The sequence below is a fragment of the Coffea arabica genome, chromosome 9e, assembly GCF_036785885.1.
Source record: "Coffea arabica cultivar ET-39 chromosome 9e, Coffea Arabica ET-39 HiFi, whole genome shotgun sequence".
NCBI lineage: Eukaryota > Viridiplantae > Streptophyta > Magnoliopsida > Gentianales > Rubiaceae > Coffea > Coffea arabica.
Genome location: NC_092327.1, coordinates 32,899,404 through 33,043,582, shown reverse-complemented (window position 1 = coordinate 33,043,582; position 144,179 = coordinate 32,899,404). Strand labels below are relative to the sequence as shown.

The window sequence follows — 144,179 nt, the reverse complement described above, 5'->3', positions numbered from 1 at the left end:
TCGACAGGTTAGGGGAGTGTAGTTAAAGGAGGGGTACTGATTTCCCATTAACAACCCAAAAAAGGGGCAATTAAGGCATTGTATGAGGATTTAGGACCTTAAACGGAAAAATCATCTTCAAGCGTAAGAAATGCTGCAGTAAAAAGAAGGAATAATTGTTAAAAAAGAATAAAATTTATGACTACTGGGCTGACGAGGAAATGTGACAGACAGAAGAAGCTTATCAACTAGAAATAGGTGTAGCCACGGTTCAGGTCTAGTAAACTGAAATCGAAATCGGATTTTGAAAATCCGAACCAAAGCCATAACTACAACTAAAGGTTCACGTACAGGTCCGCAAAAATTTTAATCAAAATCAGAACAGACGGTTTAGGATCCATTCCAACTGTCTAAAAAATACTTACTATCTAAATCTATTTGGCTAGTTCAAAGTTCAATATTCATAGTCAACATTCAACACCAACAACCCTATTTCTAATCCAACAATTCATTATCTCATCTCAACTGTAAGTCGAGACCCCATAACTAATATAAGTTCAAGACGAATCCAATCTAATCAATAATGGGGTATTTTTTTTTTTATAAATTTTGCATCATTTTTCTTTTTCCTTTCACATTACAATACATTAAAATTCTTATTTTTTTTATATATTCATTATCATTTTTCTTTAGAATCAACTTTATAACAACAAATATTTAAGCATAATTAAAAGAATAGGAACCATAACCGAAATAAAACTAGAATTGAAACTTAACCAAAATCGAAGTTTCAAGAATCATAATCGTAACTGTCCATATAAGGGTCGGTTTCGGTTTCATCTTTCAGAAGAATCAAAACCGTTAGTTTTGAAATTGGAATCAATAGTTCTGAAGTTGTGACCATGGCTATCTGGATGGGAATGACGTAAATGAGCAAAATTTTGCAACAATGAAGATAGCAGGAGCAAAGAAAAGGCTAGTGTGTGTTTCCATACCTATGTAAAATAAACTTGATTCTGGGATATTTATAGCTTTAGGGAAAAGACGTTACAAAAAGCATGTGAGGTTAATCATTGTGGTGGTCGGTTATGCATTTTGCACATATATGACTGCATGTATTTGATGTTGGAAAAAATTGATGTAATTATTTACATTTATAGATGACTAAATTTAATTGAAATTGGATTTAATTGATAGATGACTACATGCCAATGTCAATATTTTCTAGAATTGATATTGGAAAAAGTGTTGTGCATTTTAATAACATATCAAATTTTTATTTAATTTTTTTTACCTACCCCTCCTCCCCACACCCTTCCTACACTCAACTTCCAAATCCAAGATTTAAATCCTGAATTAGCACTGTCAATGAGATCGGGTCAACCCGAACTTAACCTGTTCAGCTTGAAAAAACTCAATGAATCTGAACTTTAATTGGACTGAATAGAGCTTGAACTTAAGTATTAGACCCGAACTAAATGTGAACCGAGTTTGGACCATGTTAGGTTTAGCACGATTAAAATCTGACCCATATATGAGTATAACTATATATGTAAAAAATATATAATAATAGCTATAATTTATAATTATACATATTACGACATAAGATATTAATAATTTGTATATAAATTTGTATTAATTCATAATTATAAAATATATGTTATATATAATTATTTATTTAATTATGATTTTGGTTCAAATCCACTTTGAGCCCGAAACTCATACAGCAGTATGAGGTGAATTTGAGCCTTCTAATATTAGCCCAAAACCCGAAAGTAGACGAATATTGAATATGTGTGTTTGTGGGTGTATAGGCATAATTGTTCGGGAAAGCAAAGAAAGGCCACATTGATCTGCTGCATTTGCATGTCTTGAATCGGTTAAAAACCTAGGACCAAAAGAAAATGGTAAATCCACGGATGCGATTTTGAGAGGATGGTAAACGAAAATGTGGTTTATGGTCAAATAAGTGGTGTTAATTGGTAGGCAAACAAAGGAAATGGTATGTACAACACAAAGGGTAAATGATAAGGATAGATGCTTCAGAGTTCGCGGGCAATGAAAGAACAAGAAAACGACCAAAAGTGAAGCAGGCATGGTTGGCATTGAGAACCAAAAGTACAGTGCCATTCGGTATTGTTTGTCTAAGCCTATTACGCCGACTGACACGAATGTTGTGAAAAACTATCACGCTTTAAAGACCTGATTATCATATATTTACAAGACTTTGTTGCTCAAATCACTTTCAAGCAATATTCATGTCAGATAAGGGTGAGCGTAAAATTGATTAACCGAATTTTCGGTTGAATTAAATAAAATTTGTTGAATTGATTTCGGTGAATTTGATTTCAATTCAATTTCAGTCGAAATCAATTATAGTGAATTCAATTTAGGTTTCGATTTTTTTTTTCTACAAACAATATTTGTGTTGTGTATTCTTAATTTTTTATGCCTTAAGATTTCTACACCCTATATTACAGCTTAAAACTTATTACGAACATAAACATTGACCTTAGATTATTGACTATTATATTAACACCTTTTCAATAACCAAAAAACAAAAAATTACATAAGTCAAAGAATCATGTGTAAAACGTGGCTACAGCATGTTTTGTCCATGTGAAGCGTGACACGTAACGTCCAAGCTGAAATGAAAACGTGTTAGTAGAACACTAGAAACTATCTGGCTGTGCCCAATTTGTTGCGTAAAAAATATTGAAAAAAATTCCCTGTAACTCTCATTTTTGAAATTAATAAAACACGGAAGATCTTAATCGTCGTCATGTTTATAAAAACAAACACATAGTTAGGATCCAGCCATTGAACGATCCCCTTTCAATGAACCATGGCATGGAACTCAGAAGTACTTTATCTGTGCCAGAAATTAATCAGTGCATAATCAGTTCCTAAAATCAAAATTTAAATAGAAACCAAATTATATCAAACAAATTATGATTCAGTGCAGATTCTACTTGTTGGACTTTAAATTATCAAATATTGGCAATAAAGATACGTAAACAACACCAAAACAAAACTAACTAAATCGTAGAACAATAGTTCATAACTTCATAAACACAAGAACATGTATTACATAAAGATTTAAGGGAAGTTACCCCGGGATCTAGCAAAAGGTTGAGCTGGGGAAGGAGGCCTGTGGAAATTCCCAGATGGGGTTTGGTTTCTTGGTGCAGTAGGACCTGAGTCAATCCCGAATCCCCACCAAAATATATATTGTCGTTTTTTCAGTTGTTGATAAGAGTCATTAATTAAAAGCATAAAGATGGGAATGCCCTCAATAGTGATTTGAAGGATAACAAATATGGTCAATGTGTAATACAAATCTTTCATTAATAATGATGTATCAATACCTCAGCGTTAGAAAACAAAAAGCCGCGATGAAAAAAAACAACTAGAGATGAAAAAAATACAATTCTGCTTCTAGAGCTATAGTCACATAGAAAGGCATTTTTTTTTAAATCACCATATCAAAGTCAATTAGACCAAAATTACCCAAAAGAACTCCTTATATATTGAAGAAACAGAATGAACTGACCTGTAAGTGAGAGGACTTCTTTACAATCTTTGCGACGTCTAACTAAAGCCCTAATCAAAATCAAAAGTGAAGAACAATAACACATGTATATTACTTTCTTTATTTGTCTCCTATTCTCATGTAAAAGAAGTAATCAAAAGAAAGGGAAAACGACTCTTACCAGAAGACACTGTGCAGAAGAAGCCGTCAACAAAAAGATGGTTGTTCTATTGGCAAATTTTGCTTCGAACCACAGAGCTCAGATGTGGCAAATAAAAATTGAAAAACTTTATTAAGTAAAAAAAAAATTCTATGTTCCCCTTATCGTTTCGTATTTCTCCTGGCAAGTAAACCTAGGTGACAATCTCGAGGTTGGGAATTTGGGTGAAGTATAAATAAATTAAATCCAGGGGCCACGCATAATTTGGGGGACAAAAATTGATTTTGCAGGCAAAGGGTACAACCTAGTCTACCTAAAAGTTGGCCATGGTTTGATTTGCCTCAGAGGAAGAAGAAAGGAACGGGATGGAAAATGGAAAGACAAAGAGAGGAGAAGAACGGTGTGCGAAAGATAAAAAACGACTCTTAACAGTTGTTGACTGTTCTAAGGTCATGTTGCTTCTAGGGGGTCAAAATAGTCATTTAAAATATAAAGATGGGATTGCTCTTAACTAGGGCTGCAAACGAACCGAGCCGCTCGAGTCAAGCTCGAGCTGGCTCGAGTCGAAATCGAGCTCAAGATATTAATCTCGAGTATATATATATATATATATATATATATATATATATATTATATTTTTTTATTTTAAGTATATATATATTTTTTATTTTTTTTTATTTTAAGTATATATATGTTTTTATTTTTTATTTTAATAGTAAAATTACATATATATCCTTAATATTTTATTATTTATTAAGAAAAAATATTATTTTATTTATTTTTAAAAAATAAAAATAATTATTTTTTATTTTTTCGAGCTCGAGCTTGAAATTGTTGGCTCGTCAAGCTCGAGCTCAAGTTCGAGTTCACTAAAATTATGTCAAGACTCGGTTCGATTAGGTCAAAACTCGACTCGGCTCGGCTCGTTTGCAGCCCTACTCTCAATAGTGCTAGACTATTCTTGTCAAAAGTCAAATAAGTGAGGACATTGTTGGGAGAAAACATGTTTCACAGTTCCTTCTAGCCCCAAACCGCGCCACATGGCCAATTATGACAGTAGAATTCTTGTGTTTTTCTATACGTGTAAGATAAGACAAGAAGGAACTAGCCGGTGCAAGCACGGTCTAGGCCTATCTATAAAACTATGGCTAAATTTATTACACTATAATTTGCTTTCAAATAAAAAGAAATTATAATTTTTAAAAAATGAGCCTAAAAAAGTTTATCTTTAGTGGGATGTTCCAAAAGTTTGCTCCAACTTGCTTATTGTGATGCAATAGAGATATATACTATATTGTATGGATAAACAACAATAAAGAATTCAAAAACCAAGCACATGAGAAATGCAAAACCAGTTCAATAATAACATAAATGATTTTTGCTTCATAAAACTCAAGTATCATGCTATTGTAATTACAAATGCATAAGATTTCACCACTATTTCTTTTTCAAACAAGACACCATCATGTAAAAACTTCTATCTTACAAATTCACAATAAAACTTGCAAGAAAGTTGAATGGAAGGCTTTTCAATGCATAAAAAGGGTACAAAAATTTAGTACCAAAGAATTAGTAAAGGAAATGCAAGATTTAATTATGCATTAAAAAGGAACTAAAACATCAGAATTGCAAAAAATAAATTTTGCATTTAGATTTAAGACAAACCGAACAAAAGGAAAATCAATTTGCAAAACCAAAACAATGAAAGGCTTAATGAATATCAAGGAGATCAAGCCAAAATAAATACACCAAGGCAACAGAATAAAGAGGCAAAAAAAAAAAGAAAAATGATAAATGCTAAATAAAATACAGTTAATAAAAAAAAGTTAATAAATACAGTTAATAAAAAGAAAGTTAAGTCCATATTTGACAGTGTGAAATAAGGGACGAATAGGAATAAAAAGAAAATGGAATATATCAAACAGTAGGAATAGTGGAGGTAAAAGGTGTATTGTCAATATTTCTCCTTAAAAAAAAAGATGATCATGATTTTTGAATAGTGGAATAAAAGAAATATCCATTCCCGTGCAAGAAAAGCATACATTCAATTAATTATAGAGGAAAAAGGAAAAAATGCATTGATTGAGCGGAATGAGGAAAGGCAGAGAAAAATTAGGATGAAGGAAAAAAATAAAAGAAAAAGCAAAATACTGGATTAAAGAGTTAAAATTGATGGAATAGGAAGTGACAGTATAAATCAGTTGATTGTTGCGACATCTCTCCATGGTCAACAATAATCATCTAAAAAATAGTAAAAAAATAATCTTACTATAATTAATTATAAAGAAAAAAATTTGTAGGGGGAAAAAGAAAGATGGAAAAAAAAGAGGGAGATGAAGGTTAAAAGCAGAGGCAGAAAGAGGAAGAAAAGAAGAATTGGGAGGAGAGATATTTATGACTTTTGACTAACCGAAAAAAAAATAGTGGAACAAAAATTCAACTACAAATAGAAATTGACACTCGTCAAAATAAAAGGCTATACCCTTGGCAAGAAAAAAGGTTGCTACTGTAACCTCTCTTTCTTTTTATATACAAGGTAGATAATGCAGAGGAGGCCAGCCCATAGACCCACATGTTCTCGGTCAAGTGAAAGGCAAATCTCAGTAACAATGAAATTTATGGTAAGAAGAAAATTCGTTGACTTTAAAAATCTTGAGGGATCAAGTCCCTGTATCCTCAAAAAACATATTTGATCCCTCTTAGGTAGATACAATCTATGCAGACGATATGGTCCAAATTTTGTTACATCATCTCATCAACTCAAAATAATTGAAGGTGCAATAAAATTTGATCCACATAATTTACAAGACCAAGTCTACCTAAGTTTTTGCCCAAAAGAAAATGAGCAATGGGGCCGAGCTAATAAAATAATCGAAGCTTGAAAAGAAAGTGCGAAGATGGCATAAAACATCAAAGGAAGTGGGGGCATGAAGACAAATTCAGTTTTGACAAAGCAGGGTCCGAGGCATGTTTTCAAACTCGGACCAGATCGATAGGTTTGACCGGTCGAATTGTGAACTAGTCAGGCATTTAGTCCGAGTCTTCGTCAAAAGCTAGTCAAAACTCGAGTTTGACAAAAAACCAATAAAATCGGTGAGAACCCGATTTTTTCCTTTTCTATTCTGATGGCTTTTCTTTTTCATTTTTTCCTTTGACTCCTTGACCGTATGGATAGTTTCATATCTATGTAACTTTCCAATAAAAAAAATTGGGTTTATTTTGATAAAACTGGTGAGAACCCAATTTTTTCCTTTTCTATTCTGATGGCTTTTCTTTTTCATTTTTTCCTTTGACTCTTTGATCGTATGGATAGTTTCATATCTATGTAACTTTCTAATTCACTTGGACAGTTGACTTGGCTTTAAATCTTTAATGTGGCCGAACATTTTTCTCTTGATTGTGGCATGATTTACGCCATGGCCAGACATCATTTTCTTCTTAACTCTGCAATCATTTATAGAATATGGAGGAAAATAAGGAGAGCTCTTGCGCTTTGCTTGAATCTGAGATCAATTCATAGCTTACACAAATTGTTCTTTTTATTAAATCTGAAATGTTTTATTAAGAACCCAAATTAAGAGAAAAATTCCATTCTCTAAATTCTTTAAGTTCTTGAAAGATTTCATATTAAATTGGAAAAATAGAGAAAAGAAAAGAGAAGAGAGAGGAGGGGAAAAGAAAATAATGAAGAAAAGAGAAAGTTTTCGTGTTTGCTTATTGTTTGTGATGAAAGAAAAAAGAGCCCCGGTGTACAGAAAGAAGAAGAAAAAAGAAGATTAAGAGAGATAAAGAAATTAGGAGGTGGAGGAACTGACGGTCAAAAAGAAAAAGGAACAAGATGGATTAGGTTTGACATTTTTTAGCATTGATGAATACCCTAAAAGCTTATGTTAATCGCATTTTGGCCATTCATTATTTCAACAAAGTGTAAAATAACCTAATATATTTTTCAAGTTACATTTTTACCTAAAATTTTTTAAATTGAATCCTTTTGGACTGAATCTAAACTTATCAAATATGTAATGAAGTTGTAAACCACTAAATTAAGGATAAATTTTATATATTATTTTGATTATAATATTAATATATATTTATGACATATTTATAACGCATTAGAATTAACCCCAGATCTAATCGGTTGAACCCGTCAACCCTTGATCCCTAGATTCGACCGAGTTGCTATCCGATCTAAGTTTCAAAACATAGATTCAGGGACGTAAATTAAAGAACTGAAGTGCAATTTTTTTGGGGCCGTTATTTGGTTGGTAATATATAGTGTGTTTAGATAGGAAAATTATTTTAAATAATATTTTACTTGCATCACGAATATAATTTTAATCAATTTTTTTATCTTTTCAATCGTCTTTTATTTTATATACAATATATTTTTTAAAAAAATTACAGTAGTTATTTCAAACAATCTCTTATCTTAATACACTCATATTAATAATGCCTAGGGGGTGTACGAATGCAATACTTGTTTTAAATATAAAATAGATTTTAGTTGGTTTTGCTAAGAACAAACATGCCTTATATAGTTAGGAAAAGAAATGGCATTAACTTGTAAACTAATTTCTCATGTTAAAAGATCGCAGATGGAAAAATCAAAGAAGTATTTGCTAAAGGCTGATGTTTTTTTTTTTTGAAGCTTAAATGACTGATGCATTTGTCTAACCATTATGGGAAAAATTACGAAAATGACAATTTAGCACAAAACTCATGCATACCAATGGCTTCATGGAAGAAGATAAACTTTTTTCAAAACATCAAGGCTCAAATTTGTACAACACACTAAACAGGATAACTAATTGAAAGTTCAAATATTAGGTTCTAAATCTCCAAATTTGTTTTTATTTATGTGGCCTAAAAATAATACACATTAGTTGATTGTAAATATACAACCCAGCATCATATTTGTGAAAGCAAGAATGCAATGCTTGTTAAAACACATAGAGGCTCAAGTATTAGAATGTTAGTAGATGGAGTTAAGGAAGTTTCCAAGTAGGATATTGCCATGCAGAGACATGCATAATACATGAAAAAGGGAGGATCAGAAGATTTATAATATCTTAATTTTATTAAAACCGAATTGTACCTTCACTTGGTTTAATAAATATTACAACTATCCTAACTAATATTAAGCATAAACTTGAAATGTTTCACATATTCCTAACTAAAAATGGTACTATATGTTTCAATTTACTAAATCATTAATATAGATGTCATTAATTGATTGGGAATAAATTACTGTCATGTTATGAAACGACTAAATGAGATGGATGTCCATTTGTATTCCCAAAAGGACTAATTCATGATTCATTACTACATTATGTAAAGAAGTTACATGGGATGAATCGTTTCAATTCATAGACCTATTCATGTATTGGATGAACCGTTTGATTCGACTATTCATGTTCTTGTAGTAATGAGTGTTTAATAGGATTGATGCACCTTTAATTTTGTAGTACCTGTATATAGAGGTACCTTGACACGTCTTTGAATGACTTTTGGGTTAGTTGGAATAATAAGAAAATCATTCTCTATTTCACTACTTCTTTCTCTAATATTTCAATTCATATTATAGCAGTTTATTTTATTAGTTTTACAACATGTTATCAGCACGAGTCTCTACTTTTGAACAAAAGGTGAAAACATAGTCTCTACCCTAAGTAAAAGTGAAACACGAGATTCTACCGAAATTCTGGCTGTATTTCTTCGAGCAACTTATGTCTATCTATTGAGGTAAATTTCTAACCCACAAACTTATTTTAATTTCTTATGGCCAACCTTACAAAATAAGAGTTCGTACCTCTTGATATTTCTGAAAAATGTTATTTATCATGGGTATTGGATGTTGAAATTCATCTTGAGGCAATGGGTCTTGATAATACTATTACTGAAAAGAATGAATTCTCAAACTAAGACTGTGCCACGGTTATGATTTTTCTTCGTTATCATTTAGTTGAAAGATTAAAAATAGAGTATCTTACTATCAAAGATCCTCTTATCCTTTGGAAAGATTTGAAAGAAAGATTCGACCACCTGAAGTTGGTCGTTCTTCCAAAAGTCCGATATGATTGGCCTCACTTACGACTACAAGGTTTCAAATCTATCAACGAATATAATTCGACCATATTCAGAATCAATTCTTAATTATCATTATGTGATAAAAAAATCACTGATGAAGATAAGTTAGAAAAAATATTTTTCACTTTTCATGTATCTAACATGCTCCTGCAGTAGCAATATCGAGAGAAGAGATTTAAAAAATATTCTGAACTTATTACATGTCTTCTCTTAGCTGAACAAAATAATGAATTATTGCTGAAAAATCATGAGTCCCGACCAACTGGTGCCAGTCCATTCCCTGAAGCGAATGCGACTCAATTTCAAAATTTTGGTTGAGGTCGTGAATGTGGTCGTAAAGGAGGCCGTGGACGCGATTGTAGTAAATTTGTGCCTCGTAAAAATTATAACCATGACAAACAATAAAATATTTCCCAAAAATGGGATAATAACTATGATCAGAAAAATGGAGGAAAGAAAGTTTATGAATAAAAATGCTACCGGTGTGGTATGGAAGGTCATTGATCCCGTAACTGTCATACGGCTGATCATCTTGTTGACATCTATCAAGCATTATTGAAAAAGAAAGACAAAGGTGTTGAGACAAATTTTATTGATAAAAAAAATGATTATAATGATGGTGATGATGCTGATATGACACACTTCGACATAACATATTTCTTTGAGCATCCTAAAGATGTCAAATAATTATGTAACAAATATCCTATGATTGTTTAGATATTTTATGATACTTTATGTAATTTTCTTTCTATTCAATATCTATTTTCGCGTCTTCTATTACTATTTATTTTTGTTTGAAACTCTCTTCTTGAAGAAGAAATGGATGTCAAATATTTGGAATTAAATAATGATGATGATGATGTTTGCCTCATTGATAATGCTATTACGTACACTATATTAAAAAATAAAAGTATTTTTCTTATTTGAAAATGAAAGAGATAAATGTTAAAACAATCAGTGATAGTGCAAAATTAATTGAAAGTTCCGAAAGTGCCACTCTATTTCTCCTTGAAGGGACTAAAATTGTCATAAATAATGCACTACTCTCTCTCAAGTTTCAGAGAAATTTATTGAATTTTAAAGATATCCGCGAAAATGGATATCATATCGAGACAATGATTGAGACAAATATTGAATTTTTATTAATCACAAGTATCATTTCTCGGCAAAAAAGTGTAATAGAAAAATTATCTTCTTTTTCTTCTGGCTTTTATTATGTACAAATTAGTGCAGTTGAAATTCATCACCTAGTAGACCAGAAGTCTACTTATCCCAATGATTTTATGGTTTGGCATGATTGTTTTAGACATCTTGGATCTATAATGATGAGACGAATAATCGAGAATTCACATGGTCACTCATTGAAAAATCAAAAGATATTAAAAGTCAATGAATTCTCTTGTGTTGCTTGTTCTCAAAGAAAATTAATTATTAAACCATCAACAGTTAAAGTTGGGACCAAATCCCTTATATTTCTACAATGAATTCATGGTGATATATGTAGTCCTGTAGATCCACTATATGGACCATTTCGATAGTTTATGATGCTAATTGATGCATTAACTAAATAGTCACATGTATGTTTATTATCTACTCGCAACCGGACGTTTGCGAGATTACTTGCTCAAATAATTAAGTTGTGAGTACAATTTCCAGATTATCCAATAAAGAGAATTCATTTAGATAATATTGGTGAATATTCGTCACATGTTTTGACAATTATTGCATGTCCATTGGAATAACTGTCGAATAACCTATAACTTATGTTCACACACAAAATGGTCTCGTCGAATCATTTATTAAACAGTTACAATTAATTACTAGACCATTGTTGATGAGATCTAAATTTTCTTCATCTGCTTGGGGACATGCTATATTACATGTAGCAATACTTGTGAGAATTAGGCCGACAAGTTATCATACTTATTCTTCCCTACAATTAACTTTTGGTTATGAGTCCAATATTTCTCATTTATAAATATTTGGTTGTGTGGTTTATGTTCCAATTGCACCGCTCCAACGTAATAAATTGGACCCCCAAAGAAGATTGGGGATATATATAGGGTATGAATCACCTTCAATTATTAAGTATATTGAGCCATTGACCAGTGATTTATTTACTACGAGATTTGCGGATTATTATTTTTATGAATCATATTTCCCGACATTAGGGGGAGGTAAAGACCAATCGAAAAAGGAAATCACTTGAAAAATATCTTTGAATTTCTTTGATTACTAAAGAATGTGAACTAGAAGTTCTAAAGATTATACATTTGCAAAAAATTACAAATCAATTACCGGATGCATTTAATGACTCTAGAAGAGTTACTAAATCACATATTCCTGCTGAAAATACTCCGATTAAAATTAATATCCCTGAAGGATAAATTACAAGTGCTAATGAGTCTAAAGCGCCCCTGAAACATGGGAGATTTCTTGGTTCTAAAGATAAAAATTCTCGAAAGAAAGGAGGAGTAGATGAATCAGCAATTAGTGACAAAATTCAATCTCTTGAAAAGTCGCTCCTAAAGAGCCAACTCTTGAAGAGAATGAAATTATAGAAAATTCAATAAATTTTGTCACTACAAGAAAAGGTTGGAACCGAAGAGAAATAATTATTGATAGTATTTTTGCATATAATGTAGCACTTGATATTATGATGGAGGACGAGAATCATGTCTTGATTGGTTGATGAATGCCGACGTAGAAATGATTGGCCAAAATGGAAAGATGTGATCCAATTTGAATTGGATTCACTACTAAAAGAAAAGTTTTTGTACTTGTAGTCCAAACATCTGAAGGTGTAAGCCAGTCAAGAATGTGTTTGGTTAAGATCAATGACCCACTACATCCAGAAGAGTTGTGGGTTATCCTCTGAAAAAGAAGGGTTTGTTTGGATTGTAAGTTATTTGGGATTATTTGAGATATTTTTACTGTAGTACTTTTTGTGATGTGATGTATGTGAGATAAAAAGGTAATTGGGAAGATAAAAAGGTGTATTAGAAATTGTAATGATGATGTAAGCAAATAAAATTGGGTAAATAATGCTTCAATCCAAACAAACCCTTCCAACTATATTATATGAAAATAATGCAGCTTGTATAGTTCAATTGAAATAAGGATATATTAAAGGAAATAGGACGAAATATATTTCACCAAAATTTTTTGTACTCACGATTTGCAAAGAAATGGTGAAATTGATGTGCAACAAATCCGATCATATAATAATTTGGCAGATTTATTTACCAAAGCATTGTCGACTGTAAATATTTGAAAAATTGGTGAAAAATATTGAAATGCATCAGGTAAAAGACCTAAAATGATGTTTGCATTAGGGGGAGAAATTAATACACAAGAATAGTGTAACCTTTTTGCTTCACTAGAGTTTTTGTCCCGTTGGATTTTTCCCTAATAAGGTTTTAACAAGGCATATTCTTTGTATAATGGACATCTAAAGGGAAGTGTTATGAAGCAACTATATGAGATGGATATCCATTTGTATTCCCAAGAGGATTAATTCATGATTCATTTCTACATTATGTAAAGAAGTTACATGGGATGAACCGTTTCAATCCATAGGCCCATTCATGTATTGGATGAACCGTTTCATAGGGCTATTCATGTTCTTATAGTAATGAGTGTTTAATAGGATTGATGCACATTTAATTTTGTAGTACCTATATATAGAGGTACTTTAACACCTCTTTGAATGACTTTTGGATTAGTTGGAATAATAAAAAAAGGGAAAATGACATGTTTCATCCCTCACATTTCACAAAAATATTCTTTTCGTCCCTCACTTTTAAAATGAAGCAATTTCATCCCTGACATTTAAAAATTAAAGTTATTACATCCCTGAACCTAATTTTCAATCTGAATCAAATCATCCAATAATCCAATAATAAATTTCGGAGATAGAATTGATAGGTCACTCGGTCAATTTCATCATATTCACATGACATTTATCAAACCAAAAAAATAAATATTATAACATAAAGGCCATTATTTGTTTTGGAATAGTCGGGTTTTTCTTTTGGGTAAATCTTTTTATGCACCGTTAGTATATTCGCTTGCGAGTCTAAATGTGTATCATAAATACAAAATTTGGTGTTTAAATTTAAATTGAAACGATATGGTAGGTACATAAAACTATCAGTGTATACAATGACAATGTAGGAATTCAAGTTGAGTTATATTCAAGTTGAATTAACCAAGTGATTTACCAATTATACCTCCAAAATTTGTAATCAGGTTGATAGGTGGTTTGATTCATATTGAAAATTGGGTTCAAGGATGTAATAGCTTTAATTTTTTAATGTCAGGGATGAAATTACTTCATTTTAAAAGTGAGGGACGAAAAGAATATTTTTGTGAAATGTAAGGGATGAAACATGTCATTTTCCCATAAAAAAATCATTTTCTATTTCTCTACCTCTTTCTCTAATATTTCAATTCCTATTATAGTAATTTATCTTATTAATTTTACAACACGTTGTGCATCTTATTTTGTTCTATTGTTTGGTCTCAAACAATTTAGATTGCATTACAACCATGAAATTTGGTGGTGTGCCTTTTTACTTTGATATTTTCATTGACAGATATAGTGTCAAATAAAAATTCTTTGACAAAGAAATTCAGAAAAATATAATGCATGCGTCATGATTAATTAATTTGGTCCCAATTTACGAAATGATCCTGCATATATTCACTGTGTTTATGGTGAGAAATCCCTACCATGTCGAAAAAAATTATCCATATTGATAAATTGTCCTGATAGAAAAAAGAATTATCCACATTGATAAATTGTATTGACATGTAATCTTTACTTGATAAACACGAATATCTTATGGATACTTCATGAATAACTTTAACTTGATTGTATCACGTTTTTTATCAAGCAAGTAAATTGCAAAATAATAGTAACAATTACTCTTTATTGGCCTTTTTTTTTTTTTTTTCATTGATCGACAGGCTATAAAGGAAAATAATACAAAGGAATGGGGATTTAGAAGCAAATAATGTTGGTTATGATAGAGTTGGCATAAATGTGGGAACGTAATATTCTGGATTTTTTTTGTTGACTGGATTACAAAGAGCTTGTCATAGTGGAAGTAATACAAGCAAATTATAACTCTAATCAACCCACAAGTGGTATGTAAGGCTTTGATATACTGTTCACCTCAGGAGACTTGGTGTATGACAACATAAAGAAATAAACGTTCATTATATACTTTGTCTTTTGTTGCCCCTAACCGATTCCAAAACTTATATTTTCGGAATAGCAAATATTTGTAGGTGCCCTAGACCTAGAGTGTTCGTGTACATCAACTAGTTTTAATGTTAAAAACTTATTAATAAAAGTATGAAAGGCGCATCCAATGAATGTGCTGTTTAGGAATACTTGTCGTGTTTTCAGTGAGATTTGTTTTTACACAAATAATTATACTACTAGAATTTTGTCCGTGCCTTAACACGGTTTTTTTTGTGTTTATTACAAATTTATAAAAATAAAAAAAATTTAAAATAAAAAAAATTAACAACAATCCTACATGTTCATCTATATTAACTTTAAAAAATTAATGTATTCTAAATATTCAATTATTTACTAATTTTTAAAAATTTGTTTACATACTTTCACTATAATATAATAGTATAATTAAATCATGTACCCCATATCAAGAACTTGATATTTATTCTTTTTTTATAAATATTCTTTTAGATAATTTAAATTTTTATAATGACCATAAATCTAGAAATATATATTCATATTTAATTAAGTAGAAAAAATCTAGCAAATTATTTTTCTTCATCAATAAATATTCAGTTTCCAATAATATTGATAAATCTGTCGGTGTAATAGTTAATTCTCTTTTTTACACTAAGTTAATTCAAAACTAAATGGAAGAAATGGTAAAGAATTTGAATACTAATCAACGCTATGGTGGTGAAAAGAAGTAATTTGAGATATGTAAGATTTTAATAATTGTGATTAACGAAGTAAATTGGAATATGTAAGATTTCAATAATTGTGATTAAGGAAGTAATTTGGAATATGTAAGATTTCAATAATTGTGATTTGAAAAAGAATTGACTATAGTTCTATATATAATAATTTGATAGAAAGCAGAATCATTAAGATAAAATTAGTTATTTTTTAAAACAATATCTTTAAGACAAGATTAGTTTTTTTTAATGTTATTTTAAAATTAGAGATAATTTTTAAACATATAATATAATCCAATTAGGATTTAATATGGGTAAAACCCAAATGACTCATAACCCGTTAATTCTCTTCAGTTAAGCATGCCGCATATGAATGAGAAACAACCTTGATTAAAATAGCTATTTTCATTTATATATATATATAGATTCCTTTGTTTTTTGCTCCTTACTCCCTCCTGCTATTGGCATACGAATCCCTCAACATTTGTAGACTTTGTTTTTGAATTTGTGTCCATGTCTCTGGTTTTTTTTCTTCCGCATTTATTTCCAACCTCCTTTCCTGCCAAGTCAACTATCTAATTACCTTTATATTTAGTGCTTCCTTCGTCCCATTTTGATAGGTTTGGTATATGTTCACACAATTTTAAAAGAGTTAGTTAATTTTGTTGGAAGAATAACTCAAATTTACTATCTTTCTAAAATATTCATTATATTAAATGGAGTACGACTAATTAGCTTTACATTAAATAAGTTATATTCAATAACAAGCTTATAACAACTTATATTAAATAAAGGCATTTTAAAAAAGTTATAAATTAATTATATTATTTAATTGAAAAATGAACTATATATATAACTAAAGCATCAAAGCTATTGAGGAAAGCTCTGCCTTCTCTCTAAAAAACCTTCTCTCTAAAAAGCCTAGTTTCTTCGTGAAATCACTTAGTTGGCATGGCTGCCCTTCAGCCATCGGCTGAGGGGCAAAGGTCTCCTACAGAAAAAAAATCCTTTTCTCAACTTTTCTCACAGCCTGCTACATCACCTATCAAAATTCAGCACGTGTCTGTTTACAAGGGTGAAGCTGCGGTTATTTTCTCCAGAGAAGATGTGGACAAACTTGCGGCACCGTTTAGATGGACTTTGGTTGGAAAATTTTCTCATGGAAGACCTTCATTGGAGGATACTCGCAAATTCTTTTCTTCACTAAATCTGAAAGACCAAGTTTCCATTGGTTTGATGGATTATAGACATGTTTTGATTAAGTGCACCGCTGAAGTAGATTTCAACAGGATTTGGATGAGAGGGATTTGGCAATTGGGTAAATATCCGATGCGTGTATTCCGATGGACCAGGGAGTTTCATGTTCATAAAGAGTCATCTCTGGCTCCAGTTTGGGTAGATCTTCCTAACTTACCTATTCATTATTTTGATAAACATTCTTTGTTCTCCATACTTTCTCCAGTAGGAAGACCTTTGTTCTTGGATTCGGCAACGGCTGCTGGGACACGACCTAGTGTGGCCAGGGTCTGTGTGGAAATTGATGTATCGAAGCAAGTTGTACCAAGGGTCTGGATAGCTGTTGAAGGAGAATCAGGTTTTTGGCAAAAGATAGTACCAGAGAATCTGCCGTCATACTGTTCTTATTGCTGGAGATTGGGTCATTTGTCTGTCGACTGCAAGAAGAATTTGACTGAGCCTCAATCCAAGCGGCTGCAACATGGTTTAAATTCACAAATCCACAAGGATTCAATGCTAGTTACTAAACAAATGCATTTTACTAATGGGAAAGTTACTGATGAAGTGCCAGTTCCTGGTATGATTGAGGATGAAGGGACATCAGCCGATGCAAGGGTGAAGAATGGAAGATCTGTCCAGCTCGAAAACGAAAGAAAATTAATGGATACTGATGTGGGTTTAAAAACACAAAATGGGAACAATGATTTTTTGCCAGAATGTTCAGATCGTTCACATGAGCACAATACAATTTCTAATGAGAAAAATTCTGAGAATTTGACATTAACAGGTGTGGATGACAATGAAGGAAACACAACAGCGGTTGCAATGATGCCTCCTCTATCTGTTCAACGAGCCATTGATCCAGAAACACTAGTGACCGAACATGGAGATACTAATGTGGGATTACAAAAACAAACATTGGATGCTGTTGGACAAGCACAACCCATTTCGGATGATGGTTTGAAGAACATTACCCAAGACCATGATTGTGAAGGGTCCCAGATGGTAATGGATGCTACTTTGACAGATTTACAGCAGCAAAGTGCCGAAACAAATGCAATGGCCGACATTCAAATAACTTCTAATTTCAACAGCCATGATTGTGAGGGGTCCAAATCAATTGCAAAGCAATATTACGAAGCTGCTCAACATCACAAGGCCGACACTAATGAACTTAACAATCTTTATATTGATTTGTGTGGGGCCGGGGCGGACAACTTCACTTCAAATATGACGAATGTAGTCATATTGCCAACTGGTGTTGGCGACTTATCTCCACGCCTGGTTGAAGCTCGTGACAAGTCCTTGGATCCATCCATAAATCCGTTAAACATTGACCAATCTGTTGTTGACGAGAAGAATGGCCGACAAACGAGAGGCAAAGGTGTGCGGATTATTGTGCCATCTGATAGACAATTACGGTCCACAACATCTTTCCAAAACTCATTCCAGGTTCTTTCTAATGATTAGTGGTATCTTTTGGAATATTAGAGGGGTAGCTAAAGCCCCTAATTTAAGAAGACTGATTAAATTGGTACGATTTCATCGTGTTCAATTTGCTGTGATTTGTGAACCAAAATTAGATGTGTCTAAATTAGAGTCCATCCGTCTAAGGTTATCTTTTGATCATGCCTTTGTTAATCTTTCTAGTGATATTTGGGTATTTTATAGAAACCCTTTTGCATGTTCCATTGTGGGTAATTCGGATCAACACATTTCCATTCATGTTCAGAATTCATTCATATCTAGTCCAATTATCATGTCGTTTGTCCATGCCAAGTGTTCAGTCGAGGAGCGTCGAGAATTATGGTGCAATTTATTAAATGACAAACCAATCTCTCTTCCTTGGTGTATTGGGGGTGACTTTAATGTCATCTTAGCTGCTCATGAAAAAAGCGGTGGTCGTCCATTCACAATAGCGGAGGGGGTGGATTTCATGTCTTTCATGGAGGAGGCGGGGGTTTTTGATATAGGCTTCTCTGGAGCTAGTTTCACCTGGTCTAATAATCGGAGAGGTAGAGCCAGGGTTTCAAAGAGGTTGGACAGCTTCCTAATTAATGGGTCATGCTTGGAAATTTCAGATGTAATTTCTGTGATTCACTTGGCAAGACATCCTTCAGATCATGCACCGTTGAAGATTTCTTTTGTGGATCAATCAGACAATAAGCCGCGGCCTTTCCGTTTCTTGAATATATGGACTACCAAACCCGAACTCTTGGAGGTTATTCGGCAAGCTTGGAATCAAGATGTGGTTGGTTCTCCGTTACGAGTACTATGCTCCAAATTATTGGCAACGAGGAGGGCTATTCAAGTATGGAATAAACAACACTTTGGAAATATATTTGATGCTGTGCGATCTGCGGAAATGGCAGTCCAACGGGCAGAACAAGTTGTGGATCAAAATGTCTCCGAGGAATTTCATGTTCAGCTTAGCAAGGCTCAGGCGGAATTACGGCATGCACTATCAATTGAAGAACAATTCTGGAGTCAAAAGGCCAGAATAAAATGGCTTGCAAAGGGAGATCGTAATTCAAGGTATTTTCATGCGGTTGTAAAGCAGAGACGAGCTCAAGGAAGGATACATCGTATCAAAAATTCCAATGGTATTTGGGTGGAGTCGAAGGCTGAAATAGTATCTGAAGCAATAACATACTTCTCAGATATTTTCACAACGGCCTCTTTACAGTCTTCTACTGATTTGCTGCATTTAATCCCACCTATGATCTCGGAAAATAACAATGACAAATTGGAAAAATTACCCTCGATTGAGGAGGTCTATCGAGTTGTGAGATCAAAGGATGGAGATAGTGCTGCGGGCCCAGATGGATTCACTGGCAAATTCTTTACATTTGCATGGGAAGTTGTCGCCCAAGATGTTCATAATGCAATTCTCAGCTTTTTCTGTGGGGCAGAGTTACCTCGATTCATCACTTCTACCTCTATTGTATTAATTCCCAAGACGACAAATCCTCAAGATTTCTCTCAATATAGGCCAATCAGTCTGTGTAATTTCTTCAACAAGCTAATATCCCGGATTTTAGCAGATAGAGTGGCTTCTATATTGCCAAAAATTATTTCTCCCCAGCAAACAGGATTTGTGAAGGGACGTAATATAACAGACAATTTTCTTTTAGCTCAAGAGATAGTATCGGGCATTGGAAAGAAGAAAAAAGCTGGAAATGTGGCAATGAAGCTGGACATGTCTAAGGCATATGATCGGGTGGCATGGGATCATATTACTGGTGTTCTAAGAAGATTTGGTTTTGGGGAAAGATTCATTGATCTTGTATGGCGATTGATTTCTAATGTTTGGTTTTCGGTCATTATAAATGGGTCTACCCATGGTTTCTTTAAATCTTCAAAAGGATTACGTCAGGGTGACCCTTTATCGCCTGCTTTATTCATTATAGGAGCTGAGGTTTTGTCTAGAGGTTTGAATAATCTTGCCTTGCAATCGGGATTTGTGGGTTTCAAAACTCCATACGCATGCCCTTCTATAACACATTTGGCATTTGCGGACGATGTCCTCATATTTGCAAATAGATCTTCACATTCTTTAAAGGCCATCATGCAGGTACTACAGATGTATCAAAGGTGTTCGGGGCAGTTGATAAATGTGCAAAAAAGTTGTTACTTGGTTCATCCATCCTTGTCACTGGCTAGAAGAAGGGTGATTGAACGTATCACCAGTTTTACCTGGCATTCATTTCCGATACGTTATTTAGGCTTTCCTCTCTATTTCGGAAGGTGTAAATCATCTTATTTTGGGGAAGTATGTCAGTCTATCCTAGGGAGGATTATGACATGGAAATCAAGGTTGCTTTCATTTGGAGGTAAGATAGTTCTAATCAAACATGTTTTAGCATCGATGCCATTGCATCTGCTCTCAGCATCGATTATCCCAGCTAAAGTATTTAGAACTATAGAAAATGCTTTGTCGACCTTCCTTTGGAGGTCATCACCCGAGATGTCCAAGTATCACTGGATACGGTGGTCTCTGATGTGTTATCCAGTAGACGAGGGAGGAGTTGGCTTTAGAAGACTTCAGGACGTCTACAGAGCATTTTCATTCAAGCTTTGGTGGAATTTCAGAAAGGGGATATCGTTATGGGCTCAATTTATGAAAGCAAAGTACTGTAGACAACAACATCCCTGCCAGGTAGAAATCAAAACAACGGACTCGGCACTCTGGAAAAGGATGGTGAATGTGAGTCGACAAGTGGAACTTTCTATGCTATGGGTGGTCAAAGATGGAGCTTGTCATTTTTGGTACGACAATTGGTTGGGTAATGGTGCATTATTCCTCCAAGCCACGGTTATCCCAAACTTATCTTTTAGTAACTTTATCAGTAATGGACATTGGGATACGAGTCGGTTATGTCAGTCACTGCCAAGTCAAATGGTGACCTCCATTTTAAACCACCCGGTCCCCGAAGAAGGGGGTGAAGCGGAAGTCATATGGATGCCTACTTCTTCTGGAAATTTCTCTCTTGCTTCAGCTTTTCGGGATATTAGGCAAGCCCGTAACACGTCAATGGTGTTTGATAGAATTTGGCATCCTTGTCTTCCTTTGAAAGTTTCTTTCTTCATGTTAAGACTGTTGCTGGGGAGACTGCCAATACCCGACAGGTTACGTAACATTGGTTTTCATCTTCCATCAAAGTGTTTTTGCTGTCCATTGGCATCTGAGGAATCAATCGAACATTTATTTTCAAATGGCAATATAGCATCAACAATTTGGAATTATTTTGGAGCTGCATGTGGATTTGATTTATCAGGGTCATCTTTGAGACTCCGCATAGTGGGTTGGTGGTTGAATTCATACGATTCTGAGATACGTCGGTTCATTGGACGAGTTCTTCCCAGTGTTGTGTGTTGGCATATTTGGAAGGCAAGAAATAAAGCAATGTTTGACGATGTCCAGATGAGGTCGATTGCCATTTGTCATGCCATTTTTTCCGAAATCCAATCCATGGTGGGAATTTTTTTCAAAAAACCTCTCCGAGTACCATCATTTTATCATTTGTATGACTGGCCTAATTCATCGGAGGTTAGGTTTACATATAAACTTGTACGATGGGAAACGAAGGAATCTGGTCGCCTCACACTTAATACGGATGGATGTTCTAAAGGTAATCCAGGAGTGGGTGGAGGCGGTGGAGTTCTTCGGGATTCAAATGGCCTACCTTTGATTGGTTTCTCGGCATATTTTGGGGAAACAACATGTCTCCATGCAGAAGCTCGTGCCCTCCTTATTGGTCTCCAAATCAGTGCACATAGGGATTATTTGAATCTCTATGTGCAATCTGATTCGTTGATATTAATTGGAATTCTCCAGCATCGCATTCATTGCCCTTGGCACATTAGACGGGTTATTAGGCAGATTTGGCAGATCATGGAAGATCCAGATCGATTTTCCCATTGCTACAGGGAAGCAAACACAGTGGCTGATGTGTTGTCCAACGAGGGCGTATCTCATCCACAGCAGCAACTCAGGATATATGAGACATTTAATACATTTCCACCTATGGCTCGTGGAGCAATTCGTCTGGATAAGCTAGGAATGCCTTCAATTCGGAAAATTAGGCTTGTGTAATAGTTTGTTTTCTTTTACCTAAATAAAAAAGAAGTATCACATTCTCACAAAAAAAAAAAAAAAAAAGAACTATAATTTAGAATAGATGAAAAAGGAAACAAGCTTATTAAAGTGCGATGAAGCGAGTATTTTTCCTTTCGGTAGGGATTTTCTTGGTTGTTTATACCGGTGTCTATTTGTTTCCTGTGGCCGGTGAATTCGACCATCAGACGCACTTCGCTCTCCACCACAATAGCTCAGCTTGATAATTATTGAGTATACTCCTCATTAATTCTATTTGCCTGTACCCACAGCAGGTCGTTGGTACACTACCCATAATGTAATGATCCCCATCTGCACATTTTATTTATATAAATGTCAATTTTATATATGTATTATAAAAATATAAAATCAAATCTCATAAATAATAATTTCAACAAATATCATTAAATAAATTTTAAATAATTATTTATTATTGCACACGCATCAAATGTGCTTTAACTACTAGTATAAAAGAAGAGGAGGGGGTTTACAAACATTATTTGTCATTTTATGAACTTTCATTTTTATCCTTATAACAACTATTTTTATTTAACTACCTAAACATATATTTATAGCTAGTTGTATCGAAACATGTTTTGCTTCAACTATTCACTATTCAACATAATTAATTCTAAACATTATAGCTATCAATATAACAATTATTATGTGAATGAAATTTAAGAGATTAGATTTTACTTTAACAATGAAAAATGCATTTACCATAAACATTATGTATTTTTCTATTGCACACCTGTGTGCAAAGCACCAGTATATACTGTATAATGCTTATTGATGTTACCACTTGTTAAGTTTTAATACATTATTCTTTTTAGTTTATGTCAAAATAATGGTTATTATTTTTAGTTAAATTTATTAACCGAGCAAAATGTACCGCATTTCAGACATTTTACACATGTAAAAGAAAAAAAAGACATACTCTCCAACATCATGTTAAATTTCAATTCTTTAATATGGTAAAATAGTTTTGGTACTTAAATTTTGAAGTCTATATCATCTCAATTCTACCTACATTTGAATCCTCAACTTAAAGCTTTAAAAGCTGAATGCTCTTCTTTCAGTTTCTATGTCTCATGGTTTTCTGTGGACTGTGTCTTCCAATGAAAAATAAATAAATAACATGGGCACTGGGCATTCTTCCTCAAATTAATCTCCAAGGTCAAATCCATATTGTCAGACAAGAATTAATACAAGGAAATTAGACCATGACCCATGTGTTGTTGACACTTCCTTATTTGTTAATAATACTTGTTGGCCCGTAAATTTTGCGATTATAGGCCTTTCGAGCTTCTCAGTTGTCTTTACAATAGGGAAAAGCTCAGAAAATTTGTCACTCCACAGCTTAAAGTCCATCACTAAGTAAATTGTATGCTTAATTAAAATCTACTCACTACTGCAAAATCATGAAAACCAGATTTTTTATCAAATGAAAAAAAAAAAAAACAATGCAACCTGATATATTGAATTAATGCAACTAATCATTCATGAGAATACAAAGTGATGATCAAATATTGAACTAGTACTAATGCATAGCCGATTAGCCTCAAAATTCAAAAGGATATCATGCAAACTTTAGTAAAAGCAAGAGAACAAAAAAGGGCTTTTATTGCCATGGATAAAAATTTGTCTCACAGTTGGCAAGAAAATACAAGAGTTGATATTGCAAACTATTTGATCACAATTCTACGAGGGATAACGGAAAAAGACACAATAAATGAGACAAATTTTGGTAAAGTACACAAAAAAAAAAGAAATGCAGCAGCATCGGGAAATTTAATGAAGTATAGAAAATTTCAGAATCATGGGAATACAGAAATAGAACCTCTAGGAAGAATGTGAAATACCTGGTGCACTGTATGGGGGTTTTTTTTTACCATAAATCAAAAGACGTAGCCCTATTTTATAAAAAGTACATTAAATTAACAGATTGCTAGAAATTGTCCAGCACGATTGGATTTACATCACTATTCTAATGAAAGGTTAAATATGCATTAGAAATTAAGATCTATAATTCAATAGATACAATAGATCTAAAAAAATACAAGAATTTTTAAATTTGATAAATAGTTGTATCTCCCGTTTGTGCATGTTGTAATCACCAGATTTGCTAATAAACTGTTTTAATCTTCAATAATGATGATAATATCTGTCGAAATAGATCCAAGAACCAAAAAATTTTAGATCTAATAACAAAATTAAAAAAAATTAAAAAAACACAAAAATCTCCATAGGAACCCCTGTGAGAATAGAAATTCTCGCTAGGAATCTCTAGAGAAAAAGAAAATTCTTACCAAGAAAACTTAGGAGAGATTTTATTAATAAAATAAAATAAAATAAAATTCACGAGAGAGAGACCACGAAGCCTCTGAGAAGAGAAGAAGAAGTAAAGAATAATCAGAGAAGAAAAAAGGTAGAGAAGAAAATAAAATGTTTACAACATGTAGCATAACCAAGACAATTTTCAAATTCGGCACAGTTCGGGAAATACACACTAACATACAAAAATCATCTTTAAAGTGGACGTGTTTTAAGAAACTGGACTCAAAATCTTGTAGCTCTCATGACAAATCATTTTCAAAATCACTCAACCAGGATTCGAAAGTCACTTGAGTGACCACAAAATTTACAAGAGAGGTAAATATATCAAGCCTACTCAAGATTTTTCCGTATAGATATGTTCATTAATTTATTAAGTGGCAAAAAAATGTGATCATTCTCAAATCTTGCAATATGCTACTTTGAATTAAATTAGCAAACATTAGTCTAATTTACAGTACAATAATTTGTGTGATATGTCCACCATTTTGTTTTCTCTTAAAAAGGATCAATAGTGATTTTTGATAACTCAAACGCATGATCTCTAGGGAAATGGGGCAGGGACGGTCATCAGTATGACCGTCCCTGAGCAGTTAATGGCCATGATTTGGTCAAAAAATTTTGTGCGGTCCAGATAATAAGTTGTGCATCGATTTTCACACCGTGTGGGACTCGCAAAATTTTGTACTAAAATTACACGTTGTGCAAACAAAGTTACGTCGTGTGTAACCAAAGTTACGCCCCTTGTCCGATCTCTAGACGGTTATAGGTAAAGTATCTTATCAATTAAGCTGCACTTTCACTATCAATGTAACGTGTTCACTTGAAAACATTACAGGCATAGTATTTAAAAAACTTTTGCTTTAAAAATCTTTACGGGCATAGTAGTTAACAAGCATTTAATTTGTCCATAGTTTTTAGGTGTGTAACGCATTCAGAAATGCATTCCACACTTGAATGGAGGGAAAACCATCGTAAATATGTAATCAAATCCCCAGTCGCTTATGCAAAAAAAAAAAAAAAAAAAAAAAGGTCTTCCCATACATATGATATCAGCTTAGTACTACATATCTAAAAACAAACATTTACATGTCTGATTTCTCTGGTTTTTTGGCAAAAGAAATGATAAGATTATTAAAGAAGCCTTTGCCCATGCGGAGAAGCTTTGCTGCATTCTTCGCAAACCTGTGGCATATGTCAGGTACAATAGCTTCTCCAAAATGACTTGCGAGGGTGGGTTCGTAAACTACTCTAATGAATGATGCCACATACGCTGCTCTAACATGTTCATCGCAGTATACTTGGGAATGGGATTGTAACTGGTAATCATCATCAATGGAGAAGCCAGCATCATGACGGAGCTTAAAAGTCTCCAGGTACAAAATTTCAAAAGAACCTTCCTCCTCAATTATGTACCTTATTTCTTCTACTGAAGAAGTATAGTTTGGAAGATTGAAACTATCCATTCTTTCTTCCTCCTGATGTCCCTGCAGATATGCCAATCATCAATTCAATTCAAATTATTTGAAGCGCGAGACTTGGAAATTAGCCAATTTGTTAAAACGTCAAGTCTAGCGTAAAATGCACAGTTTTTTTTCCCTTAATTTCAATATGAATATATTATTACTTGTGTTTTTAGTTCATACTTCATATAGAAAAGTTGCCAAAAAATTAAATAATGAACGATTTCTTCCTTTCCAATACTTTTTTTTTTACCAAAAAGGGAAAAAAATACCTGACAAATTAAATCCCACTATATTTCTAACTTTCAACAAATTAATTTGGTGGAGGCTAGACGAAACTCAAGGAAAGAATTATCTTAAATGTATTGAAGTTGTGTGATAACAAGCATCTAGAGATGACAATGAAAACAGATGTAATAGGGTGGGGAAGTGGCTAATAGGGTGGGACGAGGTGGAGGACATTTTTCTCCTCCTGTTTTAAATGAGGTGGGGGACGGGAAGGATACCCCCTACCTATCTGCCACCCCATCCCCTACTACTAAAATAAAGTTTTAAAAAATAAATATTTGTATATAGTTTTACACATATATACATATACACATTATAATTACATATCAATTATTTATATATGCGCGCGCGCGCGCGTGCATGTGTATTATAAATTAAGAATAAAAAAAATCATAATTTATATGATAAAATAATGATATGGCTATCTTCAATTTCCTTAAAATTTTTTACATATTGTAAGTAATTTACCTAAAAATAGGAAACAAATATGATGGTTATAAGTTTAGATTTGCCATTAAAAGTAAAGAGATGAATTAAAAAGATCAAAATAATTTTTAATCTCGATTTCACATTGAATATTTTACTAAGAATCTATAAAAGAGTGATTTATAAGGTTTTGATATTATATATGTAGACAAATAATGTCAAAATAAAAAATATAATTAGCCAACTGGGAGGACACCCATGGGGATGTGGGACCGGGCAGGGGGCGAGGTGGGAGGAGATTTTAGAACACCGGGCAGGGGCGCCCCTTGCCCCCCCCCCCCCCCTCCCCCCCTCCAAAAAAAAATTGCCATCCCTTAGTGAAGCATCTGATAATCATCAAAGAGACAGAGAGATTAAGATCTCGACAACCAAGTCCATTAATGCCATGTCAAGTAAGTCAAAGATATTCGGGCCGTCGAATTCATCTCCTTCACACATGAAAGTAAGGAGTATTCGGCCATGTGAAACCAACTCTTCCGAATGCATCCTTAGAAATGTGGTAAAATCTTTCATAAATTGGTCCAAATATGCCTTTTGGGCGGGCGGACAGCTTGCTTTGGAAGAGTGAATGCTCCCTTTATTCACACTGATCCCCGATTCAGTCACCAAACCACTGGGAACCTGCACGTCTAAAGCTGGTAACTTATATTGTTGGAGCATTTTGTTAGCGTTGCATGTGGGAATATAAATCATGAGCCGCGAATTTTTATTTTTTTTTAATAAAAATGTTGTTGGTTTCTTCAGAAATCTCTTTCTTGGATTCTTGTGGATACCTTGAGATTGAATGAAAATCATGAACGATTTTTGCTACAAGAGAAAGGAAAAGGATAAAAGGGATTAATTCAAAGACCTGAGATAACCAGTGAAGACTGTAAGAAGGGTGTAAAAAATGCATGGACTCCTCGGGGAAGAGTCTGCCGTAGAAAGAGCCAGGCATTGTGGCTATCAGGCACGATCCTATTTTGCGTCCGTTTTCTTTCTCAAGTTTGCGGTAGAAGCTTGGCAGCGACTTGAAAACCGAATTGAAATCATTTTGGAAAAGATCATTCAGAAAAATCTGAATGGTGGGAGGTTCGAATGCATTCTTCTTTTCCTGGCCAACTTTGTCGACACTTTGTATAATGTTCCAAACTGTTAAAACTGTGTTTGGGCCAGAAGCGCATCCCAAATCCGCAACTTTAAGGCACTTGTTGATGTTGGGTAAGTTGGCCCGCAACAATTCTCGTAAGCATTGTTCAAGGGCAGGTTTCACCTTGGTGAGAACCGAATTCTAGATACACCACTCCAAAAAACAAATGTTAAGGAGGAAAAAAAGATATACTATTTTAGAGATCAACGTGTCATAGCATGAGTTAGTACTACTCTGTGTGTGTGTGTGTGTGTGTTAAAGAGATAGAGACAGAGAGACAGACAGATTTGGTAGGGTGAATTCTTTGCGTAGCTTGTGTCGCCTTCACCTCCATTCATATGCAGTACTTAACCGAATCGCAATGACGGAGCAGGATTTTTTCTTTTTGGGGGGGGGGGGGGGGGAATTTTTTTCGAACAAAATTACCTTAATATTCAAAATAATTTTCATTTATTTAAATATATGACATCTTATAATATCAAATATTAACTTTAATTATAAAGATATGTCTATTTCATAAATATGTAACAGAGTCATAACTAAAATTAAGACAAGAAATAATCTTTGATTAAATGTCTTATAACATCACAAACCACTCATTATGAGAAGATGCTCCAATATGTCACTTGTACAAAAAAAGAAAATATAACTATTTTCAATTAAAAAAAGATAAAAGTTATGTTAGCATACCTTAAAATTTCATCCTCTTTTATTAAAAGTAAATTGAGATTTACGTTCTTTTATAGAACTAAATTCATGTATAATTGAATCAATGCTAAATTTTCGAACAACTTTCTTTTTTATGTACATTGTTAGGCAATCATTCAAGAAATTATCTTTTATCTTGTATTGGAGATTTGTTTTGATTATCTTCATAATTGAAAATGTCTATTCTATAGACTATAGAACGGAGCCAGGATTTTTTCCTTGGGAGGGGGGCCAAAATTTTTCTAAACAAAATTATCTTAATATGTTATATTCAAAATAATTTTCATCTATTTAAATATATGACATCTTAAAATATCAAATTTTAATTTTAATTATAAAGGTATGTCTATTTCATAAATATGCAGCATAGTCATAACAAAAATCAGGATAAGAAATAACTTTTTATTAAATATCTTATAACATCACAAATTACCCAAATTGTACATTATGAGAAAATGCTCCAATTTGTCACTTGTGCAAAAATAAAAATATAACTATGCAATATAAATATAACTATTTTCAATTAATAAAAGATAAAAGTTATGTTAGCATACCTTGAATTTCAACCTCTTTTCTTAAAAGTAAACTGAGTTTTGCGTTCTTTCATAGAACTAAATTCATCTATAATTGAGTACTAAATTTTTGAACAACTTCCTTTTTTTTATGTACATTGTTAGACAATCATTCAAGAAATTATCTTTTATCTTGTTTTGGATCTTTATTTTGATTATATTCATAATTGAAAATACCCGTTCTATAGTTGCAATTGACATAGGAAGAGTGAGAATAAATATAATCAATCTATCAACAACAAGATAGATCACTCAATTTCTTGTCTTCACCAAGCCTTCAAGTAATTATTTGTATATTTGTATATGGGTCAACAAGAGTATAGTTCACTAATTTTAAATTTTTTTATCAATTAGGCTAAGTTGTATATTTGTATATGGACCAATAAAGTAATTATTTTTGTTTTAGCCCATTGATAATTATGAATTGAGTCTTTTATTATAATATATCAAATTGGGTCAATTTACTATGGATTACCAAATTATATGTTTAATTTTTTGAATGTTAAATAATTAGCACGATAAAAAATAAATAACTTTTTTTGAAGAAAAAATTAAATCAAAGGTGACTAATTCATACGCACATACAGATATATATATATATATATATATATATATGTATAAACTCTCATAATATAAATTAAAATTGTAAAAAATTAGGAGGGCCAACTTTATCTTATACATATATTTACATATTATGAATTAAAATTTTTAAAACTTAGGGGCCATGGCACCGCTCAGCCTCCCTTGGCTCTGTCATTGCCGAATCGGGACGGCTGAAGAAAGTGTCGGTTAATGATTGATGGTACAAAGAAGTTTCGGACTTAAATAGCGGAAATTTCTTAAATCAAAAGTGCATTTGAATTGACAGAAAATCTGTCGACTAGTCAAACAGAAAGCCACGGCCATTGGGAACGAGACACAAAGGAAATGATAGGCATATTGTAGAAAAGTTATATTTATTATTCCCTCCGTTTTATTGAAAGTATCATATTTTCATTTTAAAATGTTTCAAAATATTTGTCATTTTACTAAAATCAAAGTTACTTTTGATCTCTTTTTATTAATGTTAACCTCACATTTATTTATATTTCATACTAAATTCAAATTTGAATCTTGAATTTTCGAAGGTTTTTGAAAACAAATCCTCTAACACTGCTATTGACAGGTGTTGAGTCTGTGTAATAATAAATACTTACTTAAAAAAATATTAATTTTATATATAATGGTGAGTAGGATTGAATCCATAGGGATTGGGGATAATTTGTTTCTTTTAGAGTACAGAGTATGGGGGATTTTTATAAAAATGAGAATAATTAAACAATTCAAACAAAAAGACCTAACTGATAATTTATTAAAATTGAAACAATAATAAATAAACTCTAGCCAATAAATAACTTTGGAAATAGTTCATTCAATTGATCATGGATGTAACAATAATTTCATTTATTTACTGATCATTTATTTACTGACAAATAAGTTATAACTGCCAAACACGCGATGACAGTCAACTTTTCCTTATTGTATTGGTAATTAAGGTATAACTGTTAACAACTGCCCTAATCAAAAAATAACACTAGGTACAACCTTAGAGTTTAATTTTCCAATTGTCTTAAGAATTAAAAAATCCTTATTCTAACCAAATAACACGCTACAATAGTTATTTTAAGTTAACCCATATGTTCCCCTAACACAAATTCAATCATGCCAATTACCACTAGTTTAAAGCAATTAAATAATTACGAATTTAATTACTCTAGTTGATATGAGGTTATTAGATTAATTTAAATACCAGGCCCTTGATATTCAAATAACATAATAATCATAAGAAATTAAATTAGAAAACATACGAATGCCAATAAATAAAAGAAACAAATGAAAACAATTAAATCTCACAATTATAGATGAACCAAATCCTTTATTATCCCTTGACTAGCAAAAGAAATTAGCCGCTCATCGTTGGGAAAAATCTCAATGCAAAATTATGGTGAATCTCGATGGACATGCGGCCACCAAAAACTAAGAACTAAAGTCTATCGTTTCCCTCTCTTTTGAAGCAAAGAGTCATGACCCCTCCCTCCCCCAGTCCCCCAAAATTCTTTTCTTTCAGAAGTACTAGTCAAGCGAGAAAACCAGCCGTCTCAATTCCTACTTTTTCTCCTAGTTTGTAGCATGCTAAAATGAAGTAAACTCCCAAGTGGAAAAGGAAGCTTCAAACGATAATTTTCATTACTCCCTCCCTTTTTTTATAACAGACGTTTGCACATCAATTAAGAAAAGTTTTTCATTGCTTAAATCTGTACACTACTTTTCTTTTGTACCCTCATTAATTGTCCAATTCACCCATGTTTTCTCTCACTAGAGTACTAAATGGTGCTGTTTTACTAGGCCAAAAGTAGTAATTAAGAACCCTGTATTGGAAAAGAGAGATAAAAGGGTAAAATTGTGAAAAAATAATTAATACTGTATGGGGATAATAAAACGACAAATAAAAGTACACTAGAGCAAATTTCTTAAACGTCAGTTATAAAAAAAGGGAGGGAGTATTTTCTAACTAAATCCTATAACTAATAAAGCTATCTCATAAATTTTCAGTCAAAATTTGCTCAAAGTTTGACACGAACTACGAAACCTTTGCTCGCATGAAAAATCCGGAGCTTCTCGGACTTGACAACAGATATTGACCGCGTCCACATCAAACTAGTTCAAAATATTCTGGAAGATTGTCCCTTTAACCACTTTTTCTCCACTTCCCTATAACTAGTACCAAATACTATTGGAGATTGCAGAATATTGTGTGTATATTTTGTGCATATATTTGGGCTGTAATTGCGTAAAGATAGGAGCTCTGTTTTTGGTAGTTATTCTTTGGTAATTGTTTTGGTAGTCGAGATAGAGTAGGAATTGATTTCCTTTTGGTAGTTACGGTAGAATTAGGAACCATTACCTTTTTCGATTTTGGCTTTGCTTTGTATATATTTTGGGGCCTGAGGGTCATGAAAGGATGGGAAGATTTTTTCCACAATTTCTTTTCATGGTATCAGAGCTATGAACGACGACACGAAGAAACAGAATGGTGAAGGAAGAAAATTTGTCTCACCATACATCTTGACGGCGAACGACAATCCTGGGAATATTATCACCCAGGTACAATTGAAAGGGGACAACTACGATGAATGGGTTCGAGCAGTGCGAACCGCGTTGAGAGCCAAGAAGAAGTGTGGCTTTATTGATGGAATGGTGAAGCAACCCGATGAGGATTCTCCCGATCTGGAGGATTGGTGGACTGTGAATTCAATGGTGGTATCATGGATTCTCAATACCATAGAACCAACTCTACGATCTACCATAACTTATATGGAGATCGCAAACGATTTGTGGGAAGATATCCGAGAAAGGTTTTCTATTGCTAACGGGCCTCGAGTTCAACAGATCAAAGGGGAACTTGCAGAGTGGAAACAGCGAGGACTTCCAATTGTGACCTACTATGGAAGGTTGAAGCAATTATGGGAAGAACTTGCGAACTATGATCAGATTCCGACATGTCAATGTGGAAGATGCACGTGCAATCTCTCAGTTCAATTTGACAAGAAGCGCGAGGAAGAAAAACTCCACCAATTCTTGTTGGGTTTGGACGACACGATGTATGGAACGATTCGTTCCAACATTCTAAGCACTGAACCGCTGCCTAGTGTCAGCAAGGCATACTCTTTGATATGTCAAGAGGAGCGTGTCCGGAATATGTCAAAAGAAAAGGAGGGACGTGGGGAACCCATGAGCTTTGCTATTCATGCCAACACAGGAGGCAGAAGACCTGGAACTGGGACAAAGGATAAGCCAGTTTTATGCTCATACTGCAACCGTGGTGGACATGATGCTGAAAGCTGTTTTCAACTCATCGGATATCCTGATTGGTGGGGTGATCGGCCCAAGGGGATTGGACGCGGATCAGGACGTGGACGCGGGAACCAAAATTCAGGACGCGGACGTGGGAGTGCACCTAGAGCTAACTCTGCTCAGATGGTTAGTCAGTCCTCCTTGTCGGCAGAAGCTGCAAAAGGGGAACATGCAGCGCATGGATTGATGAGTAGCGACCAGTGGGCTGCCTTTTAAGTTTGCTAAATTCTTGCAAATCGGGTACCAATGAGAAGTTGTCTGGTAAGAATTCTTTGAACTGGATAATTGATTCAGGCGCCTCCCACCATATGACAGGAAGTTTAGCATGTATGACTGATTTGAAAGAATTATTGGGCTGTGCAGTGGGGTTGCCGGATGGCAACCAAACAATGGCCTTAAAAGAAGGGTCGGTTCGTTTGGGTGAATACATAAAGTTGAAAAATGCACTTTATGTCCCAAACTTGAATTGCAATTTAATTTCAGTGTCACAATTGCTTGATGAATTAGATTGTTTTATCCTGTTCACTAAAAAATTATGCGTTATACAGGACCCTGCTTCGAGGATGGTGATTGGAGTGGGTGAACGACGCGAAGGGCTTTACTACCTCAAGTCTATGGCAGAAATCAAGGCATGTAATGCAAATCGTCTAGAAACCATTGACCTGTGGCATAGGAGAATGGGACATCCATCTACAAAAATAGTAGAGTTACTTTCTCAGGTTAATTCTGGTGGTAGTAGTTTAGTTAAAGAAAAACCATGTGATATTTGTTTAAGGGCCAAGCAGACTAGGGCAGCATTTTATTCTAGTGAAAATCAAGCAAATGAAATTTTTGAGATGATTCATTGTGATCTATGGGGACCTTATCGAACTCCTGCTTCATGTGGTGCATCATATTTTTTAACCATTGTTGATGATTGTTCAAGAGCTGTGTGGATTTATTTGTTAATGGTTAAATCTGAAGTGGAACGTGTACTTCGAAATTTCTTTGCTATGATCAAACGTCAGTACAACAAGGATGTGAAAATTGTTAGAAGTGATAATGGCAAGGAATTCACCTGCTTGAAAGATTATTTTGCTGAAAATGGGATGATCCATCAGACTTCATGTGTGGGAACACCTCAGCAAAATGGACGTGTTGAGAGGAAACATCGTCATATTCTGAATGTAGCTAGAGCACTGCGATTCCAAGCAAATCTTCCCATTAAATTTTGGGGAGAATGTGTGCTGACCGCTGGATATTTAATAAATCGGACTCCATCCAAACTCCTGGGGAATAAGACACCTTACGAATGTTTGTTTGGCAAACCACCCAGTTACAAGCATATTCGAATTTTTGGGTGTCTGTGCTATGCTCGAGACTTGAATCGAGACAAGGATAAATTTGGGAGTAAGAGTCGGCGTTGTTTGTTTGTGGGATATCCTTTTGGTAAGAAGGGATGGAGATTGTATGATCTTGATACCAGTGAACACTTTGTTTCGCGAGATGTGGTATTTTCAGAGAATGAGTTTCCATATGATAGTGCACCAGATGCACCTCGAGGTGTTCCGGGGCTAAATTCTTTTGAAGTCTTTGATCGCACCATAGAGGAAGTGGTTGATAAAAGAGAAGACATTCTGATAGAAGATATTCCAAGTGAAACATCAGAAATCACAAACCGGGTTCACAGTGAAGAGAATAACGAAGAAAGAGAGGGTGCTGGAACTGAAGAGATTGAGGTAGTTGATGAACAACTTGGGCGAGGTCATCGAATAAAGCGCTCATCTAGTCGTCTAAAAGATTATGTGACATATACTGCTAGACGCATAAGCCCTTCTGCATGTTTACCCACACCAATTCCATTCTCAGGTACTCCTTATCCTATAGCGCATTATGTGAATTGTGATAAATTTTCTATGTGTCATCGATCATTCTTAGCAGCAGTAACAACTGGTAAAGAGCCAACCTTTTATGGTGAGGCGGTGAAGGATTCTCGATGGAGACAAGCTATGGCAAGTGAAATTGAGGCGCTTGAAAAGAATGGGACATGGACAGTGGAAGATCTACCACCAGGAAAGAAAGCGATCGGTAGCAAATGGGTGTACAAAATCAAGTATAATTCTGATGGAACAATTGAGCGGTATAAGGCACGATTGGTGATTCTTGGCAATAATCAGGTTGAGGGGATTGACTACAATGAGACGTTCGCTCCTGTTGCAAAAATGGTAACAGTTCGAACTTTCTTGTCTGTGGCAGCAGCGAAGGACTGGGAACTCCACCAAATGGATGTTCACAATGCATTTTTACATGGAGATTTAGCAGAGGAAGTGTATATGAAGATGCCTCCGGGTTTTGCAACTCCCCAACCAGGAAAGGTATGTCGATTGCGAAAGTCTCTTTACGGGTTGCGACAAGCTCCAAGGTGTTGGTTCGCTAAACTCACTAATGCCTTGCAGCGGTATGGCTTTACTCAATCTTATTCTGATTATTCGTTGTTTACTCTGAATCAAAACAACATACAAATATGTATTCTGGTGTATGTTGATGATCTTGTGATTGGGGGAAATAATAGTGCTGCAATTCAGAAATTTAAGAAATATTTATGTCAGTGCTTTCATATGAAAGATTTGGGAGTATTGAAATATTTCTTAGGTATGGAAGTTGCCAGAAATAAGAGTGGCATTTTTCTTTGTCAACGCAAATATGCGTTGGATCTTATTACTGAAGTTGGTTTATTGGGTTCCAAACCAACTAGTTTTCCGATGGAGCAGAATCATCGCTTGGCAATGGCGGAGAGCATGCCCTTAACAGACCCAGAAAAGTATAGACGTTTAGTCGGAAGATTGATCTATTTGACACTTACACGACCTGAGTTGTCTTATGGTGTGCATGTTCTTGCTCAGTTTATGCAAAAGCCAAAAGAAGAACATTGGGAAGCAGCTTTGCGCATGGTTCGTTACTTGAAAGGTAGACCTGGTCAAGGTATATTTCTCCGATCAGACTGCAATCTACAGTTGCGCGCATACTGTGATTCTGATTGGGCAAGTTGCCCATTAACTCGTCGCTCACTCACTGGATATTTTGTTTTGCTGGGAAACTCACCCATTTCCTGGAAAACTAAGAAGCAACATACTGTGTCCAGGTCATCTGCTGAAGCGGAATATCGATCTATGGCCACCACGATTTGTGAACTAAAATGGTTGAAAGGGTTGTTGGGTTCTCTAGGGGTAATGCATTCTAGACCTATGAAACTTTATTGTGACAGCCAAGCAGCCATGCATATTGCGGCAAATCCTGTGTTTCATGAACGAACAAAGCATATAGAAGTTGACTGTCATTTTGTGCGCAATGAAGTTCAAAATGGAAATGTAGAAACTACATATGTACGTAGTTCAGAGCAGTTAGCCGACATTTTCACCAAGGCGCTTGGGAAACAACAGTTCGAGTATCTTCTTTACAAGTTGGGCGTTCGAGATCTCCACGCACCAACTTGAGGGGGGGTATTGGAGATTGCAGAATATTGTGTGTATATTTTGTGCATATATTTGGGCTGTAATTGCGTAAAGATAGGAGCTCTGTTTTTGGTAGTTATTCTTTGGTAATTGTTTTGGTAGTCGAGATAGAGTAGGAATTGATTTCCTTTTGGTAGTTACGGTAGAATTAGGAACCATTACCTTTTTCGATTTTGGCTTTGCTTTGTATATATTTTGGGGCCTGAGGGTCATGAAAGGATGGGAAGATTTTTTCCACAATTTCTTTTCAAATACCAAATATGAATAGAATATATTAATTAATACAATATTTGACTAAAATTAAGAGAAAAATAATTATAAATTTAATAAGAAAAATGCAACCTATCAACTATCAATCCTCTATTTTTAAAATGTTGGAATTTCAAAATGCAACAAACATTTAACACCTCTTCAATGACTAAATAGAAAAAAATATGTTTTGTCCATGCAAAGCATGACACGTAACATCCAAGCTAAAGTGAATACGTGTTAGTAGCAGATAGGTCAAGTGCAGGAGAATGAGGAATGGGGCCGAGCTAATAAAATAATTAAAACTAAAAAGGAAAGTGCAAATGTCAAAGGAAGTGGGGGCATGATGATAAATGCAGCCTGCACAAAGCAGGGTCCGGGGACGTAAATGAAAGGACTGAAGTGCAATTTTTTTGGGGCCAGTATTTGGTCGGTAATATATAGTGTGTTTGGATATCAAAATTATTTTAAATAATATTTTATTTACATCACAAATAATTTGAAATTTGTTTTTTTGACAAGATTTCAAAGAGTTTGTAACAGTGGAAGTAATGCAACCAAATTATAACTCTAATCAACCCACAAATGGTATAAAAGGCTTGGATATATTGTTCACCAAGGACTGATTTGGCGTATGACAATATAAAGAAATAAAGTGTTCATTATACTTTGTCTTTTGCCTGTGGGGTCAAAATTTAGTACAGCAAAATTTATTTTTTTTTTAAAAAAGTTACTAACATTATATACAGGCTATAATTGTACCCTATGAATTTTTTTTTTAAATGTTGCAAAATCAATTCATTATCAATTTTGTTAAATGCATATTTTTCAATGTAAGTAACTGAACCTCTTGAATTTTTTAAAATAATCTGCGAATCATCATCAACTTGATCTTCTACAGGTTTATTTTATAAAATTTATCTTTATCCTATTATAAATAAAAATCATAATAACTTAATTTCATATTATAAATAAAAAGTTTACCATCCACTTGAATAATTCTTGTTTTTGAAGACTTTGAAGTTTGAAAAAAAAATTGATTTTCTCACTCCACTCAAAAAAGTTCACACCTTGTTTTTGGAAATTTTAGATGAATTTAGTCTTGAACTAACTTTCATAGATAATTTGAAATAAATTCAAAATTATTGTGATAGTAAGAATTATGAATCTTCAATTTTTTTGGGGTCAATGTATATAGGAAATATAATTTGATAAAATATAGTGGGATCAAATAAGATGCAACTTTAAAATTTTTTAAATTTCGTAAACCTAAGAACTAATTTTTCAAAGTTAAGTGGGGTCAATTGACCCCACTTGCTTGTATGTGGCTCCGTCACTGTCTTTTGTTGCCCCTAACTATTTCCAAAACTTATATTTTTGGAATAACAAATATTTGTAGGTGTCGCAGAAGTGTTCATGTGTATCAACTATTATTGGTTAAAACTTAGAGGCAATGTCCAAAATTGTCACTAAATTATTTAAAATGTTACGATTTGATCACCCAATTTTTTTATGGCAAAAAAGGTCACTCAACTGAAAAAAAAACGCTATTCAAATCATTTTGTCAATTTGTATAGGTAAATCGTCCGGTTTCTCCCTCTATTTATCCTTGTATCCAGAAAGACTACCAACACACACTGAAACTTCTCGTCGCACATCACCAAAATGCCACCATTTTCACCATCTTCCTGGATTTTGACACCCTCCTCTCTAGTATAGTTCTTCTTAACAGTGCTCCTTGTGAAAGTGCTGAGGGCGGTCTTAACAGCTGCTTCTCATGAAAGAATCCATAAAGCATTTTAAGTGAATGCAACAAAAGTGAAGAAAGTAGAATTGGAAAGGAATAAAAAAGAATAATTGCAAAGAAAAAGAAATCTTTTTTTGGATTCATTTTTCCTCTATTTTCTTTAGGTAGAAAGATAGAACTCTTTTCATGATTCATTGGCCATGGTCACCACCTCACCATCTTGACCAACATTCTCAAATTGTTTCCTTATATAAAAGATAAAACCCAAAGCAAATGTCGACTTTTTTTTGTTTTAAAAATTTGCCTAAAGGGTATTGAGATCTGAGGAGATTACACGGGGAACTGAAAATGGAAGCCATCCAAGAAAAATATCTTTACCGTGTGTTTGTCCGTCTATGTTAAAGGGAGAGAGAGAGAGAGAGAATTTGTTTGCTGAGAGACAGAGAAAGGATAAAGATTGGGGGAGTTAAAGAAAAAGAGGGAGAGACTAGAGATGAGGCGGCGACAAAATGACTCGACCAGGGATGAGTGAGGATTGAGGAGACATTTTTTCCCATGGGAGAATGTTGGTCCAACACAAGTAACAGTGTAACCGGATGGTTTACCGGTAGAAATTGACAAAATTATCTCAATGTCACTTTTTTCAGTTGAATGACTTTTTTGACCATAAAAAATGTTAGACGAGCAAATCGTGCCATTTTGAATAATGTAGTAACTATTTTGACTATTCACTCAAAAATTTATTAATATTAGTAGAGCAAATGACAACAAATATCACTAAACTTTTAAGTTCTACGTCTTTTGGTCATTAAATTATTTTTTTAGCAGAAAATGTCACTCAACTCTATAAAGGGTGTTTTTTTTTTGTCCTTCCATCTAATTTTGGCGTAAATTCTTAAATTGTGATGAAAAAAAAGGTTTTTCTACTAGAGGGATTGTTTTTGGGGCTGATTCTAGAAGTAGAATCTTCGCATTTATGAAATGTGAAGTCTTCGCATTTGATAAATGCGAGGTTCATGTTTTTGAAAAAAAAAAATGATAAAGGTTTTAGGCTTAAAAAAAAAAAAGAAGTGCCAAACGCTTGCATTTGCTAACTATCTTCCCGACTAAACTCATCTTCAAAACCGCGGGCGGTTACTGCCTCGGTTACTGATCAGACATTCAAATACAGTTCCTTTTTCCACACTTTGAACTAATACTCTCCAAATCAACATCCCATCTTTTAAACAAGATCATTTTACCCCTTTTAGTGCAAACTCACCTCGTTTACCTCATGCGAGTTTTAAAAATAAAAAGTGCTATTCAACATATTGGATAGCTCTCTCTTAAACCCATGGTAAAACTAAATAATATCACTAATCTAACAAATACTAAATACCAACCCAATTAATATTTCGTAGTTAGAATTAGATTTTTAAGATATTTGAAGTAAGCCTTAGGACAACTAATTCTACGTCAACTACGCATCAACTACTGTTATTGTATATCTAGTACTCAATTTTTTTTTCCGAAACGATAGAAATTTTATAACATGAAAAACTGTACACTTTTGGAGCAAAGGCTCCTATCTTTACAAGAGTGCATTTAGCACTACAAAGTGGCGTAGTCCCACTCCATATCACAAAAATTCAAAAGAGCAATTTTGCTCAAACTGTAGCATAAGCTATCAGTGTCTTCATTCAATCTTCCAAAAGAGCACATTCGAAACCATAGTGACATTTGCTGGACGTCCTCCATGATAGCTTCTATTGCTATAGTCCATGCTTTCCCATTTTGAAACCGTGCCAGCATGTTTTTGTTTTCAAACCGTATGTTGATTTTTCTCCATCCTTTCCTTGCTGCCTTGACCATGCATAATCTCACTGCCTCTGCCAGGTCTTGATCTTTGTTTCCTGATGGTCTCTCTCTTAGTGACCAGGCTGCTAACCCTTGGTTTGCAGCAGTCGAAGCTGTGATGCCAATGCCAAAGGAGTTGTATTGCTTCTGGTGCTGGATTGCGAGCTTCAGAGTTACAGCCTCAGCATCTGCCTGTTCCCCTTGTCCATTTCCATGTTACCTTCTTGTTTCTGCTGTGCTCTTCCTCGGATTGTGTTGAACTGCATCCATGTGTTCTTTCCATTCCTTAGTTGCCTTTTCATTTACTTTAAAAGGCTCCTGTTGTAAGGAGTTGAAGACTCTTGCATTTCTAGCTTTCCAAATCTGCCATAGCACATTAACTGTTAAGGCTATGTGATCTTCACCATCGTTCCTAGTTCTTGCATTCATCATCATGTTCCACCACTGTTTGAAGCATCCAGTTTGGTCTTGTAGTCCATCCCATTGTACCAATGCAAATTTCCATATTTCTTTTGCTTTCTTGCACTGCAATAGTACATGCTCAATGGTCTCCACGCTCTCTCCACACCCACAACAAACCGGATCTCCTTTCCTTGTTCTGTTGAAAATTTGAGCCTTGACTGGTAGCCCATTGTTGATGTATTTCCACACAAATATTTTCATTTTGTGTTTAATAGGCATCTTCCATAAAGCTTCCCATAGTTCCCTGTTTGTTTGTTGATAGCTGCATCCCTCCTCTTTGCTTCTTTGTTTGTTAAAGCTTCCATATATCTAGTACTCAAAGTTTAGTAAAATTGTAGCTCTATTATCAATGAAGTTGTACAATGTCGTATGCGCATTACTTCTATCATTATTATTTGACTAGATAATATTGTACATCTTTGTCAAAGAAAAATGTTATTTTTAAACTAGATGTTAATATGATAATTAACTAATTCAATAACTTGCTCAGCAATAGGCATAATTAGATAGCATAGGAAGTGCTTGAATTTAAAAAGCATTTACAGCAGGCACAAATCTAATTATGGGACCAGGTAATATTAGTGTTCTGTTAATGTGAAATTCAAGATCAATGGATAATAACCTAAATATTCATTCTCTGAAATTTTACAAAATAAAAAACAAAACCCACACTCAAAAGAAAAACTAAAATGGTTTGCTTGAATATATATATATAAAAAAATAGAAATGCATGAGCATGAATTTATTAATATTCAAAAACTAACAAATGCGAGGTCTGAAGCATTTTTTTTTTTGGGTTTTTGCAAGTCAAAAATTCAATGATAAATCGCATCTGTGAAATGCGAACTCAGTGAGCTCGCATTTTGCAAATGCGAACATCACTTCACGGAATGTTATACTCAAAAAGCTGCATTTGTAGAAAAATTTTAAATTTCATTATAAAATTAGGAATTTCTGGGTTAAAGAGATGGAAAGCCATGCATGTGATGTCCACAAGCATTTTTGAAGAGTAAAAATGTCTCACAAATATTTGAAGGACAATTTGAGAAAGAAAAAAAATGTTTTGGGAATCAATATAGTTACATCAGATAATTAGGGACTTTAACTAAATTATATACAAGTCCCTAACCTATATTTAGTTTTCAAAACAAGAACAAAGGCACTCGGCCTTTACTTCATCCTTACCAGCATCTACTTATCAATAAAGAGATTCAAACCCACTAAAATAGTATTTTTTTTCTGCCCACAAGAGTCAAATGGAATTGGTATTCAACTCATCTCTCTTACATATTATTCTCAATAAAGAACTCTCATAAAACCATCAATTTCTTTTCTTTAGTCACTCATATTCTAGATGAGAAGAAGAAGTAGAGAAAAGTTAGAGAAGAAAAGGGGTAGAGACGAATCACTGAACAAAACAAGAACTCGGATCCTTAAGATAAGAACTCCTAGATCTGGAAGGATCGTAACGGTCCCCGTCAACAGATATTTTCATCCAAATATCGGGGTAGTGAGAGAAAAATGGTTCTATGTAGTCACAGGCACTCTCAGCGTACTTCCTAGTCTCAGCATATTCCCGATCAATAAATCTAAATGTCAAATTAAACTAAGTAATGGAGAAATTGAACTCTTGACTCATTAGACGGAAGCGAATCACATTTGGGGTATCTACAATATACCCCGTAGGCAAGTCGAACTCAAAAGTGTAGTAAAACTCTCTAACCAGTTCAACAAAACAGGACAGAAAATGTCAATATAAGGTCGCCAACCAATAGCGGTAAACATCCGCTCAACCTTTTCCCTTATACCCAGTGCACTCATGATAAGTTTGTCAAGACATTTACAGGGATGATACGCTGCTCGGAGCACACAGCATATCGCTGTTTATCAGCGGCTTTAGTGAAGTTTAGATGACCCCCAAAGTGAGAGGGTGTAGCAACATGGACACCTTTACCCCTATCTAGATGTGTTCAGACACCCGAGGAAGACGGTTGGTTGATAGGCTCATTAACAGGAATGGTGGGTTGAGGTGTAGTAGGTTGATATTTAGGAGTTTTAGACTTGGAAGTGGAATTTTACTTAACCATAGTCTCTACCAATCAACCCAATCAACAAGAGAAACAGAATTCTACCGAATATATGAAGCAAGTAATCCAGATGTGGCAACTATGTCCAATGCAACAATCAACTCAAAAAGCACAGTTTATTGCTCAATTTATCCACTCAAAGTCTTAGTAGATGTCCCAAGCAAATCAGTCATTCAATTAACAGGCAGATTACTCCCAACAATGTAATTTAATTCAACCAATTAATAATGCAGCCACAGAATCCTCAATTTAGTCCAAAAATTGATTCCAGCAACTCAACACAATAATTTAGCAAAATGATTTTCAGTGAAGTCCAGAATGCAACTGCAAAAATTAATACTCCAGAGGTTTGCCAAGTGATTGAGACAAAGAGATACCGTCACACCGTTGACCGGCAACAATTCTTGGCGATAAGTGAGCCGCAAAGAGAGGCGATGGTGACTGGAAGGGCGACTCCTAGGTGGTTACAGACTGCGCGGATGTAGGAGGGAGAGGGGCGTTGAAATGCGACGAACGACTGGGGTTGATAGCGTTGGTGGAGGATGAGGCAGCTAATGAAGTGCGGTGACGACAGTGGCGGCGTGCAAGGGATGGTGGCGGAGTTCACGTTAGTCACTTGAAGCGCGACAGTGGCGGCGGTCAACTTGGGGGAGGGAGCGACAACGAAGAAACAGAGAGACGGACAGAGAGAGAGAGAGACAGCGAGCTCTAGCGACGGCGTGCGTCTATCGATTGAGCGGTGAAGCAGCGATGGATGTCTAGGTGGGGGTTGGGCTTCGGCCGAAAGGGAAAAAAAAGGAAATAGGGGAAGAAGAAAGAAAGAAAGAGAAAGAAAGAAAAAGAAAGGAAGAAAGAAAGAAAAAGAAATAGGTGCGGCGATTTTTTTTTATTTTAAATTTAAAATTAGAGATTTGAAATTTAAAATTTGAATTTAAACAAAAATGTAAAAAAAATTTCAATTTTTTAATTAATGAATTATATATATATATATACATACCTTTCTCTCGAACACGACGTGAGCACGTTCTGGACGTAAGAACCCTTCTAATGAAGAGTTGTTGAATTAAAAGCTACCACATGCTCGGTTGATACAGGTGCATTATAAGGGTGGAAACCCTTCTAATGGGGAGTTCGAGAATTGCTCATTACCACGCGCCCTATTGACCCGGGCGCGTCATGTCAGTCAGTCCGCTCTAAGATCGAAGAAAGAGCTCTCCAGGTGATTTGACGCGGGCACGTCATGAGGGTGCAAACCCTTCTGATGAAGCACCTGGGAATTGCACATTACCACGCACCCCATTGACGCGGGAGTGTCACGTCGGAGGAACACCTACTAATCATCAAAAATGAAAAATTAAATCAAAAATTTGAGAAAACTTTTAGAAAACATATTGAAGCTATCAACTAGAACTGAACAAAGAAGTAAAAAAATTAGGTTACCTCCTAATAATCGTCTTTCTTTAATGTGTTTCGCTAGACATAGTTAGTCGCCCTTAACATTCCTGAGACGGCTCTTTGAGGTGCAGCATCTCTCCCTCTTCCACTGGCAATCCTTCATAATAAAATTTAATACGGTGGCTGTTGACGACACATTTCTTCTCGGTCTTTAAATTTTGTATTTCTACTGCACCAAAGTGAAAAACATTAGTCACTACAAAAGGATCAATCCACCGAGAACACAGTTTACCTGGAAATAACTTAAGTCACGATTGGTAGAGCAGAACCTTTTGGCCAACGACAAAAGTTTTTCTTGAGATCTGCTGATCATGAAAAGAAAAACTTTATTTTTCTCCATATAAATGGTCGCTCTTTAGTTTGTCCCTCTTTGCTTTGGGCCAATCTGCAGGTAATTTGCCAATTATTAGGTAATTAACTAAATCAGCATACCAAGGCAATTTAGAATTTAGCGAAAATAATTGTTCATCAGGGAATGTATCCCTCAATGGCACGTTCTCCTCTCCAACTGGTATGCAACTTAAATGGTCAGTTACCAAATTCTTCGAGTCTCTTTTATCCCTTATTTCCAGATCGAATTCTTGCAAGAGCAATATCCACCTTATTAGCCTCGATTTTGCATCTTTCTTCATCGTCGAGTATCTCAGAGTTGCATGATCAGAATATACAACAACTTTAATTCCTAATAAATATGACCTAAATTTCTCTAAAGCAAAGACAACTGCTAAAAGCTCCTTTTTTATGGTGGAGTAATTCAATTGAACTCAATTCAAAGCCCTTGATGCGTAGTAGATGGCATGGGTTGCTTTTCCTACTCTCTGTCCCAACACTGCTCCCACTGCATGATCACTGGCATCACATATGATCTCAAATGGGAGATTTCAATCAGGAGGTTCGATGATCGATGGCGATGTGAATAGCTCACTTAACTTGTCGAATGCTCTCTCACACTCGACATCGAAGTCAAAAGTTGCATCTTTTTGTAAGAGTTTGAACAGGGCAGATCCAATTTTCGAGAAATCCTTAATGAACTTTCGGTAAAAACCTGCATGTCCAAAAAAAAAATACATTTTCCGCACACTCGCGGGGTAAGGTAAAGCAGATAAAATGTCTATTTTAACCTGATCAACCTCAATACCCTTAGAAGATACTACATGACATAGAACTATCCCGTACTCAACCATAAAATGACATTTTTTCAATTAAACACGAGATTAGTTTCTATACATCTAAACAAGATCAATTTCAGATTATCTAGACAATTATCGAAACTATCACCATATACACTAAAGTCGTCCTTGAAAATTTTAATAATTTTTTCAACATATTCTGAAAAAGTGCTCACCATACATCTCTAAAATGTCACAGGGGTATTGCACAATCCGAAAGGCATTCACCTGTATGTGAAAGTTTCAAACGGACACGTGAAGGTGATCTTCTCTTGATTCTCTGGTGCGATTGCAATTTGAAAATACCCTGAAAATTCGTCCAAAAAATAATAGTGAGCTCGATAAGCTAACCGCTCAATCATTTGGTCAATAAAAGGAAGGGAAAAATGGTCATTTTTCGTGACAGCGTTTAATTTTTGGTAGTTGATACATTGCCGCCATTCGGTGGGTTTGCGTACTGGCATAAGTTCACCCTTCTGATTGGCCTCCACTGTCATTCCTGTATCGGGTTACCTGTATCGGGCTCACCCACGGACTGTTTGATATTGCGTATACGATTCCCACATCTAGCAATTTTAGTATTTTTTTTTCACCATTTCCATCATGAGAGGATTGAGACTCCTTTGAACTTGCTTTACAGGTTTGGCATCCTTTTCGAGCCTTATTCGGTACATACACATAGAGGGACTGATCTCTTCAATGTCAGCGATGGTCCATCCTATTGCCTGCTTATACTCTCTAAGAACTCGGATTAACTTGTCTTCTTGGGTTTCCAACAGTCTCGCCAAGATAATCACCGGAAGCATTTCTTTCTCGCCCAAGTATGCATATTTCAAGTGTTTCGGTAAAGGTTTTAATTCAAGTACAGGTGCCTGCACCACAGACGATAGTACCTTTTGGTAAGATTCGGGTATAAAAATAGGTGTGAGCTCATACATTGTCGTCGTGGTTGGCAACGAGTGTAACGCTCCAATCATACACTTCAGATCTTCACTCAATTCTACCTCATGAATTGTGTCTAACTCGAAGTGTTTGGTTAGAACAACTTCTAATTCATTCCTACCCACAAATTCAAATACTACCTGCACCGCAGGATCAATAGCACTTACGAAAAAAATAGAGTTAAAATTAAAGTTCGAGAGGTATTTCATGGTTTCAAAAATATTGAAATGAACAATTTTTTCATTAAATTTTATGAACAAGATACCCTTATTAACATCAATTTTTGTCTGGATTGTGCTAAAAAGGGTGTACCTAACAACAAAGACGAGGGGTCGAGGGAATGATCATCATCTATGTCAAGTACATAAAAATTATATGGGAATACCAATTCTTTAATTTTAACCAACACATTCTTGGCCAACCCATCAGTATATTCATTTGTTCGGTCAGTTAATCGAATTATTATCTCAGTTTCTTTTAACGGACCAAGGTTCAAAGAAGTATAGATAGATTTAGGCATTACATTGATTGATACTCCTAAGTCCAATATGGCATTTCTAATCAAAGTATTACCTATCCTACAGGGGATAGTCAACATACCTGGATCTCTACATTTCAGTGGAAGATTCTTCTATAGAATCGCTGACACATTCTCCCCCACAATGACTCTTTCATCTCCCCTCAATCTTCTTCGTTGACGCACAAATCTTTCAAAAACGTCGCGTACTTTGGCACTTGTTTGATTGCATCTAGTAGGGGAATGTTGATTTCTACCTTGCGGAATACCTCCAAGATCTCTTTCTCTTTGTCCTGCTTTTTCGATTTCTCCAACCTGCTAGGAATGGGAGGCGAATTAGTTTTAACTTCAATGATTAGGTCAGGGAGTACCCCTGGATTTTTACTGTTTCTATCCTCCTCCTCAAGCTCTTTCTCGATCTTTTCTTCATCCTTGTCCTTTGGAGTCACGAGTTCGGATCTCTGAATTTTCTTCCCGTTCGTTAAGGTCATTGCACTTACATTCTTTGGATTCAGTTCAAGTTGAGATGGCAATTTTTCGTGAACTTGGGATTCCAGACGGTTGATTGATATTGCCATCTGACTTATCTGAATCTGCATTGCTTGCATCTGATCCATTTGATTCCTTAAATTTTATAAGTCAGATTCTGTCTTTTGTTGACATTGCATATTACTAACAATTAATTGTTTCATCATTTTTTCTAAAGACAGGCTTGAACTTGGAGGAGGTGGTGGCTGCCGAGGTTAGTATTGCTGTTGATATCTTTGCTGTCTATTCAATGCAAAATTTGATTGTCTATTTCCTCCATAACTGAGGTTAGGGTGATCTCTCCAACCCGGATTATACGTGTTCGAATACAGATCATATGGCTTTCTTGGCGCAGGCGCATGACCAACCATGTTTACTTGCTCTACACTTTCTTCTTAAATCATTGGATACATCTCTGTAGAATGGCCCATGGCAGTACAAATCCCACATACCTTGGCTTGTGGTGCATTTTCTACAGTCAATTGCCTAACAAAAGATGTTAACTCGAATAGTTGTTACAGGATAGAGGATGTTTCTATCTCATTTACTCTATGTATCAGGACATCCTCCCTTGTGCCAAACTGCTGCGAGCTCTCGGCTATCCCTTTAATCAACTCCCATGCTTCTCGAGAAGTTTTGTTTACCAACGCCCTTTCACTTGCAGTATCAATAATACTCATGTCTCTAAAAAGTAGCCCCTCGTAAAAGTACTGGATAAGCAATTGCTCGCTTATTTGGTGTTAAGGGTATTTGATGCATAACTTCTTGAATCTCTCCCAGTAATCATAGAGCGACTCCCCTGGATATTGTTTGATAGCGCATATCTCCTTCCTCAGACTTGTAGCTCGAGACGTAAAAAAAAAAATTTTCAATAATTTTTTTTTAGCTGCTCCCAAGTGGTGATACTACCTGGAGGTAGGTAGTACAACTAGTCTTTTACTGAGTCCTTGAGAGAAAGGAAATGCCCTCATTTTTATTTGTTCTTCCGTAATTTTCGAAAGTTTCATACTGTTACAAATAATATCAAACTCTTGAAAGTGCTTATGAGACTCATCACCTGATAAATCATGAAAAGATGGTAAAAGATAATTAGACCAGATTTTAACTCAAACAGGGTGTTATCATTTAAATTTGAAAAAGTAATGCATAAGCGCTGCTGATTTAAATTAGGAGCAGCCAGATCCTTCAATGTTCATGCATTAGCCATAGTGATTTCTTCTCGATTCGGGTCACTCGAAATATCATCAAGCGAACTTGTTAATTCAACTTCTGGATCAAGTCTCCGAGATGCAGCACTAGATTGCTCTTCCCTGAGCTGTCTGGTCTCTTTTCGCTTTTGGCACGTGATCTTCTCTACTTCAGGATCAAAAATTAATTTACCCGTACGAGAAGAACGAGGCATAAACTAGAAAAATACTAGAAAATTAAAACGAGAATTAACTTAAAAAGAAACAAATTAACTAACGACAGTCCTTGACAACGGCGCCAAAAATTGACAGGTGTCGAGTTTGTGCAATAATAAATACCTGTTCAAATAAAGTATCGATTTTGTATACAGTGGTAAGCAGGGTCGAATCTACAGGAATTAGGGGTAATTCGTTTCTTCTAGAATTCAAGATATGGGGAATTTTATAAGAATTAACAATAAGCTATGCTACTCGAATATTTCAATTAAATAAAAATTAAATGACAAATTATAAAAATTCAAATGGTATTGGACAAACTCTAGTCAAGAAGCAACTTCGAAATGGTTTTCCTAATTGATCATCGATGTAAGAATAATTCCACTTATAAACTGATAAATAAATTATAATTGTCAAACAAGCGATGACAATCAATTTCTCCTTAATTATCGATAGCCAAGGTACGACCGTTAGCTACTACCCTAATTACGAAATAACTCTAGGTACGACCGTAAAATTCAATTCCCCAATTACCTTACGAATTAGAGAAATCTGTTCTAATTAAACAATACACTACGAGGGTTGTTTCAAATTAGTCCGTATATTTCTCTGACACAAACCAATCATGCCAGTTTTCACTAGTTTTGAATAATTAAACAATTACAGATTTAATTACTCTAATTGGTTTTAGGTTATCGAATTAGTCTAAGATCTGGGCCCCGGATAATTGAATAATATGACAACCATAAAAATATAAAGTAGGAAATATACGAATACCAGAAAATAATAGGAAAAAGTAAATTAGTTTGATCTCACAATTTAAGTTGAACCAAGTCCTCCGTTGTTCATTGATTAGAAATAAAAGTTTAGTTCATCTCTATTGAGAGAATCCCATGCAAAATTGCTGAAGTAATTGTCGCGTACATCGTCTCTCAATTGAAATGAAAAATCCGATGGAATAAGAATAAGGAAAGATTACAAAGTCAAAAGAATGACTAATGTTTCTTCCTTGGGATCAGTCATATGATGGAATCAGAAAATAGGAATTAGCCAAAAGCCAAAAGCTAGATTCCTCCTATTTTCTTATGGCGGCTGGCTCTCCAAAAGCTAAGTGGAGTCCTCATCTCAATTGACTTCTGTCTCCTATTCAGTCGCAGCCAACAAACTAGGAAATCTCCTAATTGGCAAGCTTCCTTTTTGTGCTAAACTACCTTTATCAATTCAAATCAAACAATCAACTAATGGAATGTTTGCGGCCCCATGTTGCACTTCCAATTGGCAGTTGGTGTTACGCGCCTTTCTCGCATTTTCTGGACACGTTGAGACCTGACTTGACGCTACTACGCCAAACAGCAATTGTAGTGGAAAATTTGCACCTTTTTACCACATTTTATTCCAACTCCCTGCAATCAATACAAATTTTCAAAAGTGAGTAGAATCCACCAATTAATACACATTTGGTAAGATAATATGAGAGAATTAATTATAAAATAAATGACAAAGTTGTGACCTATCATTTATGCCAAATAAAAGTCTTCCCATACACATGATATCAGCATGGTACTACATATCTATAAACAAACATTTACATATCCGATTTCTCTAGTTTTTTTTGGCAAGAGAGATGATAAGACTATTAAAGAAGCCTTTGCCCATGCGGAGAAGCTTTGCTGCATTCTTCGCAAACCTATGGAATATGTCAGGTATAATAGCTTCTCCAAAATGACTTGCGAGTATGGGTTCGTAAACTCTGTTTGTTTTAGATATCAACGTGTCATAGCATGAGTTAGTACTACTCTGTTTGTGTGTTAAGAGAGAGATAGAGAGACTGACTGACTTGGTAAGATGAATTCTTTGCGTAGCTTGTGTCACCTTCGCCCCTATTCATATGCAGTATTTGTTGGAGTTCCATTTCTGATCTCTAGTTCTTAATCGAATCGGGACTGCTGAAGAAAGTGTCGGCTAATGATTGATAGTAGAACGAAGTTTGGGACTTAAATAGCGGAATTTTCTTAAATTCGTGTACTAACTGACTACATACGGGTGTGAAGTGCATTTGAATTGACAGAAAATCTGTCAACTGGTCAAAGAGAAAGCCACTTCACACACATACGTAGCTAGTTAGTAGATGGATTAATGAAAGAGAAAGGCACAGCCAATGAGAACGAGACACGAAGTAAATGGTATGCATAACACTGAAAAGTTGTATCACTTCTTCCATCCCATTAAAAGTATAATAACTTCTATTTTGAAACATTCCAAAATGTTTGTCAAATTAAAGTCACTTTTGATTTTTTTTTCAATGTTGTCCTCATCTTTATTGATATTTTATACTAAATTCAAATTTAAAATTTGAATTTTTAAAGGTAATTGTGGAAACAAATCCTCTAACAACACTATCAATCCACTATTATTAAAAAATTGAAATCCTAAAATGCAACAAACATTTCGGAGAGAGTATAATTCAAAGAATTATATGTAAAACGTAGGCACGACATGTTTTGTCCGTGTGAAACATGACACATAACGTCCAAGCTGAAATGAAAACGTGTTAGTAGCGTAGAGCACTAATAGGTAGTGTTTTGAAACCTAAGTTGAACCGGCCGGTTCAACCGGTTAGATCGCGAACGAATCACGGCTCCAGTCCTAGCACCTTCCACATACATCATTTTCACACTTTTTTAGGGACATTTGAGGGGATGTTGCAGCAGCATTTTGGGAACTCAAAGACTGTTTTTCTTGATTCTCTGGCAACAAGGAACAACTAGAAATATAGGAGTAAAGACTTAGTTTTCTTGAACATATTTCTCTAGTTTTTTTAGTTAGCTTAGTCTTTCATTTTTCTTGGAGAATTCTTGGAGAACTCTTGATGTGCTCAATATTTTGAAGACAATGAAGATAATGGAAATTGAAAACTCTTGTTTCTTCAATTGAATGAGTAATTTTTTCACTCCTTCTTTCTTTATTGTTGGATTTATGTTTGGTTGCTGATAGGTTGCATTGTTGTTATTAATTTTGTGATTATTTCCTCTTTGATTTTAGCCAAATATTGTATTAATGGATAAATTCTACTCATATTTGCTAATTTGTGCTAATTGTAGGAATATGACGAGAAAAGGAGTAAAAAGTGGTTTAATGAAAATTTTTAGCCAGTTCTTTGTGGGCTCGTTCAAATCCTACTGTCAAGTCTCAGAGACTCGAGATTTTACTACGAGTGGTAGTATCCCAGTTCGAATGGAAGTTCTTAGAAGCATGTTTCCTTATCTGAGATAATTGGTCTTTCTTTTTGTATTAAGAAACAAATGGGTTATCTTTTGTCAATTTAGGGAATCTCCTTTTCTTTGGAGAAAATTAGGAAGTATTAGTAGTTTAGGAAAGTAAGAGACGTGAGAACAAGGAAGTCTTCTTGTTTGCGTTGGCTTTAAAAAGTCATAGTTGTTTTGAGCGAAAGGGGTGATTAGTCTCGGCAGTCGGCACCAAGGAAGAACGAAGAGTTTTTCTCTTCGTCTTTTCTTTTCTATTGCTCCTTCTGTTGTCGAACCTCAGGCAACTTTCGTCAATGAAATTGCGTGAGTTATTTTCAATGGAAAGCAACTAATCCCTTTTTCTAGTCAATGGTCAATTTGAAGATACGGTTTCAAATATCTATGAGATTGAATTATTTTTATTTATTTCTTTTATTCATTAGTATTCGTACGTCTTCTGTTTCAACTTCTTATGATTATTTTGTTATGTGAATGTCAAGGATTCGATAATTGAATTAATCTAGTAATCTACTGCCATATTAATCAATTAAATTCATAATTTTTTGATTGATTAATACTAGTGGCAACTAGCGTGATTTGTCCCATGTTAGGGAAACATATAATCTAACTTCAATGAACCTTCATAGTATGTCTGTTAGTTAGAATTGAGCTTTTCTAATTTTTAATGCAATTGGAGAATTAAATCCTATGGTCATATCTAGAATTGTTTCTTGGTTAGGAAAATAGTTAATGGTCGTACCTTGATTATCGATAAACTAAGGAAAAGTTGGCTATCAGAACTTGTTGATGGTTGTAACAAATCTATTAATGAGTGATTAAATCATCCTTGCATCAATGATTAATTGTATGAATCGTATCTAAAAAGTTGTACCTTTGATTATAGTCATATTTATTGTTGATTTAATTCTTATTTATTTCGTTAATTGTTTCTTTAATTGGTTAGTGAATTATTTCTAAATTGTCTAAAAATTCCCCTTACTTTAGGCTCTAAAAAGAGAAAATTTTTTCAATCCCTGTGAATTCGCTCCTACTCATCGCTATATACAAAAATTTGTATTTTATTTGAATAAATATTTATTATTGTACAGGCTCGACATGTCTCAGTTGCATTAAAGCCTTAAGCTTTTCTATTCTATCTACTATGTCTAAGTAAGATAAATATTATTATTCGGATTAATCTTTCCTATACTGACAGTGTATACACTATTAGCATTGGATAAATGATAACTATACAAATTTTGAATTTGAATTTGAAATTCAATTTTTGCACACATGTCATGAATCAAACGGTGATAGTGTATACACTGTCAGTATATTTAAGATATATTCTTATTGTTTTAGGGTGGATGAATCTATTTGTACTTTAATTATGGATTAATTGTGGTTACCAATTGCCATATCTTGCATTTGCAAGTTCACTTACTTTGTGCATGAACATTTGTGAATGCTTAATCATAATTTACAATACATGTTAGTTATTATTAATATATGTGAGTAGTTAACAATGATGGAAATAGAATAAGCAGAATCTAAAGAACACGAAAGTAATCATACACTTTGGTGGATTTTCTTCACATTTCTTCGTTTTAATGAAACCTCCACCTGTGATTTCACCATTAAAATTAGGGATGTACAAAATCAAAAAATTTCGATTTATCGACTGAATTCGAATTGAATTTGGAATTTTCAAAATTGGTAAATCAGAAATAGGAATTGAATTCGGGTTTTTCTAATTCATATATTTCGAATTTCGTTCAAATTCGGTAATGGGGTTTTTCAAATCTAAATTTTCGATTTCGAATTCACAATTCGAAATCGAAAATCAAATACCGATTTCGATTTCAAATTTGTTTTTAATATATATATTTTATATATGTAATATATAAATTATATTATATAATATTATATAAAATTTATATTATATAATATTATAAAATTTATATTATTTAATAAAGTTTATATTATATAATAATATATAAAATTTTTCGAATTTGATGAAATCAAAATTTACCAAATTCTAAATTAAATTCGGTATGAATTTGAAATCGAAATCGAAATCGAATTGTTAGACCCGAAGACAAGCTAAGAGGGGAGGTGAATTAGGTTATTTAAAAAATTAATCAGGTTGTGAGACACCTTTTTGTTCAATATGAAATTTACCCTCTTTTCTAGGAAATCACACAATAAATCAATCAATGAATGAACAATATCACTTGAGAGAAGTAGAAAAGATAAGCAATTTAAGAATCACAACATAACAATAAGTAAATGAGAAGAAAGGAATTGCAAACCAATTGACTACTAATGTGAGGACTTGTAAAATTCCTGATATTTTTCTTAAAAATTCCCTTTATTTAAAAATTATTACTTTATAATAGCCTTACTATCTAATCACCCCACAATAAGTGCAAATGAACATAGAATTAAGGGTTTTCCCTTTTCGTTTTCAAGTTATCGCAAATTAGGATTTTTACACCTTTTCGTACTGTGACTATTCGGTACGGAGTGTGTATCAAATTTGATAATTAAGAGTGAGTTTTAGATGATATTAAGTGTGTGCTTAGAAGTGATAATAATAAGTTAGTGAATTGTAAGATAAAACCCTAGTTTACGCGATTTAAGACGGGTATCGTTCACTACCGATTGAATACACCACTTGACCACCACTTTCTTACCATGAAACATCATTGAAATTAGTGCAAAATATCAGCCCCTTTCTTAGCTTATAGTGGCCGAAATTGTTGACTAGAAAAACACAAGGAAAAGAAAAAATTTGAGAGTTAATCTTATGGCGACAAGTGGCGGTCATCCAAAGGTTGTTGACCAACCAATTTCTTCCATATTTATCACCAAAAATCACTCACAATGCTCCTCATTTCAGCATTCCAGCCGTGAGCTTTGAGGGAGAGAGAGCAAGAGGAAGAAAACTCCATTTCATCTTGAGGTTAATCCATTTGAATGAGAAATCAAGGAAACTAAACCGATTAACTTCTCAATTAGGAGCTTAGGAAGCTTGGGGAGCTAAGTTTTTCAAGGAAAGGTGAAGGACATCTCTTGCAAGCCTTTTATTGAGGTATTATGGCTGTTCATCTTCCTCCTTTCCCTTAGTCTTGTCGAAATTATGTAGTAACTTGTATTCTTGCCTTGTGATACCTAGTTAAGGGGTTTTGATGCTTGTGGTGCTGAAATTTTGAGTTAAGGTTTTGAATGGTTCACTTATATTTCTTGTTGTTTGGATGGTATATGATGTATATAATCTTGTATAGGAAGTTGTAGTGGTGGTTTAAGCTAGAAAGGTGAAGTTTACACTTTAAAATCACTGAATTCCAGATTTGGGTTTTCATCTTACCCTGTTCTGATCGGTTCTGTTTGGCCATGATGGAGGTCGAATTAGACTTAGCTCAAACCATAAAAGTTGTAGAAAATGATGTTTTATAGCTGCCTACGAAATTTCAACTCAATCCGAGCACTGTAACATGTGAAAAGATAAAAATACCCTTGACTGCCATAGGTAGATCTCTGTGGATAGTTTTGACATTTCACCATTCTGGCCCCATTTTTTCCATCTTGATCCGTATTGAATTAGCATTTGGCTAAAACACAAAAGTTGTAGTACTATATTTTAGCTTTCCAACGCCTCTGAAAACGCCTCAATCGAACTTTTGTAGCCTGAGTTATTATCAGTTGAATGCAATGCTATTAACCAGCCTGACGGTAAAATTCTGGTTCTGTAAACGATGAATTTGACTTGGATACACTATGAACTGGATTGAGTGGCTTTCATCAAAGTTGTAGTCCTTTGTCTTAACTTCGAAATGGTATAAATTTCACCCCAATCCGATAAGCGTAACTTCGGTTGTGACTGATACGCTAAGAGACGTCGAACCTGTCTTTTACTTTTTGCCTTAAACCCTATTTCTGGTCATTTTTGTAGCATGGTTTTGTAATTGTATGACGTTGAGCCTATTGAACGGCTATTGTAATGAAACTATTTGCGTGTGATTTTAGGACTGATTGAGGAAAAGAATGAAATCATAAATGGCTGAAAAATAGGTAAATACAAAGGGCGTGCTGCCCAAATTTGCGCTCGAGGCCTAAGTAGATATACTCGCGATTTGCGTAAGGATTTGAGAACGAATACCACTTGAACCATCTAGGATATTTGTATCTTCTTTTATCGAGATATATAAGTTAGAACTTGGCCGACCTTGTACCCTTGGGAAAATGGAAATAACGACTAGTAGAAATACGTTTTTCCTCGTTCTTTCGATTCAAATAGTATTTTCAGGTATAATTGCTACCAAATCTTACAGTTTGAAAAGCGAGCAAGAGTTTTACGAATATTTTCTAAATGAATTTCAATTACTTGATTCTTGTTAACCGAAATGTTTAAGTTTCGAATCTTAGTCGATTTTTAAAATTCTTAAACAATGTTTTATCGCAGATTTGGACTCCAAACCAGGGGTACAACCTAGACGTGATCACTAGAAGCACTACATTTTGGTGAGTGCTTCCAAATATCTGATTGAACTTGACATTTGTGTTTAACACTTGACCAATGTGATTACATGATACATAAGTGAATTGATAGGGTAAGAGTGTACTTTATCGCACTTGTCCTAATGTGATTTATCCTTGTTCATCGATTTCAATTGACTTGATATACATGCATATGAATTGTATCTTGCCTGAAATTCCAGAAACCCTGTGGCTAGTTAGTCGAGTCGAGCCGACAAGGGTCTGGTCGATTAGATAACGAACCTTGGGTAGTTAGTGATGTCGAGCGGAGTGTTATCTTCTCGACTAATCGGTATACTCCAGTATTACCACCAGTATTTATTGTGGAGTTCGGGTCCGGTAAGGGATTTGGTCGGTGGTCGGAAATTGGAGTTAAGTGGTGTTCTACTGGACTAGTTACCTTATTTGAAAGTTGACGGAGTGTCAACTACCAATCGATTAAACTATGGTGGAACCGATATATGAGCAACTGTATCCTTATATGTGAAATGCGAAAAATTTATTGTTTGGCTATATGAAGTATTATTACTCATTTCTTGACTTGTTTTGCTCGCTATTTCACTATTGTTCTACTTCTACGTTATTTGATGGTTAATTTGATATTTGGAACATCACTGAATTTTAGCTCACTCCATTAGTTTTGTTTTCCTTACAGGGGGTACGAGCGAGACGTGAGACGTGTGCAGACTAGCGTATTCTAAATATTTTGAATTTTGAATTGTACGTGCGCTATTATTCGACTAGGTTGATTTGTACTTGAAATGTAACCACTTTGAAGTATTTGGGTGTATAGAAATTTTGTACCTTGGTTTGTGCATCCTTGTATATTATAAGTTTGAATTACGATATTATGTATCGTCTATGGATGTATGCTTGAGATACGAGTGAGTGAGTCCTGACGAGAGATGGGCAGACGACTCGCTAAACCCTAGGGTACGCCCCAGGGGGAGGTGGGGTCGTCACAACCAAGATCCTCTTCCTCTTGAAGATCAATTCAAATAAGTTTCATCAAATTGATGAAATATAATCAATGTTGTGTACAAAAGAAGACTCACTTTCTCCTTGCCCAAGCTCCACTCAGTTAAGTTAGAAAGTTTTATTATCCCTCAGGACAACCCTCACAGAGTTACACTATTGAAGTATTCACTCACAAATAAAAGTTTACAATGAACTTCACACTATCAAAACTACAAAACTTCCTTGGAGAGTGTTTTCTCACTAAAATTACTCTATATCTTTTGTATGTTTAGTGTGCAAAAGTTGTTTGAAATTTCTGACCATGCACTATTTATATAAGACCAAAAAGTGCTTCATTAATGTTTTCAACAGATAGAAAGTAGCTGAACAGCCAACTAGCTGTTAGGAGTATCGAATGTCCGGTACTATCGTTGCTTGCGTCCGATAGCAGACAGAGAATTAGAAGGATTTTATCGGACATCCGGTATTTCCGATGCTTGCGTCCGATAACAGACAGAGAGTTTGAAAGATCATCTCAATTCTATCAGATATCCAGTACTTCGAATGCTTGCGTCCGATACGATCTGCACAGTTTATTGGACGTCTGCTATTGTTTTTGTGAGTGTCCGATAGCTTTCGTCTTCCTTTATCTTTTTTTAAATACTCTTGTTCTTTGAATCAAATTGCTTCAAAGTTGAAAGAATTTCTTAGAAAAGATATCAGTACTATCAATTTGTTTTGTAAATATCAAAAGACAGGGATCAAGATTAACATTCTCCCCCTTTTTGATGATGACAAAACAATGGATGGAAGGAAGAAAATGAGCAGAAACTCCCCCTTACTCATAACATCCCAAACCAACATCCATTTAGTAATTTCTCTCCCTTTTTGCCATCATAAAAATAGAGAGTAATTACCATAAAAAATAACAGCAGTGGCAACCATCATCAGCCAATAACAGAAAAATAACATCAAAAGATACAAAAAATAACAATGAACATCAATGAGACCAACATTTATGTCAACCAATATTCATTAGTCATTCAAAAACCATCAAAGGAACTTAGTTCAGAACATCTGAAATATCAAAAGTATTACAAAATACTTGTAGCAATCATAACTCTATATTTCTTTTCATGAATTTTCGTACCTTCTTCATCTTTGTCAAGTTTGGTAGATGCATACATAGGCGTTCCAACTTGTTTTGAATCCTCCATTCTGAATCTTTTGAGAAGTTCCTTTGTATACTTTGCTTGATTAATGAATGTACCCTCTTGAATTTGAAGCACTCGGAACCCAAGGAAGAAATTTAACTCTTCCAATATACTCATCTCAAACTCATTTTGCATAATAGTGAAAAAATTCTTGCATAAACACTCATTAGTAGCACCAAAAATAACACTCATTAGTAGCACCAAAAATAATATCATCCACATATATTTGCACAATTAGAAGATCATTGGAACTTTGTTTAGTGAAAAGAGTGGTATCCACAATACCCCTTTTAAAATCATTTTCAACCAAAAAATTATCCACTTTTTAAAACTATTCTCAATCAAGAGTTTTGGATCCTTGAGAGTTAGCATCATTTCTAACTATCCACATATATTTTATGCTTCTTCTCATGTTTTTCCTCACATAACAATCACTTTTCATGTGACCTTTTTGACAACAAAAATTACACATAACCAAAGAGTTATTTGCATGAAAAGGTTTAATAGATCTCTCTTCTCTTCTCTTATGAATGGTAAATTCATTTGCACCAAATTTAACTGCTTTTTATGAGTGTCAAGATGAGGTTTTAATCTATTTTCTTGAAAATAATTTTATTTTTTATGTTGGAGAAATTCATTTAGATTGTCCATTCTTCTTTTCAAATCACCTTGTTCCTCTTTGAACATGTCACAAAGTTTTATTTTTCTATCAAACTCATTTTGTAGATCAATCTCATCTTTTTTCAAGTAATCATTTTCATTTTTTAACTTTTTATTTTCTTGAAAAATACGTGCAATGTTTTGAAGAAAAAAATTAATTTTATGTTTTAATTTCTTATTTCTAGCATAAGATTCTTTTAAACAATCATGCAATTTTTCAATGAAGGATTCAAGATCGTCATCAGTTTCATCAGCACTTTCAAATTGAAGGTTAGAAGTTGTTATCTCATTATCTCCAATGGCCATAAAAGTCAATTGAGCAGATTCTTTTTCCTCTTCAATTTCACCATCAGAGTTGCACTCATTTCATATGAATTAGAAGTTGTTGAATCTTGATTTTCTTTCAACTTTTCCTTCTTTTTTCTTCTTCATTAGACACTCAATCATGTAGTGTCCAGGTTGGCCACATTCATAGCATTTGTTGCTTCATTTTTTATTGGCCTCTTATTTTCCTTTGTTTCTTGCATTGTTGAATTGATTTGGAAATGAATTTCTAGGTCCTCCTTTTCTGAATCTCCTTTTGTTGAGGATTCTCTTGAAACTTTTTGTGATGAGAGCAAGATCATTGTCGTCAACATCCATATCTTCTCCATTCAAGGAAGCCGAGTCATCTTCATCTTGAGATGCTTTTAGAGCAATACTCCTTCTTACCTTTGCATCTTCTTCTTCTTATACCTTAGTTTTAAGTTTCAGCTCATAAGAGGTTAGAGAGTTAATAAGAGATTCAATAGGGATAGAATTCAAATCTTTAGCCTCTTCAATAGCAGTCACCTTACTTTCCCAATTTTTGGACAAAGTATTCAAGATTTTTCTATTTTTCTCTCATAAGAAGTTTCTAGAACTTCTAAATCCTTAATAAAATCATTAAATTTACAATACATTTTGTCAATATTTTCATGAGATTCCATTTTAAATGACTCATATTTAGTAACCAGTATAGATTTCTTTTGTTCTCTAACATTCTCACTACCTTCATGAATTTCTTTTAATTTGTCCCAAATTTCTTTAACTGACTTACAGCCTTTGACCCTAATAGATTCATTTGGGTCTAAAGCAGTATATACTACATTCATGCCTTTTGCATTTAAGGTGAGATGAGTTCTATTTTCTGCAGTCAATTCATTTCTTGTCTTTGGTTTAAATCTATGAGTATTTTCATCTACTATTGAGGCATCATATGGACATTCATTAACAATAAATCATAATTCAATGTCAATAGATTGCAAGAAAATAATCATTCTCTCTTTCCAACTCAGATAATTTGATCCATTAAAAATGAAAGGTCTAGTTACAGATTGTTTTTCCAAAAATATGACATTGTTGGTTATCATTTTTACTCCTAAACCGATTGAGGTTAATCTCCAGAAGACCAAACTCTGACACCAATTATTAGGTCCGAAGACAACCTAAGAAGGGGGTGAATTAGATTATTTGAAAAATTAATCAGGTTATGAGACACCTTTTTGTTCAATATAAAATTTACCCTCTTTTCTAAGTGATCACACAATAAATCAATCAATGAATGAACAATATCACTTGAGAGAAGTAGAAGAGATAAGCAATTTAAGGATCACAACATAACAATAAGTAAATAAGAAGAAAGGAATTGCAAACCAATTGACTACCAAGATCCTCTTGAATTTGAAGATCAATTCAAACAAATTTCTTCAAATTGATGAAATACAACCAATCTTGTGTACAAAGGAAGACTCACTTTCTCCTTGCCCAAGCTCCACTCAGTTAAGTTAGGAAGTTTTACTATCCCTCAGGACAACTCTCACAGAGCTACACTATTGAAGTATTCATTCACAAATGAAAAGTTTACAATGAATTTCACACTACCAAAATTACAAATCTTCCTTGGAGAGTGTTTTCTCACTAAAACTACTCTATATCTTTTATATCTTCAGTGTCCAAAAGTTGTTTGAAGTTTCTAACCATGCACTATTTATATAAAACCAAGAAAGTGCTTCATTAATGCTTCCAACGGATAGAAAGTAGTTAAACAGTCAACTAGCCGTTGGGAGTATTGAGCGTCCGGTACTATCGTTGCTTGCATCCGATAGCAGACAGAAAGTTTGAAAGATTCTATCAGACGTTCGGTACTTCCAATGCTTGCCTTCGATAGCAGACAGAGAATTTGAAAGATCATCTCAATTCTATCGGACGTCCGGTACTTCTGATGCTTGCGTCCGATATGATCTGTACAGTTTATCGGATTTCCGGTATTGTCTTTGTAAGCGTCTGACAGCTTTCGTCTTCCTTTATTTTCTTTCAAATACTCTTGTTCTTTGAATCAAATTGTTTCTTAGAAAAGATATTAGTACTATCCATTTGTTTTGTAAATATCAAAAGACAGGAATCAAGATCAACACGAATTCGGTCGGATTCTCTGATGCGAAAATTTTGAAAAATTTCAAATTCAAAATTCCGAATTACCGATTTCAAATTCGATACACACCCCTAATTAAAATAGGGAAACTCTAGTGTTGGCAATAATCAGTTCATCAGCAAAAGCGAGTCTTGATTACTTGAGGAAAATGTATCTTTGGCAAGACAAGAGTAGTTAGTGATAATTAACCACTTCATTGATAGTTTGGTACATTTAGTGGATTTTACACCCTAGAATGCTTGTGTTTAGTTGAGATGCTCCAATTTCACTACTTTCAAGTGCATTGTTATAGTAATGATATTGCTTTACTTTTGTTAAAAATTCTTGATAGACTAAATAATAGAGGGAATTTTAGGCCTTAGTAATTGGTTTGTGTTTCTCGTGGGATATAACACCTCGCATGCTACAAAAGTGACTTGTATATTTGCAACAAACGAGATAGTTGGTTATAACTTTCGAGTGCAGGTTTGAACCTCATTATAAATAAATTATCTAATCCATATTCATTTTTATCCTAAAAAAGTAGGATCTAATTCAAACTATATTCATTTTTCTCAAAACAAAAAAAGGAATCGAACCCAATCCATATTCATTTTTATCACTAAAAAGTGGGATCTAATCTTTTTGTACAGTAAAAAAATGACTATATGTAGATCACGTGGTGATTTCATCCTGAAAGTGGTCAAAAACTTAGATTGGGATTAAATTTTGTTAAGGTAAACTTGTAATGGACGTAAAGTGAACATTTTAAAAATGAATGACAAAAAATTCATTTGGCGAAATGTGAGGGACATTTTGAACGATTTTTCATACTTTTAATACCATATCTTTAGGCCAATATATAATCATATTATTTCAAAAATATACTAACTATGTCTCCTAGGCTCTTAGTCCCCCTTCTCAATTGATCAACAATGTAAATAATAACCTTCTATTTTTCACCTTCCTTGAGAAATTTGAACAGAAGAAAAATGATACTATTTTTTATTGTATTCGTGAAATTTTGTTCAGCAGAAAATAACAAAATAAAATAAAAAAATAGTGAAAAAGTGAAGATAAAGGCCATTACAGCTATAAAACAATAAAGAACAAAAGAAGACGTATTACGTTTTCTGGATATTTACTTATTTTCTGACATTTAATTTTACTTTGCATATCTTCTTTTTTCCCTCGTGTTTTGATCCAGTTCAAACTTCTTGCAAATATGCCCCGAACTGGCCTAGACAATGAGTACCAAAGCCATGTGAAAATCGACCTTAAATGTATCGAAAACTTCTATGTTCAATCACGAAAAAATTCAGGGCCTTAAAAACTGTCCAAAAACAATACACCACAAGCCATTGCATTCACACAAACATAGTGAAAGCAGAAGAAGCTTTAGCTTTGAAACTTGCTCAAGTATTAAAATCTTGCAAATCCCTCTTGCCCTGGCCACTCCAATCCTTCCATTATCCAAAAAGGTCAGCAAATCGATGCCCAAATCACTGTCAATGGACTTAATAGCTTGGGTTTATTGGGAACAAGGGTTTTGGGAATTTACATACTTTGTGGGAAGTTTTTTGATGCCAAGAACTTATTTTTTCAACTTGAGTTGTACTATGCCTCCCCTTGGAATTGGATGATTAGGGGATTTACTTTGGTGGGTTGGTTTGATTTTGCATTAATGTTTTACTATAAGATGTTGGGTTTTGGTACTTGTCCTGATAAGTACACTTTTCCTTATGTAATCAAGGCTTGTTGTGGTTTGCAATCATTGAAATTAGGTAGATTAATACATGGGTCGATTAGAGATTTGGCTTTTGAGTTGGATGTGTTTGTGGGTATTGCTTTGATTAAATTGTATGCGGAGAATGGTTGTATAGATGAAGCGCGACGTCTGTTTGATAAAATGCCTGAAAAAGGATAGTGTTTTGTGGAATGTAATGCTTAATGCTTATGCGCAAGATAGGAACTTGGTGGATGATGTGCTTAGGTTGTATAGAGAAATGAGGATGACTGAAACTAAACCTTATTCAATTAGTTATGCTTGTATTCTTTCAGTTTGTGGTTTAGAACATATGGTTTATTTTGGTGCTCAGGTACACGGTAATGTTGTCAGATGTGGGTTGGAGATAGAATCTTCGGTTGCTAACACTTTGATTGCTATGTATGCAAAATGCCAATGCTTGTCTGATGCACGAAAGTTATTTGATTTGATAACGCAGGCTGATTTTGTAACTTGGAATGCAATGATTGGGGGCTATGGTCAAAGTAGGCGTTTGCCTGAAGCTTTAGATTTGTTTTGCCAAATGTTATCTATGGGTGCTATACCAGACTCAACCACCATTTACAAGTATACTTTCATTGTTTTCTGACTTGCAGTCCCTAAATCAAGCCAAGGAAATTCATGGTTACATATTAAGAAACAATGTCAATATGGATGTGTTCTTGAAGAATGCACTTATTGATATTTACTTTAAGTGCAGGGTTGTGGAGATGGCATCTAAAATCTTCAACTCTTGCCTTGCTGTAGATATCGTCATTTGTACTGCATGATTTTGGGGTTTGTGCTCAATGGAATGGATTTTAAAGCCTTAGAAATGTTTAGATGGGTGCTAGATAAGAAAATGAGGCCCAATCCAGTAACTCTAGCAAGTCTCTTACCAGCTTGTGCTGGTTTGGCTGCTCTGAAATAGGGTAGGGAGTTGCATGGTAGTGTTCTTAGAAATGGGTTTGAAGACAGGTGTTATGTAGGAAGTTCAATTTCAGATATGTATGCAAAATGTGGAAGGTTGGACCTAGCACGTCTAGCTTTCTTCAAAATTTCCAAAAAAGACACTGTTTCTTGGAACTCAATGATTACTAGCTGTTGCCAGAATGCAAAGTCGGAGGAAGCAATTGATCTTTTCTATCAGATGGGTTTAGAAGGAGTCAAATATGACTCTGTTAGGATATCTGCAACTCTTTGTGCATGTGCAAACTTTCAAGCACTGCATTATGGCAAAGTAATACATGGATTCATGATTCGAGGAGCATTTAGCTCAGATCTTTTTGCTGAGAGCGCAGTGATAGACATGTATGCTACATGTGGACACTTGGAATTAGCATGTACTGCTTTTGACTTGATGGAGTGCAAGAACGAAGTTTCTTGGAATAGCATAATTGCTGCTTATGGGAACTATGGACACCTTGAGGATACTTTGGCTCTACTGAATGAAATGAGGGAAAATGGATTCTAGCCTGACCATGTCACTTTTCTAGCCATAATATCTGCTTGTGACCATACTGGCCAAGTTGAAGAGGGCAAGAAATTTTTTGAATGCATGACCCAAGAATTTGGAATTACAGCTCGAATGGAACACTATGCATGCTTAATAGATTTGTTTCACCGAGCTGGTTGTCTTGAAGAAGTACATCAAGTGATTAGGAGCATGCCATTTACTATAGATGCTGGCATATGGGGCACGCTACTCGAAACCTACCGTGTCCATGGCAACGTTGAACTAGTTGAATTGGCTTCAAATCAACTTTTTGACCTGGACTCGCAAAATACTGGATATTATATGCCCCTATAACAAGTGCAAGCTGATGCTGAAAAGTGGGAAGGGGTTAACAAAGTAAGAAATATGATGAAGGAAAGAGAAGTGCAGAAAGCTCCTAGTTACGACGCGATCTCGCAACTCGGGAATACGTGGTTTGACAATTCTTCATTCAGGCAGAAGAGACATTTTGATGAGAGGTTGAAACCAAACTGTTGTAAAATTTCTGGAAAAGTTAGCAAGGAGTACAACAACTGTCACATGAAGATGGAAATTTTGTATGGTAGTCGTTTATCCCAAATCAGCAGACATGAGACCATTGAGGCACCTTGTGAGCGCAGCTGTAGTAGTGCTAAAGATATGCTAAAGAGTCCATTGGATGAGGGACACCATGCTAGACGATCATCACCACTTGAGATAGAGATTTGGGGAGGTCCGAATGTCATGTATCTCACTAAGGGATAAGGCACTCTCGACAGGTTGTAAGTTCCAAGACCCATTTTCCAAACAATCGCTGACTTGCAGGGCAAGGGACATATGCCTTCCCTGTAGCAAGCAAGCCCGTACCCAACCAGTTTTCAAGCCAAAAGGATGAACCACCTGTGCATATCAACCGTCACGACTGATCCTCCGCAAAATCTCGAGCTTGTAACAGTCATCACCATGTCTTCAATCCTTTGCTGGACGTTGGTAACTGGGTTAAATGCGATTGTTGGCTATATTTCACAGTCATGAAACGGGTCCATAACGTAGAGGTAGTTCGTAGCCACCACCAAAGCTTGCAACTAAATGCCTGCAGCACAGCCTCTAGTGCCATGAACCCTAAGCCATCCTCTTCGACTAGTTTACATAGCTTCTTCCATTCCCTCTAATGTCTCCTCTCCTTCCCTTCCATCTCACCATAGAAGAAGGTAGCAAAACAGCATTCCATTTGGCATAAAGTACTTGTTGGGGGCTCCAAAATAGCCATGATATGTTAGGGTATTGACGTCAAGACGTGCTTGATAAGCAATGCGTGACCCCAGCTGAAAATGCCTTGGTTTTCCAGCCAGCTAGCTTCGTTCTCATTTTGTCAATTATATGTTGAAAATTCACTCGACTTGGTCTGCTTTTGCTAGCGTGCAGCCTGGATATTGAAAAGGTAACTGGCGGCCTTTAATATCTAGCCATTGGGATATTTGCCATGATGTAACCGTCAAGCATTGTAAGGAGATAATAAAGAAGCTCTTGTTTTTATTGATTCGCTGCCCCGAGCCCACTTGATAAGTGTCGAGAAACTCTAGTAGTGATTTGATGTCTATTCACTCCCCCTTCATAAAGAGCAAGACATCGTCGGCAAAGCTCAGATGTGTGATTGGGATACATTCCCTCGGGAGGCCGAATGGAGAGAGTTTACCCGTCAAGAGTAGGGCATTCAAGCCTCGGTTGAATGCTTCAGTAACTAGTAAGAATAAGTATGAGGAGAGTGGATCTCATTTGACTCCCCGCTCACCTTGGAAGAAGCCGAAGGGCTTGCCATTGATAAGCACTGAAAACCATGCTTCTTGAAGATTGTTCATGACCAAGGAAATAAACTAGCCATTAAATCCAAATTTACACAGCAACTTGGATAGAAATTGCCAGGATATGAAGTCAAAGGCCTTCATCATATCCACCTTGGGAATCATGTTGTGGCCCGAGTTTTTGTGCCTATCGATTCTAACAATTCGTGGCCCAGAAGGATATTGTCTGATATTTCCCTCCCTTTGACAAAAGCAGATTGCTCTGATGATATCAAAAAGGCATCAATGATTTCATTCGCATACAAAGAATCTTCGTGAATACCTTTTTTAGGAAGGTGCAAAGATTTATTGGTCTAAACTCGACAAATGTCGACGGCTGTTCCTTTTTTGGCAGCAGTGTGATTAAGGTGCTGGCAATACTTTTTGGGATTGGAACCCCACAAAAAAACCCTCGACTGCTTGCAATAGGTCTTGAGCTGTTATGTCCCAACAAGTCATGTAAAAGAACCCCGTAAAACCATCCACCCCTGCTGCACTTTGACCATCTAATGCAAAAACAGATTTTTTGACTTCCTCCAATGTAACTTCGCTCATTAAATCCTCGTTTTGTTGGTATGTAACCAGCCTTGGAATCGAAGCCAACAATTCTTCAATTGCTGGCTCACTATTAGGAGTGTTTTGGTAGGACAGCAAGTTTCTATAGAAAGCCGCTGCACTCTGACCTATAGCCTCCTCGTCTTCTAACATGTTGTCATCTGCCCCTCTTGACGAATTGAGAGGCATGCCCGCTTGGATATTAGAGTGGAATGGAAAAATTTTGTGTTGGAGTCTCCCTCCGTCAGCCACCTTATTCGTGCTTTTTGTTTCCAGAACATTTCCTCATCAGCAAGTGTCTTGAGCAGCCTCGCTTGTGTGTGGCTCCATTGGGTCTTTGGCTCTTTTGTCCCTTCCTCCTCAAGCAAGATCTCGCATGCTTTAACTTCTTCTTTAGCTGCTACTACGTCCTTGAAAACATCTCCAAACATGTCTTTGTTCCACTGCTGAAGTTCATGTTTGAGGCGTTTGAGCTTGAAGAAGAAAGCAAACATGCCATAGCCTTGAACGACTTGTTCCCAACTCTGGTGAACCGTGTCAAGGAATGTTGGGTTCTAGACCCATGTATGCTAGAATTTGAATAACTGTGGAGCAAGGGCGCTGCATTGCTTAACTTTCAGCAAAAGTTAATTGACACTAACACTTAACTAAAACTTCAAAAATGCATGAAAACTGAAACAAATAGTCTTGGGTTGCCTCCCAAGTAGCGCCTTTCTTTAATGTCTTTGGCTAGACATTATCATGTTTTGCTCATGGAGGGTAAAATCTTGTGGCTCGTCTTACTGCTTCATCCTCTATATAGTCCTGATAACCCTCGTAAATAGAATAATCCTTGAGCATACGAGCTACGGGCTTCCATGGACTAGTGAATGGCGCCAAACGAGTCGATGATAATTTGCATTCTCCATTCACTCCTCCCCCACTTGCATTTATTGGTACAAGATATCTTGCCATCGCCACTCTTAATTTATTCCTGTCATGAAATTCAAAATTGTCTGGTATAATAAATTCAATTTCATTAACAGGAATTGAAGAGTAAGAGTCAGGAGAATAGTGATGAAGGAGTGGAGGGGATGTCACCGCATTTGGAGATTGTTCACTGGATTCATTCACTTGAACCATTTGATGTTGGGGTCTCAATTCTTGCTCTTCAACTTTCTTTTCAACTACATCTTTAGATTCTTCTTCTCGTGACTCTTGCAGTACCATGTCATTTGTCAGAATAATTGCACTCTCATCTTTCTCATGGTCGATAATAGTCGGTGAGGACAATTCTTCATAAACTGGAGAAATCAATTTGCTCGTTTTAAATGCCCATTCAAGCCTTGCTTCTTTCATCTCTTCACTCATCTTTTGTGTCTCCTGTTGAAGTTGATATGTGTTAGTAGCTATTAATTCAACCATTTCTTCAAGAGACATACCTGACATGGATGACGGTTCTTGAGACTCTAGCTGTTGAAAATCTAGTGGCCCTGTTGTATAATTATAACTGGAGTTATCCCACCATCCTTGATCATACCCGTTTGGATTAGGGTTATACCACGTTTGAGACCATGGTGAAAAATCTCCATAATTATTGAGTGGGACACTCATATTATCTTGATATTCGGGGCACATACCGGTCGAATGATCCCTGGCATAACAAATTTTACAGGTTGCAGCAGCCATTCTTTCTCTAATAGAGTTTACTGCCTCTGAATATGCAAACTTAGCAAAAAAACTAGTCTCATCGCTTTCCCCGGAAACAAAATCCAGTCTATCACCAAAATACGGAGTGTTAGAAGCCATAAACTATAATAAAAAAAATAAGGGAAAAATAAATAAAAAATAAAAAAATAAAAACAAGATGAACTCAAAAAGAAACAAATTAATCTGGCACCAGTCCCCGGCAACGGCGCCAAAAATTGACAGGCGTCGAACCTGTGCAATAATAAATACCTGCTCAAATAAAATACAAATTCTGTATATAGCGGTAAGCAGGGTCGAATCCACAGGGATTGGGGATAATTTAATTTCTTCTCAAGTTCCAGATATGGGGGGTTTTTGAAAATGAGAGTAACTAAATTATTTGGAATAAAATAAAATAAAATAACTACAACTCAATTAACTAATTATCACAATAAGAATAATGATGGACGAACTCTAGCCAAGAGACAACTTCGGAGATGGTTCACTTAATTCGATCACAGATGCAAGGATTATTCCAGTTACTATCCGATAAATTAGTTATAGTTGTCATACACGCGATAAACAACCAACTCTTCCTCAATTTGTCGATAGCCAAGGTACGACCGTTGACTATTTCTCTAATCAGGAAATAACCCTAGGTACGACCATAGAAGTTCAATTCCCTAATTGCATGAATAATTAGAAGAGCCTAATTCTAACCAATCAACACGCTACGAGGGTCTCTTTAAGTTAGCCTGCCTATCTCCCTGACACAAACCCAATCATGCCAGTTGCCACCAGTTTAGAATAATTAAACAATTACGGATTTAACTACCCTAATTGGCTTCAGGTTATTGAATTAATCTAGAATCCGGGCCCTGGATAATCGAATAATAAAACAACCATATGAACATAAAGCAGAAGATAGACAAATACCAGTGAATAATGGGAATAAATAAAAACTAATTCGATCTCACAAATTTAGTAGAACCAAATCCTCCGTTGTTCTTGACTAGACAAACTTAGCCACGCCTCATGAGAAAATCTTCAAGTAATTCCACTGAGGTCCAGGCCATCAAAAGAGCCAAGAAAGAAACGAAAAAACTAAAACTATGCTAAAAACTGTCTAAACTAAAACTATTGATTGATAAACCTCTCGTACGTTTCTCCCTTTTTAAAGCCAAAAGGAAGTCTAATGCTATCTCTAGTGGTCCCCACACCAAATTCAAAGTCTTGTACGTTTCTTTTCCTAGAGTCCAAATGACTCATGCTTCTTATCCGTGGTCCCCGCACATGTGGACAAAGCCTCCAAAGTACTTGTTGTTCCAAGTCTCTCTACGTTGCTTTCTTTGAAAAGCCCAAATGACTAAATGCCTTGCACTAGCTTGTGGTCCCCACCAATTCAAGGACCTAAAGGTTGAAGCCCTTAGAAGTCTGCATTTTTCCATACAAGTCCCTCCTTTTTGGTAATTTTCTGCTTCACTCCTGAAATTGATTCCAAATACCAAATATGAGTAAATATCAGCAATTAACACAATATTTGTCAGGGATAGAAGGGGAAATCAATAATAAATTTACTAACAAATTATACCCTATCAATTCCCCCCACACCTGAATCATGCTTGCCCTCAAGCATGGGAAAAGTATACAGACACCAAAATTTGATAATGGTCATTGCTCTATCTACCAAATTGCCAAGATATTCAAGAGAGAACCATATATCGGGCATTAGTAATTAAAATCCAAGAAGCATCCCCCCAGTTAGCTTCCCAACCACCAACTTTTCCAATTCAAAGCAAACTAATCTAAGAAAAAGGAATGGTTGCTCACATTTATCAGTAAATGGTCCAGCTATTAACCAAAATCTCGACATTAAGATCACAAACCGGCGAGCTGACTTATTCACATACTAACACAATCTTTATTTTATTTTTTTCCACTTTTTTTTTTGTTTTTTTTTTGTTTTATTTTTTTTTTTTGAGTAACAAAAGACTTAGTGTATAGCCCTTAGAGCCTTTTGACTCGAACTCCAACATTTGATAGATGGAGGAGCCCGGTTACTCAGCTCCAATCGCTACAGGACCACGCACTCATAGCAACTACTACCTTTTGACGCGAAAATCGACACTTTAGGTGAAGATCCCCGGTTACTCAATAGTAACTACTAGCAGAGTACAGTCAGCTCTTATTTACAACCATACAGCACAATAACTAAAAATAACACAAAAATAACAGCAGCCAGCCTCAAATTTCCAAATATGGAGAACTAAAATTAATAACTGGACCAATTCACATAAAAAAATGCCAACTATCATTCCCTATGCCTAGAAAAGTTAACCAAAAACTGAAAAAGTCAAGCAATTACCGATATTCACCAGAGAGATGTTCATGAACTCAACCACATTAATTTAATACCCTTTTATTAATAAAACTTGGCAATAGCATAATTAGAGGCAACAATCCCGCATCAAAACTTGGTATTCATTTAAGGACTGACCACTAGGAAAAGAAATGAAAAGGAAATAAATGAAAAGGGAGATAAATATCAAACTAAAAATAAAGGAAAAACCTTTAGAAACTAAAAATAAAAATACTAGCACCCAAAACTGACCCCCCCACACCTAAATCACACATTGCCCTCAATGTGATAAACTAACAGCAAAAGGAAGGAGAAGGGCAACGGTACTTCCCTGAAGTTGTCAAAACAGGGGTGGGTCGGGCGGGGTACTGCCAAATTCCGCACCATGTTATGCAAGTCGACGTCAATGTGGGTCACTCGAGTCTCCAGTCTCTCAACTTGTATTCGGAGTTGGACCCAGTCGTTAGCCCCTGGTTGGTCCCCTCAACAAGCAAATGCAAACTGTCTCCAATTGGACAGTCAAGTATCCAATTCCACCTACTAAAATTAGCAAATGGCTCAAGAAAATGGTACTCCAGTAACAGTAGTTCAAAAGTCGGACAATAACCAAATCACAAGGGTATTAGTTGGCTATCAGACAGGCAACCATATAGAATCCATGAATGTATTCAAAACACCCCAACCAGTACCACTGGTACAGGCATAGGGAAAAATTAAAGCAAATGACCAACCCAAAGTATTGATAATTCCAAGCAACGCCAAGCAGTACCAGAAATCGAAAAGACCAAAATGGTAGTCAATTGGGGCAAATAACTCCCAAGGCAAATAGAGGCAACCTACTTCAATAAGCAACGGAAATGGCACAGGAGCCGTCCAATGCACCAATTAAATGCAATAAACCCCAACCAAAGGCAGCTCAATAGATTCCAGGCAGAAAGTACCAAATGATACTCAATTGACACCAAAAACGATCCCAACAAAGCAGCAAGATCGAAGGATACTCAGTCACAGATGCTCAATCATATCGAAATAAGAAATTGCAAGCAAATTAGCACAACCAGTACCACTGGTGTATACACAGGAAAGGAGGGAACCACATGGCCATCCCAATTAATAAAAAGCACAACTGAGGCACCCCAAAGGCTAGAAAAGTACCCGAAAAACACAGCAAATTGAATGAATATGCACTGGGTCTCCAATTCAGTCAAAATAAGATCAAGGGGCACGATACAGAAACTAACAAAGCAGTACTCAAGTGATACCAGTAGGAACCCCAACAAAGCAATGAATTCAACCAATTGGAGCAAGTGAAACTCAACAAATGTCACCAAGTGGACATTCAATTACCCACTTCAAGATACCAAGCCTTAAGAATTTTAAGAATCCCAGCAAACAAGCAATTCCAGCAACTACCGATTAGAATTCAAGAAAATTTAAGAATTGTAAGCAACACCGCAACCAGTACCACTGGTGCACAGACAGGAAAGAATTAAATTCAACGGCAGCAACTCAACCACAAGAACTGCAACTTAAAAATAAGGAAGTAGCTGCAAATAGAAGCAACAATGATATGCAAAATATCTCAACCAGTACCACTGGTGAGTCACAGGCAAAAGTTAATCAAACAGCCAACACTGCAATAAATAGCAGAAAATATCCCCACTATGGCATCAATTAAACCCAAATCTGTCCAAAATTTAACCTAGAAAATGCCCAAATAACACCTTCTTTTATCCGTCAAGAAATCCAGACACAAATTTCAGAAATTTAAGCTAATTGGAGAAGGAATTACAATACCTCCACCTGTCGATTTCTGACAGGTGGTGACGACGTGGCTGGACAGAAAGGCTCGCGAGGGAGGAGCTGTCGGCGTGCGCGGGTTGAGGTGACGTCCTGGTCTGCTGTCGCACGCGGACAGCGGTGGAGGGAGCTGCGCGCGGAGCTTGGCGAGCTCGTGAGGTGGTGGCTGAGGTGGGAGCGAGCTGGTGCAGGCTGCGGCACGCTGGTGGTAGCGGCAGGCGGCGCGCGAGGAAACTCCTGGGCGGCGAGCTGTCGGCTGCGTGTGGCGATGGGCTGGCTGGTGTAGAGACGAGCTGGGGCGGAGGGCTTTGGCCTGCGATTGCTTGGCTGTGAGGGACGGCGGCGGCGGCTTCCCTTGGGCGAGCCAGTGACGCGCGGCCAAGAGAAAAGGGAGAAGGCCGCGCGCTGTAGGAGAGGAGGTTCGCGATCTGTGGCCGCGCAAGGGGGAGGGAGCGCGGGGCCTGGGCTGCACGCTGGGGTAGCGCGCGCGCCGTGGAGAGCTCGCTGGAGCTTGGAGCTGTTGCTGAGAGAGGCTGACTGGACTGCGAAGGTAGAGATTGGTGGTGCCGTGCGCAGGTGGAGGGCAGACAGCAACGGTGGCGGCGCGCGGCGTGGGCAGCGGAGGTCGTGCGGCTTTGGTTGCGGAGTGGAGCTGCTGTGGTGGTGGAGGTTGATGATTGGGGGAATTGATAATTAGGGGGAAAGGATGGCGGCCGAAAGAAGAAATAAAAGAAAAGGGAAACAGCGCAGCAGGGAAGAAAGGAAGAAAGAAAGAAGAAGAAAGAAAGAAAGAAGAAGGAAAAAAAAAAAAAGAAATTTTTTTTTTATTTTTTTATTGCACACTCAAATTTCAAAACTCGAATTGTGAGAACCAAAACTGAAGGTGTAAAACGGAAAATGTTTTTATTTTTTAATTTTTGATTTTTTTTTTTCAAGGAACCTCTGGCTTAGGCGTGGGCACGTCTAACTGCTATAGAGTCCGCAGATCCTGAACGAAAATTTCTTTCCCTCAGGCGTGACCACCTGGTGTGGGCACGTCTAACTGCTATAGAGTCCGCAGATTCTGAACGAAAATTTCTTTCCCTCAGGCGTGACCACCTGGCGTGGGCACGTCTAACTGCTAATTCCCTGTCACCAAACATCAAACTATTAATTGACACTAACACTTAACTAAAACTTCAAAAATTCATGAAAACTGAAACAAATAGTCTTGGGTTGCCTCCCAAGTAGCGCCTTTCTTTAATGTCTTTGGCTAGACATTATCATGTTTTGCTCATGGAGGGTAAAATCTTGTGGCTCGTCTTACTGCTTCATCCTCTATATAGTCCTGATAACCCTCGTAAATAGAATAATCCTTGAGCATACGAGCTACGGGCTTCCATGGACTAGTGAATGGCGCCAAACGAGTCGATGATAATTTGCATTCTCCATTCACTCCTCCCCCACTTGCATTTATTGGTACAAGATATCTTGCCATCGCCACTCTTAATTTATTCCTGTCATGAAATTCAAAATTGTCTGGTATAATAAATTCAATTTCATTAACAGGAATTGAAGAGTAAGAGTCAGGAGAATAGTGATGAAGGAGTGGAGGGGATGTCACCGCATTTGGAGATTGTTCACTGGATTCATTCACTTGAACCATTTGATGTTGGGGTCTCAATTCTTGCTCTTCAACTTTCTTTTCAACTACATCTTTAGATTCTTCTTCTCGTGACTCTTGCAGTACCATGTCATTTGTCAGAATAATTGCACTCTCATCTTTCTCATGGTCGATAATAGTCGGTGAGGACAATTCTTCATAAACTGGAGAAATCAATTTGCTCGTTTTAAATGCCCATTCAAGCCTTGCTTCTTTCATCTCTTCACTCATCTTTTGTGTCTCCTGTTGAAGTTGATATGTGTTAGTAGCTATTAATTCAACCATTTCTTCAAGAGACATACCTGACATGGATGACGGTTCTTGAGACTCTAGCTGTTGAAAATCTAGTGGCCCTGTTGTATAATTATAACTGGAGTTATCCCACCATCCTTGATCATACCCGTTTGGATTAGGGTTATACCACGTTTGAGACCATGGTGAAAAATCTCCATAATTATTGAGTGGGACACTCATATTATCTTGATATTCGGGGCACATACCGGTCGAATGATCCCTGGCATAACAAATTTTACAGGTTGCAGCAGCCATTCTTTCTCTAATAGAGTTTACTGCCTCTGAATATGCAAACTTAGCAAAAAAACTAGTCTCATCGCTTTCCCCGGAAACAAAATCCAGTCTATCACCAAAATACGGAGTGTTAGAAGCCATAAACTATAATAAAAAAAATAAGGGAAAAATAAATAAAAAATAAAAAAATAAAAACAAGATGAACTCAAAAAGAAACAAATTAATCTGGCACCAGTCCCCGGCAACGGCGCCAAAAATTGACAGGCGTCGAACCTGTGCAATAATAAATACCTGCTCAAATAAAATACAAATTCTGTATATAGCGGTAAGCAGGGTCGAATCCACAGGGACTGGGGATAATTTAATTTCTTCTCAAGTTCCAGATATGGGGGGTTTTTGAAAATGAGAGTAACTAAATTATTTGGAATAAAATAAAATAAAATAACTACAACTCAATTAACTAATTATCACAATAAGAATAATGATGGACGAACTCTAGCCAAGAGACAAGTTCGGAGATGGTTCACTTAATTCGATCACAGATGCAAGGATTATTCCAGTTACTATCCGATAAATTAGTTATAGTTGTCATACACGCGATAAACAACCAACTCTTCCTCAATTTGTCGATAGCCAAGGTACGACCGTTGACTATTTCTCTAATCAGGAAATAACCCTAGGTACGACCATAGAAGTTCAATTCCCTAATTGCATGAATAATTAGAAGAGGCTAATTCTAACCAATCAACACGCTACGAGGGTCTCTTTAAGTTAGCCTGCCTATCTCCCTGACACAAACCCAATCATGCCAGTTGCCACCAGTTTAGAATAATTAAACAATTACGGATTTAACTACCCTAATTGGCTTCAGGTTATTGAATTAATCTAGAATCCGGGCCCTGGATAATCGAATAATAAAACAACCATATGAACATAAAGCAGAAGATAGACAAATACCAGTGAATAATGGGAATAAATAAAAACTAATTCGATCTCACAAATTTAGTAGAACCAAATCCTCCGTTGTTCTTGACTAGACAAACTTAGCCACGCCTCATGAGAAATTCTTCAAGTAATTCCACTGAGGTCCAGGCCATCAAAAGAGCCAAGAAAGAAACGAAAAAACTAAAACTATGCTAAAAACTGTCTAAACTAAAACTATTGATTGATAAACCTCTCGTACGTTTCTCCCTTTTTAAAGCCAAAAGGAAGTCTAATGCTATCTCTAGTGGTCCCCACACCAAATTCAAAGTCTTGTACGTTTCTTTTCCTAGAGTCCAAATGACTCATGCTTCTTATCCGTGGTCCCCGCACATGTGGACAAAGCATCCAAAGTACTTGTTGTTCCAAGTCTCTCTACGTTGCTTTCTTTGAAAAGCCCAAATGACTAAATGCCTTGCACTAGCTTGTGGTCCCCACCAATTCAAGGACCTAAAGGTTGAAGCCCTTAGAAGTCTGCATTTTTCCATACAAGTCCCTCCTTTTTGGTAATTTTCTGCTTCACTCCTGAAATTGATTCCAAATACCAAATATGAGTAAATATCAGCAATTAACACAATATTTGTCAGGGATAGAAGGGGAAATCAATAATAAATTTACTAACAAATTATACCCTATCAATTCCCCCCACACCTGAATCATGCTTGCCCTCAAGCATGGGAAAAGTATACAGACACCAAAATTTGATAATGGTCATTGCTCTATCTACCAAATTGCCAAGATATTCAAGAGAGAACCATATATCGGGCATTAGTAATTAAAATCCAAGAAGCATCCCCCCAGTTAGCTTCCCAACCACCAACTTTTCCAATTCAAAGCAAACTAATCTAAGAAAAAGGAATGGTTGCTCACATTTATCAGTAAATGGTCCAGCTATTAACCAAAATCTCGACATTAAGATCACAAACCGGCGAGCTGACTTATTCACATACTAACACAATCTTTATTTTATTTTTTTCCACTTTTTTTTTTGTTTTTTTTTTGTTTTATTTTTTTTTTTGAGTAACAAAAGACTTAGTGTATAGCCCTTAGAGCCTTTTGACTCGAACTCCAACATTTGATAGATGGAGGAGCCCGGTTACTCAGCTCCAATCGCTACAGGACCACGCACTCATAGCAACTACTACCTTTTGACGCGAAAATCGACACTTTAGGTGAAGATCCCCGGTTACTCAATAGTAACTACTAGCAGAGTACAGTCAGCTCTTATTTACAACCATACAGCACAATAACTAAAAATAACACAAAAATAACAGCAGCCAGCCTCAAATTTCCAAATATGGAGAACTAAAATTAATAACTGGACCAATTCACATAAAAAAATGCCAACTATCATTCCCTATGCCTAGAAAAGTTAACCAAAAACTGAAAAAGTCAAGCAATTACCGATATTCACCAGAGAGATGTTCATGAACTCAACCACATTAATTTAATACCCTTTTATTAATAAAACTTGGCAATAGCATAATTAGAGGCAACAATCCCGCATCAAAACTTGGTATTCATTTAAGGACTGACCACTAGGAAAAGAAAAGAAAAGGAAATAAATGAAAAGGGAGATAAATATCAAACTAAAAATAAAGGAAAAACCTTTAGAAACTAAAAATAAAAATACTAGCACCCAAAACTGACCCCCCCACACCTAAATCACACATTGCCCTCAATGTGATAAACTAACAGCAAAAGGAAGGAGAAGGGCAACGGTACTTCCCTGAAGTTGTCAAAACAGGGGTGGGTCGGGCGGGGTACTGCCAAATTCCGCACCATGTTATGCAAGTCGACGTCAATGTGGGTCACTCGAGTCTCCAGTCTCTCAACTTGTATTCGGAGTTGGACCCAGTCGTTAGCCCCTGGTTGGTCCCCTCAACAAGCAAATGCAAACTGTCTCCAATTGGACAGTCAAGTATCCAATTCCACCTACTAAAATTAGCAAATGGCTCAAGAAAATGGTACTCCAGTAACAGTAGTTCAAAAGTCGGACAATAACCAAATCACAAGGGTATTAGTTGGCTATCAGACAGGCAACCATATAGAATCCATGAATGTATTCAAAACACCCCAACCAGTACCACTGGTACAGGCATAGGGAAAAATTAAAGCAAATGACCAACCCAAAGTATTGATAATTCCAAGCAACGCCAAGCAGTACCAGAAATCGAAAAGACCAAAATGGTAGTCAATTGGGGCAAATAACTCCCAAGGCAAATAGAGGCAACCTACTTCAATAAGCAACGGAAATGGCACAGGAGCCGTCCAATGCACCAATTAAATGCAATAAACCCCAACCAAAGGCAGCTCAATAGATTCCAGGCAGAAAGTACCAAATGATACTCAATTGACACCAAAAACGATCCCAACAAAGCAGCAAGATCGAAGGATACTCAGTCACAGATGCTCAATCATATCGAAATAAGAAATTGCAAGCAAATTAGCACAACCAGTACCACTGGTGTATACACAGGAAAGGAGGGAACCACATGGCCATCCCAATTAATAAAAAGCACAACTGAGGCACCCCAAAGGCTAGAAAAGTACCCGAAAAACACAGCAAATTGAATGAATATGCACTGGGTCTCCAATTCAGTCAAAATAAGATCAAGGGGCACGATACAGAAACTAACAAAGCAGTACTCAAGTGATACCAGTAGGAACCCCAACAAAGCAATGAATTCAACCAATTGGAGCAAGTGAAACTCAACAAATGTCACCAAGTGGACATTCAATTACCCACTTCAAGATACCAAGCCTTAAGAATTTTAAGAATCCCAGCAAACAAGCAATTCCAGCAACTACCGATTAGAATTCAAGAAAATTTAAGAATTGTAAGCAACACCGCAACCAGTACCACTGGTGCACAGACAGGAAAGAATTAAATTCAACGGCAGCAACTCAACCACAAGAACTGCAACTTAAAAATAAGGAAGTAGCTGCAAATAGAAGCAACAATGATATGCAAAATATCTCAACCAGTACCACTGGTGAGTCACAGGCAAAAGTTAATCAAACAGCCAACACTGCAATAAATAGCAGAAAATATCCCCACTATGGCATCAATTAAACCCAAATCTGTCCAAAATTTAACCTAGAAAATGCCCAAATAACACCTTCTTTTATCCGTCAAGAAATCCAGACACAAATTTCAGAAATTTAAGCTAATTGGAGAAGGAATTACAATACCTCCACCTGTCGATTTCTGACAGGTGGTGACGACGTGGCTGGACAGAAAGGCTCGCGAGGGAGGAGCTGTCGGCGTGCGCGGGTTGAGGTGACGTCCTGGTCTGCTGTCGCACGCGGACAGCGGTGGAGGGAGCTGCGCGCGGAGCTTGGCGAGCTCGTGAGGTGGTGGCTGAGGTGGGAGCGAGCTGGTGCAGGCTGCGGCACGCTGGTGGTAGCGGCAGGCGGCGCGCGAGGAAACTCCTGGGCGGCGCGCTGTCGGCTGCGTGTGGCGATGGGCTGGCTGGTGTAGAGACGAGCTGGGGCGGAGGGCTTTGGCCTGCGATTGCTTGGCTGTGAGGGACGGCGGCGGCGGCTTCCCTTGGGCGAGCCAGTGACGCGCGGCCAAGAGAAAAGGGAGAAGGCCGCGCGCTGTGGGAGAGGAGGTTCGCGATCTGTGGCCGCGCAAGGGGGAGGGAGCGCGGGGCCTGGGCTGCACGCTGGGGTAGCGCGCGCGCCGTGGAGAGCTCGCTGGAGCTTGGAGCTGTTGCTGAGAGAGGCTGACTGGACTGCGAAGGTAGAGATTGGTGGTGCCGTGCGCAGGTGGAGGGCAGACAGCAACGGTGGCGACGCGCGGCGTGGGCAGCGGAGGTCGTGCGGCTTTGGTTGCGGAGTGGAGCTGCTGTGGTGGTGGAGGTTGATGATTGGGGGAATTGATAATTAGGGGGAAAGGATGGCGGCCGAAAGAAGAAATAAAAGAAAAGGGAAACAGCGCAGCAGGGAAGAAAGGAAGAAAGAAAGAAGAAGAAAGAAAGAAAGAAGAAGGAAAAAAAAAAAAAAAGAAAATTTTTTTTTATTTTTTTATTGCACACTCAAATTTCAAAACTCGAATTGTGAGAACCAAAACTGAAGGTGTAAAACGGAAAATGTTTTTATTTTTTAATTTTTGATTTTTTTTTTTTCAAGGAACCTCTGGCTTAGGCGTGGGCACGTCTAACTGCTATAGAGTCCGCAGATCCTGAACGAAAATTTCTTTCCCTCAGGCGTGACCACCTGGTGTGGGCACGTCTAACTGCTATAGAGTCCGCAGATTCTGAACGAAAATTTCTTTCCCTCAGGCGTGACCACCTGGCGTGGGCACGTCTAACTGCTAATTCCCTGTCACCAAACATCAAACTATTAATTGACACTAACACTTAACTAAAACTTCAAAAATTCATGAAAACTGAAACAAATAGTCTTGGGTTGCCTCCCAAGTAGCGCCTTTCTTTAATGTCTTTGGCTAGACATTATCATGTTTTGCTCATGGAGGGTAAAATCTTGTGGCTCGTCTTACTGCTTCATCCTCTATATAGTCCTGATAACCCTCGTAAATAGAATAATCCTTGAGCATACGAGCTACGGGCTTCCATGGACTAGTGAATGGCGCCAAACGAGTCGATGATAATTTGCATTCTCCATTCACTCCTCCCCCACTTGCATTTATTGGTACAAGATATCTTGCCATCGCCACTCTTAATTTATTCCTGTCATGAAATTCAAAATTGTCTGGTATAATAAATTCAATTTCATTAACAGGAATTGAAGAGTAAGAGTCAGGAGAATAGTGATGAAGGAGTGGAGGGGATGTCACCGCATTTGGAGATTGTTCACTGGATTCATTCACTTGAACCATTTGATGTTGGGGTCTCAATTCTTGCTCTTCAACTTTCTTTTCAACTACATCTTTAGATTCTTCTTCTCGAGACTCTTGCAGTACCATGTCATTTGTCAGAATAATTGCACTCTCATCTTTCTCATGGTCGATAATAGTCGGTGAGGACAATTCTTCATAAACTGGAGAAATCAATTTGCTCGTTTTAAATGCCCATTCAAGCCTTGCTTCTTTCATCTCTTCACTCATCTTTTGTGTCTCCTGTTGAAGTTGATATGTGTTAGTAGCTATTAATTCAACCATTTCTTCAAGAGACATACCTGACATGGATGACGGTTCTTGAGACTCTAGCTGTTGAAAATCTAGTGGCCCTGTTGTATAATTATAACTGGAGTTATCCCACCATCCTTGATCATACCCGTTTGGATTAGGGTTATACCACGTTTGAGACCATGGTGAAAAATCTCCATAATTATTGAGTGGGACACTCATATTATCTTGATATTCGGGGCACATACCGGTCGAATGATCCCTGGCATAACAAATTTTACAGGTTGCAGCAGCCATTCTTTCTCTAATAGAGTTTACTGCCTCTGAATATGCAAACTTAGCAAAAAAACTAGTCTCATCGCTTTCCCCGGAAACAAAATCCAGTCTATCACCAAAATACGGAGTGTTAGAAGCCATAAACTATAATAAAAAAAATAAGGGAAAAATAAATAAAAAATAAAAAAATAAAAACAAGATGAACTCAAAAAGAAACAAATTAATCTGGCACCAGTCCCCGGCAACGGCGCCAAAAATTGACAGGTGTCGAACCTGTGCAATAATAAATACATGCTCAAATAAAATACAAATTCTGTATATAGCGGTAAGCAGGGTCGAATCCACAGGGACTGGGGATAATTTAATTTCTTCTCAAGTTCCAGATATGGGGGGTTTTTGAAAATGAGAGTAACTAAATTATTTGGAATAAAATAAAATAAAATAACTACAACTCAATTAACTAATTATCACAATAAGAATAATGATGGACGAACTCTAGCCAAGAGACAACTTCGGAGATGGTTCACTTAATTCGATCACAGATGCAAGGATTATTCCAGTTACTATCCGATAAATTAGTTATAGTTGTCATACACGCGATAAACAACCAACTCTTCCTCAATTTGTCGATAGCCAAGGTACGACCGTTGACTATTTCTCTAATCAGGAAATAACCCTAGGTACGACCATAGAAGTTCAATTCCCTAATTGCATGAATAATTAGAAGAGCCTAATTCTAACCAATCAACACGCTACGAGGGTCTCTTTAAGTTAGCCTGCCTATCTCCCTGACACAAACCCAATCATGCCAGTTGCCACCAGTTTAGAATAATTAAACAATTACGGATTTAACTACCCTAATTGGCTTCAGGTTATTGAATTAATCTAGAATCCGGGCCCTGGATAATCGAATAATAAAACAACCATATGAACATAAAGCAGAAGATAGACAAATACCAGTGAATAATGGGAATAAATAAAAACTAATTCGATCTCACAAATTTAGTAGAACCAAATCCTCCGTTGTTCTTGACTAGACAAACTTAGCCACGCCTCATGAGAAAATCTTCAAGTAATTCCACTGAGGTCCAGGCCATCAAAAGAGCCAAGAAAGAAACGAAAAAACTAAAACTATGCTAAAAACTGTCTAAACTAAAACTATTGATTGATAAACCTCTCGTACGTTTCTCCCTTTTTAAAGCCAAAAGGAAGTCTAATGCTATCTCTAGTGGTCCCCACACCAAATTCAAAGTCTTTTACGTTTCTTTTCCTAGAGTCCAAATGACTCATGCTTCTTATCCGTGGTCCCCGCACATGTGGACAAAGCATCCAAAGTACTTGTTGTTCCAAGTCTCTCTACGTTGCTTTCTTTGAAAAGCCCAAATGACTAAATGCCTTGCACTAGCTTGTGGTCCCCACCAATTCAAGGACCTAAAGGTTGAAGCCCTTAGAAGTCTGTATTTTTCCATACAAGTCCCTCCTTTTTGGTAATTTTCTGCTTCACTCCTGAAATTGATTCCAAATACCAAATATGAGTAAATATCAGCAATTAACACAATATTTGTCAGGGATAGAAGGGGAAATCAATAATAAATTTACTAACAAATTATACCCTATCAGGGGCAAATGATCCGATCCTATTCTATTCAAAGTTTGTAGCGAGTTATCTTGAAAACACTACTGCCATTCTAAGTTTACTAGCTGTCCATACCATTCTAAGTTTACTACCATTTGATTTACAGTGAACTTGGTCAACACAAAGTTTATTCTATCAAGGTTATAAAGAATAAAATTGCATCCATTTTGCAGCTAAGGTAGGAACCCTGAATAAGCTAGTTAGCTATCAAGTTTGTTTCAGATAATAAGCAATGAGCATCTGATCATCAAAGAGACAGAGAAATGATAACCTCAACAACCAAGTCATTTATTGCCATCTCAAGTAAGTCTATGGTATTCAGGTCATCGAATTCATCTCCTTTACAAATGCAAGTAAGGAGCATTCGGCCACGTGAAAGTAACTTTTCCGAACGAATCCTTAGAAATATGGACAAGCAGATGACTTGCTTTGGAAGAGTAAATGCTCTTTTTGTTTGCACTGATCCCCAATTCAGTCACCAAACCGCTGGGAACCTGTTGTCTAAAGCTGGTAACTTATATAGTTGGATCATTTTGTTAGTGTTGCATATGGGAATATAAATCATGAGCCACGAATTAAATTGTTAATCTCATTTCTTAACTACAATAGTTTATCTCATTTAATTGTTAATCATGCTTCATTTAAATGCATTTAATTAGTAAATTTTAGGAATTTTATGTTTATTCGTATTTTTTTATAATAATAAAGTGAATTTACTATATGTTTGTATTTTCTTTTAAATTGTTAATTAAATTAGTGTCTTGACTATTTTGTTAGTTTTGGAGTATAAATAAGGTAAATTCTACCTCATTTTACCATTACTTTAAGGGAGGTACTTTTTATTATTATTTTAAGTTCTTTTATGTGCTCCTATGTATTTTTTATATGTGTGATTGCATGTTTTAAATGTCTTTTCTTTTCTTTTATCTTATTCATTTTTAGCTTTCATTTATTTTATTTATTTAAATTTTGATTATTATTTGGAAGGCATTTAAAGCCAAATTGTAATAGATAGGTGTCCAAAAAATGTATTCAGTTAGGCCATGTAATTAGTTAGATAGATTTTATTTTCACCAAAATTGTAATTAGTTAGATAAATGTAGATAGGTTTATTATTTTCAAAATTTCCCTTCTACATTGTAGTTAGGGTCCTTGTGATAACTCCACCTTCTCCTAGGGCATATCTAAGGGTTTGGCGGACCGCCTGCCCAACTCTCGCCAGGACTCACTCACTAACGTTCTTGAAATAGCTGTTCAAGTCTCAAAATTAACATAAAAGTTTCATTTCCAGCCAACAATTCAAACTTAATTTACAATCCAAGAGTAAAACATAGGATTACATTTCTAAAGATTTCAAATACATCCCATCTACAAAAGTACAAGTACGAGAGATTATATACACTAGTTCGCGGCTACTTGCTCCAACCTCCACCCCTGTAAGGAAAACAAAACTAAAGGATTGAGCTAAAAATCCAATGAGGTTCCTAAACAAACAATCAGGTAGGGAAACCATGGAAACATTACATTTAACAATTTGCATACTTTGCACAGTAATATCCAGTCATTCAAGAAATAAACATTCAATCATTGGAAGGATACGTGCTTATTTGGAGCAATTCATTCAAGTCATTCATTCATTCATTCGCTAACCATTTTCCTTATCCTTCCGACATTAGAAAACATTTGTAAGTGAAAACTCCTTCAGTGTTCTTGTCATTCGTTCATTGATATCATTGCATTGAATTCACTGGCCAATTCTCCACTAGATTTCGTGGTAATATTCGAGTATACCAAACATTGTCCCAGGGTCAGCAGCAGCCCGACGGAGTCCGCTTCTGACTCGAGTCGACTGGCAACGAAGGGCAAGGGCCCAGTTCAGCCAAAAGGCTTACATTCATGTACAAGTAGCATTCAATCATTGAAAATTCACTTTTTCTTGGGTCGAGTGCGTTAAAGTACACACTCGCCCATCGAAAATCCACTTAGCAATCATTGAAAAGCATTTAATATTCCAGCAACACTCACAACATTTCACATAGTCATTTAAAGCATACACATGCAAGGAACACTCATCTTTTAAAGTAGACCAAAGTTAAATGTTCCCACCGTTAAATCCTAAAAGTAATCAGGACAAGATGTCATGAGACTTATAACATATGTTCTTGACAAGAAATCCATCACAACTCCACATATATACAAAGTTTCAAATAACTAAATCAAGGCTGGAAATTTTGCCTCTTAAAGCTGAAAATTGCACACCAAGACTAAAATTCACATATCAAAACTTAAAATTTCATATCAAAGCTAGAGTATCTCTTATCAAAGCAGGAAATTCATCTCAAAGTTAAACATTGAACAATAAAACTGGTAAAAACCATAAACATGCTTCCTTTAACTTCAATCATAACATATCTTGCATAAATCTCAAGAAACAAGTAAAAAGAGATGTTATCTAGGAATTTTACCTCAAAACCCCAAGGTGACAAGCAACTCAAGAGTTTCTTCCTCAAATAACTCCACCAAAGGCTCACCTCCAAACTTAACTCAAGGTTTATCGGAGTGGATTAAGGTTGGTCTTTGGATTCTTCACAAATCAAGCAAGGAAATCAAGAAGAAAATTTGGAAGTTTTTCTCTTTTCTCTCTCTCTCAATTTCGGCCTTAATAAGAGAAAATGAAAGGCTTGTGTTGTGAAATTGCAAAATAAAGACTAAAGGAAAGTTTTGGTCAAAAATTGGCTTGATGGTTGACAAGTGGCGGCTTCTGGTTTCCTTCCTATCTCTTTGTCTTTCTTGATTTATATCTAGTTTCCAAAATATCTAGAGTTTCTCTAATACACTCTTAACACTTCTAATCACATACTCCCTCTAATACCACACTTGTTCTCATCCACCAAATATAACGCACACATCTCACTAGTCGGTCAAACTACCATAATACTTTACGAAACTTAACATGCATCAAAATTATAAAAGGGAAAAGAGAAAAATCTTGAGTTAACCTTTAAAATCACCATCAAATTAAGGCTAACAAATAAACAAGTAAAGTAAACTAAAAGGAAATATAAATTAATTTTTCAAAAATAGGAGAAAATTTAAAATAATTTTCGGGTTCTCACACTTGTAACGATCCCACATCGATTAGGGAGGAGAGTCTTGGCTGTTTTATAACCTGTTGTGGGTGTCCCCCCACCTGACCGAGACCTTTTGGAGGGGTGCTGGGTTTCTTGACCTGCGGGTTTGGGCTCTTCACTTGTTGTGAACTATAGCCCCACCTCCAGGAACAAAACCACGACCTTCTGGACGGCTAACTGTGGGACAATATTGATCAGGGGTGTTAGAATTGGTATCAGAACCGACTCCTGACCCTGGTGTTGGATCTCCTAAGGGGGGTGGATTGTAACGATCCCACATCGGTTAGGGAGGAGAGTCTTGGCTACTTTATAACCTGTTGTACGTGCCCACCCACCTGACCGAGGCCTTTTGGAGGGGTGTTGGGTTTCTTGACCTGCGGGTTTAGATTTTTCATTTGTTGTGGCCTATAACCCCACTTTCAAGAACAAAATCCCACCTTTTGAGTGGCTAACTGTGGGACAATATTGGTCAAGGGTGTTAGAGTCCCCAATATAATAGTTAGTTTTTATTTGCTTGCATGCTTGTGCCCTAATGTATTTTATTCGTTTTTTCTAGGATTTTGTATCTAGATATTATGCCTACGTGCTCTACATGTTTTATATGTTTTTTGTGTTTTGATTATGTTTTATGTGTTTTATTTATTTATAATAAATGCATGACGTCGCCGCACTAGTCCAATATTAGTTCTGGCATTTTTTCCCGATTTTTCACTAGTCCAATGCTAGTGAGAACTTGTAGAAATGGATTAGTTTAATGCTAGACCCTTTAAATCATTTTCACGCTAAATTCATACCTTGTGTGATATTTATTGCATCTCATGTATTTTTTCCTATTTTTAGGTTATTTTCAATTGCATGATATTTCCCCTACTATCATTCTCCTACCCTCTATATATTTGGACTATATCATTTAGAATTACATTTCATTCTAGGGAATAAGAAGTAGACTAGTCCATTTGGTTGACAAGATTAAGAGAGTCACCCTTCGAATATGAGAAATGGGCGAATATGGCTTTTTAACCTTAGCACGCCATTACTCCTCTATAAGAAGAAAAATTGAGTCACGAATTTTAGTCTCCCATACCCGTTATATTGCATTTCCCTTTTCTAGGTCATGCACATTTATCTATATTATAATTTCCTTTTTGAGTCTCACCTTTTGAACTTTTCATGATCTCTTCAAATAATCATTTCTAGACATCACAATTAATGTGATTAGTACCAATTAAATTTTGAAGAGACATTTTGACCCTCCCAATATCCTTTAGATCTAAATTTGTATCCATATAGAAGCATCCAAAATGTGATAAGTTTTATACATTAGATTAGGAAAATTTTTGACTAAATCCCGCAATTACCCTTGGTTAGGTTGAAAGGGTGTCTTAGATCAAATCTTTGTTTTTCCTTTTTTTCAAACATGACTCTCGAATTCTTTTATCTTATTTTCAAAGATTTGAAGTCATATAAAAGGGTTTTATTTGTTTTTATTTAAAATATATTTTTGGTGAATTGATACACATAAACTCAATACCAAGTGATGACTCTACTGTTTTCTAAAAAACTTTTTTAAACTATTATTTTGGACTTAAACCGTCGCATATTTTAAGTTCCATTTTAAGCCTTTTTTTATTTATTTTTTAAAATCAAAAACTTATTTTTTTTAATACTATTTTTTCTTTTATTTTCAAAAATAAGGTGCCACAAACCCTAAACTGAACCACGTTCCATTATCGCAAAAAGTAATACACAGTGGATTTAAGGATGGGCGGTTGTGATTCACATGCTTGTTTTGCTTGTTGGCTGGCATCAGTTGCGTCAAAAGTTGGAGCACCCATTATGTCTGTCCCCGACCAAACTAGGCCCCAGCTTAGCATCGTCCACAGGGCGTCACCTGCTCATGTAGCTTCTGTCTGCAGTCTGGCTCTTACCATTATTTATGATTGTGACTTTCCCATACCACTTGCATTTTCTGTGGTGAGAATTTTTCTATGAGAATTATCTCATTGTTTTTACTTTTTTTTTTTTCTCTATTTGTCTTTTTGGAGAATAATAATAATGTATTGGTATGCTTTTTTAAAATCTGAACCATGAAAATATTCACAAGTCATTCATTTATTGTGTTCTGCTTCTTTTTCATATGTTGGAACTTAGAGATGGAATAACTGAGAATTGAGCTTGCGAGATACTAACAAAAGTTTGAATGTCTTTCAAGATAAAGTGGCACTTCCTTCAAAAAGATAAAGTGACACTTAGCGAATGAATAAATGACAATTGAGTATGGCATTTACTAAGGAAAAGCCTAATGTATTTGAAGACAAAGTGGCCACTTTATGAAAGTTATTCACGAATGATAAAATCAGAAGTAGAGATACGGGGATGGTTACGACTACGGTAGAAAGTTCACTTTTCTGCCCATAGCAGGCAGAAGCAATGCATGGAGGCCAACTGTGCTCTGTGGGACTCACAAAGAAGGATATCCGGACACCACTGAGAAAGCGGTTGTCCGTGGATGAAAAAATATAATACATTTTAAAATCACAATAGAAGTTCTGTTAAAAATTTATTTATTATCTAATGCCCAATACTTATATTTGATAAATTAAAACAGTTAATTAAATATTTTATTATAACATAAACAACTCTAGTCATTGAGTTGATTGAATAATATTTTTTTTTTTTTTTTTGACATTTCAACTAGTTGTCAATTAAGTTTCAACTAAATCCTTTCCCCCACACAAAAACCAACTAAAAACAAACTTTTACATGTCTGACTTCTCTGGCTTTTTGGCGAGAGAAATGATAAGATTATTATAGCAGCCTTTGCCCAAGTGGAGAACCTTTGCTGCATGCTTCGCAAGCCTGTGGAATAAGTCAGGCATAATAGCTTCTCCAAAATGACTTGCGAGGATGGGTTCGTAAACTGATCTAATTAATGATGCCACATACTCTGCTTTAATATGTTCATCGCCGTATACTTGGAAATGGGATCTTACTGGGTAATCATCATCAATAGAGAAGCCAGCATCATAATGGGCCTTAAAAGTCTCCAGGTATAAAATTTCAAAAGAACCTTCCTCCTCAACTATGCACTTTACTTCTTCTGCTGAAGGTGTAAAGAATGGAAGATTGAAACTAGCCAATTTTTCTTCCTCCAGATGTCCCTGCAGATATGCCAATCATCAATTCAATTCAAATTATTTGAAGCGCGAGACTTGGAAATTAGCCAATTTGCTAAAACATCAACTCTAGGAAAAAAAAGGTACAGTTTTTTTCCTTAATTTCAAAATGAATATATTATTATTACTTGTGCTTTTAGTTCATATTATGATTTTTTCCAATACCTTTTTAACCAAAAAGGGGGGAAAAAGATAGCCGACAAATTAAATCCCCCTATATTTCTAACTTGAAAGAATTATCTTAACTGTATTGGAGTTGTGTGACCTAACTTCTAATTAAAGGCTACTACCATCTGATTTACGGTAAACTTGGTCTACACAAAGTTTATTCTATCAAGGTTATAAAGAATAAAATTGCATCCATTTTGCAGCTAAGGTAGGAACCTTGAATAAGCTAGCTAGCTATCTAGTTTATTTCAGATAACAAGCAATGAACATCTGATCATCAAAGAGACAGAGAAATGATAACCTCAACAATCAAGTCGTTTATTGCCATGTCAAGTAAGTCTAGGGGATTCGGTTCGTCGTATTCATCTACTTTACAAATGCAAGTAAGGAGCATTCGGCCACGTGAAAACAACTCTTTCGAATGAATCCTTAGAAATGTGGTAAAATCTTTCGTAAATTGATCCAAATATGCCTTTTGGACGGGCGGACGACTTGCTTTGGAAGAGTAAATACTCCCTTTGTTTGCACTAATCCCCAATTCAATCACCAAACCGCTGGGAACCTGCACGTCTAGAACTGGTAACTTATATAGTTGGATCATTTTGTTAGTGTTGCATGTGGGAATATAAATCATGAGCCACGACTTAAATAAAATATGTTATTAGTTTCTTCCTGTGGATATCTTTAGAATTATTAAAGAAATTTCCATGCATAGTTACTAATGTGTTGAATGAAAATCATGAACTATTTTTGCTACAAGAAAAAGTAAAAAGATAAAGGGGATTAACTCAAAGACCTGAGATAACCAATGAAAACTGTAACAAGAGTGTATAAAATGCATGGACTCCTCGGGGAAGAGTCTGCCGTAGAAAGAGCCAGGCATTGCGCTTATTAGGCACGATCCTATTTTGCGTCCATTTTCTTTCTCAAGTTTGCGGTAGAAGCTTGGCAGCAACTTGAAAACCGAATTGAAATCATTTTGGAAAAGATCATTCAGAAAAATCTGAATGGTGGGACGTTCTAATTCATTCTTCTCTTCCTGGCCAACTTTGTCAATACTTTGCACAATGTCCCGAACTGTTAAAAGTGTGTTTGGTCCAGAAGCGCATCCCAAATCCGCAACTTTAATGCAGTTGTTGATGTTGGGCAAGTTGGCCCGCAACAATTCTCGTATGCATTGTTCAAGGACAGGTTTCACCTTGGCAAGAGCCAGCTGTTACACATACCAGTCCAAAATACAAATGTGAAGGGGGGAAAAAAGACATACTAAGTTAGAGATCGACGTATCATAGCATGATTTACCACTACTCTGTGTGTGTGTGTTAAAGAGAGATAGAGAGACAGACAGACATTGTAGGATGAATTCTTGGCGTAGCTTGTATCGCCTTCACCTCCATTCATATGCAGGACTGCTTGGAGCTCCATTCATATGCAGGACAATCGAATTGCGACTGCTAAAGAAGGTGTCTGTTAATGATTAATTGTGCAAAATGTCGGGCTTAAATAGCGAAAATTTCATAGATGCGTATGCGAACCAGCTACCTACGTGCGTAGAAAAGTCTGTCAATTGGTCAGAAAGAAAGCGCACAGCCAATGGGAACCAGACACGAATGATAAAATCAGAAGTTGAGATTTGGGGATAAAATATCTTATCTTATAGGGTTAAATGCAAAAAACCCCACAAACTATATACCCAATTGCAGTTTACCCCCTAAACTATAATAATAAACATTTTGTCCCCTTGAATGATATGTTTGGACAAATCTACCCCTTTTATTTTAAGCATTGTTATTTTTCTTTTTTCCCTATCATTTTCTTTTTAAATTCTTCCTTTTTTTTCTTTAAACATTGTTTAAATAAGTAGACTAGATTAGTCAAAATTTGTTTATTTCTTAATTTCGTATGTCAATATTTTATAAAAAAAAATCTATGGAATACAAGATTTTTTTTCCAAATGTTGGAGTCAATGTCATTTAAGAAATTGAACTTTTCAAATATATAATAACAAAATAGAGAAATTGATTAATCAATTATTAGTAGTATCAATAACAAAAAAAATGAACTACTATTGTTGTTTATTCTTATTTTTTATTTCACTACAAATAACAATTGCTAACTTTTCTTTTTTATGTGACATATAATATGTTACTTTTATTATAAGTAGTTGAGTAACTGTGAACTCTTAATTAGTTCATGGGTACTTAAATTGTTGAATTACTAGATTAATACACTTTACAATATAAGCTACATATATTTTGTAATAACAAAGAGTTTATGTCAAATTATTAAGAATAAATTTAACAAATAAACAAATTAAAAAATAGTTTAAAAATATTAAAATTTTTTATGTAAGTCTTTTCACATCGGAGAAAGACGTTGGCTAGTTCCACGAGAGAAGGAGAAAATAAAAGGAAAAAATGAAAAAAGCTAATAGAGAAAAGAAAAGAAAGGATTTAAGACAGTAGGGGTAATGTTGTCCAAACATATCATTCAAGGGGACAAATTGCCTATTATTATAGTTTAGGGGGTAAACTGCAACTGGGTATATAGTTTGTGAGGGTTTTTTGTATTTAACCCTATCTTATATAGAAAAAGTCAAGACTTCTACTCTCATATTGAGCCACGTGGCCGCATTTGGGAAGGGAGTCTACTGTAGTATATTGATAAGTGTATGTTTTGAGTGTTTTAAATGTGTTTTATTAATTAGTTTTGGTGTATTTTAATTAATTTTATAGCTAATTAACTAAGTTTCTAGTGAAAATATACATTTTGTGGTTTAAGTATCAAAAATTGCATTTCTATAGATTTTAATAGTGAAAATTTCATATTTTTGTAGGTTCAATTATTCAATCATCAATTGGAGTGACTTGAGAAGATATTTGGATGATTTGAAATGATTTAAAGAAAACATGAACTATCAAATGTTCAAAAGAGGAAATTCAATCAAGAATAAAAGAAAGGGAGTTTTCCAACTTTGATACCTTGTGGTCTTTCAGCTATATCTTGAGTTACAAGCATTGAATTGAGGTGATTCTTAAACCATTTTAACACTAAGAGATAGCTGCATATTTGATAGGGATAATTTCATATACCTCCCCTTAGGTTTCTGACAGTTTCACTCCCCTCCCCTGTGGTTTCAGAAATACCACAAACCTCCCCTAAAACTAAATAGGCAATGTCAAAATAGACCCAATTTAAAAATACAAACAATAAAAAATCAGTAGCTAGAGAGAGAAACAAGTGTATGCCACAAACGCCCTCATTATCTTGCATTAATGAGCTAATCTCATGTGAAGAAAAAACAAGGAATTTAAGAAGAATAAAACTTGAGGGGGTGTAAGTGAGACCAATGCATTCATTAAGGTTTGAACGTCAATAGTGAACAAAATGGAAGGCAACGGCTCTTTCTGGCAGTCAGTTCTAATGTCCATATGCAACGCCCAATTCAGAAGGCTATTTATAAGAGTAAGGGACTGCTTGTTTTACAGATTGAAATCGGAAATGGAAATGGAATCATAGACTCCGGTTTTGGAATTAAACTTTTCATTCCAATATCTAACTTGGTTCACATATTGGAATTAGCATCATTCCAATTCCTGATACTTGGTTTGATGAGTGTTTCGGAATTAAATGTAATTAAATTTCAAATTTACCCCTGATATAACAATTCTTCTAAAACAAAAGAATTACACATACGACAAATTAACATCTCCATAATTGTAACTACAATAGTTATTAACTTTTTGATAAAACATAAGAAAATCATAAACCATAAAAAAAATTAATACCAAAAAATAAATATAGTGGCTGCATTAACAAGGAGTAAATTCCCAAAACGAAGGAGTTTTTAAACTAACTTCTCAAAGGGTGATGATTTTTGAATCTCTTTCCACAGGGTGAAAAATACATCCAAGGAATGCATTCTTCCAAATAAAAACGCAACTTTCAAATACATTATTTTAATTTTCATAAATTTATTTAAATATGAAAAATTGGTTAAATAGCGCATAATATACCAACTTTTTATGAGAAATTGACAGGTTTTGTAGTATGTTTTGTATCAGCTCTTTATGGGAGACATGCTAGTTCTCTATGGGAAAAATTGGTTAAATAGCGCTCAAAGGAAAACTATTATGCTTTGTATTTAACATAAATTAAATATGTGAAAGTTAAAAATAAAAAAAGAAATTGCTCATAACATACCAGCTCTTTATAGGAAACTGGCAGGTTTTATAGTATGTTTTGTACCAACTCTTTATGGGAAACATACCAGCTCTTTATGGGAAAAATTGGTTAAATAGTGCCCAAAGGAAAACTAATATGTTTTGTATTTAACATAAATTAAATATGTGAAAGTTAAAAAAAAAAAAAAGAAATTGCCCATAACATACCAGCTCTTTATGAGAAATTGGCAGGTTTTGTATTTAATGAACTATTTAATCAATTTTTCATATTTAAACAAACTTACGAAAATTAAAATAACGTATTTGAAAATTGCATTCATATTTAAACAAATTTACGAAGGCCCTTTTCTATATTGGTTGTTAGGACTCTAATTTTTCGTTAATTACATTAATTGTGTTTATAACTAACTTAACTAAATTTTTCCAGATAATCACGAAATATTAGCAAACTTGTGAGGGTATTTAAGTCTTTGTGGCACCAATGATGTAAGAAATGGAACCTCACAATCTGACAAGGGAGGTTTGTGGTATTTCTGAAACCACAGGGGAGGGGAGTGAAACTGTCAGAAACCTCAGGGGAGGTATCTGAAATTATCCCTATTTGATATGAAGACTTGAAATCTAGTTTAGTCGTTTTCTTTGTCGAAATACAGAAGTGCATTTTTATTGTCAAAAACTAAAACAGAGTTCTGACTAGTCGAGAATATTTTGGTTATTTCTTGGTCCACAGATCTCCAAATTAGATGATTCTTGAAGCATTGAAAATGGGCTACAACTTTCATGCTTTTTACAAGAGTTAGTTCATCCTCCATCATCAAGAAAATACCAGTTGACGTTGGACCAAAAACAGAGCAAAGAGAAGACTTGACCAGAAATGAGCAAACTTCAAAAAGAGAAAAACGTGGGTATAATATGCGACCTTAGGTCATGTTTTCGAGGTCGCGTAATCTTCATTTGTGGCTGCAGTTTGCTCTGCAACTTTTGCTTTGTTCACACAAGCTTTTTGACTACTTTTTCAGCAAGAATTTCGACTAGGTATGAGCTAACAAGTATGGAGACATCAAGAAACAACCTTTTGATGATTCCAAAAGCCAACTAGCACCAACCTTAACATGATTACTTGGAGTTTTAATCCTCTATAAATAGAGGCCTTTGGGAAACATTTTCCCAACTTTAGAAAGGCTAGAGAAACTCCACAAAAATGTAATCTTCACTAGAATTTCTTTAGTTCATTAATTAGATTAGTATAGTATAGTTAGTGTAACTTATCCTTCTTGTATTTGTAACTAAACTTGGATGAAGATTAAGGAGCAAAATGAAGAGTTTGATCTCATGTGACAAGGGTGATATCTCTTATACTATTTTTTCTCTTGTATTTGATTTCATATTTAGTTATTATACAAGTTTGGATTTGTGTTTAAATATGTATTTTTAAAGTTTATACCTAGAGTTATGGATGAACTTGCTATATCTTATTAGTGATATTTACTTGGTTATTTGATGATATTATTTTGAGCAAATTATTTATTAGTTTTACTTTTCTAATCATGATTAACCAACCATTAATTATGATAATATTAACGTGTTAAATTTGCAATGAGAATTGGGATTAACAATAGTTCAACGAAGTGATAAACTTAGGGAATACACTCACAAGAGTAGAGGTACACTTATGTGGATTTACTGACTTGTTTCATGTAATTTCATAGAAGAAATAAGTTTGTAATTAATTTCATAACCATGAGAGTAGGTATGGTTTAATTACAAGTATAGTTGATTCATTACGAGAGTAGATTTCATATACATTAAGAAATTATGCCATAACTAGCCAAGATAATAACATTCACTTAATCGATAATTTCATTAGCGAGAGTAGTTAGGAATTTCATACCTCTAGAAGTTTTATATTTTTATTTTTATTACGTTTACTTCATGTTTGTAGTGTAGCTTTAATCTTTTGCAATTTGTGGTAATCTAAATAATAAAGGAGTTTGAAAGCTATCGGTAATTGACAATTTTCTCTGTAGGTTTGACCCTTAATACTCTATGCTCAATCACACATAGTATACTTGTGAAAAATGGCATATGGGGTATTTTGAATTTTATAAATATGAAACTTGACTATGGATGACCTAATTGTTATATACATATCCCGTGCCCGTCAAATTTTTAATGCCGTTGCCGGGGAAGATTTTGCTCAATATTGGCGCTAAGAATAACTTTATTAATTTAGACATTTTTTCTTGGTTTTCTTGTTTTTATTGTGTTTATTGTCCTTTTGTTATGTTTAGTGTCTTGTTGTATCTTTTATTTTATGTTTAGTGTCATGTTTTTGTATGTGTCGAGTCATCTATTCTTCTTGACTAAACTTGTTTTTGAATTACTTTGAAAGTATGTTTAGGGTTTTAAGGAGAGTAGAAAACATGAGGAGACAATGCTTGAGAAGTGAAAGATCGGCAATGGATTATTATCAAGTACAAAGCACCTTGAATAGAGGTAACCAAGATGTTACCGAAGGTATATCATTCAAAAATGGTTTAAAGAGTTTAAAGGCTAAACTTGATATTATAATATTAAAAGTTCAATTGGACACCATTACAAACATGCTTGAGCAAAAGAGGAATGTTAATACTTTTAATTCTTATCATGTGATTTGTAACTTGTGTGGAGATTATCATGCTACTCATACATGTAGGCAAGCACACAATGTGGATTATTATGATGAATTTGGGTATTACAATCCTTATTTTGATCAATATGGTCATAACTGGGGGAATTCTTATACTTATGATTGGGATAATCAATGTATTTATAGTGATTCTCAATGTTATCATGATTACCCACCCGAGCGTGTCCAATATGAATCTAAACTATTTTGGGAATTAGCCATAGAAAAGCTAGCTAATGCAACCTCAGATCGTTTTGATAGGGTTGACCAAAGATTTGATGAATTAACTTCTCATTTTGGTAGATTACAAGATCAATTACACGTTTTGTGTGAAGTTATTTTTTCTAATCATGTGCAAGATGACCCTAACATGAATGATGGAAATGTTGTATGTCGAAATGGATTGCATTTTGATGGAAATGATGCATTTAATATACGTTTCAATGAGAAATTGTCCATTTCACAAAATCATATCCTTGGAACTAACTTTAAAGCTCAAGAGATGAGCATCAATGACTCATTTTTCATCTCTCTTGAGGAATGTGTTGAAAACATAGGTTCTAAATATATCGTCACCCAAGAAAGGCAAGCAGATGTTCCTTTGGTGAGCACTCAAGTGACGCACATTCAAGGTATTATTTATCCATCGCTTGAGATATGTAAGCCTCTTCCACCTCTCATACTATTAGAACATGTGGATTTTGATATCAAGCCACCATTTATTGATCCACCATGTCTTCTAATGATGAATTATTCATTGACAAAATCTCGAAAAATGAAATTATATAGTCGAGCCAAAGACTATAAACAAAAGCGCTAGTTGAGAGGTAACCCAATATTTTGATGACTTATGTTAATTCAGTGTGATTTTATGTTTAAATTATGCATTTAATGTATTGTTTTTCTTTTGTAGGTTTGGGAAATAGAAGTAAAAGTGATCAAATGAGATGAAAAAGGCGAAATTTGATTGAAAAACTCCACCCCTCGATTTGAGTATTTAATGTTTTTGATTCGTTAAAGAGAGGTAAAATACATATTTTGATCATTTTACATAGCGTGCGTTGATTATTTTATCGAAAGAATGATCTAGTGTGCATTTTAAGCAATAGGGGTACCATGTGTAATTTTAAAAAATTGAATCTTCTGTAGAAAAATTGCAGAAAAAAACGCAGCATCATGGAAAACGCGACCTTAGGTCACGTTTTCTTGAGGTCGCCTACTCTATTCTACAATTTTTCAACAGAATACACGAGTACAGAAAACATGACCTAAGGTCACGTTTTCAAATGTAAGATAGAAAACGCGAGCCTGAAAACACAAGCTCAAGCTCGCATTTTCTACTCGCATTTTTTAAGTTCTTTTAAGAAACAAAAATGCAGGCTGCCTTATTCTTCTTTTCTTCTTCTCCTCCTCACATTTTCTCACACATACTAACACACAATTCACCATTTTCCTCTTTTACTCAATTTCCTTGTAAGAAATCATCAACAAAATATTATTTGACCTTCATAGATCCTTTTTAACTAATTAGAATTCAGGAAAAAGATCTCAAAATTTGGTTGAAGGTTAGGGTTCATAATTTCTAATTCCATCAATTGAAGGTCAATTGGAGTGATTTTCATAGGACTTTTTGTATCATTTGTATCACCAAACATCACTCTACCAATTTGAGATAAATTTCTTGAACTTAATTTGGTATTTTAAAATTCACCATTTGCATATCTTTTGAGTTTATTGAAACACTTTGAATGGCGAATTTGTGATGTTATTTGTTGGTGTATATAAGTTCCATTATGCTTATGTAACATCTTTAAGCATATTTAGATGATCAAATGTGGGAATGTGATGATCTATGCAATGTTTCAATTCATGTATATTCCTATTTTATGATCAATGTAATAATTGGTCTTAGAATATTGTTAAGCATAATTGGATAGTTCAAATTGCTAAAATGTGACTTATTCATGATGCTTACATGTCTACATTCATTACATGGTGACATTTTAGCAAATTTGAATTTGTAAACTTTAGAGAGTGGCTAGTTTATCTAGTTAAAGGAAAATGATACATTTAAATGGAAATTTATTGCTTAATTTTCATATAAAACATCATTGGATGAAAAATTTTGAATATGTGAAGAATTTAGCAATTTGTAGAATTTTAGGAGTAAAAAATGTGTGAAGTGAAGTGAAATGTTTCATTGTACCTTGAGTAGTTTCTTATATATTTTATATGGGCACATCACCACGACAAAGGCGTAGAAGTTACGGATCGCCATTTTGTGTTTATTAATACGTTTGTTATCACTTTTGTTTCTCATTTTTCAATTCTTAGGTTTAATTACTAATGGTTATCCAATGGAACTAATAAAGTTTTGGAAATAAACGGACAATGGTTTGTGACACTTCATGACGCTTCAATTATATCAATAAGGGAGTATTCCTTTTTTTTTATTTCCCTTCTTACACATTGAAAACAATGTATATGTTAAGTGTTGGGGGGGAGGGAATTGAGATTATATGCATCGTATGTGATTGATTTGTTAGTTGCAAATATTGGACTTGTGCTTGAAAATGTTATCGGGTTTAAAAATTTTTCAAAATTGGGTTTGTTGGCAGGGAGTTTAGTCCATTTATAAGATGAGACTCTCACAAAATTTTTTCAAAATCTTGTCTAAAATTGTAAAATTGTCCCAAAAGATTTCAAAATTTTTCAATTTTATCCAAGGGCAACAAGTTTCATACCTTTAGTAATTCAAATTCCTTCTACTTTTAAGATAAATATATGTAACTTGACAACTTCTTTTCTCATTTAACTTGAAAATGACTATTATGTGATTATAATTTGCGCATTTATAGGAAAGTATCTTGAAAAATGGAGAAAATTATGCCTAAATTTTACAAATTTGATGAAATTTCTTCTCTTTACTTAATTTTACATAGTTAAGTGAAAATATGGTCAATAAGTATAATATTCTTCTCATGATTATTCTTTTGAGAGAATGTTATTATTTTTGCTTTTGAAGAAAAAAAAGAGAGAAAAAAGGAAAAAAAAAGAATAAAAGGAGAATAAAAGTTGTTCTACTTTAATGGTTCTTGTACTTAGTAATCGGGAGTGTTTATATACAAATATTGATTTTCGCGTAAAAGGGAACTAGAATTAAGAGTATGCAAGGCAACTTGAGGATATGAAGTGTTGAGTAACTGGCGATTTTCATCTAAAAATGTCGATTTTTGTGACAAAAGATACTTTCACAACTTGAATAATATTAGATATATTATATGAATAAATCCTTTTTTGCATCTGAAAAAGGTGATGATCATGGGTTTAGAAAGCATTTTTATTCACCATATGACTCGCTTGTGAAATTGGAAAAGGATAAGAAATTGACTTGAATTAGTTACAATTATGGCATAATTAGCTCTCCTTTACTTGATATTATGAGTACTTGAACTTGATTGAATGATTGCATTATGGTTATTTACCTTGTTTTGAGGAAATGAAGTTGAACTGTGTACATATGTTTAATTCCAAAGTTTTGGATGATTGTGGTTAGTAATTCTTAATTGCTTGAGAACAAGTAATGGTTCAAGTATGGGGGAGTTTGATAAGTGTGTATTTTGAGTGTTTTAAGTGTATTTTATTAACTAGTTTTGGTGTGTTTTAATTAGTTTTATAACTAATTGACTAAGTTTCTAGTGAAAATATACATTTTGTGGTTTAAGTATCAAAAATTACATTTCTATGAATTTTAATGGTAAAAACTTCATATTTTTCTAGGTTCAATGATTCAATCATCAATTGAAGTGACTTGAAAAGATATTTGAATGATTGTTGATGATTTGAAGTGATTTAAAGAAGATATGAAGTGCCAAATGTTCAAAAGAGAAAATGCAATCAAGAATAAAAGGAAGGGAGTTTTCTAACTTTGACACTTTGTGGTATTTTGACTATATCTTGAGATACAAGCATTGGATTGAGGTGATTCTCAAACCATTTTGAAGTTAAGACATTTGTTGTGAAGACCTCAAAGTTCAGTTTAGTTGTTTTCCTTGTCAAAATATCGAAATACAGAAGTGCATTTTCATTGTCAAAAGCTAAAATAGAGTTCTGACCAGTCAAGGATATTTTGGTCATTTCTCAGTCCACAGAGCTCCAAATTGGATGATTCTTAAGGAATTGGAAAGTTAATGCAAAGGACTACAACTTCATGCTTTGTATAAGAGCTAGTTCAGCCTTCATCATTAAGAAAATGTCAGTTGAAGTTGGACTAAAAACAAAGCAAAGAGAAGACTTGACCAGAAATGATAAAACCTGCAAAAGAGCAAAATGTGGATACAATACGCAACCTTAGGTTGCATTTTCGAGGTCGCATATTCTTCATTTGCAGCTGAAACTTGCTCTACAACTTGTGCTTTATTCACACAAGATTTTTTACTACTTTTTTTGCAAGAATTTCTGCTGGATAGTGCTAATAAGTATGGAGACATCAAGAAGCAATCTTTTGATGATTTCAAGAGCCAACTAGCACCAACCTTAACTTGATTACTTGGAGCTTTAATCCTTTATAAATAGAGGCCTTTGGGGAACATTTTCAGAACTTTAAGAAGACTAGAGAAACTTCACAAAAATGTAGTTTTCAGTAGAATTTTTTTAGTTCATTAATTAGATTAGTATAGTATAATTAGTGTAGCTTATCCTTCTTGTATTTGATCTCATATGACATGGGTGATATCTCTTCTACTACTTTCTCTTATATTTGATTTCATGTTTAGTTATTATACAAGTTTGGATTTGAGTTTCAATGAGTTTGTTTGGACAAGCCAAATTTGGTTTGCAAAATTTGTTTTCACAAATCCCAATCACCTTTTTATCTTCCCAATCACCTTTTTATCTCACATACATCACATCACAAAAAGTGCTACAGTAAATATCTCAAATAAATCATCCAAATAAACTCTTATCCAAACAAACTCATTATGTGTTTCTAAAGTTTATACCTAGAGTTATGGATGAACATGTTATATCCTGTTAGTGATATTGACTTAGGTATTTGATGATATTATTTTAAACAAGTTATTTATCGCTTTTACTTTTTTAATCATGATTAATCAACCATTAATTGTGATAATTTTAAGGTGTTAAGTTTGCAATGAGAATTGGGATTTAACACTAGTTCAAAAAAATGATAAACCCAGCGAGTATACTCATGAGAATAAAGGTGCACCTATGTGGTTTTAGTGACTTATTTCATGTAATTTCATAGAAAAAATGTACTTTAGTTGATTTCATAACCACGAGAGCAGGTATGGTTTAATTACAAGTATAGTTGATTTACTACGAAAGTAGATTTCATATACATTAAGAAATTACGCCATAACTAACCAAGATTATAGTATTCATTTAACCGATAATTCATTAGCGAGAGTAGTTAGAAATTTCATACCTCTAGAAGCTTTATATTGTTATTGTTATTATGTTTATTTCATGTTTGTAGTGCACATTTAATCTTTTACATTTGTGGTAGTCTAAATAATAAAGGAGTTCGAAAGCTATCAGTAATTAATAATCTTCTCTGTGAGTTCAAAGAACGGAAGTCAGGAATTTCAATTTTTTGTAATGGAGTCTGGTAGGATACTTAGAAAAGTTAAGACTTGAAGGCGGATTTCAAAAGTGGTTTAAATGATCTGATATTGCATTGTTGCCCCAACCCTATCAAAACTTGCACCAGTTTATTATCAATTGAGGTTCTCTTCTTCTTTTTTTTTATTTTCCCTTTTCCCCTTTTTTGGCCTTCTAGCATTTCATTCATTTTTTGAAATTTTTAAAATTTGGGCCAGTTTATTTTTAACTGAGGTTTTTTTTTTCATTTCCTTTTGTTCCTCTATCACTTTTCACCTCTTAAGGCTTTTCTTTCCTCTCTTTTCAACGCAAACTTACTCCAGTGTGGGGTTTGCGATCCTTAGGGGTTGCCAAATGAAAATAATTTATTCTGAAGGTTCAAAAGGGATAACTAGGGATAGAAGGTTTGATTGGAAAGGAAAAAGACCTGACTTTCATTCCATTCTCCGTATTAACCCTGAAAGGAAACTTTCGTTTATCATATTAAATATTTTTCACACATATCCGAATTGATCGGTTGAGGGAAATCTTGTCCATCCATTTCTACAAGAACAAGTGCTCCACCAGGCAATACCTTTTTGACAATAAAAGAATCTTGTCAATTTGGGGCAAACTCTTCTTTTGGGCTCATCTTGCACCGACAAAAGCTACTTCAATGCTTTGTCTCCTTCTTCGGATAGTTGCGGTTTGATCTTCTTGTTTTAAGCACGGGCCATTCTCTTTTGTTAACACTAATCATGACAAATGGCATTTAGCTGTTTCTTATCAAGTGACTACTGACTTTTATTTCTTTAATCTTGATCCCAATTCGGCTTGAGTTTCTCTTTATACCATTTGGGCCTCTTTGAAATATTTTCAAATGTCTCTTCGCTATTCCTCTCATTTTGAAATCCAAATTTACATTCGTGAGATTCGAGATTGCTGTCATCAAATTTCGGAACAGTGATAGTCAAAGGGTCAGAGGATTTTATTGTTGGCCATCTGAAAAAAATGCGTAAGTAACACAGTATATATAAAACTATACAGTTTATTGAATTTCAAAATAAAGTTCAAACTTAATAGCATGTTACTTATTAAACAAGACGTATCTTCAAAAATCACTTGATTCAAAATTATTTACAAAAATATAGTTAAACAAAAGACACACACATGAATGATTTTCATAGATTTTAACCAAAGACAATTCCTCAAATTTATAAAAACGCCCTTCAAGAGGGAGGGATCTCACTAGTTCAGGATTTTCAAATTACTTCATTGGGGACAAATGCCTCAAAGATGTCCTTATGTTCGGGACAGGGTTTTGTACTTATGCTCGGTCCTTATTCTCCCATTTTCCTTAGCACTATATCTCCTGCTTCAATCATATCCTGAATTTTATGTTTCAATACCCAACAATTATTGACGGAATGCCCAAGAGCTCCAGAATGATAAGTGCAGACGGCTTGAGGGTCATAATTAGGGGGAACACCCCTAGGATAGATCTTGGGAGGCATAACATCAATTTTTCCGGCAGCTTTGAATTGTTCGTTTAATTGATCAATGGGTCAGCCCAGGTTGGTGAAGGTTCGATATGGGGTTGGGTTTCGAGTTTCACTGTTTAGAGGATAAGTTTGGTTATTTGGTTGAACAGGTCTTGGATTATAAGGAGAGGAGGTCGAGTTTGAAAATTGGGTATTGGGACGAGTAGTATAAATGGGTTTGCATAATTTGGCCGAGGTCGAGGGTGATTGATAGTAGTATGGTAAATAGGGCGTGGGTTTGGATAATATGGGTAGGGTGATGAATATGTGGGGTATTGCTGAAATCTAGGTTGGGAAGAAAAGCCTTAGTCCCAGACTAATGCGGCTTCCCCATCTTTCTTTTTGAACTGAGGCGTCTTGCTACTGCTTCTTGCATTTTGCAAGGCTTCTAATTGCGATTTCAGAGCTGACACATTAACAATCTTTCCCGCTCTTACAAACTCATCATATTCGTTCAATTTGTTGACAATTTCTGCAAACAAGCATCTAGTCATGCAAAAATTTCCTCAAAAGAGGACAGGTCATGAGTTTTGATAAATGTTTGAACAATTTCATCCTCGGTTATAGGAGGTTCCACCTTGATAGCCAATTTCCTCCATCGCTTCGCATAAGTCTTGTGATTCTCAGATGGTTTCCTTTTAGTGCATTTAAGCGTGGTTCTCGTTGGAGCAAGTTCACAATTGTACTCGTATTGTCTCACAAAAGCAGTTGACAAATCCAACCATGTTCTCATTTCTTCAGGCTTTAAATTGGAATACCAATCCAGGACATCGCCTTCCAAGGTCTCCGGGAATAAACGTATTGGCAAATTTTCATCATATACTGGCTTTTCCAACTTATTTGCAAATAGTCTTAGATGCGTTTTGGGGTTACCAGTTCCATCATACTTACTAAATTTGGATGTTTTAAAACCCAAAGGCAATTGCATGTCCGGAAAAAGACACAACTCATCATAATCCAAAACTCCAGGCTTGCTCAATCCTTGAATTTTTCTTATGAATTCATCAAATTTATTTAACCTTTTCAACAGATTTTTGTCTATTGGGGGTGGAGGATTCACCCTTTTTCACCTTTCCTTGCATAGCAGCATCCAGCATGAATGGCTCAGTGGTGGTGTGATGAACTATTTGAGAGTTTGGGTAATTCTGAAACATTTGAATGCTGGCCAGGTTGACTTGGATGTTATGAGGGTAATTATATGGAAAACTGGAAGCAGGGTAGGTGAAAGTATTTTCGGGTATATTTGCAAAGGATGGTGCAAAGGTAACTTGGGTATGAGATAAAGGAGATGGTTGGTGTTCTATTTCAGGTTGACTAATAGGCATGGGATCATGTTGGATATCGCCACTGCTAGCAACCAGTTGGTCAATCATGCGCCTTTGGGTTGACATTTCCACGCTCAATTCATTGAATTTGTTTAACATCTCACTCAGTTGAACTCCCAAATTTGCAGTGTCTGCTGGAGGTGTCGTGGTGGACCGGTCAGATGATTTCGGATGTGCACTCATGTTTACACGGTTTCTCAAAACTCGACTGCGAGATCGTGTGACGATGGGGTTTCTTCTTATAGTTATGTTTACAATTACCTGAAAATTTAGGAAAACCCTATTTAGATTCCCTTCTTGATTAACTGCTGTCAAAAGAAAGAAAAAGAAAAAGACACGAGTTAGTACAAATTAAAGTAATTCGAATGCACGTTCTATTGGGGGAGCCCTTTTTGTGCCAAGGGTAGCCCTAACATGAGAATGCAATCCTTTAGGGTAGGCACGTACAATACCTGATGAATCCGATCAACTTATTGATATTCAAGTGAAAACCAATTTGAAAGAATTTGACCAATTGGAGTGAGAAAACACATATGTCCTAACAAAATGAGAACAAAGTCCGAATGGATTGATTACTTTGATTAATACTTAAAGTGATGTGTGAAAGAGCCTACTCTTGAAAGGATTGCAATGCCTTGACTAGTTTATTTAGTGAACCTTAGATCGAAACCCTAAAAGAGAATAAACGGGTCAAATAGATCGGATGAAATTGATGAACTTTGCTGGATCGCCCTAAAAATGGGTAAACTGGTCAAATGGATTAAATGAAATTGATGATTTATTCAAAATTCACTGGATCACCCTAAAAATGGGTAAACTGGTCAAATGAAATTGATGATTTATTCAAAATTGATTGGATCACCTTAAAAAATGGGTAAACTAGTCAAATGAAATCGATGATTTATTCAAAATTGACTAGATCACCCTAAAAATGGATAAATTGGTCAAATAAAATTGATGATTTATTCAAAATTGACTGGATCACCCTAAAAAATGGGTAAACTGATCAAATGAAATTGATGATTTGTTCAAAATTGACTGGATCACCCTAAAAAATGGGTAAACTGGTCAAATGAAATTGAAGATTTATTCAAAATTGATTAGATTGTCCTAAAAATGAATGAATGGATTGAGTTAATGATTTATTAAAAAATGACTAAAACTTGTTCTAAAAGTGAATTGATCTAATGATTTTGTGCTAGTGCCTCTTTCTTCTTTTTTTTTCAGTTGGCCAAAACCTACTTGGCTCGCGACTTTCCTTTTTTTTTTTTTGAGTTGCTGAAGCTTTCAGCAATGGCATACAATAGTAGCGGCTCTCCCCCTCCCCTTCTTTTTTTATAACTTTTCAACATATTTGGGTAAACCCTATTCATCCCATAATTAAAATTTAATACTCTAATCCTACTAATCCAGATATGAATCCTCCTAAATCTCTCATACAAGCATATATATATATAACATAATACATAGCCGTAAAATCTTTAGAATAATTAATGCGACTAATTGAACTTAAAAGAGAAGTTTTCACGTGAATTTGGGACTTACAGGTTTAGGTGCCTAGTTGCCCAATTGATTGATAGCGACGTCATCTTCTCCTTCTCTACTTTCTGACGGCTCTTGCTCTAAGGGGAGGCAGACAATGAAAGGTAGGAATGATGTTTTTTTTCTTTGTTATTTTGATAAGTGCGCTAAACCCTAATAACCACCCACTAGTAGATGGGTTAGATAAGAGTTTAAATGTTATGAACTTTTACTCTATTTTATCTCATTTCTATCCTCCAATTAACCCTTTAATCTATCCTACACTTACTTTTACTTTTACTCATAGTAAATTACCATTTAGTTAATTGGGCAAGAATTAAAAAAAAATGAGCCAAAACCGTGGGTTTTACATTCTACCCCCCTTACAAAAAGTTTCGTTCTCGAAACTTACGTACATTGATAAAAAAGATAGGAATATCTATTTTGCATGTCTTCTTCTAACTCTCACGTTGCCTTTCGCAGTGTATGGTTCAACCATTGTACCTTCACGTAGGGTATGGTCCTTCTTCTTAGAACTTGATCCTTCCGATCCACGATTCTTAAAGGGACTTCCTCCACTGACAAGTTCTCCCTCACCTCGATGGGTTAATTCTCGGGTCTGACACATACTTTCTTAGTTGGGAGACATTAAAATCGTTATGTATCCTGAACAGAACAAATGGAAGAGCCAGTCGATACGCTAAAGGTCCAACTCTCTCCAGTATTTCGTAAGGTCCTATATACCTTGGACTTAACTTGCCACTTTTTCCAAACCTCAACACTCCTTTGGTGGGGAATACTTTCAAATATACCTTTTCTCTCGATTGAAATTCTAAAGGCCTTCTCTGTAAATTCGCCCAATTTCTTGTTTCGGTCCTGAGTTACTTTTAGTCTCTCTCAAATAACTTTAATCTTCTCCAAGATTCTTTCCACCAAATTGGGTCCGATGATCAACTTCTGATAGGTCATAATTTGTTGCTAAATTTATAATTATTTTCCCTTTGATTTTTAGCCAAATATTATTTTAATTGTCGAATTCTACTTATATTTGGTGTTTTATATTATTTGCAGGGCATTGGAGTAAAAAGTGCTAAAGAGAGGTAATTTTCTTAGAGTTGATTGTCAAGCGTAAGTGTTCCAATTCAAGATGGAGTCTATGTGGAGCATTGGTTGAAGATCAGGAAACTGCCACCTTTTATTAGATATTTTATTAGGGAATAATTAGCATTATTTTTTAGAAGGTTTCCCTTTTTCAATTAGAATTGGAGTTTTAATTCTTTTGCGGGCCTTTAGTTAGTGGAGGCCAAGATATTAGTACTTGATAGGAAACAAAGCAAATAAGAGGAGAAAAAGCCGGATCCCGCAGGATGAGGACTCAGCTAGGTATCTCACATGATTACTACTTGGCCAGGGAATAAGAAAAGAGAAGAAGGCAACCGCTTGGCTCTCTGCTCCGCAGAGTAGTTCTTTTACTATCGAACATTGACGCAATTTCGTGGAGGGGACTTGCGTGAGTTACTCTCAATGGAGAGTAACTAATCTTGTTTTCTAGTCAATGGACAATTGAAGATTTGGTTCAACAATAACTGTGAGATCTAAATTATTTTAATTGTTTCCTTCATTTATTGGTATTTGTATACTTTCTGCTTTTAATTGTTGTTATAACTATCGTGTATAATTGAATAAATGCGCAATATTTAATTATTCACGTAGGCTATTTGCTAATTGAGGGTAGTTGAATCCGTAATTGTTCGATTACCTCTGTCCTAGTAGCAACTGGCATAATTGGATTTATGTCAGGGAAACATACGATCTAATTTAAATAAACCGTCGTAGCGTGTTTATTAGTTAGGATTGGGCCTTTCTAAACCTTAATGCAATCTAGAAATTAAATCCTACGGTCATACCTAGGGTTGTTTCTTGGTTAGAAAAATAGTTAAAGGTCGTACCTTAACTATCGAGAAATTAAGAAAAGGCTGGTTGTTTATCGCGTGTATGACAACTATAACCGATCTATTGATAACTGTTGGAATTATATTTGCATCGATGATCAGTTGCATGAACCATTTCTGAAATGTATCCTTGGCTAGAGTCTCTGCAGTTATTTCTGTCAATTAATTATTTTTTGCATTTAATTTATTTAGTTAGCATTTAATCCAAAAATCCTCCATGCTCTGAACTCTAGAAGAAATGAATTATCCCCAATCCCTGTGGATTCGACCCTACTCACCGCTATATACAAAATTTGTATTTTTCTCGAGTAGGTATTTATTATTGCACAGGCTCGACACCTGTCAATTTTTAGTGCTGTTGCCGAGGACTGGTGCCTGATTAATTTGTTTCTTTTTGAGTTAATCTTGTTTTCAATTTTTTTTATTTTTCTCTTATTTTTTTTATATATAATTTATGGCTGCTAACATTCCGTATTTTGGTGATAGACTGAATTTTATTTCTAGAAGGGGTTATGAGGCTTATGCTTTTTCTAATAATCAATGGACTGCTACAAATTGTGAAATTTATTTTTTCTCAAATCATTCAATCGACATATACCATACATTTCAAGATGGTCTAAGTGTTCCAATTGATACTTTTGGAGATTTTTTACCTCAATATCAAACGTGGTATGACCCTTATTCAAATGGGTATGAGCAAGGGTGGTGGGATGATTCCAATTTTAATTATGAACAAAGGCCAATAGATTTTCAACAGTTAGAGTCTCAAGAACTGTCATCCATGTCAGGTATGTCTCTTAAAGAAATAGTTGAATTAATAGCTACTAACACATATCAAATTCAACAGGAGACACATCAAATTCAACAGGAGACAATGGATTTTCATCAGGAGACAATGATTTTTCATCAGGAGACACAAGCGAGCATGCGTAACCTGGCAGATCAAGTTAATCAATTGACATATAGGATAACACAATTGACTTCTCAAATGTGTGAAGAATTGCCCTCACAGACTATTATAGATCATGAGGAAGATGAGAGTGCAATTATCCTGACAAATGACATGGAGCTGCAAGAATCTCAAGAAGAAGAATCTAAAGATGCAGTTGAAAATGGCATTGAAGTGCAAGAAATGAGACCTCAATATCAAATTGTTCAAATGAATGAATCCAGTGAACAATCTCCAAATGCGGTGACATCTCCTCCATTTCTTAATCAATATCCTCATGACTCTTGTTCTTTAATTCCTGTTAGTGAGATTGAGTTTATTATACCAGACGATTTTGAGTTTCATGATAGGAATAAGTTAAGAGTTACAATGACAGAATATTTCGAACCAATAAGTGCTCGTGATGGAGGAGTGAGTGAAGATTTAAGGTCATCACTTGTTTGTTTGGCGCCATCTACTAATCCATGGAAGACCGTATCTCGTGTGTTTAAAAATTACTCTATTTACGAGAGATATCAGGACTACATAGAAGATGAAGCGCTGAAACGAGTTACACGATTTTATCCTCCGTGAATAAACAGGGCAATGTCTAACCAAAGACATTAAAGAAAGGCGCTGCTTGGGAGGCAACCCAAGGCCTTTGTTTTAGTTTCCTTATATTTTTGGAGTTTTTGTTAAGTGTTAGTTGCATTTAGTGATTTGTTTCTTTTGTGGCAGGAAGCTGGTAGTTGGGCGTGCCCGCGTCTAGTAAGCACACCTAAGGAATGCAAGTATTTTTTTGCGGTCAGAAGACTACTTAGTAGTTAGACGTGCCCACGCCAGATGGTCACGCTTAAGGGAGGCAATTTTCATTTGCGGTCAGAAGACTCTATAGTAGTTAGGCGTGCCCACGCCAAGTGGTCACGTGTAAGGAACTTAATTTCTGAAAATTGGTCAGAAGACTCTCTAATAATTAGGCGTGCCCACGCCAAGTGGTCACGTCTAAGGAACTTAATTTCTGAAAATTGGTCAGAAGACTCTCTAATAATTAGGCGTGCCCACGCCAGGTGGTCACGCTTAAGGATCTTAATTTCGGACGGTTGGTCAGAAGATTCGAAGGCAGTTAGGCGTGCCCACACCTAACACAGGGGTTCCTTTATTCAAAAAAAAGTCCCTCACTGCCTGTTCTCATCTTTGTTCAAACAAAGGATAAAAGGAAGAACCGACCAATTTCACCTATGTTATAGCTGCTCGAGATCCTCCATTACGTGCTCAGGGAAGTTTCGTTGTCCCTTTTGTTTCGTATTATATTCTTTATCTCTTACATTGGGGATAATGTAAGATTTAGGTGTGGGGAGAGTAGTATATTGGTATTTTATTGAAAAAATGCAAGTGTAGGCATTTTTGTTGGATTTTTTTTATTCGACTTTGTCGAATTTTATCCAATTTTTGCCTATTTTTGTGCATATTTGTGATTATTATTGATAAACGATGGTTAGATGTCTCAAATTTTTCTATTGCTAAAATTTTACACTCTAGGGTATTGAGTATGATATGGTTAAGTTTAAGGGTATCTCTTTAGTGAATAGTTAAGATTTTGTGACTTTTGCACTTTTTGATTAACTTCTCTAAGTATTGTAAATATTTGTCTAGCATTTTTTTATGTAAATTGGTTCAACTATTAATCTTGGTTCTCCATGATTAAGAAATGAAGCGGGCTTGTGTGATCTTTAATTTTATTTTTGATGTTTATTTGAATCATATTTGGCTATACTCCGCTAGTATTGTTGCCTAGTAACCGGAGATTTTCACCACAAGTGTTGACTTTCGCGTCAAAAAGTGACGATAACTATGAGTATGTGGTCCCTTAGCGATGATGGCTGAATAACCGGGCTCCTTCATTTGGCCAATGTCGGAGTTCGCGTCAAAACGCTTAAATGACTAAAGACTAAGCATTCCCCATGAAGAAAAAAATCAATCAAGTTTGGGGATATTTTAGAAAAAAAGTGCTAATAGTGAAAAATGTGAATGAATTGTTAGCCCGCTGATCCATGAAGTTTAATGTTGAGATTTTGCTTAATAGTCGAACCATTTACTTATGGATGCTGGTTGAATATTTTATATTTTTAGATTAGTTGGTCATAAATTGAAAGAGTCATTGATCTTGAAAACTAATTGGAGAGATATTTCTTGCAAATTGCCCCTAATACTTGACATGTGTTTAATTGTATATTGGCAACAGAAGATTTGGGTAATACCATTGTTTGAATTTGATCACTTGATTTGTGTTCTCATGCTTGAGGACAAGCATGGTTTAGGTGTGGGAGAAATTGATAGGTCATAACTCTCTCTCAAATAACTTTAATCTTCTCCAAGATTCTTTCCACCAAATTGGGTCCGGTGATCAACTTCTTACCTATTTCATCCCAATATAAGGGAGATCTACATTTTTGCCCATATAACATTTCAACGATGCCATACCTATTCCTCTATGATAGCTATTGTTATACGAGAATTATATTAGTTTTACCAACCTATCCCAACTATCTGAAAAGTCTAGAGCACAAGCTCTCAGCATGTCCTCCAGTGTCTGTATGGTCCTTTCTAACTGTCTGTCCATTTGGGGGTGAAGGGCGGTATTTAGTCTTAGATCAATCCCCATAACCTCTTGGTAGGTCAACCAAAATCTAGACATGAATCTAGGATCCCAATCTAGCACTACTTTCACAATTCATTTTTAGACTAGATATCACATTCTCTCCCCCTAAAAAGGTTTCATCCTCGAAACCTAAAAGATATAAACATCAAAATAAGTTAACAAAATTCCCAATATTCTTGCAATACATCTTAGGAATTATTCCTACAATGTCTAAATTGGATTTTCTTATTTAATTCCATCAAACTTCTGCTGCACACTCTCATTTTTCTCAATACCTCTCATCTTCATATTTATAGAGATCAGATGAACAGAATATCTCTCACAAATCCAACATTCTAAATATTAGCTTATAATGCTACATAGAGATCAACCTATAGAAAGGATGCCAAAAACACTAACATTACCATTTCTTCTTTTGTCATACATTTTTTCACAACTTACTTATCCACTATTGCAAAAAGTAATCATTATCTCGATATATGGGTTCCTGCCTATTGTAATTGGTAATGAAAATCTCTTATTTCCTTCAAATCCCATATCTATCTAATTTCAAATTTCAAAAAAAAAAATCAATAATACCTCAAATAGCATCACACCTATTTTCAAATCCTATAACCTGAGTTGTTATATCACTAAATGCCATGGAAATCTTATTTCATTTGATCATCATTTTTTTTTATCTCAATTCAATTTCCAAAACAATATTCATATTACGGTAGAACATACCAAAACACACAAAATTTTATACAAAAATTATCGCCAAATTCTCATATTTGAATATAATAACTTCATCATAACTTTGGTAAAGTATTTATCTATGCATAGAATTTCGAACTCATACAAGTTTAGAAACCTGAAAGTGTTTGAAACACATAAGTTAGTTAATTGTACTTCTTATACCATTAGAACTTAGAGTACGAAGAGAATTTATTAAAAATTATTGTTAGATTCTTTCTACATGATATGATTTTTTTTTTATGTAGAACACGTTTATCTATAGCTCGTTTTGAGATTGGATGAGTATCATAAAGACATTTTGTACAGGGTTCTGGGATACAATTATTTATGGTGATTATTCACCTTTATTGTTAATTTATGTATCTTTGTGTATACATATTTATAGAAATTATACTTATTTGATAAAGATACTTATTCAAAAATCTTGATTAACATTTGTTCGTGAAATAATTTTTTTTTAAGACAAGAACTATGTAAGATTATGTATTCTAAGAAATTTCTAACATATTTATTGACCAAGCACAGTGTAATAATGCCAATAAACTAATTCAATAATTATCTGGGGCATGAGATCTAATCGTTGTAAATCTCAAAAAGAGACAAGTCTATTCACTCTTGGCCATATCTCCCACCGAATGAGTACTATTGCTAGACTTATCAATTTGTATGGGATAAGGCCATACACCTGTTAGTTGTCACCAGTAGTGGTAATAATTCAATTAGAGTAAAATGGTACCAGCATTAGTAGTACTTCTATCCAGGTAAGAGCACTATTTATAGAGCTCTATTACAAAAAGAAAAGGTTCGCAACATTTCATTCTTCATCCTTTGAAATGGTTTCATCCGTGAAGCCTAATCCCACGTCAAGATAAGTCTATATAACATCCCATATCGTTGTTACCCATCGTGCAATTAATTCTACACAACTTAAACTGGGTCTCTTTATTCACTCCATCACACTTGCTACGTACTTTTAATTCCTTGACACTTTCAATTTCCTATAGACAGTACTTCAAATATATATAATATTTCCTACACGTCCAACATCTTAAACTTAGATTGTACTACCAAAATCATATTCAACAAAAGGACATCATAAACACCAATAATACCATTTCAACTTAAATAACACATACAAATTTTCAAGCCTATTTATTCAGTCACAATTGATCATTTTCTAGTGTGTATTTCCTCTAAAGAATAAATCGTACCCTACGCTCTGTTATCACTAAATATTATGGAGCTCTCTTATTTCACAATCCTCTATCCAACCTCATTCAAATTTCTAAAATCACTAATATTACAAACATCATTCAACATACATCTAGATCGTATAATCTAAACTTTGATAACATTAAATATCACGAGAATCTCTTATTTCCTTTAATCCACTTTTTTTTCATCTCATTTCAATTCTTAAAGTTTCTAATACCTCAAACACCATTTACATACTTCCGGATCATATAACCTAAGCTCTGATACCACTAAAAATGTCATAGGAATCTCTTATTTCCTTTTATCTGTTTTTATTTTCAAAATCATTAATATCTAAACATCATTTCTCATACTCCCAGACCATATAACCTAGGCTCTGATACCACTAAAAATGTCACGCCCCGAGGCCGCACGCGCTAGTCATGTGACATTTGCCATATCATCAAGTCTCGTTCAAGAATACAAGGCAACATCGAACTAGACTAAATTCAAAAAGTACTAAATAGTATAACTAAAGAAAGTGCGGTACAAATTTCCAGTGAAGGATAGTCTACGAATATTCAATAAGTTCGTACATTTATTCTCTAGTAGAAATAGCGGAAACAAAAGTAAATAAAACTAACAACTAGAAGTAGCTAGCATGCTAACTTCTGTTAACTTAAAAACTAATAAAAGTCCTCCTCAGGGTCTTCTACGTAAATCAACTCATACTTTTCAGAATCTGCAAAGATGGTAAAAAGTGGGTTGAGCGAAAAGTCGTTTAGTAGGTAATATCTACCCCTATGTTGAACCATGCACTCATAACTTTATAGATACGTACATATATAAATCAAATTATTTTCACATTATTCACATCAATAATCATGAAAATAATGTTATGGGTAAAACAATTAGTAGTAACGAGTGACAAAGCAATTTCAAAGCATCTTATTGGTAATCGCAGATGAAAGTCATAAAGTCATAGATAATTTCATATCAATTCATAAGTCTCTTCATATCAGCTCACAATAAGCACATGTAATGACCGACTATTGAGTACTCAGACTAGAGATTAAACCCATTAGGTGGGCGACCAATAGGTTTCATGACTACCGATTGGTCTCATTACATATATGGGTCAATCGACCGGACTCTATACCAAACTACCATGATCTTGTCAATCGGCCGGACTCTATACCAGGATACCATGACCATTAGACACGACTATAACCCCTACCGTCTATTCCATGACTGTTTTGAGCTTTTCTTGACATAAATTCATTTCACACGTCATATGCATAGTTCTTGATTTCATAAAAGGTACAGCTTATTTGGTATATAATAACATATCAAGAAGTTTCAAATAAGTCACATGGTCCATTTTTATATAGTCAAAATAGAACTTCCTTAAACAGTCAAGTAAATCATTCAATCAAAACAATTCAAATTAACACGTAAAAATATAATCGATGACAAAAATTTTACTTTAAACTTTTGAAATTTCAGAAGGATAAGTACCATCTACCTTTATCTGGCTGCTCGAGTAAAACTACCTTAGATCTTTTAAACTTGTATCGTACATATCAAATGCATAGGTATTCTAATTAGTTGATATTTCTTATAAATGCATAAATATACTAACTCTGAGTAAATTTAAAATTCATGTCTAAACCATTATATGAACCCTAGTAGAGTTTTTTTCCTATATTGAGAAGTTTCTATTTTTGAAAAGTTTCTTAATTTGGAAGGTTTTCCTTTTTTGTAAAGTTTCCTAATTTAGAAATAATTATTTGTAATCACATTTATTATCTTGACCATTGTACGTATTTAACTATACATATATATTTATTATTATTTTATTATTCATTGTTATTGTTGTTGTCCTTGTCATCACTATTTTATTTTATTATCATTTATATATATATTTGTTAATTAGTTACTATTATCTTTTGCTTTACTTCCTTTTTTTTTGCGCATGTGTAGGTGTTATTATTATTTATATGTATATATATTGGCTTATTATTATAATTATTTCCTTAGTTTATTTCACTTGTATTTATATTTTCATTTTAATCTTTAATTTACTTCATCTATATCTATATTGTCATTATTATTGTTATTATTTTAAGCATTTAAAAGAAATCTAAAACCTATCTTATATTGTATAACTTAATCTAATAGTGATAGATTAAAATGTCTTAGATTTCTATTTAAATACCTTAGGCCTAATTAAATAAGCCCGATTGGCGAAATCTTTTAAAATATTCACTTAATTTAGGTTGGGTCTGGAAATTTAGTTTCTATGTTAGTCCAAAAATGTGGGTTGATTATACCTAAAATTTAATTATTGGACATTCACTTAACCCATATTATATATATATATATATTTTTTCAGAATCTATTACTATTAATATGATTTTTTTTTTGGTTTCGGCCAACCTTTCTAATGGAGCCTCTGTCGCCAGCACTTGCTGGCAGATTTTTTTTTTTTTCTTTTGGTTGGCCGAAAGGTTTCGACCAACCTTTCTAATGGAGCCTTAAGTGCTAGCGGCTCTTTCTTTTTTTTTTTCGGTTGGCCTTTTCCTACTTGGTCCATGTCGCTAGCCACTTGCTGGCGACTTTCCTTTTTTTTTTTTTTTTGCATTGCTGAAGCTTTCAGCAATGGCGTGCCGCTGCTCTCCCCCTCCCCTTCTTTTTTTTTATAACTTTTCAACATATTTGGGTAAACCTTATCCATCCCATAATTAAATTTAATACCCTAATCCTACTAATCTAGATATGAATCCTTCTAAATCTCTCATACAAGCATATATATATATATAACATAATACATAGCCGTAAAATCTTTAGAATAATTAATGCGACTAATGGAACTTAAAAGAGAAGTTTTCACGTGAATTTGGGACTTACAGGTCTAGGTGCCTAGTTGCCTGGTTGATTGATAGCGACGCCTTCTTCTCATTCTCTAATCTCTGACGGCTCTTGCTCTAAGAGGAGGTAGAGAATGAAAGGTAGGAATGATGTTTTTTTTTCTTTGTTGTTTTGAGAAGTGTGCTAAACCCTAATAACCACCCACTAGTACATGGGTTAGATAAGAGTTTTAACTGTTATGAACTTTTACCCTATCTTATCTCATTTCTATCCTCCAATTAACCCTTTAATCTATCCTACACTTACTTTTACTCTTACTCATAGTAAATTATCATTCAGTTAATTGGGCAAGAATAAAAAAAAATGAGCCAAAACCGTGGGTTTTACACTTAAATAGCAGAATTTTTCTTAAATGGGTAAAATACCAAAAAACTCCTTATGGTTTACTAAATGTTTAATTTAACTCCCTCTGATTTGAAAACCTACACTATAACTCCTTGTGGTTTGAACTAATTTGAAAATTGGACGGAAAGTGTCCAATCTAACTGCTATATGTGAAATGTCAATATTGCCCCTGTATAAATGAACTCCCTATAGTTTGTCGAATGTTCAATTTAACTCCCTCTAGTTTGAAAAATTACACTATAACTACCTATGATTTCGACTAAATTGAAAATTGAATAGAAAGCATCGTACATATAGTGGGGCAATATTGACATTTCACACACAACCGTTAGATTGGATGGTTTCTATACAATTTTCAATTTAGTGAACACCATAGAGCGTTATAGCGTAGGTTTCCAAACTAGAGGGAGTTAAATTGAACATTTATCAAACCACAGGAAGTTTTTTGGCATTTTACCCTTCTTAAATCCGTGTACTAACTGGCTACACATGTGTGTGAAGTGCATTTGAATTGACAGAAAATCTATCAACTGCTCAAAGAGAAAGCCACTTCACGCACATACGTAGCCAGTTGGTAGACGGATTAATGAAAGAGAAAGGCACAACCAATGAGAACGAGACACAAAGTAACTGGTATGCATAACACTGAAAAGTTGTATTACTTCTTCCATCCCATTAAAAGTGTAATACCTTCTATTTTGAAACATTCCAAAATGTTTGTCAAATTAAAGTCACTTTTGATTTTTTTTCAATGTTGTCCTCATCTTTATCGATATTTTATACTAAATTCAAATTTAAAACTTGAATTTTTAAAGGTAATTTTGGAAACGAATCCTCTAACAACAGTATCAATCCACTATTATTAAAAAGTTGAAATCCTAAAATGCAACAAACATTTCTAAGAGAGTATAATTCAAAGAATTATATGTCAAACGTAGGCACAACATGTTTTGTCCATGTGAAACGTGACACATAACGTCCAAGCTGAAATGAAAACGTGTTAGTAGCGTAGAGCACTAATAGGCAGTGTTTTGATACCTAAGTTGAATCAGCCGGTTCAACCGGTTAGATCGCGAACCAATCACGGCTCCAGTCCTAGCACCTTCCACTTACATCATTTTCACACTTTTTTAGGGACATTTGAGGGGATGTTGCAGCAACATTTTGGGAGCTCCAAGACCGCTTTTTCTTGATTCTCTGGCAACAAGAAACAACTAGAAATATAGGAGTAAAGACTTAGTTTTCTTGAACATATTTCTCTAGTTTTTTTAGTTAGCTTAGTCTTTCATTTTTCTTGGAGAATTCTTGGAGAACTCTTGATGTGCTCAATATTTTGAAGACAATGAAGATAATGGAAATTGAAAACTCTTGTTTCTTCAATTGAATGAGTAATTTTTTCACTCCTTCTTTCTTTATTGTTGGATTTATGTTTGGTTGCTGATAAGTTACATTTTTGTTATTAAATTTGTGATTATTTCCCCCTTGATTTTAGCCAAATATTGTATTAATGGATAAATTCTACTCATATTTGGTAATTTGTGCTAATTGTAGGAATATGATGAGAAAAGGAGTAAAAAATGGTTTAATGAAAATTTTTAGCCAGTTCTTTGTGGGCCCGTTCAAATCCTACTATCAAGTCTCGGAGGCTCGAGATTTTACTACGAGCGGTAGTATCCCAGTTCGAATGGAAGTTCTTCGAAGCATGTTTCCTTATCTGAGATAATTGGTCTTTCTTTTTGTATTAAGAAACAAATAGGTTATATTTTGTCAATTTAGGGAATCTCCTTTTCTTTGAAGAAAATTAGGAAGTATTAGTAGTTTAGGAGAGTAAGAGACGTGAGAACAAGGAAGTCTTCTTGTTTGCGTTGGCTTTAAAAAGTCATGGTTGTTTTTAGCGAAAGGGGTGATTAGTCTTGGCAGTCAGCACCAAGGAAGAACGAAGAGTTTTTCTCTTCGTCTTTTCTTTTCTATTGCTCCTTCTGTTGTCGAACCTCAGGCAACTTTCGTCAACGAAATTGCCTGAGTTATTTTCAATGGAAAGCAACTAATCCCTTTTTCTAGTCAAGGGTCAATTTGAAGATACGGTTTCAAATATCTATGAGATTGAATTATTTTTATTTATTTCTTTTATTCATTAGTATTCGTACGTCTTCTGTTTCAACTTCTTATGATTATTTTGTTATTTGAATGTCAAGGACCCGATATTTGAATTAATCTAATAATCTACTGCCATATTAATCAATTAAATTCGTAATTGTTTGATTGATTAATACTAATGGCAACTAGCGTGATTGGTTTCATGTTAGGAAAACGTATAATCTAACTTCAATGAACCTTCGTAGCGTATTTGTTAGTTAGGATTGAGTTTTTCTAATTTTTAATGCAATTGAAAAATTAAACCTATGGTCATATCTAGAGTTGTTTCTTGGTTAGGAAAATAATTAATGGTCGTGCCTTGACTATTGATAAACTAAGGAAAAGTTGGCTATCAAAACTTATTGATGGTTATAACCAATTTATTAATGAGTGATTAAATCATTCTTGCATCAATGATCAATTGTATGAATCGTATCTGAAAAGTTGTACCTTTGATTAGAGTCATATTTATTGTTGATTTAATTCCTATTTATTTCATTAATTGTTTCTTTAATTGGTTAGTGAGTTATTTCTAAATTGTCTAAAAATTCCCCTTACTTTAGGCTCTAAAAAGAGACAAATTTTTCTCAATCCCTGTGAATTCGACCCTACTCATCACTATATACAAAAATTTGTATTTTATTTGAATAGGTATTTTTTATTGCACAATCTCGACACCTCTCAGTTGCATTAAAGCCTTAAGCTTTTCTATTCTATCTACTATTTTTTTATTCAAAAGGCAATTTTATTAAGTAGAAAGCATGCACTTGTTTTTCAGATATGTATGCAAAATGTGGAAGGTTGGACCTAGCACGTCTAGCTTTCTTCAGAATTTCCAAAAAAGACACTGTTTCTTGGAACTCGATGATTACTAGCTATTGCTAGCAATTGATCTTTTCTATCAGATGGGTTTAGAAGGAGCAAAATATGACTCTGTTAGGATATCTGCAGCTCTTTGCACATGTGCAGACTTACAGGCACTGCATTATGGCAAAGAAATACATGGATTCATGATTCGAGGATCATTTAGCTCAGATCTTTATGCTGAGAGCGCATTGATAGACATGTATGCTAAATGCAGACACTTAGAATTAGCATGTACTGCTTTTGACTTGATGAAGTGCAAGAACGAAGTTTCTTGGAATAGCATAATTGCTACTTATGGGAACCATGGACACCTTGAGAATGCTTTGGCTCAACTGAATGAAATGAGGGAAAATGGATTCCAGCCTGACCATGTCACTTTCCTCGCCATAATAACTGCTTGTGGCCATACTGGCCAAGTTGAAGAGGGCAAGCAACTTTTTGAGTGCATGACCTAAGAATTTGGAATTACAGCTCGAATAGAACACTATGCATGCTTAATAGATTTGTTTGGCCGAGCTGGTCGTCTTGAAGAAGTACATCAAGTGATTAGGAGCATGCCATTTACTACAGATGCTGGCATATGGGGCATGCTACTCGGAGCCTGCCATGTCCATGGCAACGTTGAACTAGCTGAATTGGCTTCAAATCATCTTTTTGACTTGGACTCGCAAAATTCTGGATATTATATGCTCCTATCAGATGTGAAAGCTGACACTGAAAAGTGGGAAGGGGTTAACAAAGTAAGAAATATGATGAAGGAAAGAGGAGTGCAGAAAGCTCCTGGTTACAACGCAATCTCGCAACTCAGGAATACGTGGTTTAACAATTCTTCATTCGGGCAGAAGAGACATTTGGATGGGAGGTTGAAACCAAACTATTGTAAAATTTCTGGAAAAGGCAGCAAGGAGTACAGCAGCTGCCACATGAAGATGGAAATTTTGTATGGTAGTCGTTTATCCCAAATCAGCAGATGTGAGACCATTGAGGCACCTTGTGAGCGCAGCTGCTGTAGTGCTGAAGATATGCTAAAGAGTCCATTGGATGAGGGACACCATGCTAGACGATCATCACCATTTGAGATGGAGATTTGGGGAGGTCCGAATGTCATGTATCTCACTAGGGGATAAGGCACTCTCGACAGCTTGTAAGTTCCAAGACCCATTTTCCAAACAATTGCTGACTTGCACTCCCGGGCAAGGGACATATGCCTTCCCTATAGCAAGAAAGCCCATACCCAACAAGTTTTCAAACCAAAAGGATGAACGACCTGTGCATATCAACCATCACGAGTGATCCTCCGCAAAATCTCGAGCTCGTAGCAATCATCGCCATGTCTTCGATCCTTTGCTGGACGTTGGTACCTGGATTAAATGTGACTATTGCCCGTATTTCACAGACATGAAACGGGTCCATAACGTAGAGGTAGTTCGTAGCCACCACCAAAGCTTGCAACTAAATGCCTGCAGCACAGCGTCTAGTGCCATGAACCCTAAGCCATCCTTCTCGACTGGTTTACATAGTTCTTCCATTCCCTCTAATGTCTCCTCTCCTTCCCCTCGACCTAGCCATAGAAGAAGGTAGCAAAAATGCATTCCATTTTTCGTAAAGTCCTTGTTGGGGGCTCCAAAACAGCCATGATATGTTGGGGAATTGACATCAGGACGTGCTTGATAAGCAATGCGCGACCCCCAGCTGATAATGCCTTGGTTTTCCAGCCAACTAGCTTCATTCTCATTTTTTCAATTATATGCTGAAAATTCACTCGACTTGGTCTGCCTTTTGCTAGCGTGCAGCCTAGCTATTGAAAAGGTAACTGGCGAACTTTAACATCTAGCCATTGGGATATCTGTCATGATCTAGCCGTCGAGCATCGTAAGAAGATACTCCCTCCCTTTTTTTATAACTGACGTTTAAGAAATTTGCTCTAGTGTACTTTTATCTATCATTTTATTATCCCCATACAGCATTAATTACTTTTTCACAATTTTACCCTTTTATCTCTCTGGTATTAATACACTCCCATGCATTGCTTTTGGCCTAGTAAAACAGCACCATTTAGTACTATAGTGAGAGAAAACATGGGTGAATTGGACAATTAATGAGGATACAAAAGGAAAGTAGTGTACAGATTTAAGCATTGAAAAACTTTTCTTAATTAGTGTGCAAAACCTTAAACGTCAGTTATAAAAAAAGGGAGAGAGTAATAAAGAAGCACTTGTCTTTATTGATTTGCTGCCCCAAGCCCAGTTGATAAGTGTCAAGAAACTCTAGTAGTGATTTGATGTCTGTTTAGTGCCCCTTCATAAAGAGCAAGACATCGTCGGCAAAGCTCAAATGTGCAATTGGGATACGTTCCCTCAGGAGGCCGAATGGAGAGAGTTTACCCGTCGAGAGTAGGGCATTCAAGCCTCGGTTGAATGCTTCAACAACTAGTAGGAATAAGTATGGGGAGAGTGGATCTCCTTGTTTGATTCCCCACTCACCTTGGAAGAAGCCGAAGGGCTTGCCATTGATAAGTACTGAAAACCATGCTCCTTGAAGATTGTTCATGACCAAGGAAATAAACCAGCCACTAAATCCAAATTTACATAGCAACTTGGATAGAAATTGCCAGGATACGAAGTCAAAGGCCTTCATCATATCCACCTTGGGAATCATGTTGTGGCCTCGAGTTTTTGTGTCTATCGATTTCAACAATTCTTGGGCCAGAAGGATATTGTCTGATATTTCCCTCCCGTCGACAAAAGCAGATTGCTCCAATGATAGTAGAGTAGGCATCAATGGTTTCATTCGCATACAAAGAATCTTCGTGAATACCTTTTTTAGGAAGGTGCAAAGACTTATTGGTCTAAACTCGGCAAATGTCTGCGGCTGTTCTTTTTTTGGTAGCAGTATGATTAAGGTGCTGGCAATACTTTTTGGTGTTGGAACCCCACAAAAAAACCCTCGACTGCTTGCAACAGGTCTTGAGCTATTATGTCCCAACAAGTCGTGTAAAAGAACCCCGTAAAACCATCCACCCATGCTGCACTTTGGCCATCCAATGCAAAAACAGCCTTTTTGACTTCCTCTAATGTAACTTCGCTCGTTAAATCCTCGTTTTGTTGGTGTGTAACCGGCCTTGGAATCGAAGCCAACAATTCTTCAATTGCTGGCTCACAATTAGGAGTGTTTTGGCAGGACAACAAGTTTCTGTAGAAAGTTGCTGCACTCTGACCTATAGCCTCCTCGTCTTCTAACATGTTGTCATCTGCCTCCCTTACTTGACGAATTGAGAGGCATGCTCGCTTGGATATTAGAGTGGAATGGAAAATTTTTGTGTTGGAATCTCCCTCCTTTAGCTACCGTATTCATGTTTTTTGTTTCCAGAACATTTCCTCATCAGCGTCTTAAGTAGCCTTGCTTGTGTGCGGCTCTATTGGGTCCTCGCCTCTTCTGTCCCTTCCTCCTCCAGCAAGATCTCGCACGCTCTAACTTCTTCTGCTGCTGCTGCTACATCCTTGAAAACATCTCCAAACATGTCTTTGTTCCACTGCTGAAGGTCATGTTTGAGGCGCTTGAGCTTGAAGAAGAAATCGAACATGCCATAGCCTTGAACAGCTTGCTCCCAACTCTGGTGAACCGTGTCAAAGAATGTTGGGTGCTGGACCCACATATGCTAGAATTTGAATAACTGTGGAGCAGGGGCGCTGTGTTGCTTAACTTTCATCAAAAGGGGCAAATGATCCGATCCTGTTCTATTCAAAAGTTGTAGCGAGTTATCTTGAAAACACTATAGCCATTCTAAGTTTACTAGTAGTCCATACCATTCTAAGTTTACTACCATCTGATTTACAGTGAACTTGGTCAACACAAAGTTTATTCTATCAAGGTTACAAAGAATAAAATTGCATCCATTTTTCAGCTAAGGTAGGAACCCTGAATAAGCTAGCTAGCTATCTAGTTTGTTTCAGATAACAAGCAATGAGCATCTGATCATCAAAGAGACACAGAAATGATAACCTCAACAATCAAGTCGTTTATTGCCATCTCAAGTAAGTCTATGGTATTCAGGTCGTCGAATTCATCTCCTTTACAAATGCAAGTAAGGAGCATTCGACCACGAGAAAGTAACTTTTCCGAACGAATCCTTAGAAATGTGGGCGAGCGGACGACTTGCTTTGGAAGAGTAAATGCTCCCTTTGTTCGCACTGATCCCCAATTCAATCACCAAACCGTTGGGAACCTGCAGTCTAAAGCTAGTAACTTATATAGTTGGATCATTTTGTTAGTGTTGCATATGGGAATATAAATCATGAGCCACGAATTAAATTGTTAATCTCATTTCTTAACTACAATAGTTTATCTCATTTAATTGTTAATCATGCTTCATTTAAATGCATTTAATTAGTAAATTTTAGGAATTTTATGTTTATTCATATTTCTTTATAATAATAAAGTGAATTTACTAGATGTTTGTATTTTCTTTTAAATTGTTAATTAAATTGGTACCTTGACTATTTTGTTGGTTCTGGAGTATAAATAAGGCAAATTCTACCTCATTTAACCACTACTTCAAGGGAGATACTTTTTATTATTATTTTAAGTTCTTTTATGTGCTCCTATGTGTTTTTTATATGTGTGATTGCGTGTTTTAACTGTCTTTTCTTTTATTTTATCTTATTCATTTTTAGCTTTCATTTATTTTATTTATTTAAATTTTGATGATTATTTGGAAGGTATTTAAAAACCAAATTGTAATAGATAGGTGTCCAAAAAATGTATTCAGTTAGGCCATGTAATTAGTTAGATAGATTTTATTTTCACCGAAATTGTAATTAGTTAGATAAATGTAATAGATAGGTTTATTATTTTCAAAATTCCCCTTCTACATTGTAATTAGGGTCCCCAATATAATAGTTAGTTTTTATTTGCTTCCATGCTTGTGCGCTTATGTATTTTATTCGTTTTTTCTAGGATTTTGTATCTAAATATTATGCATATGTGCTATGTGCTCTACATACTTTATATGTTTTATGGGTTTTAATTATGTTTTATATGTTTTATTTATTTATAATAAATGCATGACGTCGCCGCACTAGTCCAATACTAGTTGTGACATTTCTCCCCGATTTCTCACTAGTCCAATGCTAGTGAGAACTTGTAAAAATGGGTTAGTCCAATACTAGACCTTTTAGATAATTTTCGCGCTAAATTCATACATTGTGTGACACTTATTGCATCTCATGTATTTTTTTCCTATTTTTAGGTTATTTTCAATTGGATGACATTTCCCCTACTATCATTCCTTTACCCTCTATATATTTGGACCATATCATTTAGAATTGCATTTCATTCTAGGAAATGAGAAATAGACTAGTCCACTTGGTTGACAAGGTTAAGAGAGTCACCCTTCGAATATGAGAAATGGGTGAGTATGACTTTTTAAATTTAGCACGCTATTACCCCTCTATAAGAAGAAAAATTGAATCACGAATTTTAGTCTCTCATACCCATTATATTGCATTCCCCTTTTCTAGGTCATGTACATTTATCTATGTTATAATTTCCTTTTTGAGTCTCATCTTTTGCACTTTTCATGATCTCTTCAAATAATCATTTCTGGACATCACAATTAATGTGATTAGTACCAATTAAATTTTGAAGAGACATTTTGACCCTCCCAATATCCTTTAGATCTAGATTTGCATCCATATATAAACATCCAAAATGTGATAAGTTTTATATATTAAATTAGAAAAAATTTCGACTAAATCTCGCAACTACTCTTAGTTAGGTTGAAAGAGAGGCTTAAATTGAATATTTGCCTTCCCTTTCTTCAAACATGATTCCCGAATTCTTTTATTTTATTTTCAAAGATTTGGAGTCCTCTAAAAGGGTTTTATTTATTTTTATTTAAAATATATTTTTGGTGAGTTGATACACCTAAACTCAATACTAAGTGCGCGACTCTACTCTTTTCTAAAAAATCCTTTTTAGACTATTATTTTGGACTCAAACCGTCGCATATTTTAAGTTCCATTTTAACCTTTTTTTTATTTATTTTTTAAAATCAAAAACTCTTTTTTTTAACACTATTTTTTCTTTTATTTTCAAGAATAAGGTGCGACAAACCCTAAACTAAACGACATTCCATGACCTCAAAAAGTAATCCACAGTGGATTTAAGGATGGGACGTTGAGATTCACATGCTTATTATGCTTGTTGGCTGGCATCAGTTGCGTCTATAGTTGGAGCACCCATTATTGTGTTTGTCTTTGTCCCCGATCAAACTAGGCCCCAGCTTAGCATCTTCCGCAGGGCGTCACCTGCTGATGTACCCTTCTGTCTGCAGTCTGGCTCTTACCATTATTTATGACACTGACTTTCCCATACCATTTGCATTTTCTGTGGTGAGAATTTTTCTACGAGAATTATCTCATTGTTTTTACTTTTCCTTTTTTTTTTCTCTCTTTGTTTTTTTGGAGAATAATAATGTATTGGCATGCTTTTTTAAAATCTGAACCATGAAAATATTCACAAGTCATTCATTTATCGTGTTCTGCTTCTTTTTTATATGTTGGAACTTAGAGATGGAATAACTGAGAATTGAGCTTGCGAGATACTAACAAAAGTTTGAATGTCTTTCAAGATAAAGTGACACTTCCTTCAAAAAGATAAAGTGACACTTAGCGAATGAATAAATGACAATTGAGTATGCCATTTACTAAGGAAAAGCCTAATGTATTTGAAGACAAAGTGACCACTTTATGAAAGTTATTCACGAATGATAAAATCAGAAGTTGAGATACGGGGATAGGTTACGACTACGGTAGAAAGTTCACTTTTCTTCCCATAGCAGGCAGAAGCAATGCAAGGAGGCCAACTGTGCTTTGTGGGACGCACGAAGAAGGATATCCGGACAACACTGAGAAAGCCGGTTGTGCGTGAATGAAAAAATATAATACATTTTAAAATCACAATAAAAGTTCTCTTAAAAATTTATTTATCATCTAATGCCCAATACTTATATTTGTTAAATTAAAACAGTTAATTAAATATTTTATTATAACATAAACAACTATATGTCATTGAGTTGATTGAATAATATTTTCTTTTCTTTTTTTGGCATTTCAACTAGTTGTCAATTAAATTTCAATTGAAATAAAGATTTTATAATTATTTAAATTATTCAATAAAATTATCAATTTAAGATGAACATAAATATATGGGGATAAGATCATAAGGCTAGAAAAGTTGAGATATGGGGACAAGACTACTAGTATTTGAGGTACCCTTGCGTATTTGTAGAAGCCCGGTGGGTAAAATATATATATATATATATGTATGTATATGTGTGTGTTTGTTTAATGCTTATTTCTATATATGTGTATATATAATGCTTATTTATGTCCACTTGTTAAGTTTTTATATGTTGTTCTTTTTAGTTTATGTCAGCATAATGGTTATTATTTTTAGTTAAATTTATTAACCAAACAAAATGTACCACATTTCAACATGTTGCACACGTTGAAAAAAAGACTTCCAACAACATCTTGAATTTCAATTTTTTAATATGGTAAAATTATTTTGGTACTTAAATTTTCAAGTCCATATCATCTCAACTCCACCGACGTTGGATTCCTCAACTTAAAGCTTAAAAACTGAATGCTTTTCTTTCAATTTCTATGTCTCATGGTTTTCTCGTGGTTTCAATGAAAAATAAATAAATAACAAAGCTATATATGTTTCTAAATTGATATCACAAGAGAGAAGAAAAAAAAGGTACTGAAAGGGTGAATTTATCAATTTATTAATTTGATTTTGATTTTTTACTATTGACCATTCATCTTAACAGAAGAGCTAATGGTGACACTTTACCCAAATCATGAGAGCTTATATATAGTTTTTTGAAGTATGGAGAGTTATGTGATAAATCACCAAATTACAAGGGGGTAAAAGGTAATTTACACAAAAAATCATCATTCCGAGACTTCCCATACAGTCATACACGTGATATCGGACAACTATTTAGTGCAGCTGTATTTTGTGCAGTTGTATCTGGTTGTTGTGCGTGTTCAAATATACATATGAAAATATTGTACTAAATATATGTCAAATATCTTATTCTTATACACCACTTTTATTACGAATACAAAACAATAATATAATATTATTATACACTAAATAATATAAAAAGTACAATACCCGAAAGACCCCCAACGGCACTAAATCCTTTCCCCAACACAAAAACCAACTAAAAACAAACTTTTACATGTCTGGCTTCTCTGGCTTTTTGGCGAGAGAAATGATAAGATTATTATAGTAGGCTTTGCCCAAGGGGAGAACCTTTGCTGCATGCTTCGCAAACCTGTGGAATATGTCAGGTATAATAGCTTCTCCAAAATGACTTGCGAGGATGGGTTCGTAAACTGCTCTAACGGAAGATGCAACATACTCTGCTTTAATATGTTCATCGCTGTATACTTGGACATGGGATCTTACTGGGTAATTATCATCAATAGAGAAGCCAGCATCATAAAGGACCTTAAAAGTCTCCAGGTATAAAATTTCAAAAGAACCTTCCTCCTCAACTATGCACTTTACTTCTTCTGCTGAAGGTATATAGACTGGAAGATTGAAACTATCCAATTTTTCTTCCTCCAGATGTCCCTGCAGATATGCCAATCATCAATTCAATTCAAATTATTCGAAGCACGAGACTTGGAAATTAACCAATTTGCTCAAACCTCAACTCTAGGAAAAAAAAGGGTACAGTTTTTTTCCTTAATTTCAATATGAAAATATTATTACTACTTGTGCTTTTAGTTCATATTATTATTTTTTCCAATACCTTTTTAACCAAAAAGGGGGGAAAAAAGATAGCCGACAAATTAAATCCCCCTATATTTCTAACTTGAAAGAATTATCTTAACTGTATTGGAGTTGTGTGACCTAACTTCGAATTAAAGGTTACTACCATCTGATTTACACGGTGAACTTGGTCTACACAAAGTTTATTGTATCAAGGTTACAAAAAATAAAATTGCATCCATTTTGCAGCTAAGGTAGGAACCCTAATAAGCTAGCTAGCTATCTAGTTTATTTCAGATAACAAGCAATGAGCATCTGATCATCAAAGAGACAGAGAAATGATAACCTCAACAACCAAGTCGTTTATTGCCATCTCAAGTAAGTCTATGGCATTCAGGGCGTCGAATTCAACTCCTTTACAAATGCAAGTAAGGAGCATTCGGCCATGTGAAAACAACTCTTCCGAATGAATCCTTAGAAATGTGGTAAAATCTTTCGTAAATTGATCCAAATATGCCTTCTGGACGGGCAGACGACTTGCTTTGGAAGAGTAAATGCTCCCTTTGTTCGTACTGATCCCCAATTCAGTCACCAAACCGCTAGGAACCTGCACGTCCAGAGCTGGTAACTTATATAGTTGGATCATTTTGTTAGTGTTGCATGTGGGAATATAAATCATGAGCCACGACTTGAATAAAATATGTTATTAGTTTCTTCAGAAATCTCTTTCTTGGATTCCTGTGGATATCTTGAGAATTATTAAAGAAATTTCCATGCATAGTTACTAATGTGTTGAATGAAAATCATGAACTATTTTTGCTACAAGAAAAAGTAAAAAGATAAAAGGGATTAACTCAAAGACCTGAGATAACCAATGAAGACAGTAACAAGAGTGTAAAAAATGCATGGACTCCTCGGGGAAGAGTCTGCTGTAGAAAGAGCCAGGCATTGCCCCTATTAGGCACGATCCTATTTTGCGCCCATTTTCTTTCTCAAGTTTGCGGTAGAAGCTTGGCAGCAACTTGAAAACCGAATTGAAATCATTTTGGAAAAGATCATTCAGAAAAATCTGAATGGTGGGACGTTCTAATTCATTCTTCTTTTCCTGGCCAACTTTGTCAATACTTTGGACAATGTCCCGAACTGTTAAAAGTGTGTTTGGTCCAGAAGCGCATCCCAAATCCGCAACTTTAATGCACTTGTTGATGTTGGGCAAGCTGGCCCGCAACAATTCTCGTATGCATTGTTCAAGGACAGGTTTCACCTTGTTAAGAACCAGATGCTACACATACCACTCCAAAATACAAATGTTAAGGGGGGAAAAAAGACATACTAAGTTAGAGATCGACGTATCATAGCATGATTTACTACTACTCTGTGTGTGTGTGTGTGTTAAAGAGAGATAGAGAGACAGACAGACATTGTAGGCTGAATTCTTGGCGTAGCTTGTATCGCCTTCGCCTCCATTCATCCGCAGGACTTCTTGGAGCTCCATTCATATGCAGGACTTGTACATAAATCGAATTGGGACTGCCAAAGAAGGTGTCCGTTAATGATTAATTGTGCAAAATTTGGGCTTAAATAGCGAAAATTTTATAGATGCGTATGCTAACTAGCTGTCTACGTCCGTAGAAAAGTCTGTCAATTGGTCAGAAAGAAAGCGCACAGCCAATGGGAACCAGACACGAATGATAAAATCAGAAATTGAGATATGGGGATAAAACATCTTATCTTATATAGAAAAAGTCAAGACTTCTACTCCCACATTGAGCCACATGCCTGCATTTGGGAAGGGAATCCACCGTAGCATATTGATAAGTGTATATTTGGAGCATTTTAAACGTGTTTTATTAATTAGTTTTGGTATATTTTAATTAATTTTATAGCCAATTAATTAAGTTTCTAGTGAAAATATACATTTTGTGGTTTAAGTATCAAAAATTACATTTCTATGGATTTTAATGGTAAAAATTTCATGTTTTTGTATGTTCAATGATTCAATCATCAATTGGAATAACTTGAGAAGATATTTGGATAATTGTTGATGATTTGAAATGATTTAAAGAAAACATGAACTGCCAAATGTTCAAAAGAGGAAATGCAATCAAGAATAAAAGAAAGGGAGTTTTCCAACTTTGATACCTTGTAGTATTTCGCCTATATCTTGAGTTACAAGCATTGAATAGAGGTGATTCTTAAACTATTTTGAAACTAAAAGATAGCTCTATATTTGATATGAAGATCGAAATCCACTTTAGTCGTTTTCCTTGTCAAAATGTCGAAATACAGAAGTACATTTTTATTGTCAAAAACTAAAACAGAGTTCTGACTAGTCGAGGGTATTTTGGTCATTTCTTGATCCACAGATCTCCAAATTGGATGATTCTTGAAGGCATTGGAAAGTTAATTCAAAAGGCTATAACTTTCATACTTTTTACAAGAGATAGTTCAGCCTCTATCACCAAGAAAATATCAATTGACATTGGACCAAAAATAGAGCAAAGAGAAGACTTGATCAGAAATGAGCAAACCTGAAAAAGAGAAAAACGTGGGTACAATATGCGACCTTAGTTCACGTTATAGTACAAATTGGTATAATCAATGTATTTATAGTGATTCTCAATGTTATCATGATTACCTACCCGAGTGTGTCCAATATGAATCTAAACTATCTTGAAAATTAGCCATAGAAAAGTTAGCTAATGCAACCTCCGATCTTTTTGATAGGGTTGAGCAAAGATTAGATGAATTAACTTCTCATTTTGGTAGAATACAAGATCAATTACATGTTTTGTGTGAAGTTATTTTTTCTAATTATGTGCAAAATTATCCTAGCATGAATGATGGGAATGTTGTATGTGGAAATGGATTGCATTTTGATGAAAATGATGCATCTAATATATGTTTCAATGAGAAATTGTCCATTTCACAAGATCATATCCTTGGAACTAACTTTGAACCTCAAGAGATGAGCATCAAGGACTCATTTTTCATCCATCTTGAGAAATGTGTTAAAAGCATAGGTTCTAAATATATCGTCACCCAAGAAAGGCAAGTGGATGTTCATTTGGTGAGCACTCAAGTGACGCACATTCAAGGTTTTATCTATCTATAACTTGAGATATGTAAGCCTCTTCCACATCTCATATCATTAGAACATGTGGCTTTGATATCAAGCCACCATTTATTGATCCACCATGTCTTCTAATGATGAATTATTCATTGACAAAATCTCAAAAAATGAAATTATATAGTCAAACCAATGACTATAAACAAAAGCGCTAGTTGGGAGGTAACCCAATATTTTGATAATTTATGTTAATTTAGTGTGATTTTATATTTAAATTATGCATTTAAATTGTTTTGTTGTTTTTCTTTTATAGGTTTGGGAAATAGAAGCAAAAGTGATCAAATGAGATGAAAAAGGTGAAATTTGATTGAGGAACTCCACCTCTTGATTTGAATATTTAATGTTTTTGATTCGTTAAAGAGAGGTAAAATGTATATTTTGATCATTTTACATGTGTGTGCATTGTTTCGCTAGGGTTTCTCTCTAGAGACCTTCGCTAGGGTTTCCCAATGAAGATCTTCAAATGGTCCCCGGCCTTTCATGTAGACAAAGAACCCTCCGTTGTCCCGGTTTGGTTCCAGCTACACAAGTTGCCGTTGCACTACTTCCACAAAGAAGCGATCTTCCAGATTGTGTCGGTTTTAGGTGTTCCTTTATTCGTTGATGCTGCAACATTGGCTACCTCCAGGCCAAGTCTTGCGAGAGTTTGTGTTGAAATAGACTTGTTCCAAGCCAGGCCATCACGGGGGTGGGTTGGCAATGGAAAGTATGAGGGTTTCTGGCAGAGCTTTATCCCTGAAAACACTCCCAAATATTGTTCTCACTGTTATCGGCAGGGGCATGACATTGAGGGTTGTTATGTCCTGAAACCAGAGCTTCGCCCTCCTAGGGCGGAGAAGCCCTACCAACGGGTAAAAGATAGGAGTCAGACATCGGAGCCATAGGGGATGCAGCGTGTGGAGAGCCGGCAGCCTCTGGTTGGGGCTCGGGCGGGGATGTCTTCAACAACTGCTGAGCTGGGGGCGACAGCAGAGGGGGACGTTTCCGGTGGGGAGCAACCTGCTGGCGGGCTAGGAGAGGAGGAAACGCTCGTACATGGTGCAGGCTGGGAGCATAGCGTTGCCTGCAGCGAGCAGCGAGAAGGAGCAGTGGAGCGGTGGTGGACTGATGGCAGACGAAGGGGAAGAGGGGCAGCAGTTACGCTCGCTGCCCGTAGCGGCAGTGGTTATGGAGGGCACAGGCGATGCCGACGGGCTGAATGCGAGGGACTTGCAGCAGCGGCAGCAGCTTGGTCCTGGGGCTGACATGGAGCTGATTGTTGACCTGCGTGATATTCAAAAGCGGTTGGAAGTCTCTCTCCTCGCGGTACTTCGAAATTCAAAACCCAGAGGGGTAGTGCGTCACTCTCCGACACACTTCATCTGGATTCGATTGCCGAAACAACTGTTGCATTGTTGCATTCGCCTCAAGGAGAAGGACCCCTGGGCACGGCTCAGTCGAAACAACGGGGCATCCGTGCTCGATTCCTGTCCGATCGTACTTTGTGCTCAAGTAAGTCATCTTCATCTAATTCCTTTGCCAGTCTCTCTAATGATTAAAATGCTGTTTTGAAATATAAAGGGACTTACTCACGCCCCCAACTTGAGAAGATTAAAAAAATTGGTCAAGTTACACTCTTTACAATTGGTAGCGATTTGTGAGTTGAAAGTGGCCTTACGAAACATTGATAATGTGCTACTGAAATTGGGAATGAATCTTAGTATCTTGAACCAATGGGATACCATTTGGATTTTTTATAAATCGATTCTCTCTTGCTCTGTTGTTGGAGAATCCTGTCAGCATGTCTCGCTCAATGTTCACTGCCCTATGTTCCCGTCTACCGTTTGTCTCTCCTTAGTTCATGCCAAGTGCACTGTGCAAGAGCGTGAGACGCTATGGGCAGAATTGTTATTGGATAGTGTTGACCTTGGTTCATAACTTTTGATGATTACAAAACAAATGCATGTTGCTAACATCTCCTCAAAGGCTTTTTCAGAAATGAAACAAATCAGGTTCAAAGATTAAGCACATTTGAAAAAGACAGAGTATGCTGAACCTGTCGGACGCTCAAGAAGATAGTACCGGACGTCCGATAATCATTGCACAACTTCGGACGAATGCTTCGGACGTCCAATAGGATCCTTCGAAGTCGACGAATCTATCGGACGCTGAATATGTCTCTACTGGACGTCCGATAGAAACAAGATAATTTCTCAAATCTCTTTGTTTGCTGTCGGACGCACAAAAGGCTTGCATCGGACGTCCGAAAGAATTGAAGAAAATCTCTTCAACTCACTGCCTACTGTCGGACGCATAAAACAGGGCTATCGGACGCATAAAACAGGGCTATCGGACGTCCGACACTCCAACGGCTAGTTGACTCTTCAGCTACTTTATATCCGTTGGAAACATTAATGAGACACTTTCTTGATCCTATATAAATAGTGGTTGGTCAGATATTTCAAACAACTTTGGCACACTGAAGATACAAAAGATCTAGAGTGATTTTAGTGAGAAAATACTCTTCAAAGAAGATTTGTAGTCTTAGTGGTGTGAGGTTCATTGTAAGCTTTTCATTTGTGAGTGAATACTTCATGAGTGTAGCTCTGTGAGGGTTGTCTTGAGGGATAGTAAAACGTCCTGGCTTGACCGAGTGGAGTTCGGGGCAAGGAGGAGGTGAACCTTCCTTTGTACACAAGAGTGATTGTAATTCATCAACTTGAAGTAGCTTGTTTAAATTAACCTACAAGTTCAAGAGGAGCTGCGTAGTTAATTGGTTTGCTATTCTTTCCTTTTTATTTACTTATTGTTACGTTTGTGTTCTTTAAATTGATTATCTCTTCTACTTTCAAACAGTCTTGCTTTCTTGTTAATTGTCTCATTGGTTATCTTCGAGCCTTACAATTGGTATCAGAGCTTGGTCTCCTTGAGATTAAGCTCAATCGGCTTTGGAGTAAAGATGACAACCAATAATGCTATATTTTTTGAAGGACATTCTGTCATTAGACCACCTATGTTTAATGGGTCAAATTATGTGAGTTGGAAAGAAAGAATGATTATTTTTTTACAATCTATTGATATTGAATTATGGTTTATTATTAGTGAAGATCCATATGATGTTTCTCTTATAGATGAAAATACTCATAGATCTAAACCAAAAATAAGAAATGAACTGACTGCTATGGATAGAGCTCATCTCACCTTAAATGCAAAAGCCATGAATGTGTTACATTGTGCTTTAGACTCAAATGAATCTATTAGAGTCAAAGGCTGCAAGTCAGCCAAGGAAATTTGGGATAAACTGAGAGAAATTCATGAAGGTAGTGAGAATGTTAGAGAACAAAAGAAGTCCATTCTGGTTACCAAATATGAATCGTTCAAGATGGAATCTCATGAAAACATTGATGAGATGTACTGTAGATTCAATGACCTCACTAAGGACTTAGAGGTGCTGGAAAAAGAATATTCTCTAGGTGAGAAAAATAGAAAAATCCTGAATGCCTTGTCCAATGATTGGGAAAATAAAGTGACTGCTATTGAGGAGGCTAAAGATTTGAATACTATGCCTATTGAATCTCTTGTTAATTCTCTAATCTCTTATGAGCTGAAACTTAAATCCAAAGTGCAAGAGGAGGAGGATGCGAAAGTAAGAAGGAGCATTGCTTTAAAGGCATCTCAAGATGAAGATGATTCTGCCTCCCTAGATGAAGAAAATGTGGAAGTTGATGACAGTGATCTTGCTCTCATCACAAGAAGTTTCAAGAGGATTCTCAACAAAAAGAGATTTAGAAGAGGAGGATCTAGCAATTCAGATTCTAATCAATTCAACAATGCAAAAAATAAAGGAAGATATGAGGCCAACAAAAAGCAAGATGACAAGTGTTTTGAATGCGGCCAACCTGGACATTATGCAAGTGAGTGTCCAGTAAAGAAGAGAAAAGGTGAAAGAAAACCCAGATTCAATAACTTCCAGTTCACATAGAATGAATGCAACTCCGTCGGTGAAATTGAAGAGGAAGAAGAATCTGCTCAATTGGCTTTCATGGCCATTGGAGATGATGAGGTAACAACTTGTAACTCTCAATTTGAAAGTGATGATGAAACTGATGATGATCTTGAATCTTTCATTTTAAAATTGCATGATAGTTTGAAAGAATCTTATACTAGAAACAAGGAGTTAAAACAGAAAATTAGTTTTTTGTTTCGAGATAATGCAAATCTTTTTCAACAAAATAAAAAGTTGAATGCTGAAAATGATTTCTTCAAAAAGAGTGAGACTGCTTTACACTTTGAGCTTGATAGAAAAATAAAGCTTTGTGAATTGTTCAAAAAGGAACAAGGTGATTTGAAAAGAAGAATGGATGGTTTAAATGAGTTGCTCCAATATAAAAAATAAGACTGTTTTCAAAGTAATAAATCAAAATCTCATTTTGGCACTCATCAGATAAGACTGAATCAATATGCAAATGAGTTTGCTATCCATAGGAAAAGGCAAGTCAGATTTTTTAAACCCGTTCATGTGAATAACTCTTTGGTTATGTGTAATTTTTGTTGTCAAAAAGGTCACATGAAAAGTGATTGTTATGTGAGAAAAAATATGAGAAGAGGCATGAAATGCATGTGGATAGTTAAACATGATGCTAACTCTAACAAGTAGGGGATATTGGTAAAATTGATGAGATTCTTGTTCATAATGCTTTTCTGTAATTCTTTTTTGAAGTTTCTGATGCTTAGAACTGTTTTTTTTTTCTTGATATTTTTTAATATTACTGAATTTATATGATGTCAAAAAGAAAGAAAAAAGAATAATTCTGATCTCATGATGATTTGCTATGATTGCTGTCATTTCTCTGTTTTTTATTTGAATTATTGGATTCTCTGTTATTATTGCTGATTTTTGGTAGCTGATTTTTACTCTCATCTTATGATGACAAAAAGGGAGAGAAATGGATGCTATGTGTAAGGGGGAGTTATTCTGAATTCATAAGTTTAGATGCCTTGTATGAGGGGGAGAAATGGATGCTATGTGTAAGGGGGAGTTATTCTGAATTCATAAGTTTAGATGCATTGTGTGAGGGGGAGTTTATGCTCATATGCTCAATATTTTTTTTCTTCCATCCATTGTTTTGTCATCATCAAAAAGGGGAAGAATGTTAACCTTGGTTCCTAACTTTTGATGATTACAAAACAAATGGATGTTGCTAACATCTCCTCAAAGGCTTTTTCAGAAATGAAACAAATCAGGTTCAAAGATTAAGCACATTTGAAAAAGACAGAGTATGTTGAACCTGTCGGACGCTCAAGAAGACAGTACCGGACGTCCGATAATCATTGCACAACTTCGGACGAATGCTTCGGACGTGTCCAATAGGATCCTTCGAAGTCGACGAATCTATCGAACGCTGAATATGTCTCTACCGGACGTCCGATAGAAACAAGATAATTTCTCAAATCTCTTTGTTTGCTGTCGGACGCACAAAAAGCTTGCATCGGACGTCCGAAAGAATTGAAGAAAATCTCTTCAACTCACTGCCTGCTGTCGGACGCATAAAACAGGGCTATCGGACGTCCGACACTCCAACGGCTAGTTGACTCTTCAGCTACTTTCTATCCGTTGGAAACATTAATGAGGCACTTTCTTGATCCTATATAAATAGTGGTTGGTCAGATATTTCAAACAACTTTGGCACACTGAAGATACAAAAGATCTAGAGTGATTTTAGTGAGAAAATACTCTTCAAAGAAGATTTGTAGTCTTAGTGGTGTGAGGTTCATTGTAAGCTTTTCATTTGTGAGTGAATACTTCATGAGTGTAGCTCTGTGAGGGTTGTCTTGAGGGATAGTAAAACGTCCTGGCTTGACCGAGTGGAGTTCGGGGCAAGGAGGAGGTGAACATTCCTTTGTACACAAGAGTGATTGTAATTCATCAACTTGAAGTAGCTTGTTTAAATTAACCTACAAGTTCAAGAGGAGCTGCGTAGTTAATTGGTTTGCTATTCTTTCCTTTTTATTTACTTATTGTTACGTTTGTGTTCTTTAAATTGATTATCACTTCTACTTCCAAACAGTCTTGCTTTCTTGTTAATTGTCTCATTGGTTGTCTTCGGGCCTTACAGATAGTCCGTCTGGGATCCCTTGGTGTTTGGCTGGAGACTTTAATGTGATTGTTAATAAGGAGGAGAAGCGAGGGGGGTTGCCATTTCGCCTGAGTGAAGGGTTAGAATTTTTACAATTCATGATGGAGACTGGAGTATCTGACGCGGGTTTCTCTGGCTCAAATTACACTTGGTGCAATAATAGGCAAGGGCGGGCTCGAGTATGGAAACACCTCAATAGAGTGCTTCTAAACTTGGAGGCTTTGCAGATAGCTTCTAGCATTCTGGTGCAGCACTTGGCGAGGGATTCATCGAACCATGCCCTACTCTTGATGACAGCTCCTACTTGGTTGGACAATAAACCGAAACCCTTCCGGTTCTTAAATGTTTGGACCAGAAAAGCAGGACTGTTAGATGTCATACGCGATAGCTGGTCGTGTCCAGTGAGCGGACAGTCTCTGTGTGTTTTGGCAGCCAAGTTTCATACAATCAAGCAGGTACTGAAGGGATGGTCTAGGGAGTCTTTTGGCGACATCTTTCGGGCTGTTAAAGAAGCGGAACGGGCGGTGTTGGAGGCAGAAGTAGCCCAGGGGCAGGACTCGTCTGACCCTGTTTTACATGATTTAAATTATGCCCGAGAGCGGCTTAGGCATACGTTGGCTATTGAGGAAGGTTTTTGGAGACAAAAGGCTAGGGCAAGGTGGTTGAAGGATGGTGATAGAAATTCAAAGTAATTCCATGCGGTGGTGGCTGAGAGGAGGAGCAGGGCGATCATCCTCAAGATCCGTGATTCCAATGGCAAATAGGTAAAGGCTGAGGAGCACATCGGTAGAGAGGCAATTTCCTTTTTCCAGAGGTTGTTCACGGCTGAGCCGTGCTCCTCCTCTAGTGAGTTCTTAGACACTATTCCTAAGCTAGTTACGGCTGGTGATAAAACCCAACTCATGGAGCCTCCCACCATGGCTGAAGTAAAGAAGGTGGTTTTCTTGATGGATGGAGAGTGTGCCGCTGGCCCAGATGGATTTACAGGCAAATTCTTTACTTTTGCTTGGGATGTGGTTGCGGAGGACGTGTATAAGACTGTCGTAAGTTTTTTCTGCAGAGCAGAGTTGCCACGCAGCATTACTACCACTACTATTGTCTTGATTCCTCAGGTTCAGTGCCCCCAAGATTTCACACAATATCGTCCGATAAGCCTTTGTAATTTTATTAATAAAGTGCTTCCACGCATTCTTTCGGATCGTCTGGCTCAGATTTTACCCAGGATCATATCCGCCCAACAGAGTTGCTTTGTTAAAGGGCAACAGATCTCGGACAACTTCTTGTTGGCGCAAAAACTTGTGTCGGATATCGGGAAGCTGACCCGTGGTGGAAATGTTGTGATCAAACTGGACATGATGAAAACTAATGACCGTGTGTCATGGTGCTTCCTTTTGCAGGTTCTGCAGCACTTTGGGTTTTCTGAGACATGGATAGATGCCATTTGGCGGCTGGTCTCCAACATATGGTTCTCGGTACTGATAAACGGGGTGCCGCACAATTTTTTCTGGTCCACGCGTGGTTTGAGACAGGGTGATCCATTATCTCCTGCCCCGTTTGTCATTGGTGCTGAAGCCCTCTCCAGGGCTTTGAACGCCTTGGTAGATCAACGCCAATTCCACCAGTATAAGGTTTCGATTGGTTGCCCGGTCGTCACACATCTGTCTTTTGCGGATGATATGGTCATTTTCACTAACGATTTGAAATCTTCTTTGCACCTCTTAGGGAGGGTCCTAGAGGAGTATTGTGCAGTCTCGAGTCAGAAGGTTAATAAGCAAAAGAGCTGTTTCCTGGTGCACCCTTGCCTCGAGTCACATCGCTGCAGGATTATCAGACAGTTAACGGGATTTCAGAGGAGGAAGTTCCTGGTCAGGTACCTGGGATGCCCGCTATTCATAGGCCGACGTAAGAAGGAATACTTTGGGGACATTTGCAAGGGCATTGTCAACAAAATTTTATCGTGGAAGTAGCGGATTCTATCGTTTGGGGGAAAAGTGGTGCTGCTCAAGCATGTTCTATCCTCGTTGCCGATTCATTTGTTGGCGGCAGCGTCACCTCCCAAGGGAGTCTTGCGAGAGAAAGAGAGAGTTATGGCTGGTTTTTTATCGGGTGCGTCTGACCTTAGACCGAGGTTTCATTGGATGAAATGGACAGACCTGTGTCGGCCATATAGAGAAGGGGGATTAGGCCTCCGGCGGCCGACTGAGGTTTATCAAGCTTTTTTCATAAAGCTATGGTGGAATTTCAGATATGGTCGTTCTCTGTGGGTTTCCTTTGTGGCTTCCAAGTATTGTAGAGGGAGGCACCCTTGCCTTGCGGAGAAGAGGACAGGGAGTTCTTACACTTGGAGACATATGAGTGCGGTTCAGGGTATCGTGGAGAACAACATCAGTTGGATTGTTAGGTCAGGATCAATGGATTTCTGGCATGATAACTGGCCAGCCCACTGTGTCACCGAGTGGAGATTTTCCAGAACCAGCGGGTGGTGGACTTTGTTAATGGAGGGGAATGGAATATTCGATTACTCTCGCAGGTCTTGCAGCCGGAGCTAGTGCGGCTGGTGCTGGAGACCTCGCCTCCGACACTTCAAGAAGAGGACAGGATGGTATGGTATGGATGCCAATCTCTAGTTGGGAGTTCTCAATGGCCTCAGCTCTATCGCTTGTTCGCACCCATTCTAATAGGTCTCTCGACGTCGCTTGTATTTGGCACAGGTCCTTGCCAATAACAATATCTTTTTTCATGCTTCGCCTACTTTTCGAGAGGTTACCCTTACTCGAGCAGTTACGACATGTGGGAATTCAGGGTCCTTCTAGATGTTGCTGCTGCTTCGTTCCCCAGGAAGAACAATGGGATCACGTCTTTTGCACTGGTGAAGCTGCTCGGCAGGTTTGGAAGGCGTTTGAAATTCAAGAGGGAATGGCGTCTCGTATTAGCTCAGCTCGTCATATGGTCATCTCGTGGTGGTTATGCTCTGCTCCGAATTGGTATTTGTCCTTTGTCTATCGTATCCTTTCCTTTCTAATTTGTTGGGAATTGTGGAGAGCGAGAAATTGTGCATTAATGCAAGGGAGGCGGTCAGATTAGGGAATGGTGGTGGCCCGAACCTTGACTCGGATTAGGAAACTTTTGCATATACAATTTCCTCTACTCCCATGGCCTCATGGCTCTTGGGAGAGCTTGTACACTGCCTTGGCGGCTTGGCCGCAACGGAGGTGCGTTTGGCCGGTGAAATGGGTGGCCCCGAGTACTGGTTATAAGTTTAATACGGATGGGTGTTCGCTGGACAACCCAGGTTTTAGTGGAGAGGGAGGGCTGTTGCGTGACTCCCAAGAAGCAGTGCTCTTTGGCTTTTCATGTTACTTTGGTGTCATCACCAGCCTGGATGCGAAGTTAAAGGCCGTGGTATTTGGGGTAAAATAGTGTGCCGATCGGGGGTATATGGAGTTGCACCTGGAGCTGGATTCCTTAACCCTGGTTCGGATCATATCAGGAGATGATGCATGCCCCTGGTGATTGCAGGTGGAACTGGACGAAATGCTGCGGTATCGAAGTCTATGCCGGTCTGTAACGCATTGCTATAGAGAGGCAAATAAACCCTCAGACAGGCTGGCCAAGATAGGTGCAAATCGCGGAAATGATACTTTGTTTGAGTCCTTTGGAGCGCTACCCCCTATGGTTCGCGATGATATACGGATGGATAGGTTAGGTTTCCCTAGCTTTCGGAGAAAGATCTTGTAGCTTGGCACTTGTTGATGTAATTGGCGTTTATGACTGAATAAAACATTATTTTTCTGCCAAAAAAAAACATGTGTGTGTATTGATTATTTTAGCAAAAGAATGAATGATCTAGTGTGCATTTTAAGCAATAGGGGTACCATATGTAATTTTAGAAAGTTGAATCTTGTGTGGAAAAATTGCAGAAGAAAACGCAGCCTCATGGAAAATGCGACCTTCGGTCACGTTTTCCTGAGGTCGCGTATTCTGTTCTACAACTTATCAACAAAATACACGAGTACAGAAAACATGACCTAAGGTCACGTTTTCAATCTCGCATATTTATTTCTACAAAATTAAGGCAGAAAATGTGAGCCTAAAAACACAGGCTCAAGCCCGCGTTTTTTAAGCTCTTTTTAGAAACGAAAATGCAGGTTGCCTTATTCTTCTTTTCTTCTTCTCCTCCTCACATTTTCTCTCACATACTAACACACACTTCACCAATTTCATCTTTTATTCAATTTTCTTGTAAGAAATCATCAACCAAACATTATTTGACCTTCATAGATCCTTTTTAACTGATTAGAATTCAAGAAAAAGATCTCAAAAATTGGTTGTTAGGGTTCATAATTTCCAATTCCATCAATTGGAGGTCAATTGGAGTGATTTTCATAGGACTTTTTACATCATTTGTATCACCAAACATCACTCTACCAATCTAAGATAAATTTCTTGAACTTAATTTGGTATTTTAAAATTCACCATTTGCATATTTTTGAGTTTATTGACATACTTGGAATGGTGAATTTGTGATGTTATTTATTGGTGTATATAAGTTCCATTATGTTTATTTAACATCTTTAAACATATTTAGATGATCAAATGTGGGAATGTGATGATTTATGCAATGTTTTAATTCATGCATATTCTTATTTATTGATCAATGTAATAATTGGTCTTAGAATATTGTTAAGCATAATTGGATAGTTCAAATTGGTAAAATGTGACTTATTCATGATGCTTACATGTCTACATTCATTATATGGTGATATTTTAGCAAATTTGAATTTGTAAACTTTAGAGAATGGCTAGTTTATCTAGATAAAGGAAAATGATACATTTAAATGAAAATTTTTAGCTTAATTTTCATATAAAACATCATTGGATGAAGAGTTTTGAATATGTGAAGAATTTAGCAATTTGTAGAATTTTAGGAGTAAAAAATGTGTGAAGTGAAGTGTTTCATTGTACCTTGAGTAGTTTCTTGTATATTTTATATGGGTACATCGCCACGACAAATGCGTAGAAGTTACGGATCGCCGTTTTGTATTTATTAATGCCTTTGTTATCACCTTTGTTTCTCATTTTTTAATTCTTAGGT

General features: G+C 35.6%; 4 protein-coding genes, 1 non-coding gene and 2 pseudogenes across 8 annotated transcripts; 3 read left to right on the top strand and 4 right to left on the bottom strand.

Annotated features, from left to right (window-relative positions):
• LOC113709839 (probable caffeine synthase MTL3) overlaps positions 1-3,526 on the bottom strand; it is a 6,134-nt pseudogene extending 2,608 nt beyond the window's left edge.
• A 22,447-nt stretch (positions 3,527-25,973) lies between these two features.
• Positions 25,974-51,226, bottom strand: LOC113710584 (probable caffeine synthase MTL2). Of its 2 annotated transcripts, XM_072066398.1 has the most exons (5): positions 51,152-51,226; positions 27,976-28,395; positions 27,492-27,746; positions 26,847-26,864; positions 25,974-26,363 (listed from the first exon to the last, which is right to left on the bottom strand). In XM_072066398.1, the coding sequence occupies exons 1-5, from the start codon at positions 51,224-51,226 to the stop codon at positions 25,974-25,976; spliced, it is 1,158 nt and encodes a 385-aa protein (XP_071922499.1). The 2 variants fall into 2 exon arrangements, with proteins under 2 accessions (XP_071922499.1, XP_071922498.1); XM_072066397.1 differs by lacking the exon at positions 26,847-26,864 and having other exon boundaries at positions 25,974-26,377; positions 27,488-27,746.
• LOC113710756 (small nucleolar RNA R71) lies at positions 48,644-48,750 on the top strand. The gene has a single exon (XR_003452942.1). It is a non-coding gene; the product is annotated as a small nucleolar RNA R71 (small nucleolar RNA).
• A 12,381-nt stretch (positions 51,227-63,607) lies between the features above and the next one.
• LOC113709840 (pentatricopeptide repeat-containing protein At4g21300-like) lies at positions 63,608-122,172 on the top strand (annotated as a pseudogene).
• On the bottom strand, positions 89,711-91,936 carry LOC113710465 (theobromine synthase 2). 3 transcript variants are annotated; one of them, XM_072065343.1, is made up of 4 exons: positions 91,758-91,935; positions 91,252-91,668; positions 90,757-91,017; positions 89,711-90,272 (listed from the first exon to the last, which is right to left on the bottom strand). In XM_072065343.1, exons 1-4 carry the CDS (start codon positions 91,878-91,880, stop codon positions 89,871-89,873), a joined length of 1,203 nt encoding a protein of 400 aa, XP_071921444.1. In that variant the 5' UTR covers positions 91,881-91,935; the 3' UTR covers positions 89,711-89,870. The 3 variants fall into 3 exon arrangements, with proteins under 3 accessions (XP_071921444.1, XP_071921445.1, NP_001413597.1); NM_001426668.1 differs by having other exon boundaries at positions 89,794-90,272; positions 91,806-91,927; XM_072065344.1 differs by lacking the exon at positions 90,757-91,017 and having other exon boundaries at positions 91,758-91,936.
• A 6,967-nt stretch (positions 122,173-129,139) lies between the features above and the next one.
• Positions 129,140-131,380, bottom strand: LOC113710464 (7-methylxanthosine synthase 1-like). Its single transcript, NM_001426667.1, has 4 exons — positions 131,259-131,380; positions 130,701-131,120; positions 130,185-130,445; positions 129,140-129,697 (listed from the first exon to the last, which is right to left on the bottom strand). Exons 1-4 carry the CDS (start codon positions 131,331-131,333, stop codon positions 129,296-129,298), a joined length of 1,158 nt encoding a protein of 385 aa, NP_001413596.1. The 5' UTR covers positions 131,334-131,380; the 3' UTR covers positions 129,140-129,295.
• Positions 131,381-133,417: 2,037 nt separating this feature from the next.
• Positions 133,418-133,852, top strand: LOC140014685 (uncharacterized). The gene has a single exon (XM_072065775.1). It carries the CDS (start codon positions 133,418-133,420, stop codon positions 133,850-133,852), a length of 435 nt encoding a protein of 144 aa, XP_071921876.1.
• Positions 133,853-144,179: the final 10,327 nt, after the last annotated feature.

Excerpts from the sequence above, each read along its gene's own strand:
- LOC113710584 (XM_072066397.1), bottom strand. The coding sequence starts at position 51,226 with ATGGAACTCCAACAAATACTGCATATGAATAGGGGCGAAGGTGACACA. Across the intron at positions 28,396-51,151 it reads CAAAGAATTCATCTTACCAA|AATTCGGTTCTCACCAAGGT; the intron begins GTCAGTCAGTCT and ends TGGTGTATCTAG. Across the intron at positions 27,747-27,975 it reads GTCTTCACTGGTTATCTCAG|GTTCCCAGTGGTTTGGTGAC; the intron begins GTCTTTGAATTA and ends TTAGACGTGCAG.
- LOC113710465 (XM_072065343.1), bottom strand. The coding sequence starts at position 91,880 with ATGGAGCTCCAAGCAGTCCTGCATATGAATGGAGGTGAAGGCGATACA. Across the intron at positions 91,018-91,251 it reads GTTTTCATTGGTTATCTCAG|GTTCCCAGCGGTTTGGTGAT; the intron begins GTCTTTGAGTTA and ends CTAGACGTGCAG. Across the intron at positions 90,273-90,756 it reads TAAACGACTTGATTGTTGAG|GGACATCTGGAGGAAGAAAA; the intron begins GTTATCATTTCT and ends GCATATCTGCAG.
- LOC113710464 (NM_001426667.1), bottom strand. The coding sequence starts at position 131,333 with ATGGAGCTCCAAGAAGTCCTGCGGATGAATGGAGGCGAAGGCGATACA. Across the intron at positions 131,121-131,258 it reads CCAAGAATTCAGCCTACAAT|CATCTGGTTCTTAACAAGGT; the intron begins GTCTGTCTGTCT and ends TGGTATGTGTAG. Across the intron at positions 130,446-130,700 it reads GTCTTCATTGGTTATCTCAG|GTTCCTAGCGGTTTGGTGAC; the intron begins GTCTTTGAGTTA and ends CTGGACGTGCAG.
- LOC140014685 (XM_072065775.1), top strand. The coding sequence starts at position 133,418 with ATGAAGATCTTCAAATGGTCCCCGGCCTTTCATGTAGACAAAGAACCC.